A 127495-nucleotide genomic window follows, 5' to 3' on the forward strand; every position below is an offset into this window, starting at 1 on the left:
ACACGGACATGTTGGAAGAGGTTTTGAGGTTAAAACTCTTCCCTTTCACCCTTAAAGATAAAGCAAAATATTGGTTCAACAATTAAGGCCTTTTTAATAACTTCTTGGGCAGAGATGCAACAAGAATTCTTGAAAAAGTATTACCCAGTATCAAAAACTAATGCAAGGAGAACTTCAATTCGAGAATTTTCTAAAGGGGAAGGGGAAATGTTTAATGAGGCATTGGAGCGATTGAATGATTGACATCCCTAAATGGCAATTAGTTCAATTCTTCTTTGAAAGTTTGTCGGATACCTATAAATGAATGGTTGATGCTTCTATGGGTGGTTCTTATCTTGATAGGCATGAAGATGATGTATCACGTTAATATGAGAGCATGAGTGAGAATTCAATGCATCGATCTTTATCATTTAAAAATGGTAGAAATTTAGGTGGAAGGAAGAATGTTGGCTTGTATCATGTTGACCATTCTAATGATATAGCCGCCGAAGTGAAGTCTTTGTCCCAACAGTTTGATCAATTTTTGATCAACCAAAATTCGGTGAATCAAATGTCTTCCTCCCCAAATCATACTCATCATACTTCCAATGAATACTACATGACTTATTCTTGTGCTTTACATTCTACTTCTAATTGTCCCCATGGACATGCGCAAAGTGAACACCATGAACAAGTGAATGTCGCGTTTGTTAACCAAGAAAATAATCCCTATGGCACTCACTATAATGCCGGGTGGAGGAACCATCCAAACTTCTCTTGGAAAAGCCAAGGGGAAGGCTCAAACCCTCCCCAAAGTGGTTTCTAAGGCAAATATGTTCCGCCCCAATGCAAGGCCAAGGTTCCCAAGGTTATCGCTCATCTTACCAAGCATCTCATGGAAATCAATTTTCAAACTCTCATTTTCAAAATGAATCTCCATATTGTCAAGGAAATTCAAGAAGTCCCGCATTTGAAGAGAAAGTTTTAACCGCTTTGGGTACTTTGGAGGCAAATACCCAATTACTTCATTCTCATTCCCAATCAATTACAAAGCTAGAAACCCAAGTCGGGCAAATAACTAGTACCTTAAATGCTAGGGAAAAAGGGAAAATGCCTTTGAATCCACCACCCAAGGAACAATTTGTTGTGTAGACCAATTCCTCTTCGGAAGGTCATATACTTGAACATGTGAATACGGTGACCACTTTGAGAAGTGGAAGAGTTATTGATAATCAACTGGTGCCATCAAAAGTTGACACCCGTCCTATCTCACATCCTATTCCTCCTTCATTACATGTGAAAGAATCCATTGTTAAAAATGTTGCCAAAAATGATTTTGAAAAATTTTTTGAGCCTAACGCTCCATTTTCAGATGCTTTGAAAGCATCCACTTCTCTTGAAAAGTAATAAAGCAAGGAAAATGAAATAATTGATGTGTTTAGGCAAGTGAAAATCAATCTTCCTCTCTTGGATGCAATTCGACAAATTCCAGCCTGTGCCAAATTTTTGAAAGATCTTTGCACACTTAAGAGGAAGAACAAAAGCCAAGCACCGAAAAAAGTTATTTTGACTGAGCAAGTAAGCTCAATTTTGTAACACAACACCCTCCCAAAATTCAAAGACCCCTGTTCACCAACCACTTGTTGCATAACTGGTGATCATGTCATTAACCGGGCTCTTCTTCATTTAGGAGTGAGTGTGAATCTTCTCCCTTATTCGGTTTATATTCAATTGGGCTTAGGTGATTTGAAATCGGCGTCGGTTGTTTTACAACTAGCCAACCGATCAATTAAAAGAAGCCCCGGGGTATCATTGAGGATGTATTGATTAAAATTGATAAGTTCTTCTTCCCGGTTGATTTCATTGTCATCGATACGGAGCCAGTCCCGAATCCTAAAAGCCAAATTCCCGTTATCCTTGGCCGTCCTTTCCTGGCTCCCGCTAATACCAACATTAATTATAGGACGGGAATAATGAAGATTTCATTTGGCCACATGAAAGTAAAGTTGAACATTTTTAATCCAACCCCTAATTCCATGGACAAGCATGAAGATGTATGTGCTGTTGAAGAATGTTTTCAAAATGACAAAAATGAGTTTTTGCTTGATGTTAAAACTTCAAATGGTTTGTCTTCTAAAAGGATTTCGAAAGATGTTTTTAAACCAAATGTTGAAAAGGCATGGAAGCCCAAAAGTTTTATTGCTAAAGGGCCATCAATTTCATTTGAACCAAATCCAACAAGTTCCTTAGGAAATAGTTTGTTGGGTGGGGTTCAAAATTCCATTCACCCCATTAAGGAGGGGATGCATACTAAGATTTTTGATCCAGGCTAAAAGAGCCCAACGTCTTGCTAGAGTCCCTCATTTCTCTTTTATTTTCTTACGTTGTCTAAATACAATCTGGGATCATATATGTTGTTTGAGACTTTGATGGGGAATGCATGCACTTTTATATCCAAATTAGGCATTTAGTGCCTGTTCAATCAATCACAAGAGATATTCGATTGATCGAACATCATCTCTGCATAATCTCTTCTCTCTGTCCCATCGTTCGAGATTCTCTGCATATTTTAGGTCTCTGTCTATCGTTCGAACTCTCTCTCCGATCGTTCCAAGTTCCCTCGATCGATTCAAATATCCCTGTGATCGATCTCAATTCTATACTTAGAAAATTTTTGAAGCTCTGAAAATTTCATCTCTCTGTCCAATCGTTCGAATGTGTCTGCAGATTTTCAAGTCTTGGATCGATCGAGTTCCGATTGATCATTCTCTGATCGTTTAGAATTTTCTATTGATTTTATTTTAACTTTGACTTTTTAAAATTCAAATTTAAAAATTCAAAAAAAAAAATTCAAAAAGATTTTAAATTTTCAGAATTCAAAAATTTTCAAAAATATTTTGTCATTTTGTAGGTTTGATCAATCTGAGCACCTTCATGATCGATTCAGGTTCGATCGATCTGATGAACCATGTGATCGATCACACATGTCACGAACAGTTTTTTAAAATAGACCCAAGGGTCATTTGGATCGTTCATTTCATCGATCTAAAGGCCTTCTTCCTCATCTCGACGCTCTTTAGTCGTCTTTCCCATTTCCGGCGAGATTCCGGCAACTCCAAAGCTCTATCTCCACCATTTCCAATCTCGTGTCTCTTCTCTCTTCATCTTTCTTCTAGGATTTCAGTAAGTTCAAGCTTCCATTTTCCATTTTTGTGTTGATTTATGTTTTATTCTCCTTCCATGCTTAGATTCAAAGCTTTTAAGGTTGATTTTCTTTCCATTTTTGGAATTGTGGGCATGTGTATATATATGTATAGATGTGTATATATAGTTTTTATTTTCGCATTTGATTCGGGGGTCATGTGCCGTTTTAAGTGACCGTATTTGCATTGTTGAGGTGTATAAGGGGTCACTAGCCTTAAAATGACCATTGGGATATGCCCCATGTCTTCCACATCACGAACGGGTGACTTTTTATTTCTCAGCAAGTTCGATCAATCACACCAATGCTCTAATCGCTTAGAGTACGATCAATCCAATGTATGTCATGATCGATCTAACATGGATCGATCACATTTTTCCATGATCGTTTGAACTGCACTATTTTGCATATTGATACTCCTATACCCTCTCCTGTGTTTCATGCTATCATATCTTTGCCCAATACATGTGTTTTCCATATTGGTTGCATTTTGTACTTCTCATGCCTAGCATGTTTCACATTATTTGATCATTCACTGTCTATACTTGGCTTGCATGACACTTGCATAGATAGATTTGTGTGCTTATATACTGTGATATTTGCTTTATTTTAAGCATCGTGTTGTCTATCTTAATCTGACAAACATGTTTCTATTTTTTGTGCTTTCATTTCTGTATCTCATATACTATTTCATGTTACTAACTACAATTGCAAGTGTTCTTTCTTTTTGTAGGCCATGACTAGGTTTAAGACCACAGCTAACCGGACTTATAAGCGCCGGGTGAGGCAACTGATAGAGGAGCCAGCTCCTACTCCATCCAAGCATTCCTCCTCTCCTTCTTCTTCATCTCAGGAGGGTGAGCCCACGCCATCTCTTTCACCTGCTCCCGTGCCACCACCGGTACAGGTTGGCATAGTTTGAGACAGGGTTACTCAGAAGTTTGCGCACCTTTCAGTGATATATGAGTCTATATTTGATGAGGATTTCTTTACACGGTCGGCCATGACCAAGTGGTCGTATGACGAGATCTACCGCCGCTGTCTTTCTCCCATCTTGGCCTTAATGACTAATCTAGTTTACTCGAGACTTGTTCAGCTGTTCTACCAGAACCTTAGGCTAAGTTCGAGTAACTTGGCCAAGCTGCGTACTACCATTGATGGGTATCTTATCCATATCACTATCGAGACACTATCGATATCATCTCAGTGCCCACATACCTGTCCTCCGGGCATTGATTACCCGATTTTGCAGAAGCCATCATTTGCAGATATGGCCACGCACCATTACTGCCAACAACACTTATGCCACTCAAACCTACTTTCCTGACTGCATATGGTTCTTTGATTCGATTTTATACCGAAATGTATATATGGCTGGGCAGAAAACCTAACAACGGGCAGATTTGCTTACAGCTTTATATGCCATCGATACAAGGCATTGGTTTTCAATTCCTACACTCTATTGGAATGTTATGATGAAGCTGTATAATGATTTCATCAGCAAGAGTGACCCATAGTGGCCCAAGTTGCTCCCTTATGCCCACCTGATTACACAGATCCTCCAGGACCAACACTACCCATTTGACCTAGAGGATGTCACCGAGTCTAGTGCGTGCCATTATAGAAAGAAGGACGAGCTATAATGCTCTTATTAAGAGTCTGAAGGTAGAGGCAGCCCAGGCAGCAGAGGATGTAGAGACATTAGAGGAGGAGGCAGCAGCAGTAGCAGTAGCGGCAAAGGCAACAGCAGCGAGAGTCGGTATTGACTTAGAGCAGGAGCCTCTAGTGGGATCACCACATCCTTCCCAGGAGCAAAGCCATCATTCCTAGAGCCAGGATGAGCATCAGTCTTTTGATGACTCCAGATTGCACCGTCGGGATGATCCATTCATTCCTGACACTCAAGCTCAGATAAACAGCTTAGGGGAGCATATCTAGACATTAGAGGATGCAATCCTCTCCCTCAGAGCAGATGTGACGACTCTCCGCACCAATGTCACGATAGCGCTACGGGACATTTTTAGACATATTCGCTAGACCATCATCTTTTGCTTGACCTCCCTTTATCTCATCTTTATTCTCATGTTTTAAACTGTTACTTTAATACTATTATTCCATTTTTGCGGCCAGTTTGTAGGCCTGATTACTGTGATGTACATTATACTATTTTTATTCTTAGATATTATGAATGTTTTGATCTTATATTGATATATCTTTAGATGATTGACTCCATCATCAAGTGCATTACAGTGATTTTAGTGAGAGAGTGCTGCCCATATTTTTCAGGACCGCCCTTATCCCTCTCTCTCTCTTTTATTTACTATCCCACTTGCCCTTTCATGCCCACTGTGCACCATTATTATCTCATTTGTTATTTGATGAGGTTTTATTCCAGTGCCATCTTTTTAGGACCACAGTTAATCCCAAGTTTGGGGGGGTTATACCACCCACTTTAGATACTGGTGACCCGACCATTCATCGCCATAGCTACACTGGTATACTCTTTCCTCTTTCTTTTGTTCTCATTGCACATTGAGGACATAAAGCAGTTTAAGTTTGGGGGGGGGGGGTAATGTGTGTTCTTTGCATTCAATTCAAGATTTTAAGCATGCCTTGTGTATTTGAGAGATTTATTATGATTAGTCCATGTTAGCTATGATTTTGATCATTTGAAGACTATATTGCTTAGAATTCAAATTTTGTTTGACTTGAGAGTCCAATACTCCTTGTATGCCTTATGGATGCCATTTAAGAGTGAATTTTTTGAAAGATTGATATCTTGCTTGCACTTGTGGTCCACATCATCTTGATTTTGTGATTGTTTTTAGATTCACTCTAGGATTCTACACTAGCACAGGCGCACACTAGCATTCATTTGTGGGGTACATGCTTTACTGACTATTGATTTGGTTCTATCCCAATTAAGCTAGTAGTGCATTGAAAGCTTTCATTCTTGACAAAGGTGGATAACAAACCCTTTTCACTAAGTAGCCGGGATTCTAACCTCACCAAACACTGAATTTTTTGCACTAAAAGGTAGAGGGCCCAAACTCTAGGTTAAAAAAAAAAAAAAAAAAAAAAAAAAAAAAAAGCAATTTTGCATAAAGTAAATAAAAAAGTGAGGACTTCTCCCAGAAGGTGAGAAGTGGGAAATGATTAGATGGAGGTTGTTTTAATTTGTTACCTAGTTGATTTGAGCTTGTAATTCCTTAGGAGTGTTTAAATACCTAATGCCCTATAGTCGTCTGGTTTAAGAGTCATTAACTTAACGCTCGATCTCATGAATCGCTAGAAAGCTTAATAGATCAACACATTGCACTATGATTCCATCTTTGATCCTTAGGGTTAAAAAAAAATAAAAAATAAATCAAGTTGAAAGAATAAATGCACCTAGTTGAATAAAGCTTTAATAAAAGGTCCATTCTTTGTCTTGATGATCGGTACTAGATTTGTGTGCTAGTTTGAGGCTGGATGTACTCATTTCTTTAGTTGGCTTAGATAGCAACATATTTGATGTCAGTTCACTTAAAAAGGATTCTAGAGTTGTTTTGATTTGCATGATCATTGTCTTGATGTGTGGAGGACTATATTTGCTTGCTTGATGTTAAATTTTGGGAGATTGCTAAGAAATGGTTAAAAATTTGAATACTTGAGGTAGTTTTTTCCTAATGTTTGTTTGAAATATTGGTGCCTCTTTAGTGAGAAAGAGCTTAATGTTTGTGGGTATCATTTCTGGAAACCCTCATGAGACTTCACTCATCCACTAGGGGTAACCTAGGGGTTTAAAAGGCTTGTTGCATATGCTAAATGCAAGCGTGTTCTCTACAAAAGTGACGTTATTCATTTATTGCTTTCTAGTTCATAGTTATATAGCTGTTCATTTCTTTATTTTCTTCGTAGTTCATTGCTAGGGACTAGCAATATTTAAGTTTTGGGGTTTAATAAGCACTGAAAAGTGCGCATTTAAACCCCTTAATCTTAAATGTTCTAGGACCTTATTCTATCTTTTTTTTCCCGTTTTAGTCTAATTTCATGTTATTTCCTTTTTCAGACACCTATTCCCAAAATAAGTCAATTCAACTGAATTAGAGCATTAAAATAATCAATCTCAAGCCTAGTGGAAGAAATGAGCAAAATGGAAGCAAAGTAGTGAAAAAAAATCCTTCTCTGATCGATCAAACAAAGCTACAATCGATTACACTGTGATCGTTCCAACCCTGCCATGATGGATTGAGCCCTTTGTCCTTATCCTCAGGAAAATTTCCTATTCGATCAATCCAACATTTCCTTCGATCGATCGAACCCTTTTAATCTTATCCTCACCTACCAATTTTGTCATTTTCCCAAAAATATCTCAGCCTTGTCCTTATCCAAAAGGTGCGCCGCCATGGTTCGATTGATCCGAGCAACCATGTGACCGATCGAACTACCTCAAATTGCGTGAAAAATAGAGTTCAAGCCAAATTAAAGGTGCACTAGTGGTGCAATCATTTGGAGGTTCTAGTGCACGAGGTCTGACCATTAGGTGTAACATTTGAGCTACTTTTATAAGGATTTTGGCTATTTTGAGTAAAAAAGGTTAGTTAGAGAGAGAGACTTGGCTAGAGATTAGAGAGAAAAATATGCAATTTGGGAAAGTTCTTCCACTCATCTAGGGTTTCTACCAAGAACACAAGAAGAGGAGGATGAATTCTACCATGGATATAGCCCTTAAGGGTTAGGTGACAACATCAATGAATGGCTAAACCATTCTCTTGGGGCTAGAGACAGCCCTAAGCATGCCTCCTAGACTTTGATGTTTTATAATTAATAAGGATTTGTGTTGTATTTCTTATCTTGACATCTTATATATATATATATAAATCTTGTTTCTACAATGATTTGTGTAGTTTAGTATTTCCAATTGATCATTTAATTTTATCCATATGTCTATGTATGCTAGAATGAATGTTCATGTGTTTATCTCTAGATTTTATGACATTGATGCACGTTTATGTGTGTTGATATTATAAATCTAGTGATGGTCAAGGCATGGTGCTTAAATGGATTACTCTTGTGATTTATTTGATGATTCATACTTATTTATTGATGGATTGTGCCACCTCCTTAGTTTAATTTGTTTAATTTTATGTCACTAGCTTAGTTGTAGTGTAATTGTCTTACTTTCTTAGATAGGTACTTAATTTGATATGTTGTGTTATTCACTAGATTGACTAGACAATGTATGCTTACTTGGCCATCCATGTTTAATATTTTAATTAATGGCACACACTTGCATTTACAATACACAATCCCCCTAATCCATCAAATATTGAACGCCTAGGAAAGTAATGCTCAGTAGTGAACTCTATGTCCCAAGACTCCTCTCTCATATTCTCTACACCTCATTTGTTTTAGTTATTTTACATTGTATTTCTTTAATTTAAAGTGTAGTACAATTCAACCAACAAACCAACTTTTGATCATTTGACCTACAAATCGAACATTGATTCCAAGAATACCACTCATTTCCCTTGGGATGATCCCTACTTACTCTACCTACATTAATAGTTAGTAGTAGTAGTGGCATTTTATAAATTCAAACTTGGCCACATTTCACACACCACTTTTGTGCTTTGGTCTGACAACACGACCAATTTTATTCTTCGGCACTTTTTATGCCTTGAGGATTTTTATGAAAATTTAACCTTCGGCTTCTTTGAGTCCGATGTAATTTTCATATAATTTTATTTTTCAACATTCTTTGGTACCTTGAGAATTTTTTATGAAAATTTAACCTTGGACTTCCTTGAATCCGAGGTGATTTTCATGTAATTTTATTCCTCGGCACTCTTTTATGCCTTAAAGGATTTTATATGAAAGTTTAACATTCAACTTCTTTGAATTCAATGTAATTTTCATGTAATTTTATTCCTCGACACTCTTTTGTGCCTTAGAGGATTTTATATGAAAATTTTACCTTCAAATTCTTTGAGTTCGAGGTAATTTTCATGTAATATTTGTCTTCGGTACTCTTTTGTGCCTTAAAGGATTTTATATAAAAATTTAATTATGACTACCCGAGCATGTGCACAAAATAATGCACAACACTTTGAGTTTGGAAATTAGTGCCAAGTGGGTATCATACTTTAAATTTATAAACCGCTTAACACCTATACTATGTAATATGAGTGAGAAGGGATTGTCCCAAGAGATTATACGTGTTGGAATTTAACTTTCACTCTAATGTATCAATGATTACAAAGGAGGGTTGGGTTAGTTGATTACTCTAGAAAACAATTAATTAAAATAAACTAAGTTGAGCTAGGGATTTAAGAGATGACAAGTGAGGTCTTGGGGTGCATTGGAATTGCCACCAAGCTCATTCACCAAACCACACACTTTCAACTAATTTGGGAAAAACCTTCTTGTCATCAAAATGTAACTACCAATTGCAATATTAAGCATGAACCATCAAATTCAATAATAAATTGTCTACCTAAAGGACAAATAAACTAAATGTAGCACAACCCATCAATTCTAAGCATGACTCATCAAACTAGTCACAATTGTAGCACACATCAATCTAGAGAATTATAGAATTTGCATAATAAGCCATGGAATATCAAATCAAGTATAGATTGTCTACCTAACTACAAGTATGAATTAAATTGTAGAACAACCCATCAAGTATAAGCATAATCCATCAAATTAATTGACAAACCCATCTAAAAAAACCATATCTAGCCATCACTAGATTCTCAATCAACCACACATAGACATGCAATTAATATAGAAAAACTAGTGTAGAGATCAATTCCCAAATAATCATACATAAGACAACATGTAATCACATAGAAAATCAATAGAAATCAAAGGAGAACCCAAGATTCATTAAATTCACAAGGCTAAAACACTAATCATAAGATATTACAATCTTAAAAAGTATGAAAGAGATAGAGGTTTAGATTACAAACTTGGGGCTCATCCAAGCCCTAAGGAGAAGTCTAGCCAATCATGAAAAAGGTAGGTGTGATCTTGGAACCCTCAAGGGCAATCCCCAAACATAGCTCCATCTTCTTCCTCTTCTTCTTTGTTGAATTTTAGAGAAAGAGGGTGTGTAGATCTTGAGATGTGTTCTTTGTGACTCCACTCTTCTCTTTTCTTCTAACTCTAATCTCTAACTTTTATAGAGAGAGAAACTAACTATTATAATGTAAAAATAAAATAAAATTGAAGACAAAAGATATTTTACAAAATGGTTCAATTCCCTTTAAATACAAGGTCCTTAGAGTAGTGAACAAGTCAGAAAATAAGCCTTTAAAATCTCTAATCCCGCAGCTATATGGCAGGTGGAGTTCGGGTGCGTGAGAATAAAATAACTAGCTGCCAGCGCATTCTCGATCAATCGAAGAAATCTTCGATCGATCCAAACCCCCCGGTGGTGAAATTTTGCATTTTTCTTAAAATTCTACATTTTTCTAAAAAATTTCGAAACTCTATGTTTTACTCCAAAAAGGTTTTAATGAAACATTTTTAACCCGTTTGAACCTTATTGACCTAAAATAGACAAAAACATAAATTAGTACTAAAACGGGAAAATAAAGATAGATGAATGAACTAAAATACTCTACCTTAGGTGCTAAAATACATCATATTTGAGCACTCATCACACCCCCAAACTTAGATATTGCTAGTCCCTAGCAATAAACTATAAAGAAAAGAAAAAAAATAAACAACTAACTAGCTATGTACTAGAAAGCAATAAAAGGATAACGCCACTTTCGTAGAGTGATTGCATTTAGCGTATGCAACAAGCCTTTTAAACCCCTTGGTTACCCCTAGTGGACGAGTGAAGTCTCGTGAGGTTTTCTTGAAATGATACCCACAAACATTGAGCTCTTTCTCACTAAAGAGGCACCAACATACAAAACAAGTATTGGGAGAAAAGTACCTCAAGTATGCAATTTTTCAGTCATCTCCAAGCAACTCTCCAAAATTTTAACACCAAGCAAACAAGTATGGTCCTCCACACATCAAGACAATAATCATGCAAATCAAAACAACTCTAGAATTCTTTTTAAGTTAACCGGCATCAAATATTTTGCTATCTAAGCCAACTAAACAAATGATCACATCCGGTCTCAAGCTATCACACAAATCTAGTACCGATCATCAAGACAAAGAATGAACTTTTTATTAAAGTTTTATTCAACTAGGTGCACTAATTCTTTTCACTCAATTTTTTTTTTTTTTTTTTTTTTTTTTTTTTTTTGAATAGAATCAAAGATGGAAGCATAGTGCAAAGTGTTGATCTATTAAGCTTTCTAGCGATTCATGAGGTCGAGCGTTAGGTCAATGACTCCTAAACCAGATGGCTTTAGGGCATTAGGTGTTTAAACACCCCTAAGGACTTACAAGCTCAAATCAACTAGGCTACAAATCAAAACAACTTCCACCTAATCATTTCCCACTTCTCACCTTCTGGGAGAAGTCCTCACTTTTTTATTTGCTTTTTGCAAACTTGCTTCTTCTTTTTTTTTTTTTTTTTTTTTTTCTTTTTAACCTAGAGTTTGGGCACTCCACCTTTCAGCTCAAGAAATTCAGTGCTTGGTGAGGCTAGAATCCCTACTACTTAGTGAAAAGGGTTTGTTATCCACCTTTGTCAAGAATGAAAGCTTTCAATGCACTACTAGCTCAATTGGGATGTAACCAAATCAATAGTCAATAAAGCATGTACCCCACAAATGAATGCTAGTGTGTGCCTGTGCTAGTGTAGAATCCTAGAGTGAATCTCAAAACAATCACAAAATCAGGATGATGTGGACCACAAATGCAAGCAAGATATCAATCTTTAGAAAAATTTACTCCTAAATGGCATCCATAAGGTATATAAGGAGTATTGGATTCTAAAGTCAAACAATTTTTAAATTCTAAGTATCATGGTCCTCAAAAGATCAAAATCATAGCTAAAATCAATCTCAAATCTCAATCATGTAATTAAGTCTCAAACTTAAGTAGAATGCAACAAAGTCACCTTACCCCCAAACTTAAACCGCACATTATCCTCAATGTGCAATGAGAACAATGGAAAAGATGGAAAGAATATATCGTGGTAGCAAAGACATGAAGCCCGATAATGATCCATTGGGAAAAAATGCACCCTCAAACTTGGAATCAACAATCTAGTTGAATAACCACATTAGCAAACTCACATCAAATATCAAATGGGATAAGATAAGTAAATCGAGCATTCTAAGGCAATATAGCACAAGGTGAAAGAGAGAGATATGAGATCAACACCAATAGAAAATATGAAAGTAGCATGACTACACAGAAGGGCACAATGGTGAAAAGTTTTTATATTTTTCATTTTATTAAAGCAAGCAAAGACAAAATGCAGGAAAAACAAAAAAAAAAAAAAAAAAAATGCATGAACAAAATACCAAAAGAAAAATAAAGAAGGTAAAATGCAATGAAAGAATATGTACAATGCAAGAAATGAAAAATAAAACTAAGAAAGGATGCAAGAACAAAATAATGAAAAATGAAAATAAAAACTCATTTTTTTATTTTTTTAAACATAACAAGTATGTACACACACAAAAATAAAACAAATAAACATGCAAGGAATAAAAATGTAAGGAAATAAGGGATGCAAAAAAATAAAAATAAAATAAAATTATGAATAGTGCTCAATCGATCGAAAATTCTGCAAAGAATGCCCCTTTTTGCCTTAAAATTTTCTTACGTAATTCCAATCGATCGAAGTGAATTTCGATCAATCGAGAACATGTTCGATCAATCGAAAAGTCCTGGGCAGAAAAACGTTAAAATTTTTTTGGAACATTTTCTACGGCAAAAATCTTTTTTCTTATGCCTAACATGCACGAAATCTTCAATAAAGCTCAATGGAACATATCTACATGCTGCAAGAAGTGAAAAATAAAAAGAAATGGGGAAGGAATAGAGCTGTGAAACTCTACGAATATTAGTATTTAACGTCTCTAGCAAGACATTGGGTCGACTCACTAGTTGAAAGTATTAAAAATTGGATATAAAACATCCTTATTGACCCTCTTTTCTATTTTCCCATTTAATGCCTCACTTATAACAATATACACATCCTCCAAAAGAATAACTTGAAAAGAAATTATGAAAGATTAAATTTGTTTCTTTTCATCCACGGCCTTGAAAATAAAGTCTATAATGAGCGGCCTTACACTTGGCAAGGCAAAGTCTTTCAAAGACTCAATTGGATTAATAGGAATTTCACTCTCTTTATCCCTTTTCTCTTCCTCAATAATCACCATCTTCTCACCTTCCAAGTTAGCTAAGGAGTCCATTAGAGAGTTTATTTCATTTTTAGAGCTTTCAAAGTCAAAACCACAATTTTTATACATTTCAAAAAAGCATGTCTCAAGAGGGTCCTTGAAGATAATAGAAGGAAGGCCCTCTTCAACAAGTTCCTCGTCCTCCTCTCCTACCTTTATAGTGGTCACCGTCTCTGTTGGGTTTTATATGCCCTGGCATAGCAAATTCCTATTTGGATTATAGTGACATATGTTCCTAACATATTTGAAATATTTATGATTTATATAATTGGTGAATTCAATGTATTATGTTTCGATTCATTATGGAATTGATAGTGTCCACTTGATTACAAGAGATATTTATATATGTATGTAATGGCGATCAATACATGAATATAAATAGTAATCATCAATTATTCATAGTCGGTAATTATGGATGGACTCATTATTAACTAAGACTTTAACTGAATCCGCGTTAGGTTGAGATATATTGCGAGAGTCGTCGTATGCAATTACTCCCTATCATTGTTATGGCATTTGACTCTAAAGCATGAGGAAAGTATAAACTTTTTTATTAATTAGTAATTACTTTGATTTGTTCGACGGATTCTTCGACATCCATAGACCGGCACTTTGGATAGTTATGTAATTAATAGTTAGAGGGCTATATTTTCAATATTTACATCATTGTTACTTGTATTTATTTTGTATTGATTATGGTTGATCACAAAGTAAATTCGAAGGCATTCGTATGTTTTTAGACAAAATGATTTATTATATATTTATTTAAATTATTATTTTTGTCAAACAAATGTTTTATTGTGATCAAGCCAGAAATAATCGAAAGTACCAAAATAAATATATTAATTATGTAGTCGGATTGATTGCTTTATTTATCTGATAACTAATTATGCATAAAGGGGTCAAAGTGCAACATTAACTTAGAGGTTATTTATTATTTAATTGGGGTTCAATTAATTTCTTTTAGTAGAATCCTATTAGATTTGAGATATCATGTTACTTTTAGAGATTAAGAAAAATATAATGTCTTTAATTATTATTTTTATGTTGCCTATATATGCATGGAGTCCATGTATATTTTGGGTTACGCTTGGTAAAATAATTGTAGAAGATAAGAAAATATTTTCTCTCTTTAGAATTTTAGGGTTAGTATTATCATCTAATGGAGGCTCCCACAAGCCTAGCTTTCCAATGTTATCATGGAGACTTATGGATGATTCCTAAAGGCAAGACCATTACCAAGAAGATGGAGATCCAAGGAAAAGGCATCTAGCAAAGGGATCTACAATAAGTGAGAACATTCACTTTAGAGGAGAGATTTAAGGTTTACTCAAATCTTGATGTAAGTTTTTTAATCCCTAAATTGAATGTATCATCATGTTTTTCATGCATAAAACTTGTCTCTACACATGAATTATAATCGTTATTTGAAAACCCTTATAAAGTTTTTAAAACTTCCATTTCCCCAACAGTGGTATCAGAACTAGATTTCATTCGTGTATAGAGTTCATATTTTTTATTGAAGAAAATTATCATTCATGGATCCAAATTTATATATATATATATATATATATATATAAGGATGATGTATGTATATTTGTGATTGGATAATGATGATGTATGTTTGGGCCATGGATGAAGCTTATAGGTTAATTAAATGTAATTATCTTTGCATGAATGTAATTAAAGCTTTGATTTAGCCATTTGAAAGTTCAATGATGTAAGTTATTTTTTTTTCCATTGTATTTCAAGTGTAAATATTTTTTAAAGCCATGTAATTTTCATCAAAGGATGCTATAAAGCTTCAAGAAGGTCCAAGAGGGCTAAATTAGGCTTTAGAAATTTTTTTAAAATTTTTCAAAATTTTTTATAATTTTTCTATAATTTTTTGCTCTTAATTTAATTTTTGGGAATTTTTTCTGATTTTTTTGTGTTTTTCCGACGACCGGAGTCTCACCGCAGGCAAGGGTGGCGTCGGAATGAGGCAAATGATCCGGCGAAGGGATCTGGTACAGGCGCGCCTATGGTGAGCATGGAGCGCACCCAATCAAGAAGCGCGTGCTGCACATGCGCCAAGTATTGCAGCGCCAGCAAGCGCGTAGCACGCGTAGGAAACTCCCAAACGTGCATGGGAGTGCGGGGCACGCGCAACCAACTCTCACCAGCACGTGCATGCATGTGGGGGCGCGTAGCACGCTCTGGAAAGCTTCCCTGGTGCGTGCAGGCGCGTCAGATGCACGTAGGGGCGTCTGATGGTGTCCGTTAGCGCGTGGGGTCGGGTTACAGCATCGTGCAAGTGTACACAAACTTATAATGGACCCTCGCGCAATAATTAGAGCATTTAAATGTTAAAAGCTAAATCCATTGGCCATTATATTTGTTTTATCTGTCATTTATTTATTTATGTGATATATCGTTAATTAATTATTATTCTTGGGCACTTAAGGGGAAATGGAAAATCATTTTTGAAAAATTATTTTATTTTTTTTTAAAGGTGTGCCTCAAATTAAATATTAGTGAATCATTTAAAATCCAAATATTTTCTAAATTTAATTGGATTAAAATCAAGGCGTTTTGCATGCATCATATCATGTATGTGAATAAATGAAAAACCCAAATTATGAATGATTAAAAATTAAGTGGGAGCGGGGATTTTTATACATTACTCCGTGGCCTTCATTGTTATAACTATTGTAATTAGATCTTCAAAAATAAGACCCAGCGCATGATTTGAAGAGTCTAAAAATTACAAAAATGGTTGTCTCATGAAAATAAAAAATATTAAATCTTCATTGTAATTAGATCATTAAAAATAAGGCCTTACGCATAATTTAAGGAGTCTAAATTATAATGACAAGATATTTAATATTTTATTTTTCCGTTGGAGCATTAATAACGTTATACACTCAATCTAAAATCAATAGTGTTGGCTCTCCAACGGAGTAGTCTACATTAGGTGATTTTAGAAAGGTTAAACATAATCGGGAATCATTTCATATATATAGACAAGGCATTGTCTTAAGAGATATGGAAATGATGGGATTTTCCCGCCAATAGAAATAATAAACTTCACCAACCGAATAAGTTATTGGCGTATTGGTTATCCGATTTTTCATGCAATGGTTAAGGGACCCACATATTATTTTAATGGAAGTGTTCGCCTAATAGCAAATGAATCTCAGCAATAGTAATAATGAACTCCTCCATCATGATAAGTTATTAACGTATTGATTGTATGATTTATTATGCTACGTAGTTGAGGGACCCACATTAATTAAAAAGGATTGTTCACCAATAGTGATATTGAATTCTTATTCTATTGAGATTTGTTATACTATGTGGTTGACAAACTCATTTTAATTTTAAATATGCATGATAGTATTAATAATTCACCTTATTTATTCTATAAATGCATTTATATTCAGATTTTCTGTCTAATCTATTTAATCTGTTTGCTAAATATATTCAATACTACTGGACCTCATTTATACAGACTGAAAAAAGGAACTTAGATATTTTACTCACAACTTAAGGGTACAAAATGTATTTACTACTCCTATACCTAATTCTTTTTACTTTAAGATACCCAATTTGACATTAATGCTTTTAATAAGTGAAATAATTCAAATGATATGACTTGATATAATATTCTAGAGTTTATCTCGAATACGCTCCAAAGCTAAAATTTTCAATATTTTATTTTCTTCAAACATCATATTAAATATTAATGAAATGTTTTGGTGAGATTAGATAGAGTGTATGCCTTAGTATTGTGTCAGACTTGAATACCATCAAGATAGTCTAAGGAACTCCAGTAAGAAATCATATTTTAAAAATGATTATTTGTTATTTAAAATTAACTAGAGATTAGTGGGGTTGACTTGTGTAATGACCCGGTCATTTTCCTTCCTTTCCTTTTTTTTAAATTTTTATGGATATTTTTTTTCGTTAATCTTTTCTTTTCTGAGTTCGGTTTCTTGTCACTTAGTGTCGTCTTGAGTGCTCGGAAATGGTTTCCGAGACCCTTTCTTTTGGATTGACAACTTCCTTAAAGGACAGCGTCATTTCCACATTTTAACTTTTTGGACACTATTCACTTTTCGTCTTTTCCCCATTGGTCACTTTTTGGTACAACCTTACTTTTTGTGTTCGGAGTTGGTTTTTGACTTCATGTACCTTCATTCTAAGTGGTTTCCACGAAATACGTATTTTCAGTTTTGTGGAAAAGCTCTCTGGTTGCTCCTAGTGTCCATAGGGGCATGGATGCATAGTTCTTTAGAAACATTTTCTTTTCTTGGGGTGTTTTTCATAAATATCTTTTGAAGATATTTATTTCAGGGGTTTTTAAGAAAATATTTTTGGAAGATGTTTTTATTCTGGTCATTAGTGCAGTTAACCCTTTTTGTAAGGGGCATTGTGCAATTAACGAAAGTTATTGCAAAATACCTCGTTTTGAGCCTGAATTCTTATACGGGATTCATTTTCACTTTTCGTTGAGTCGCATACTCTTAGAATTGTCTTTTGGTCATTTTCCCCCAGTTTTAGTGTTTCTGACCCCGGTTGCCGCCGAACTTGTTCGGGGTATATCTCTCTGCTCGGGACTCAGTTTTTGACGCCGTTTCTTTTGTTGTTCATCTTTTCTCATTTTAGTTCTTTTTTGTTCACAGAGTTTTGCCGTTTGAGCGCGTTTACGCTAATTCCACTTTTCCTGACCCGTTGGGACTCGTTCGGGACACTTTTAAGGTTTTTCTATAAATAGGAGGTGAAATAAGAAAAAATGGACTTTTCTTCTTCTTCCTCCCTCTCTTGGCTGGCCATCCATGGCAACCATGGCTGCCACCTTTCTTCTTTTTTCAGCCACTTCCCTTTAGTGAAACGCTATAGAGCCTTAGTATTTAATGTTCGCCTTGGCGAGGCCTTCGATTCTAACTGATTGAATCCCGTTTTGACCATTTTTTTGAGTTCAGGTTTAAAGCCAAATCAGGATTTTGGTAGGACTTCCTTGGGGTTTAATGATCACGGTGTTTGTCCCTGACAAAACCCCGAAGTATCGTCGGATTCGGAGCAGTTTCATTTTTGTGGCTTTTGAGATTTTCATCTCAAATTGAGGTAGGGGATGTTTTAGGGTTATATATGTGTTGTATTAAGTGTTTACCATGATTATACAACTTGTTTGCATGCCTTGTATCAAATCTAGAAAATTAGTAATATTTATTTCTTTGTATGAGATTTAATTTACAAGGATGTATAAAGCTTGGAATTGAATTGTAGCATGATACAAAATTAGGCCTTGACATGTTCATTAGCATATATTAAAATTGGAGTATTTGATAAAGTATTGCAACTTTTATTTAATAATTTTCTTTTGTGACAGTTTAATTATTATGGTCGTACCTTGCATGGAAGTAACTTATGATATGCTATTAAATTAAGTCTTGGCATGTTCTTTAATATACTTTAATTTGAGAGCATTTGGATAAGTTTGAAAATCTAGAGATTTTTATTAAAAGAATTAATTAAAATCTATTTAATGGCTCCATTGGCTTAATTAAATTTTTAACTTGATATTTGAAATGACTAGGACTTGTTTACTAGCATATATTAATTTGGGACCATTTGAAGTTGCTTTAGAAATTATAGATTTAATTAAATTCTACTTTGTTGTTCCAATGACCTAATTAAGTTTTCGATTTGGTGTATGTAATAACCATGCTATGTTGTTTAACATATATTAATTAGGGATCATTTGATTGAGATTTGAAGCCTAGAGAAATTAATTAGTTTATTTAATTAATTTCCGTTTCTATTGTATTACTGACTTAATCATGTGTTTGACATTGATAGTATGTTTAAATCATGATTTTAGACTTGTAATGGATTCATGAGTTTATGTTTTCAATATTGAATTTTATTGTTATAGCGTGTAACAAATCTTACACTGAAGATTCGATATGTAATAATATTATAGCATGTAATGAATCGGACTCTGAAGATTCAACATTTGTCATCCTATAGTAGTTGTAGATTTAGAGCACGTGTTGTGTGGTTTCAACCTACTTATGCATGGAAGGTAATTTCGTGCATTATTTAAATTACGTATAAGTTGTGAACTTATTTATTTATTTTGGAGTCACTTAAGACATTGTTACAGAGACATGGCTAGAGTTTGGCTCTAGTACTGGAGATATGAGTTCTCCCTATTTTATAGTATGCACTAGGGTGGTATTCCCAGCGGGTTAGTACCCGGAATAACCGTTTAGGTCTTAGTTTTACTCCGAGATTTGATGTCCAAGTCTTCCACTATTTGATTTCGCATTCAATTTCAAGTTGACAACCAATTTTTAATTGTGACTTGTGATTTTGGTTATTAGCGATTTAATGTTGTTAAGTACATTTATGCTTTATGATTTTAATGAATCATCGAAGTTTTAATATTGTTAAGTACATTCAGGCATTATGATTTTTAATGAATCATTGCAGATTTTGATGTTGTTAAGTACATTTATGCTATATTGTTCAAATGTAACTTAGGAATGATCTTATAGATTCATTTGGAACATAGGCATTAGGTGGAATGACCCACTTTTGTCGTTTTCGCATTTTAGATTTCAAGTTGATGGCTTTGAGAATCTATATCTTGTCGCTTTGTATAGCATGCTCCTATGTTATTGAAACTGCATGAATGATATGAGTTATGCTAGAAATAATCTAAGGTAGCTTAGGATGCTCCCTGAGTCTCACCTTTAACATAGACGCTAGGTGGCATGGACCATATGTATTAATTTATATAAATTTAATAAACAGTAAAACGCTAGGTCTATGCATGCTCATCTCCTATGAGTAGCTTTATGTTACTCACCCACGTAGTAGGGACATTTTTCAGGTACAGAAATCAAGGTTGAGATTCTCATCATGCTTGGATGAATTGTGGACTTGAAGGCTTCCATTTTTGTAAAGGTTGGCTTGAAATGCCACTTGTAGCGTTATATGTAAAGATGTGTATATTCGATTCCAAACATGTAATGTGTATCTAAGTATACGTGTCGATGCTCATTTTGTATGTATGAGATTAGGCCATGGGCCAATGATATCTAGTTTGCATTCTATGCATTTTTATTTTCAAGGTTTATTATGGAATAAATGAAAAATGACAAGTCATTACTTCACCAAGGTTGCATCAAGTGTGGGAATTCCATTTTTATTCTTTCATAGTGTCTCATTAATCATGTATGAAGTGTGGCCAAGGGCAAAACAGTAATTTGGAATTATTTGTTAATTTTGGTTTTCAAATTTTTCATTTCTAGTTCATTTTAGTCATTTTTGGCCATTGATTGGTCATATTTTGTATCGGCCATTCTCGGGAGCTGCGGACCACTCCCGCAAGCTCAAAATCACTTATTACGCTTGCGTGCATATTTGTTTCAACCTAGAAATGCATTTGGGGCAAATGCATACTTGGTGCAAAGTTGCATTTTTGCCCTTTTTTAGGCTAATTTGATCTAGGGGCATTCTTGACATTTCATAACAAGTTTTTTGTTTTTGTCCACGTGGTTAGGTAGAAAACATGATTTTTTTTTTTTTTTTTGGGGGGGGGGGGGGGGTTCTTCTTTGTGTTGTTTTTTAAAAAGGCCCAAAATGTTCTCAAAATCACATTTCAAACTCAGAAATCTGCTAAACTTGTCAGTGGATGAGTGCTCGTCCATGGGGAGATGAGTGCTCGTAATTGGGGCAGTAGGCTACTGCCCTGGGTGTGCTCATCTATGAGTGCTCGACGCCCTTGGAAGAGTGCTCGTCCGTCCTTTTGTGTGTGTGTGTCTTGTTCCAACACTGCACCTCTAACTTCATGTTATCGTATCTTCTTTGTTTTAACTCCGAATTGGTCCATTATTGAGTCCAAATTGACCATGTTGAAATAAGCTTTCCAATGGTACCAATTAGAGCATCAGATTCTATTTGTACCTCAAGATATTCAAGTTTTAGTAAGGTAATGTTAGGATTTGGTTTGAACCGGAATGGGGTTTACCTTCCTTCGACTTCAGGACTTGATATTTTGTCATCCGGTCTTCAAATCAAGTGATTCTTGAGTCCATCTTTATTAATTTTTTGTTTTCTTTCCAATGGTGCGCACGGTGGTACCCATTTTAGTTTGAAATGACTATTTTGCCCTTGGTCCATTCCTTGGAGGGTTTTGAAACCCTAACTCCGATCTTGCTTCCGCTGAGTCACGGGACTCCTTGGAAGGTTGTTCTTGTGTCTTAGGGATGACGTATAACTCTATATACTTGTTCATGTTTAGCTTCTGCATTTTGGATCCGTTTTGGGTCATCACAAGACACACTAAGTTGAAAAATCCAGGGTCGTCACAACTTGGGTGTTAAATTTCAAGTTAGCATGATTATTGCCTTGTTACCAAACTCTTTTGACTCTTTTAGAGTAAACTAAATAAAGAAACAATTTGAGTTCACACTCGCTGATTTTCTTACAGAGTTGATAACATATGAAGGGATAATCAAAAGTTTGGGCGTTCCTATCAATCTAACCTAGTCTATACCATCTTCTTCTAGGCCCAAGTGGAAGGGCAAAGGAAAAGAAGAAGGATGACAATAGGACTAGGCTAGCACAAAACATGGAGATCCAAAAGGTTAAAGGAAATAAGTCAATGTATGTTGAGGGTGACGGAAACTGTTTCTTTTGCGGCCAACTAAGACACTCAAGGACGAACTGTCTAAGCAACAACATGGCATAGGAAAATGTATATTTAATCATTGAGTCATGTTATGTGGTTACATCTATTAATTCCTCATGGATAGATTCTGGAGCCACTAAATATGTTTGCAATTTGTTGCAAGGATTTTAGGAATCCAAAAGCCTCAATGATATGGATATATATTTGTCTTTTTACTTAATGCCAAGGTTGTAGCTAAGTCAGTGGGAGTATTACATCTAAAATTAGAGAGTATGAGGATATTAGCATTAGAGAACTATCTTTATGCATAGATGTTAGACGCAATCTCATTCTTGTTTCACTTTTGGTTTATAAAACATGTGTTGTTACTTTTGGTAAAACAGCTTTTATAAAATTGAAAGATGGTTAATATACGATAACAACTAACTCTTAATATTTGCAGGATGTAGAAACTAATGTTGCATCTTCTAGATTGAATGTTAAGAGAATATTTGTTACTCTTGACTCATTGTATTTTTAGTGTCTATTATTGGGTTATAATCAGTCAAAATGAAATTCAAAGATTAGTCAAAGAAGGTTTATTACCTTGTAAGGCAGGGGAGCCTAAACCAACTTATGAATCCTGTATTGAATGATATATAACCCTAAAGGGATTTAATCAGCCAAATGAAATAGACATAAAGAACAATTGGAGTCGGTATACACTGACATGTGTGGTCTTATGAACATCCAAGCAAGACTACTCACATTTTGGATACATTTACCTGATCCAACACAAGTCTTAAACTTTTGGTGTATTCTAAGAGTGTCAAGACTGAAGTAGAGCACAGATTAGGTAAACTTATTAAAACACTTCGATTTGATCGTGGATATGAGTATTTCTTGGGATAGTGCAAAGACTATATGGTCAATGAGGGTGTTGTGTACCAGTTTTCTGTAATTGACGCTCAATGAATTGAGGTGTCAAATAAGAATAACATAATTTTGTTTAACATGGTTAGATCTATGATTAGTAATGCTATATTATCTCTTTCATTTTAGAGTTTAGCCTTGACGATATCAATGCACATTATGAACTGTATTCCATTTTAGTCTGTTTCAAGGATACCTTTTGAGCTGTGTTTTTTTTTACAAAATCTTAGTTTGAGTCACATGCACATATGGGGTAGTCTTGCACATGTGCGCTTAATATGGACAAGTAAGTTGGAAGCAGATCATATGCATAATAGATTTGATAACTACTCTAAAGGCACTAGGATGGATTATTTTATGATTTCAATGATAAAAGTTGATGTTAACACTCACTGTTTATCTATAAGAGGATCATATTATGAATCGCATACCTAGTAGCATAATAGTGTTAGAGAAAAAGATCGGAGTACCAGTTATACTGCATATGAACACACTTATTATAGAGATTAAGAATTATAAATGAATTTCCTATTGATGCATAAGCATCATCTAGTACACAGATTCCTGTATTGGTACATTGATGTAATGGGAGGATTATCATCCAATCCGACAAAATCATGTTTTTAGGTGAGACCTTTATGGACATCCCTGTTAAACATGAGTTGGACCCAGTAAGCTACACGGAAGCGTGAACCAATATGGATACAAATTATTTTGGCAAGTTGCTATGAAATCAGAGTTGGAATCTATGTATTATAATAATATCTGGGATCTTGTAAAACTTTTTAGTAGGGTGATACCTATGGAAGACAAGTTAATCTATAAGAGATTCCAGAAGATTTCTTAATGAATGAACCATGTGTGTACAGGGTAATGTCATTATTTTTCTAAATATATATATATTAATGACATCCTACTCATTTAGAATGACGTGGAAGCTTAGTCATCAGTAAAGTGGTAGTTGTTCAATTACTTTGGAATGAAGGATTTTCAAGATGTAAGATATATTCCTGGGATCAAGCTTTTGTAAGATTAGGTTAAAAGGAAAATATATTTATCTTAACAATCCTAAATTGATAAAGTTTGACCAGATTTGGTATGCAAAACTCAAAGAATGAGTTCTTGCTTTATTGACATAGATTGCTCTCTAGTAAGTAGTTTTCCAAGACTAGCAGAGGAGATTGAGCAAATGAGAGTGGAATAATATTTTTCGGCATGTGGGATTCTCATATATGCCATGATCTATACCAAGCAAGACGTCCACTACATTATAGGGATAGTCAGTAGATATCAGTCCAATCCCGAACTTGATAACTGCTCTGTTGTGAAAAATATCATAAAGTACCTTAGGAGAACTAATAATCTCATACTCATTTATGGATGTGATGATGTGGTTCCAGTCGGGTATGCTAGTTCTGATTTTAAATCAGATTTAGATATTATAAGGTTCATGACTTGGTGTATGTTCACTCAATGGAAGGGAAATCGGTTGGTAGATTGTTAAGCATATTTCAACTACTGACTCAAACCTGAAGGTGGAGTACATTGCAGCCTTAAAGGCAGCAAAGAAAGCCTTTTAGTTTGATCTCACTGATTTAGAGGTTGTGGAGCATACTAGCCTGCCTATCGAGCTATATTACGACAATAGTGTAGAAGTAGTCCAAACCAATGACCCAAGGTTCCATAGAGGAACAAGGTATACTGAGAGGAAGTATCATGTCCTACTTAATATTGTCCAGCAAGAAAATGTACTCGTGACTAAAACATTGCATTAGAACACAACATTGTTGATCCATTAACAAAGGTGCCATTGATCAATAGTTTTGATCGTCACCTGGATAACATTGGAGTTAGATGCAATTAGATTGGCTATAAGGGAAAGTGGGAGCTGTTGGGATTTATATGCCCTGGCATAGTAAATTCCTATTTGGATTATAGTGACATATGTTTCTGACATATCTGAAATATTTATAATTTATATAATTGGTGAATTCAATGTATTATGTTTCAATTCATTATGGAATTGATAATGTCTACTTGATTACAAGAGATATTTATAGATTTATGTAATAGCGATCAATACATGAATATAAATAGTAATCATAAATTGTTCATAGTCGGTAACTATGGATAGACTCATTATTAACTAAGACTTGAATTGGATCCGCGTTAGGTTAAGATATATTGTGAGAGCCATCATATGTAATTGCTCCCTATCATTGTCATGGCATTTGACTCTTAAGCATGAGAGAAGTATAGACTCTTTTATTAATTAGTAATTACTTTGGTTTGTTCGGTGGATTCCTCGGAATCTATAGACCGGCACTTTGGATAATTATGTAATTAATAGTTAGAGGGTTATATTTTCAATATTTGCATCATTGCTACTTGCATTTATTTTGTATTGATTATGGTTGATCACAAAGTAAATTCGAAGGCCTTCGTGTGTTTTTAGACAAAATGTTTTATAGTGATCAAGCCGAAAATAATCAAAGGTACCAAAATAAATATATTAATTATGTAGTCGGATTGATGGCTTTATTTATCCGATAACTAATTATCCATAGATGGGTCAAAGTGGAACATTGACTTAGAGATTTTTTATTATTTAATTGGAGTTTAATTAATTTCTTTTAGTAGAGTAGAAATTAATTTATAAATTACTTTAATTAGATCTATGGATCGGGCCGATTATTAATTCATTGTAGCCAAGAAAATAATAAGCCCAATAGGATTCTCACTCATAGCCTAACTTGATATTGGAATCCTGTTAGATTTGAGATATCATGTTACTTTTAGAGATTAAGAAAAATATAATATCTTTAATTATTATTTTTATGTTGCCTATATATACATGGAGTACATGTATATTTTAGGTTACGCTTGGTAAAATAATTTTAGAAGATAAGAAAATATTTTCTCTCTCTAAAATTTTTGGGTTAGTGTTCTCATCTAATGGAGGCTCCCACAAGCCCAGCTTTCCAAGTTCATTCATGGAGACTTATGGGTGATTCCTAAAGGCAAGACCATTAAAAAAAAGATGGAGATCTAAGGAGAAGGCATCTAACAAAGGGATCTACAATAAGTGAGAACATTCACTTTAAAGGAGAGATTTAAGGTGTACCCAAACCTTGATGTAAGTTTTTTAATCCCTGAATTGAATGTATCATCATGTTCTTCATGCATAAAACTTGTCTTTACACATGAATCAAGATATTTATTTGAAAAATCCTCATAAAGTTTTTAAAACTTTCGTTTCCCCAACAGTCTCCTCACTCTTTGAAGTATCAATGGCCGGGATAAAATCATGATCAAAACAAGGAAAGTCCTCATTAATCATGTTGTGCTTTATTAGATTAGCCACTAACTCACTTGCCACTTCCTCCTCTATACAAGATAGAGTGCTAGGCATTAGCTCACTTATCTTATCCTCCTCACTCTCCTCATCCTCATCTATATAAATTGAAGTTCTTGCAATTTATTCATTCACCTCTTCCTCATCCTCTTGACGAGAAAGAATACTTGTAATTTGCTCAACTTAAGCTTCTAACTTGGCTAAATTTTGAGAATGAGAATTAATAAGTTGAGTTTTCGAAATATGCATATCAAGTAAAGCTAACACTTTTTCTTGAAAATCGGGTGAATAAGGTGATGCATGTGGTTCTTCATAAAATGGTGGGGGATGGCAATAGTCATAAGAAGAATTAAAAGAGTGATCAAGTCCATATAAAATGATGCATGTTGAACATTAGACTCAATCTCATAAGGATTAAAATATAGTGGAGGGGAATAAGGTGAAGGGATGTAATTTTCCCCCAAACTTGGATCAAACAATTCCTCCATTCACACTCAAAATCCAAATGCAAGAAAATATTGGCCTCCACACGGGCCGATACTTGGACAAAGATAAAACAATTTAATTAGCCTCAACAAGGGCTATCTCAAGCATACAAAGAAGTGAAACAATTAAACTACGAGATTTTCAAGAAATGCTGACAAAAGTCCTTAAGCAACTTCAAATTTCAATGCTAGTTTTAAGCTCCAATGAATGCTTTAAGATTCAATGTTTGATTTCCTTGTAGTCAAGTACCTAATTGAACAAATAATATCAAGAATGAGAAAATAATATACAATGAAAAATAAAATAAAAATAGAAACAATCAAATAAACACTATTGTCTAGTATAATTCCAACAAAACCATTAATCCCGGCAACATCGCCAAAATTATGATGACTACCTGAGCATGTGCACAAAATAATGCACAACACTTTGAGTTTGGAAATTAGTGTCAAATGGGCATCATACTTTAAATTTATAAACCATTTAACACCTATACTATGTAATATGAGTGAGAAGGGATCGTCCCAAGAGATTATACGTGTTGGAATTTATTTTCGACTCTAATGTATCAATTGATTGCAAAGGAGGGTTGGGTGGGTTGATTACTCTAGAAAAAAATTAATTAAAATAAACTAAGTTGAGTTAGGGATTTAAAAGATGAGAAGTGAGGTCTTGGGGTGCATTAGAATCACCACCAAGCTCGTTCACCAAACCACACACTTTCAACTAATTTGGGGAAAACTTTCTTGTGAACAAAATGCAACTACAAAGTGCAATATTAACAATGGATCATCAAATTCAATAATAAATTGTTTACCTAACAGACAAATAAACTAAGTGTATCACAACCAATCAATTCTAAGCGTGACCCATCAAACTAGTAACAATTGTAACACACATCAATCTAGACAATCATGAAATTTACAATAATAAGACATGGAATATCAAATCAAGTATAGATTATCTACCTAACTACAAGCATGAATTAAATTGTAGAACAACTCATCAAATATAATCATAATCCATCAAATTAATTAACAAACCCATCTAATAAAAACCATGTCTAGCCATCACTAGATTCTCAATCTACCACACATAAACATGCAATTAATAGAGAAAAACTAGTGTATAGATCAATTCCCAAATAATCACACATAAGACAACATGTAATCACATAGAGAATCAATAAAAAGAATTAATCCATATAAATCAAAGGAGAACCCATGATTCATTAAATTCACAAGGCTAAAAGACTAATCACAAGATATTATTCCCCAAAAAGTATGAAAGCGATAGAGGTTTAGATTACAAACTTGGGACTCATCCAAGCCCCAAGGAGAAGTCTAGCCAATCATGGAGGAGGTGGGTATGATCTTGGAACCCTTAAAAGCAATCTCCAAACATAGCTCCATCTTCTTCCTCTTCTTCTTTGTTGAATTCTTAAGAGAGGGAGTGTGTAAATCTTGAGATGTGTTCTTGGTGCCTCCACATTTCTCTTTTCTTCTAACCCTAATCTCTAACTTTTTTAGAAAGAGAAATTAACTATTACAATGTAAAAATAAAATAAAATTGAAGACAAAAGATATTTTACAAAATGGTTCAATTCCCTTTAAATACAAGGTCCTTGGAGTAGTGAAAAAGTTAGAAAAGAAGCCTTTAAAATATCTAATCCCGCAGCTAATTCTGCATTTTTCTTGAAATTCTGCATTTTTTTGAAACTTTCCGGAACCTTATGCTTGACTCCAAAAACGTTGTAATAAACCATTTTTAACCCGTTTGAGCCTTATTGACTTGAAATAGACAAAAACATAAATTAGTACTAAAAAAGGAAAATAAATATAGATGAATGGACTAAAATACCTTAACTTAGATGCTAAAATGCATCATATTTGAGCACTCATCATTTAACCTTCGACTTCTTTTAAGTTCGAGGTAATTTTCATATTATTTTTATCCCCGGCACTCCTTTATGCCTTAAAGGATTTATATGAAAATTTAACCTTCAACTTCTTTGGGTTTGAGGTAATTTTCATGTAATATTTTTCCTCAGCACTCTTTTGTGCCTTAGAGGATTTTATATGAAAATTTAACCTTCGACTTCTTTAAGTCTGAGGTAATTTTCATATTATTTTTATCCTCGACACTGTTATGTGCCTTAGAGAATTTTATATGAAAATTTAACTATCACATCCCGAATTTTTATCTAATCTAATTTAATTCTTTATTCATTCTTATGAGTTTATTAATATTTATTTCAGTTTAAATATTTATATTTAATTAAGTTGGGAAAACAAAAATAAGAAAGTTTATTGTTTATAAACAATTAATTTCAAGTATGAGAATTGTTCACACATACACGATACATGGTACCTGGAAGTATTTGGACATGTTTGTTACCTATTCATGTGTATGGTATCAATTAAAGATTATTGAGGTAGTGGAAGATAATAGGAAGAAAAGAAAAATATATCTATATATATATGTATATATTTATAGTAAATGAAAAGGGTATGTATATTGAAATACATATATGATGCATAAGTGTGATGGTGTTAAAAATACATGCTGATGCCTTTTATATGTACTTAATATTTTATGATTTCCAAGCTTTTCTTTGGAAGCTTTAAAGTTGGTGAGCTGGCTTTATACATTTCAAGTTTGGTGGATAACTATTGAAATTAATAGTTGACAGCACCATGTATATATATACATATCATGGGACTTATATAGATATGTATTTATATAGGAGCTTTCTAGTAAGCTTTGGATGAATTATTTAAGGAATAAATTAAGGAAGAGGGCATGAGTAGGCGTGGACACATGTCACACACCTAATAAAAGTTCCATATATACATTATTTTACCTCTTTCGTTTTGGGGGTTCTCCGGACCAGTATGTTAAAATTAAAGGTGTGTAGTAAAAGAAAAGAAACAGCGGGACTAGAGAAACCGGACCAGAAAAGGAAATAAGGAAATTGAAAGAGAGTGAAAAAAGAAGACCGATAGAATCAGAAAGTGGGTGTTCTGTAGAAAAGGAAGAAAAATTCTCTACAATCTTTGTTGGATTCAACCTAAGGTAAAGAAATTATATTTGATATTTAATATTTCAACTTTCTATGGATAGTCTGATTTATGAATTTTTATATAACTCATGTAGATTGCCATTTATTTAATTTTAAATTCAAGTTCTAAATTATCTGAAAGGGAAAGAATTGTTAAGTAGTTTAACTTGTTGAGGTGATATATATATATATATATATATATATATATATATATATATATATAGATATGGTGAGTAATCTAAGAAAGCATGCAATAAATGGATAGAAATAGATTATCGAAGTCAGAGAGGAGATTGAAAGAGAGAAATAAGGAGAAAGAATGAAAGTAGAAATAGTGGAAGGAAGAGGAAACAAATAAGGAAAGTTAGGGAAAAATCGTGTATGCAGTCCTGAAGGTAGAAAATTTTGTAGTTTAAATTTTATATTGAAAATTTATATTATTTAAATTGTCAATACTTTACTTATTAAGGTGCTCTTGAACCAAATTTCTATCATTATTTCTTTCTTAGTTAAATTGTTAAGTTATATGAAGTGATACAATTCTAACATGATTTTAATTACTGCCCTGAAATTAATCTATATGGTTATCATTAGAATTCCAATTACAATTACATACCAAGGTTGGGATTTATATTTGATTTGAGGATTAAATTGTTTAAATTTTCTTTAGAAATATATATGACATGATTATAAATGTTGTATAGAAGGAAAAGGAGTTCACAATTTCGACATTACCAAGGGATAAGTAGATAAGTCAAAAAGTAGCCAAGGTAAGTGTACTCACTGAAAGTTTTACACTTGAATGTGTTAAATTAAAGTATTGAAGTTGTTTATGTGAAATGAAGATGCATATATATATATAAGGTCCATACTCTGGCCTGGAAAGAGAGTAGTATATTTAAATAAGATCCATACTCTGGCCTGGAAAGATAGTACCATATTGGAATAAGGTCCATACTCTGGCCTAGAAAGAGAGTACTATAATATATAAGGTCCATACTCTGGCCTAGAAGGAGAGTACTATATTTTAATGCATGTAATATGTTATTGAAGTTATCATATAATATTCGTTTATATTACTCTGATGTATTAGTGTTGCATTCACTGGGTTTTAAGCTCATTCCTTCCATATGTATTTTTTTTTTTTTCAGGTATCAGGTTGGATTACTACTGCCAAGTTTAGAATCTTCTGTATGAATGGGGAAAAGAACAATGGAACGTCTTTTGTTTAGATGTAAATATTGTAGTAGAATATAATAGTGTAACTTGTCATTAACGATTTAGTTTGTCAGAATTTGTATAAAGGGCCTATAATTTTGTTTTAAATTATAAACTGTTAAACAGGTACTCTGATGTATGATGACGTCATGGTTGAATGAGGTTAATGCAGATGGTTAGATGCATTCCAATTAGTTTAATTTATTAAATAGTGTAAATTGGCTTGGGGTGTGTCATTAACCTTCGACTTCTTTGAGTTAGAGATAATTTTTATATTATTTTTATCCTCGACACACTTTTGTGCCTTAGAGGATATATGAAAATTTAACCTTCGACTTCTTTGAGTTCCAAGTAATTTTTATCTAATATATTTCCTCGGCTTTGTGCCTTAGATGATTTTATATAAAAATTTAACCTTCGACTTCTTTAAATCCGAGGTAATTTTTATATTATTTTTATCCTCGGCACTGTTATGTGCCTTAGAGGATTTTATATGAAAATTTAACCTTCGACTTCTTTGAATTCGAGATAATTTTCATATAATATTTTTCGTTGGCACTCTTTTGTGCCTTATAGGATTTTATATGAAAATTTATCCATTTATCACATATGTCAGCTCTAAAAACATTTGAAGTTCAATTGAAATTATTCAATGTATGCAATATGTTTAGAACTCCAAACAATAGACCAAACAGCGCAGCTTGTGCATTCAGTAGTATATTATTATTCATTAAATAATAAAACAACAAAATCTTAATAGTAGCTACCAAAAAAACATAGTACTCTGTACTACAATATTGTTCAATGACTCCGTAAATGATTTGAAGATTTTGTTTCAATCATTCAAACCTTCTTTAATTATTGTACCTCCAAAAATGCATGATTATAAGACATATGGACAAAGTGTCAATTGAAAAAAGAATCATGTTGTCTCATGCAATCTAGTCCAGAATTTTTTATTTTTATTTTTATTTGAGTCAATGCATAACAGATATTACTCCTTCATATTTTATTATTTATTTACTTTGGATATTGTACCCATCTTAGTGGATAATCAAGAAAGACCCTTAGTAATATGTACAAGAGTGTATGATTGAACAAAACATTAAATATTCAATAGACAATCTAGGTCCATATATACAATCACATATCACATGTATATGCAAATCACCTTGACTAATCTATTATATAATCTTACTCAATTTATAATCTATTCGTGCCCTTTATTGTATGTTCTTTGGAATTTCATGAACTTCCAGAGGTACCAAAGTAAGTTACTTTATCTCTTCTCTTCCCTTATTTGGGATAAATAGCTTCTCTTAGGTGATCATTTGCCTAGTAATGATATGCGAATTAAACTCGTACGTACGAATTTTGAAAAAATATTCCCATTTATCGATCAGAGTTAAAAGATACGGTAAAATATGCGTTTATTTTTTCATAATCACGTATGTAACACGTTTATTCGTTTTGATTGCTCCATTTAATTGGTTTTTATATTTTAGATTAACTTTATTATTATTATTTTTTTTTATTTCGTTCACGTTTCCAAATGGTGTATTTTTCTCAAACACACATCCTTAACACAAACTACTGTCTTTTGTTTGGTATAGCCCTTCTCTTTCACACCATCAAAATAATACTATTTGTTGTGCAATCTCGAGAAAGGTTGTGACAACTCACTTGTTCTACTATCACTCGATTTTTTTTTTTTTAATCTCTTATTATTGTCAATCAATCCAATGCTTGATCTTTAATCAAAGTAATGAAACACACACACACACACATATATATATATTTAGATACCTTAAGGAGCACTATAATTTTGAAGAATCAAATATTTTTATTAATGTTTGTAGACATTTATAAATTTCTTGTTTTGTTTTGAGATCTTTTAAATTTTGTTAGGATCTTTATTTTTATTATTATTATTATTATTTTGAAAGTTTGTAAATCACCACATTCACTAGATGTTATAATATAATATAAAGATATTTTTACAAATATCACACCATATACTTATGCATTTATTATAAATATATAGGCTATCAAGGAAAAAAAAAAAAAAAAAAAAAGGGATCCATTTTGGGATCATGTTGAACAAAACTCCTAACTATCATTGAGGTATTTCAAAAATCAAATCACATTTATCCGGGGTAAAAGGTAGAGATTGAAATTTGTTCAAAAGAACCCTAAGAGGTTCAAGCAGCTACATTTTATTTTTAATTTAGGCAACATAGTTGATTAATTGAATTATAATTTTTTCATTAATTTTGTTACGAATCGATCATATTATGGACCTATGGTTATTGATTAATTATATTTAGATAGTTTATTTATATTATGATTATTGTGATAGTGTTAATTATAATATATTTATTTTATTATTTGTTACCTATTATTCATTATCCTTAAAAATATATGATATATAAAAAAATAATAAGATCAAATTCCATGCCAAATCCTTCTGAAACAGGCATGCATAGCTGAATTTTTGGTCCCGAATTTTTAGTGCATATAACATATTATACACGTACGGCAATACCAAAAAGATAAGCAAATCAAATCCGTTAAGAATTCTAACGAAAATCCCGAAATATTTAAAATTGGAAAAACGCCATTTTCGAGCCTTAAACGATTGAATTCGCCCAAAAGGCGTCCTACCTCGGCAACTGCCGATATCTGCGAGTTGGGCCGTTTCTAATAAAACTGGGCTCTTTCCGGGTCAAAAACGTTTTCGTCGAAATCATTTAATAAAAACTGATCAACCCGCCCGTTTGACCTTTTGACGGTCCAAACGGGTTCCAAAACCTTTAGCTAACTATTGTGCATCAACTTATGTGGTACTCGCCAACTTTGAAGTTCAAAGTTTCTCTATGTAAACTCCCAAGGGTGGACAAAGTGACTGGCCTTGAATTAGAAGTATTGAAGACATGTAGTCACATCGAGGGGCGGAGACAACATGTGCCCAGGGGAGCAGCTTCCCCTACCCATGTTGCCCCACTAGAATTTTTATTTTTTTTATACATAAATCTATAAAAATTGATAAAATAACCCTCCTAAAATTAATAAAATGGCCCTCTGCCTCTTAATCCACTATATTTTATTTTATTTTATCTTATAAGTATAATTTATTAATATTTATAACCATTGAGTGGGTGAGAGAGAGTCAATATTCCCAATAGAGGAGAAAGTTAAACATCGATGATATTTTATTTAAATTCATTTAGCTAACCAATTGGTTTCCTTAATTTATTACTACTAATTTATCAGTAGACTTAATGAATTACTATTGGAGGACACTAAAAAAAAAAAAAAATTTTAAAAAAAACAACTCTTAGCCCAGTGTTGTTTACCTTCACAGAATGAAGTTGAACGTCTCAAAAATGATGAAACTCACGTTACCTTGTTGCCATGCCATCTTTTGCAATCTCTTTTCGGCGAGCAGAGAGCAGATCACCTCATTCATTCAAAAAAACATGTAATGCTGGCAGTTTGTGATAGATCAAAGGAACATTTTTTATTCTCCGATAATTGAAAAGCGAATGTAACAGAGACGATCATTCGACTCAATAATGTAAAAATCCATTCCATTAACACTTCCTCTTGAAATCCACGGATACCCTCACAACAACTATTTTTATCGTTAATGCTTAAAAAATAAAAATAAAATAAAATAAAAACATGACCGCATATAACCTTTGGTCACCAGTAAATCAACACGAAAATACCAACGGGTTAGTGGCCTAACAGTATCACGAAAATGAAATATGACCGTTAAAGCGATGTACTTAAAATAATATCTAACTCGATACTTTGTTGCATGTTTTACAGTAAAATGAGGGTACGGGGTATAAACATATCATCGACTGGGATAAATTGTACTTGGGGATTGAACACGATATATACTATTTGCTCTACAGGCTATGAAGGGGGTCAGAAACATAAAGATACTACTTCCTCTACATGCTATGAAGGGGGTCAGCAAAGTGAAGATTAACATTAAACACACACAGAGACACATACTACACTACATTTCATGTATGCTGCAATGCTCTCTGTTTTGACTTTGGAAATCCCTTGGAATCCCAGCCCACGCACGCTGGTCTAATCTCCTGTTCCGGCTTTAGAAATCTCTATGAAACTCAGCTCCTATATATACATCTACAACTGTTCTCTCTTCAATAGGTGCAATCTTGATGGGGGTAGCATTCACTGGTTCTTCTTCCCTCCAGCTAGAATACGTTGAATCTGAAGCCCTCGGCTGAAAGCCTGGTTGAAAAGAAGCCTGGTTTGGAACTCTGAGACGAATGGAAACCAAGCAAGGATTGCCACAGGTGTAAAGATTGTCAGCCCCATAATGTATTCATACCCTCTTGCTAAAGCTTTTACAGACCCCCACATTCCCAAGCCCCTCGCCACTGGTCTGCATGCTTGTGCTATCTGCACCCAAAAATAGCAAAATAATAAAAAATAAAATTCTCTTTTGGAATACTGCTGCAAATACGCGCGCGCGCGCACACACACACACACACACACAGAGTTCTGCTATGTAGAGGAAAAAGGTATAAATGTACTAAAAGTAATTGTGCAGTATGAATGATATCAACCTGCAGAAGAGCCCATCCCGTTGGCATGAAGGCCAGCAGGCTAGCAAAGATGTCTCCAATGGTAAGACTAAGGAATGCGAACAGAATGCCAACAGTGGCTACGAACCCAAAGAATAGTAACAGCTTGAGAAGTCTGAACATTAGCTGGAAATCTGCACTGAACTTTTTTCTACCCATGGACACAATCTGCAATTCAGAGTTACTCATTATATAAAACAATCGTTCAAATATTGTTAAGGAAACAGTTGATATTCAGAATCTGAGCATTGACCTTCAAGATGATCATCACCGCAACAATGACCAGCCAAGACAGACCATAGACCTGTAATCACAATAACAAATTAGCCAGCCATTTTTGTGCACATAACTACACCAGTAACTTATCCATTAAGAGTAGAACAGCTTAAGGTTTCCGAATGAGATTCCAAAACTTCAAAACCATGCTTGAAATACAGATATAGAAGGACTAAAGGTTTATATGTATGGTAATGAAAAAAATGGCACTTCAAAATGTCTAAAAGTTAATATAAGACTCAACAGGTTATACACAGAATCAGAAAGGAAATGCAATAAACGAAATGTCAGAGACACGGCTCATTTACTCACCATGATGCTTTTGTTGCCTTTTGACAGATGTAGATGATACACAATTCCATACTGGTAGAGAAAGAAGCGCAGGGAAAGAAGAATTTCACAGAGCCGCCCAAAAAACCCAGTATACTGCAGGTGCTCCTGTTCCTCCTCCCACCAAGACTCCCAGCTTTTGGCTGCAGGCACGCCGATACCACCCCGGCTGCTAATCCACTTTGTCCAATCCTCCCAGTCTTCCACTATCTTCTGCCACTCGAATCCGGAAGGATTGAAAAGGAAAGGAGCAAACAGCCAAGAACCTACTAGGAACCACATTGAGGCAGCCATGAGCAAGTAAGAAATAGTATCAGGAGCAGCCGAAGTATAAATTTGATAAGCTATAAGTAATATCATTATCTCCAGTGCTTTCACAAAATGGCTCCTCGAGTACATCCTGTAGTTCTCTGCAAACTTTTCATGTCGGACAACAAAACCACGCCCAGTGGCTCTGTATTTAGCCCCACCATGCAACACAGTGCGCCCAAAATAATGGACCTTTGTCCCAAGAGAGAAAGTGAAGAAGACAGCTGCTAGCTGGAGCTGCATAATTATTAAGTCACCTAACGCAGTTCTGAATCCTCTCTCTAGTCCAATCTCCATAACCATGGGCAAGGTCATTAAAATACCAACTTGAACAAGGGACTGCGAAGCCATGACTGCTTTCAGAGGATCATCTCCCCTAGACCGTGCATATTTAACAATTGCCTTCTCCAATCCACTTAATGAAAGGTAGAGTCTGCCATATAGGAATGCATAAACAGTCAACACAATCATCTGCAAATTATCAAGAAAAAGTTTGTGTTATCTGAAATTTTCGATGAAATAGATCTATGAATCAGAATGTATATGAGAAGCTTAAGAACACAACTCAACAGAAAATAAACCCACTGTGGCTCTTGAAAATATATACCTTCCATGAATGTTGTAATGTTAACTAGAAGGTGACGAATCCTGTTACACTCAACTTTGTAGCAGGTTTTCCTAGACGTTGGATTTTCTTAGTCAAAGAAAATTTACATTCTCGGAGTGGAGACTACACTATAACAAAGGATTTTAAACTTTTAACGAAAATATAACTTTTCCATTAAAAATTTAATTAAAGGCTTCATTGAATTGAGTTATGTTGACTTATGTACCTTTTTAAGACCTTTAAAACAATAAAGTGATCAAATGTAAAGAGGCAGTTATTTGTCTTCGTACAAATGCCCTATAAAGGAATCTGTAAGGTTCTTAAATGCCCTTTTGAGGCAATATTTGACAAATGAAACATAAGATAGTAGACGAAAAAACATGCTGCCAATGTACTAGCAACATATGTATATTGGATGTCAAAGCATGTAAGGTGCTTGACATAATATCTAAAGAGGTTCAACAGTTTTTGGAGAAGAATAACAAAGCAATCTTCCAATTCTTCAAATTATTAGTTTCTTTCCATTTGTTTTCTTTACCAGATAGATTATTGTTAAAGGAATTAAAAATTAAAGTTACACCCTCTCTAACAACTTAAACTTTAGAGTAGATGGTTGTTAGCATAATATGTGAGCAAGCAAGGTCCTATGTTCAAACCTCACCGTCACCCTGATAATTAAAATTGAAACATGTGTTGGACCAAAAGAAGGTCACACATGAGGGGGCGTGTTGAAGGATTTAAATATTAAAGTTACACCCTCTCTAATAGCTCTAGCTTTTAGAGTAGATGGTATTTAACAAGTATAATACAATCAACTAAGGGAAATAGAATGAACATTCTCAGATTTAAATGGTCAACACTAGATTATATTATACAGAAAAGAGGCCGTTATTAATCTTCAGTCTGATGTGCCAGCTTAATCCCCAGTATTTATTTAAATTATTTTGCATTGCTTCTCTGTTGTGTAAGAGTTCTACAACTAGTTTCGACTGTATATGTACCTCTAAAATCAGCAGCATATTTAGTGGTGACACATGTGCATCCACCACATAAAAATGTTTATCCCAAGAGATGAGATCTTGCTACCTCGTTGTTTGTAATATATTTGAGCACTTCAGTTTGTTTTCTACGCTCTAACCGACTTCAAATCAGCTTGGCAATAACGTTATTAATTTTTCTTTTTAGCAGGTGATCCGCATGTGAAAAGGAATTACCACTGAGCTGACATAAAAGCCAGTAGTTGTAAAATAACATGACAGCATACGGAAGAAGTCAAAACGATGGCCTAAGCGGTAGATATCCCGACTCAGCGTTTGCTCCCCATTACCACAGGCTACTTTTGCTTCGAAAAGTGAGATCTGGTTTAGGCCAACATCTCGTCCCTTCCCGACTTGGACATACTCATGATGAGTGATATTCCCGCGCCTTAGTGTTGAATTAAAACCTGTAAAGGCAAAATGTATAAACAAGGCACAAACAAATTGAATGCCATTCCGAAGAAAGTAGAAGATTTAAAAATCTACCAGCAAAGATATCCTCGCTTAGGTTGATGACCCGAGAAGCTTTGCTGATGCCACCTCGGGTAATGTGGAAAATTCTATCAAACACATCTGGATGCCCATAATGGAATCGGACCCTGTAATTAATTTCATGTTGCAAGTTAAAAGCACAGCAATTTAAATGATTTTCATAAAAATAAAAAAAAATAAAGGAGAAGAAGAAATAAGTCCTCGCCCTATAAAGCACTAAACAAAAATAATCTTTCCTTGAAACTGACTATATAAATATGTCAATTTTTTTATTAAAAAAAAAAAAAAAAAAAAAAAAAACAGTACTATCGCATAGAGGTAGAGAGTTGATTCTTTTATATAATGGATCCTTTGTTTTTGTTTTTACATTTTTCTTTTTTGAACTGAAAACTTTTATGGTGGTAAACTAAAATGATTCTGCACATCAACAATCAGGCTTCTTCAAAAAATGCTATCATTGTTATATAGTCTTACTAATAATTTATGGCTGGTGGCATCAATGATTATCTCCTTTCCAAGATAAAAAATAAAAAAAATGGTAATCATTTTCAATAACATTTCGAAAAATTTACTGATCAAAGTACTAAACATACTTTAAAGGTCTTGCAAGAACTCTTTGACCTAAGGTGACAAAGCTCGTTTCTTGATTTGACATGAACCAAGCCAGAGAAGAAACACTGCAATGCAGCATAATAACATATCAGATATAATTAATAAATTAATGTCACTAATCAACTGACAATGCGAAAAAAGAAAATGACCACCCAACCTTCCAGTAAAGATATGTTCACGAACACCCAGAATTGAAGGCGGACGCACACCATGGTCCTCATTAAATTCTTCTAGTAGATTGCGCATTTTGAAAGCTTCTTCCAAGTAATTGTCCTACCACAAAAATTGGGATAGTGAATAATTATAACTGGCAGAAGAAATCATTACAATTCAAACTTCTGGGAGGCCAGGGTTACCTGGTTCATGTCAATGGTCTGAAGAGCTTCTCCTCGAGTAAAAACTATAGCATGATTCTGATTTTCAGGCTTTCCTTCTCCTATCTTCACTGCACCAGGCAATTTTATGCGGTAGATTTCCTTCAGAGATAAGGACAGGCTATGAGGCTTTAAGTTGCAATAAATTGAGATGATTGTCTTGTTCAAAGTTAAAAATGATAAGTACCTGATCGCGGTTATCAACAGCTTTGACCAATACAGAATAATACACCTTGTGTGCTTTTCCACCATTCCTTTCTTCAACCTCATCAATATATGCTACACGAAGAGATGGATTACTGCACGGGAAACACCATGAATCAAATTAGCAGGTAAAATGAATTTGTCAAGAAAACAAATAACTAAATAACAATTACAACATATGAGAACCCTTTTCACTTTATTGGATGGAAAACATACTTGACCATCAGATTCAAAATGTCGGTTGCACGTCGATCGCCACTTCGCTTCATGTTCCCATAAATCTGACAGGTAGCTACGTATGTGAATTTCATGTCAGCTACAGCCTCTAATTGTGCATATAAGGATCTCTGACTTCTCTTGTCTTCCTCAGATGGAACTGTGATGGCTTTGTAGCCTTCTAGTATCTCTGCTCAGTTTACATCTAGAGTAAGAAGCCATTACATTACCTCTAAAAGGTTAATTCACTAACCAATCGACACTAAGCTGCATCTCCAGAAAACAGTATGAAATACATTATAAAAATACAAAAGCAAAAGGAAGAAGCCTCAGGTCTGAAGGCTCCAAAAGCATAAGCCTGCGCCTATGAAGCACGGATACTTCTACAAAGGGACGTATCAATTTAATATCCGTGTTGCATACCAACACTACTATACTTCCTAAAAGTATTCATAATTCGAAAATAGTATCTTTATTTCTGACATGTATCTATACTTCGGCCATGTAATACTTCGAAACACAGATGTAACAAATCTTGAACATTAAATATAACTTTTTCAAGTATAATATCATAGTATAATTGAAAAACAAAAAAAGATTAAAATTTCTTCAGCAATAAGTGTTGAGAAATATATATCATGACTAATTTAGTCTAAAATTTACCAATATCAACTCTAAACTTTGCTTGCCATTTTTTAAGGACATGTTAGTAATAATATATATAATATGACAAACAATTATTATTTTTAAACTCATATATAGAAATATATGTTTTTAACTTTTATATATCTCTCTGCATTTAATACAATATATATTGAAATGTCCTTATTGTATTTGTATCATATATTTTAAGAAATTCTCATATCGCCATATCCGTATTGTATTGTGTCCATATCCCGTGTCCTTGTCTGTGTACATGCTTCATAGGCCTGCACATTTTATGCTTCTCTAAATATCAAAAGTTAGAGGCATTTAGCTAAGAGCTACAAAGCAACAAATAAGATTAGCTTTCTGTTTTACATCCTCATACTCTTTTGAATTCCTAATCCATGAAATATGGTTATGTTTCATAAAACTGGAAATCTTAGAGCTAAATTTTAAGTGCTGAAGTTTTTAAGAGGTAATTTTAAATTGAGAATTTATTATATTTCATTATTTTTTGGATTTTAAGTCTTCAGCATTCAATAATAGGTGAACTCACTGTCAATTAAAATTTATACCCTATTTTCAGTGGCGCTTATTTTTTAAAGTGACATTGCAATTGCATTATCAAAACGCACTTAATTGGATAAGCACTTGATCTATTCAGAATAAAGTGTTGAATTGGGTTACAAAACAGCACCTAAGTTACATGACATGCTTCTCCTTTGGTCAGCAAACGAAGAGAATTTGTGGTTGTCAAAGCCAGAGAGAATAGTACTCTATGATATTACCATAATAAAAATATCTATTGCTTTGAATTCTCATAAAAACCCTAGTCTGCCCTGAACATAATAGTCATCAGTTTTCAATTTTTTTTTATCACAAGATCCTGAATTCTGTTCATTTCAATAACCAATTTACTTGGGATTCATGGTGGAATCTTTTAACTCTACTTTCTAACTCCACCTTTTACTAAATATATTTGATTTATGAAAACTGCGAAATTGATTAGGGCTGTACTGAACAACAGATATACTTCATCTTATCTGAATCTTTTATAGCGTTGTTCATATTTCTTAAGGCGCTCATCTCATCCTTCAAACCATTTATACACAAAAAGCATGCTCAACAGGCTTAACTTGCAACGTGATTAAGATCCCTATCTCATAGAGAAAACATTGAAATATTGTCAAAATGCTGTGCAAAAAAATATCTTCATCTTACCACTTTCAGAAGCCATGTCAAGAAAAGCCTGGAGCTTCAAAGCCCTTCGGTAGTACATCATCCCTCTCACTGCATTACGAACATCAATTAGTAATGGGCAAAACGTGATTGGTGTTAGACTACCAATTGCTCCAAAAGCTTAAACTGTTAGAGAACAGGTCAACAATGTATATCAAGCTCCAACACCCTCAGTCATGTGCAACCCATCTTGCATGTGGCGAGGCAAACAAATCAAACCAAGATATATCATAACAAGTGCATATTTGCGCACCAACTGGGGAACGAATAGAGACTTGAACCAAGGCCTCCCAAAACAAAAGCTCTGATACCATGTTAGACTACCAATTGCTCCAAGCGCTTAAGCTGTTAGAGAACGGGTCCAACAGTGTATATCAAGCTCGAACAATAGGAATATTTAAGGGGGGGGAAAAGTGTGTCAGGCACCTGTTCTGCAGAGAGTCTGTCCTCTTAAGGAGACCCAATGACGTAGTTGTAAGATGTTCTCGTCATTTTCCCAAACCTCACTCTCTTTCTTACAGTTGAGTCGCTCCATGAAGTTATTCCATTCATCTAAAATGTCACAGAATAGTTTCCATATCAGCTACATAAATTAGATTGAAACCACATAAAACAGAAGTACCATGTAAACAGGAACTGTTAGTATGGATGTTTATGAACTTTGAAACCTGGGAAGATCTTCTGCAGATAATATATGATTGATACACCATCTTCATTCTCAACTTCAAGGTCACTTTTAGAATAGACAGTCTCCTCGCTATAGTATGGAGTCAAGACACTGCCAATGCCATGTAATAAATAATCATGTGACAATTGAAAACTTACAACAGCTTAATGAATTCATGAGAGTGTAAAATATCTGACAATTATTTTTGTTGTCTTAATAGGAAATATAGTTACATAAAGTTTCTCAAGTTGTTTATGGTGGCAATTAATATCGAAAATAATAAAATAAAAATTAATGCTCCCATTTATTGATGGTGACAACAAATAATAGTACATCAAATGTTCTTGATTGAGTCAGATCATTCACTTGGAAGCTCACAAATTCTTACGTTTCATAAAATATCTAATGCGTACAATATACACTAGAAAATTTTTAAAAATGGCCAAAAAATTGAGCTCAAGTTACTTCAGTGAGCATAAGGCATTTGGTGGACAGGATGACCTACAACTGCTTTCTCTAAATCAATTTAACCTTGATAGATCACCAATTGCTCCAAAAGCTTCAGGCTATAGATAGGGTGTAACTTTAACATTTATATCTTGTAACACGCACCCTCACATGTGGGCTCTTTTTATCCAACATGTTTCAATTTTAAATATCAAGGTGATGGTGAAACTTGAACTCAAGATCTTTTGAGTCTAATACTACGACAACCACCATCTACTTACTCTTTTAGGGTAGATTTTTTTTTTTTTGATAAGTACTCTTTTAGGGTAGATGACTTGGACCCAAGACCTCCTGGAACCAAAGCTGGACAACTGATTGCTCCAAAACCTTAAGCTATAACAGAGGGTTTGCTTTAATAGTTATATCCTATAACAAACCCCACAAAATATACGTTAGCATATATGATAGCCACGATTTATGGAATGACTTACCATAATAGCAGAGATTTGATTATGCATATGTTAGTATATATGACAGCTTATGAAATGACTTACCATATTAGCAAAAATTTGGGTATGCTATAGAATATGCCATAGAATATGCTTTAGAATATGCTGTGATTTGATTTAAATTTGATTTAGTTTCATTTCTTGTAATATGAGCATGTGCTCTCTTTATCTATAAATACTAGAGCTATGAATGAGTGATTCATCTCATTCAAGCCTTTACACAATTCTCTCCTTCTTCTTATGATAGCAGTATCAGAGCCTGATCCAGCCGGAAATGTGGCCAACAAAGACGTTGGGCCCCGGGGGGGGGGGGGGGGGGGGGGGATTGTGGCAACCTTGTTAGCGGGTGTGTGTGAGCTTGTGCAGGTGGCACCAGTAAGCTACCATACTAGGCGAGCTACAGGTGCACAATCCCACATTGCCTGGGTAGGGATGGGGCAAATGCTATATGTAAATTCAACACCCTTATATGACACAACGTGTTTTAAAGCCGTAATGGCCGTGAACCCACTAAAACTCCAGAGTTAAGCGTGCTTAACCTGGAGTGTACCAGGATGGGTGACCCCTGAGAAGTCTTTGGTCTGAGGCAGCCAAAAGCGGATAATATTGTGTTTGGCTAGGGTGAGGGTTGTCACTATTGAGAAAGGCATTCTTCACATCTAAATGAAATAGAGGCCAAGATCGAATCGCAATAACGGAAAATAATACACGAATGGTATTCATCTTGGCAACAGGGGCAAAAGTCTCCTGATAATCTATGCCATAAGTCTGAGCATAACCCTTGGCAACCAACCGGGCCTTGTAACGAGCAACTGACCCATCTGGATTATGTTTAACTGTAAACACCTAACGACAACCCACAAACTTTCGTCCAATAGGAAGCAGAACCATGTCCCAAGTCTAATTTTTCTCAAGTGCTTGTAGTTCTTCTGTCATAGCATCACACCATTGAGGTTGTGCTATTGTATCTGCAACACTAGAAGGAAGAGGAACCAAGGCAACAGAAACAAGAAAACTCCGATAGGAGGGTGAGAGGGCACAATTAGAAACAAAATTAGAAATAGGGTATGTACAAGAACGTTTACCTTTTCGAAGAGCAATGGGGCGATCATCAAGCGAAACAATAGCTTGAGAAGGCGGAGATGGTCATACCTTGTTTTTACGTCAGGCAGTAAGACAGTTGCTCTCATTGTGTATGTAAATGATATTGTTCTTACCGGAGATGATACTACTGGAATTGCTGAGGTTAAGAGCTATCTTGGCTATCTTGGTCCCCTACGGTACTTCTTGGGCATTGAGGTGGCTCGCTCCAAGGCTGGCATTTTCCTCTCGCAACGCAAGTATGCTCTTGACTTACTTTCTGCTTCTGGTCAGCTTAGCGCTCATCCTGCTGATACTCCGATTGAGCAAAATCATCAGTTAGCTGATTCCAAAGGGGAGTTATTGTTAGATGTTGGTCAGTATCAACGACTTGTGGGAAAGCTCATCTATTTATCCATGAATCGACCTGACATTGCTTATGCCGTGAGTATCGTGAGTCAATTCATGCACTCTCCTCGTACCCCTCACCTTAATACAGCTATTTAGATCCTTCGCTACTTAAAAGGGTGTCCGGGCCGTGGTATTTTGTTTGCCAATCATGGTCACTTACGTACTAAGGCTTGGACAGATGTTGATTATGCAGGAACGATTTCAGATAGGAGGTCAACTTCGGGTTATTGTACCACTATTGGTGGTAACTTGGTTACTTGGCGCAATAAGAAGCAGGATGTTATCTCTCGATCTAGTGCAAAGGTAGAGGATAGGGCTATAGCTCTTAGGGTATATGAGTAGCTATGGCTGAAAACCTTGATGACAAACTTGTGCCTTCCAGTGTCGCTTTCATTCTCACTCTATTGTGACAACAAGTCTGCCATTAGCATAGCAGCAAATCCCGTTCAGCGTGACAGGACTAAGCATATAGAGGTGGATCATCACTTCATTCGAGAGAAGATCATCTCTGGTCAAATTTGCACTCCATTTGTCACAAGCTCTCAGCAGCTTGCAGACATTCTTACAAAGGGCGTCAACAAGATTGTGTCTGAGAATGCATTGTCCAAGTTGGGCGTTTCAGATATCCACGCACCAACTTGAAGGGGAGTGTTAGTATATATGATGGCCACAATTTATGGAATGACTAATCATAATAGCAGAGATTTGATTATGCATATGTTAGCATATATGATAGCCACGATTTATGGAATGACTTACCATATTAGTAGAGATTTAATTATGCTATAGAATATGCTTTAGAATATGATGTGATTTGATTTAGTTTTCTTTCTTAAAATATGAGCATGTGCTCTTTTTATCTATAAATACTAGAGCTGTGAATGAGTGATTCATCTCATTCAAGCATTTACACAATTCTCTCCTTCTTTTTATATTTCTACTATATATCATATGCTTAAGGAAATATGAGCTCTACCTGAATGAAAGCATTTTGCGAACTCGAGGAGCATTTGGCATGTCCATGAACAATGAATTTGTAAAGAATGACATCCTTCGGCGAGCTTCAAGGTTTGTTGGCACATCATCGGCAGATTCTTTTACAGTCAAAAGAAGATACAGACGTCTTATCTATATTATTATCAAGGAAATTAACATATTATTTCTTGCAAGAAACCAAGGGTTTAATACATAAACATGCATATATATCTATATATATATATATGCCAGGCATAAGTACCTGTTCTTCCCATTGTGCTGTAACCAAGGGGAACACGATAGCAGGTTTTGAGTCAGTGCCAGCAAAAAGTTGCCTTCCAGAATCCTTGCTACTATGGCCCAGTTCTACCACTTCACTAAAAAATTCAATCAAAAAACTCATTATATGGTCGTAATGGTGAAAAACATTAAGCTTTTAGAAAGAAAAAAAAATAATTTCCATATAATGCTAGAAAAGTCACCAACCGGATCTCATTTTCCATCATGTCACGGGTGATTACTTCTAACATGTCTTGCAGCAACAAAACCACACGATCTCGCTTGGATGAATCAGCATTTTTCTGCAATATGCAATGAAGTTTAAGTTTCTAAAACATGAAAAAGAAGTATGTCATAACTAAGCCATATTGCAGATATGAATGATTATTCTTTGCAAATGACCCGTGCAAATGACCCACCAGTATATCCACAAGCTCCACAAATTTCTCGCACAGAGTAGGTAAAGGACCCATTTTGAAATTTGCAAGAAAAGTATGCTTTGAAATGTTGCTTTCAACTTCTTTAATAATGATGCCAATTATCCTGTTTCATAGAAAACTAGACCACTTAGATTGCAGTACTGATGGTGATAATATTAGACTCAAGAACATCAATTTCATCATAGTTTTTAAGTTTCTCTTACAGTCTAAATTGATTGTTGAAATAAAAATAAAAAAATAGAAGAAAAAAGAAGCAGAAAAAGAATACAGTCCTCTAGTTCTAATCAGTGCTCCATTGAATGAAAATATTGAATTATATGCAATTTGAGCATCATATTTTTTGTATAGAGGACTGTTGACCACCATCTTCTCTAAAAGAAGCTTTTAGAGAAGATGGTGGTTAACATGGTATCAAAGCAGGCAAGGTCCTGATACAATTGTCAATACAAGCAACTTGACCAGGAAAATATATGGATTGCAGAGTAAGAGAAACACATATAAGCTAGTGGAAAATTTTGTATAGTAACCAAGTTTTGAGTCCACAGCTCCGCATCACTTCACTTTGTGAATCGAACTGAACATACCAATACTTGCTACAGTAACAGCAGAATTTAAAAAATATAGGTCTGAAGGGATCAAGACTTCAATCGACACCTACTATACTAACTTCAATCAATCGACCTATCAATTGAAGCATTCTGGATTTTAAAATAGTTTTCTACAAAAATCTGGATCGATTGATGCTACGGTCAATGCTCCCAGGATTTCAACCCTGCAGTTCGGACATCAACCAATCGATCATTCATTGCATCGACAGTCTTTAGACAATGTTCAATCGATCTACCTATTGATCCACATCTACTATTTTTCACCAAAAAAACAATTTTGAAAGATGTTGAAATCCTTTACTTTTGAAAAGAAATATTTCAAAAACATGTTTGAAACAAAACTTTGGGCCTCTCCAAGATCAATCTAGGTCAATTAAGATCTTTCTAAGGTCAATTTACTTGTGCCTTAGATATATGATTGATGATGCGAAATTTGTACCATGTTCTTCGAAAATCTTTGTCTGCATTTGTCTTCAATGGTTGTAATCGTATGATTCAAGACACTTTGACACATTACAAATCAAGTTTTGAATAGGAAATTGCCAAGACATGATTCATATACCTATCACACCTTGATGTGCACTAAAAGTAGTACATTTGTGTACTGAAAGTGGTACGTAAGTAAACTAAAAGTGGTAAAAAAAAATAGTGGTACATCTTTAGAAAAAAACCGAGCGGTTGATTTTGAAATGTACCAGTTGGTTTTCTCATGCTGTAGAAGTGGTATGCTAGTGAACAAAAAGTGGTGCCTACACTAAAAGTGCACCATCTTGAAGCAAAACCAAATGGTTGGCTTTTAAAATGCAGCGGCTGAATGAAGATAGTAAAGCTCTTGTAACAAATTTGTTAAAACATGTATATAAATAGCTCCAAAGATGTTCTCACTTGTAAATATACAGATGAATACCACCAAGGTCCTCACTAGAAGTTGTATGCATGCATATATAAATATATATAGATGCACATACCACAACAGATACTCCACTTCAGCAGCAGATGTCCTTACTAATAATATCAACAGGGTCTCTCTCTCTCTGTAGATATATATTTCTTTATATATAGCTAACTAGTTTGGCTTTTGGGTTACAGGATGCAGAGGTCCATAAAAAATTAGAGAGAAAGAAAAGGGTGAATAGAGAAACTAGGAAGTTAGGAGGAGGCATTGTAGCCCTTGGAAAAAAAGTGTGCAGCAAAATATGGTAGTCTGGAAAGTTGGTTGGATTTTTTAATAATTGAATGGATGTTGGGCTTTTGGTAAATATGGACCCAAAGCTTGGTTACTCTAAATTTTCCGTAAACTATTTCAGAAGCATAAGGTCTGTCTAAGGGGAAAAAAAAAGCTATTATTAGAAGGATAGAAATGTAAGGTTAGCAATGCAACTCAGGAGGGTTGCGCAAGTTGAGGGGTCAACTCAGGCTCAGCCTAAGGAATAAAACCTTCAACCTAAAACCAGCACAACCCGATCTTCAACCCACCTTCAATTTGGACTGAGTTTCAAAATTTGGATTGATATTGGGTTAGTCTCATTTTGTTTATTCCTACTCATAAAATTTTGAAAAAACTGAATGTAATTATATAACAAATTCTCATGAAACTAATTTTTCTAAAGTATTAATACACAATTAATTAATAATTAAAGAAAATGAACTAAAAGAAAAAAAGGTTGATCCAAGTATATATATTAAAATTATATAGATAGTCAAAAGTCAGGTTAAATTAAATTTGGGGATGATCTTTATTCTAAACTAGGCAAAAAAAGATGGGGAGAATAATATATATAAACTTGCTAAACTAAGGGAGAAGAAAACCAGAGATTTTACCCATATTAAATGCTTTAAGAGCAAAGATTCAAGGGTTTTAGTAAAAGATGATGAAATAAAAGAAAGATGAAAAAGTTATCTTGAGAAATTGTTAAATGAAACTTATCTTAAAAGTTCAGGCTTAGAAGAATATGGTACCTCTTAGAGATAACTTACTTTTCCATAAGGTTAAGAAGTGTGAGCTTAGAAATGCCTCAAGGAAGATGAAACCGGAAGGGCTTTAGGGCCCAACAGTGTTCTTATTGAGGTTTAGAAGTGTCTAAGGAAGGATGGCTTGTCTTGGTTAACAAAATAGTTTAACAAGATAATAACAACTAAGAGAATGCCTGATGAGTGGCGCAAAAGTATTTTAATACCTATATATAGAAATAAAGCGAATATACAAGTTATGATAACTATCGTGGTATTAAATTTAATGAGTCATACTATGAAACTTTAGGAGTGATTGGAGAACTAAGATGAGAAACTGCAGTGACAGAGAAGAAGAAAGATCTCCATATGGTTTTATTGATTTAGAGAAAGCCTATGATAGAGTACCTAGAGATCTAATATAGAGGATTTAGAAAAATGGAGTCACAAAGGGATATATTAACACTATAAAGGACATGTATAATGGTTTTTTACTATAGTTAGAATGACTGTAGGCTTAAATCAAGGGCCGATATTAAGCAAATACCTTTTTACCTTAGTTTTGGATGAGCTAAGAGGACACATTCAAGATAAGATCCCATGGTGTATGTTATTTGTCGTTGAAATTGTTTTAGTCAATGAAACTAGAGGAGGAGTTAATGCTAAATTGGAGGTTTTGAGGGAAGCTCTAGAATTAGAAGGGTTAACAATAAGTAGAAATGAAACTGAATATATGAATCGTAACTTTAGTAAATCTACAAATACAAAGGAGGAAGTAGTGAAGATTGAGATTGAAGAGGTACAAAAAAATGAACATTTTTGCATTTTGGGCTCAATTATTCATAATGACGCAGAAATTGAAAATTATATTGTTGAAGGATTTAAATATTAAAGTTACACCCTCTCTAATAGCTTAAGCTTTTGGAGTAGATGGTTGATAACATGGTATCAGAGCCAAAGGTCCTTAGTTCAAACCTCACCGTCACCCTGAAAATTAAAATTGAAAACACGTGTTGGACAAAAAGAAGGCAACACGTGAGGGGGTGTTTTGAAGGATTTAAATATTAAAGTTATACCTTCTCTAATATCTTAAGCTTTTGGAGTAGATGGTTGTTAACAGATACTAATCATAAAATCAAGGCATGATGGGTTAAATGGAGGAGTGCAACTATTATATTGTGTTATCAGCGTATCTCGTTAAGATTGAAAGAGAAGTTTTATAGAATAACTATTAGACCAATAGTACCTCATGGGACAGAATGTTGGGCAGCTACGAAACAAAAGTGAGTGTGGCAGAAATGCGAATGTTGAGATGGATGTGCAGTAAGACTACAAAAGATAGAATTAGAAATGATCACATTAGTGAGATGGTTGGAGTAGCACCAATTGGAGACAAAATAAAGAGAAAATCAGTTCAGATGGTTTGGACGTACACAGAAGACCTCTAAGTGCGCCAGTTAGGAAAAGTGATATAGTCCACATTGAGAGTAATATTAGGGGAAGAGGAAGATCAAAGTTAACGTGGGTAGAGTAAGGAAAGATATGATAACATATGGTTTGATTGAGGCCAGTCTTAAATACAGCAAAATGGGACAATATGATTGTTAGCAGAGATGTGGTAGCCACAAACATGTAGCCAACCCCCAAATAGCTGAGAAAAAGGCTCTGGTTCAGTTTATAACCCAAGAAAAATTGTTCAGGTAATAAAACAAGCATATTATCTTATACCATGATCGAACTATATGGGAATGACCAGTCTATGGACACAATACAACTAGATTGCTCGAGGAAAAAAGCATAAAAAAGAACCTCTTCTCAGTATCTCCAATAACCAAAGCATTCAGGACAAGTTTGAAAGATTCGTAGCATTCGATAACAGCACATTTCATATATTCATCAGCGCATATTCGCTTCCAAAGGTCAGCATCTTTTGATCGAAATTGACCCGCCATATCCAATGCAATTGGGATCTGCAAAGGTAGATGATCACGACAAAGCTAGTAAGATAAAAAATAAAAATAAAAAACTTCAGGAAACTCCACTGACCTTGCTTGCAAGCAAAAAAGGTGGCCACTGAATTAGTTTCAGACTAGGATCTGATGAATAAGGAACTAGCAACAAGTCCATTTCCCTGGAATATAAAAAAAGATTTAGTACCTACAGCCTGATAATAAAATAGGTAGGTAGCTGAAACAAAAGAAGTCAATTGAGGGGCCTTTCCTGTCACTTATGAGATCTTCTTCACGGAAACTACATATTACTTCATTCCATAATTGAGCAAATTTTGCTGCTTCACTTCTCCTGCTTGCTGTAACCTATACATGCTTAAGAATATAACGGTTACACATACGACAACAAACCCACCCACCTTAACATGTACTTAGATATAATACTGCAGAAAGACAAGATGTCACCTCAGAATAATACTTTGAAAAAGAAAATCCCCTTTTCTTAGTCTTATCAGAAGGCACTAAATGTGTGTTGAATGCACCAGGTAAAGACTGAAACCGAGACCTTAGCATGCTTAATGTTCGTATCTGTAAGAAAAGAAGTTATTATGAGAATCAACCAGCAAAACACTTAATGTCATAAAATGATTCAAAAAAAGCATGAACACTGTAAAGAAATAATGGTGGTAGATCCTCACACACCAAATCAATCCTCAGATGGCACATGAATGATTCTGGAATCCAAATTTTGACTTTAGTTTTTCCCATGTGAATAATCTCTATATATAGTTCCTTAATTCGTGTCATCGCGTACTCAATATGGAAGTCTATTGTCTAACATTTATAGGTCATTGATTCATGCACTCAATATTGAAATGTAAACTGTGTATTGTATATATAAAATACACGTAACTCCACAAATGTAGGAGGCATTCTAAGTATATTCTTGACTATTGTCTTTTGTACGGTATCAATTCCTTTGTTCACCATGACTCAGAATCCTAGCAACAAGAATGTTTCCAGTGGAACTGCCTCCCAATACGTCCAACATTCTCTTGATGTCAAATTGAACAACACAAACTATCTTTTGTAACGTGACAATTGTTGCCCCTATTGAAAGGCTATGGTCTGACGGAGTTGTTGATGGGACTTTCAAGTGTATATCGAAATGTGTTCAAAACAAAGAAATGCTAGGAATCCAGATTAATTCTGACTTTTTGGCATGGCAGCAACAAGATCAACTTATTGTGAGTTGGATTATCTCTTCTCATGTTATCAGGCATGCTGCTGGGTTGCATGCATCCCACGAACTATGGATCCACTCGGAGCGTACATTTGCTTTGCATTCCAAAAAGCGCATTATGCAATTATGTTACCAACTCCAAGTTCTCAAGAAGGGTAATGACTCCATTTCTGAATACTTCTTGAGGGCAAAAACCATTGCTGATAAGCTAGCAGCAGCTTCTAAACTAATACTTGAAGAAGACTTGATTCTCCATAGTCTACGTGGTTTGGATTCTGAAGATAGACATTTTGTGACTTCTGTCATCACTTAAGAAGAACCACTAACCTTGGTTGATTTTCAGGGGATGATGCTGCCTAGTGAGTAAATTCATCTCAATGAGATGAATAAGGCACTTGAATAGCTTATCACTCTGTAAATACAGCTATCACAAATCACTGCAACAATAGTCATGGTTATAACCAAAGAGGCTGCGGTCGTGGACCAAGAAATCAAAACCGTGGTCGTGGACGTATTTGCGAACATTTGTAGTTGGCTAGCTCATCCTCAAATCAAAAGCCAACTTGTCAGATTTGTAATTGATATGGTCATGCAGCACTTCAATGTCGTTACCGGTTTTATCATACCATTCAAGCTAAAACCAAGCCTCAAGTCAATGTTTTTCTTGCAACCACTGCAACTGTTGATATTGAGTGGTATCCAGATTCAGGTGCAACAGATCACATCATAGAATATCTTTCAAATATCTCACTCCATTCTTAGTATAATGGCCCAGAGTGTGTGAAGATTAGTGGTGGTTCAGGTTTGCAAACACATTGGTTCTTCTAATATTCTGATCTTGGCTCCAATCAAATTTTGAATGATATTCTACATGTGCCATCTATTACTCTCAACTTGTTATCTTTTTCACGCTTTACTCGTGATTATAATGTCATCTTTGAATTTCACCCGGATAATATCTTTTATAAAGAACCGAGCCAAAGATTGGAATAAAGATGTTCTTTACCGGTTAGCAATAAATTGTCAGCCAATGAATAAAGGTTGCTGTTTACAACCATCTACTCTAAAAGTTTAAGCTGTTAGAAAGGGTGCAACTTTAATATTTATACCCTTCAACACGCCCCCTCACGTGTGGCCTTCTTTTTGGTCCAACACATGTTTTTCAATTTTTAATTTTGGTGACGGTAAGGTTTGAACTCGAGACCTTTGGCTCTGACACCATGTTGACAACCATCTACTCTAAAAGCTTAAGCTGTTAGAGAGGGTGCAACTTTAATATTAACATCCTTCAACAGTTGCCATAAAGTTTTTGTCAGTGAGAAAGCAACATTAGACCAATGGCACCAAAGACTAGGCCATCCTTCACTATGAGTGGTTCTCTAGTACTTGCTCGTTCTGGAGTTCCAGTAGTCCACAAAAAATCTAGTGGAATTGTTCGGCATGCCAGTTAGGGAAGAGTCATAAATTTCCATTTCATTAATCTACTTCAATTAGTATGTAACCACTCAATCTAGTGTACTCCGACATCTGGTGTCCACCTATATAATCCTTAGATGGACATCGATTTAATGTTCATTCTGTAGATGATTACAGCAAATTTGAATGGATATTTCTAATTTTTCAGAAGGCTGATGTTATGACTGTGTTCAAGCGTTTTAAACTGGATGTGGAAAATTTGTTTGAAACAAAAATTAAACACTTTCAAAGTGACTCGGGTGGTGATTATCAAAATGTGTTATCATTCCTAAATGATTGCAGTATTGAGCACATATTATCAAGTCCACACACTCATGAACAAAATGGTGCAGCTGAACAACGTCATCAGCACACTTTTGAACCTAGACTATCTTTAATGGCACATACAACTATTCCTCAAGTTCACTGGCATCATGCTTTTGAATCGGAAGTTTTCTTAATCAATCGGCTCCCATCTTTGGCTATTAACGACATTCCTATTCGTAAGCTATTCAAGATCAACCCAGATTATTTTCTTATTTGGGATTTTGGTTCTTGCATGCTACCCGTGTTTCTCGGCTAAAAGACAACAATGCCAGGCATTGTGGGTATTAATGCCTAAATCGCTCTAATGGGAAGCTTCTCATCTCTTGTCACGTTTTCAATGAAACCGGTTTCCATTTGTAAAATCATCTTCTCCAGCACGTTCATCTGCTTCAAGCATGACAACTCAATACATAAACCCACATAATTCAACATGAGCATAGTTCATGTTTGTACATGTCTCCCACATATCCGAGCATCAAATCTTCCTACTGACCTTCCTAGACCTTTTCGAATCCATCCAATGACAACTAGATCCCAAGGTGGACTCGCCAATCTAGAGACTTATAAGCATACCAAATATCATTTGCCCACTGCTCTTCTCACTGAAAGAACAAATTATTAAACTGAACCAACTAGTTTTACCAAAGCCAACAAGTTAGCAAATTGGAGAACTGCAATGAGAGCGGAATTCAATGCACTTCTTCACAATGGCACATGGAATGTTGTTCTGCAAATGTTTTTGTTGTAAAGTATAAAACGGAAGCAAAGAGATAAATAAAACAAGTAGAACACACAGATATTACATGGTTCAACCACTAGGGCCTACATCCACAGCACAAAGAGCCCAAAGGGCTACATCACTTTTATAATACTCTCTCAATTCATACACAATACAATCGTGGAGGCTCCTTTATATAGAAGAAGAAATTAGGAGAATGGAAAGAATTAGAAAATATGAAACAAGAAGGATTTTTCTCCACTGATTCCTCTAGTAAAACCAAATCTTCAATAATAGGAAACAACATCAATTACTGAAAGATTTTCCTCCACTGATTCCTCCATTAAATCTTCAATACTCCCCCTCAAGTTGGAGCATGAATGCCCAACTTGCCATTGAGATGACGCGTAACAACAAGTGTGAATGATGAAGAGAGATGAGAGAAGGCGAAGAATAATGCTACCGAACACACCGGTAGCCTAAACAAGTCAAAAAAAATTGTCGGAGACACGACAGAGGTGAAGACAATGTTACCAAATACACTGGCAGCCCAAACAAGTCAAACAAAAATTGCCGGAGACATGGTAAAGGTGAAGACAATGCTACCGAACAAACTGGCAGTCCAAACAAGTTAATACAAACTGCTGGAGACACGGCAAAGGCAAAGAACAGTGCTACTGAACACACCGGCAGTCCAAGCAAGTCACAAATAGCGCCTAAAAACCCTTAGCAACATTTCAGATGTTAAGGGAATATCCCAAAATAGGGGTCCGAACCTAGGAAGAGAAATTAGGCTCTGACACCATGTTGTAAAGTATAAAACGGAAGCGAAGAGATAAATAAAACAAGTAGAACACACAGATATTACGTGATACAGCCACTAAGGCCTACATCCACGGCACAAAAAGCCCAAAAGGCTACATCACTTTTATAATGCTCTCTCAATTCATACACAATACAATGGTGGAGGCTCCTTTATATAGAAGAAGAAATTAGGAGAATGGAAAGAATTTGAAAATATGAAACAATGAGGATTTTTCTCCATTAATTCCTCTAGTAACACCAAATCTTCAATAATAGGAAACAACATCAATTATTGAAATATTTTCCTCCACTGATTCCTCCATTAAATCTTCAATAGTCTTCGATGAATATTATTGGATGCAAATGAATTTTTATCAAACTCCATGCAGATGGTTCATTAAAATACTATATAGCCCATTTAGTTGCAAAAGGCCACAATCAGCAAGAAGGTATTGATTTTACAGCTTTTAGTCCTGCTATCAAACCAACTACTATTCGAACTCCCATTTCTTGTGTCATTTCTCAGAATTGGGTTCTAAAATACTCGATGTGCACAATGCATTTTTCACGAAAACCTTAAAAAAGATGTCAGCATGAGTCAACCTCCAGGGTTTTTTGGTCCACAATATCCAAACTGTGTCTGAAAATTACAAAAAGCTCTTTATAGCTTCAAAACGGGCCCTGCGTTCATGGTTTCATAGACTAAGTTCCTTCTTGATTTCATATGCCTTTGTGAGATTGAAAATACCTCCTTATCTATTTCTTAGGCATCCTTACCTATTTTCTTGTTTATGTTGATGAAATTCTCATCACAAAAAAAAATATATATATATATATATATAAGCACATATATTACAACTCATCAAGACCCTTACATTTATTGGCATTGAAGCTAATCACCATTCCGAAGGATTTGCTTCATTCTCAGTGCAGATATATTCTAGACATCTTATATTGTTCAAAAATCCACTAGTCCAAAGCTGTTTTTACTCCGGTGGCCACCTCAACCAAGCTATCCAAGGATATTGGTACACAACTCCAAGATTACATTATCAAAAGTATAGTCGGTGCTATACAGTATCTCACACTCACACGACCCAATATTGCCTTTGCTATCAATAAGGAAATGCCAATTTATGCACTGCGCAATTACAGACCATTGGAGTTCTGTGAAGAGGATCCTGAATTACATTAAGTCGACCATATCTTTTGGTCTATTGATACAGTCCAAATCACTTCAGCTGGGCTGGATGTCCAAATCACTTCAACTGGGCTGGATGTCCAAATCACCTCAGCTTTCTCTGATGCCGACTGGGCTAGATGTCCAGATGATCGCAAAATTCACTTGGCTAGAGTCAATATTAAACAAATTAGGTATGCCACAGCAGCGCTCCACCCATATTATGGTGTGACAATATCTGTACCACATATATGACATCTTGTTGGAGCAGCGGAAGCGCACGAATAAGAAAGATTCAAAGAAAGCCAACAAAGCAATCACACACAAACACAAGATATACATGGTTCAGCCAAAACCGGCCTACGTCCATGGATGAGAAGAGAATCCACTATGCTTCATAGAAATACTACAATAATAGAGTAACAACACCATATACATGCCTTTTTACCATGTACCACTCCACGAGCCTAATCCCTCGCTATCAGTGTCACCAGTGTTTTTCTTACTTTATCAACCCCATAAACTACCTCTACCCATCAACTCTCTCATGAGATTATATCTCTCTCATTCTCATAAGTCTCAACCCAAAGCCTATGTATCTATTTATAGAGTTCCAAAACCAATTCCTTGTTGGACAAGGATTACAATTTCTTATAGGTCAAGACTTGCCAAATAAGAAATTAACTAATAGAATACAACTCTAAAATAGAATCCTAATTAGAATAGGAATTTGAGACACAATTTCCAACAATCTCCACCTTGGCTCAAATTCCATCTAGCCAATCATCGCTTTCCATGGCATTGATCATAATAGTTCTTTTGCAGCTTCAATCTTGACGATACTCCTGCAAAACTCCGATTGTCCATGTTATACGTTGCTCGATCGATCAAACCTCCAAGGCTCCACCTTGACTACTTGAACTCCATGCCATATAACCAAGCCAATTGACTCCACCTCCAACTGAAGCCCGTTGCAGCAAATGTTGAGACTTCTTGTGTTTTCTGAATCTCTTTCACCTTTAGCTCTAATACCAATTTGTTTGGCAGCGGAAGTGCGCGAATAAGAAAGATTCAAAGAAAACCAATAAAGCAATCACACACAAACACAAGATATACATGGTTCAGCCAAAACCGGCCTACGTCCATTGATGAAAAGAGATTCAACTATGATTCGTAGAGATATTATAACAATAGAGTACCAACACCACATACATGTCTTTTCACCATGTACCACTCCACGAGCCTATCTCCTTGCTACCAGTGTCATTGGTGTTTTTCCTACTCTACCAACCCGCATACTACCTCTACCCATCAACTCCCTCATGAGGCTACATCTCTCTCAATCTCATAATTCTCAACCCAAAGCCTATGTATCTATTTATAGAGTTCCAAACATAATTCCTTGTAGGACAAGGATTACAATTCCTTAGAGCCAAGACTTGCCAAAATAAGAAATTATCTAATAGAATACACTCTAAAATAGAAACATAATTAGAATAGGAATTTGAGACACAATTTCCAACACATCTAACTCCGTGTTTCATGCACTCACCAAGCATATCGAAATTAATCATTTTGTGCAAGATAAAGTCACAAATAAAAAACTTGATGTCCAAGTCACTTCCACAAAAGATAATATTTGCAGATATTCTCACCAAAAGTTTGTCTACACCGAAATTTGAACTTCTGCATGACAAACTTAATGTCCAAACTATACAGTTAAGTTTGAGGGGGCATGCAAAGAAGTAATGGTGGTAGATCCTCGCAGCAAATCAATCCTCAAAGGTGGGTCAGCTAATGATTCTGGAATCCAAATTTTGACTTTAGATTTACCCATGTGAATAATCAATGTATACAGGTCCTTAATACATGCAATCATCTACAATATCAAACATTTATAGGTCCTTGATTCATGCACTCAATACGGGAAATCTAACCAAAGTACTGTCTATAAATAATACCCCATATCTCCTCACATGTGGGAGGCATTCTAAGTATCTTCTTGACTATTGTGTCTTTTGTTAACACTAACCGGCTATCATATCAATGTCATGTGGCTGACTTGTATAACCCTAATAATGCCAATAGATCTTGAATCATTTCTTTTGCAGCACTAAAAAGAAAAGAAAATATATGCCATTGGATGAAATATGAACATTAACCATAGTGTGCATGTTATATCACCGAGATGAGACCAAACCACTTTGATTGTTTTCCATTTTTTCTTTGTTCTATTTTTTGAATGAGAGAGAGAGAGAGATTCAACTTTTTTGGGCATAATGAGGGTAAAAAGCCTTACAAGCTTTAATTATTTTAACCATTCCTTAACAATGATAGTTATACACCAACATAATATAGTATAATATAGATTCAGTCTCCTTTTCCAAAGATGTGGTTTTGACAAGAAGAGGAAAATGAGAAATAAACTGTGTCGGCTAATGTTTCAAAAATCAATCTTGTTAAGCTACTATATGTAGAAACTAGAGAGAGAGAGAGAGAGAGAGAGAAAACAATGGAGGCGCTGTACCTTTTCCCTTTTGTTGTCAATCTCATAAGCCTTAATACATAAAGGGCTTATATAAAAGAGGAATAGTTACCTATTAACACAATAACCTCACATATTATAGAGAATTATAGAATACCCCCAACTATATATATAATTACATTCTAACACTCCCCCTCAAGCTAGAGAATATATATCATATAATCCTAGCTTGGTACAAATAATCTTCAATCTTTGATGACCTAGAGCTTTAAAAAACATATCAACTAGTTGGTCTTCAGACCTCACAAATGGAGTAATGATATTCCCAGTCAGTATCTTCTCTCGAATGAAGTGACAATCAACTTCAATATGTTTGGTCCTCTCATGGAACACAGGATTGGATGCAATATGAATAGCTGCTTGGTTATCACAGAACAATGGAATAGGATATTTGATTGTCAACCCAAGTTCCTCCAAAAAATGTTGTATCCATGTCAACTCACTAGTGGCATGAGCCATTGCCCTGTACTCAGCTTCAGCACTAGACCGAGCTACCACTGTTTGTTTCTTACTTCTCCATGTAACAAGATTCCCTCCTACAAATGTGTAAAAACCTGTAGTAGACCTCTTATTTGAGGGGGATCCAGCCCAGTCAACGTCTGTAAAACCTTCGACACTGAGATGACCATTCGATTTGTATAGCAACCCAAATCCTGGAGCTTGTTTGAGGTATCGAATAATTCATAGGAGAGCATTCCAATGTGGTACTCTAGGAGCTCCCATGAACTGACTTGCGACACTAATTGCATATGAAATATCAGGTCGGGTGATAGTGAGATAAATTAATTTCCCAACTAAACGTCGATATCTACCAGGCTCGTCAAACATATCACCCTCATCAGACAATAGTTTTGTATTTGGATCCATAGGAGTATCAGCGGGAAAACCACCCAACATACCTGTTTCTTTTAACAAGTCCAACACATATTTTCTTTGAAACAAACTTATACCTTTCTTGGATCTAGCAACTTCAATACCCAAGAAATATCTAAGTTGACCCAGGTCCTTAAGTGTGAAACCAATTTTACAGAAACAATTTCAACTTAACAATGCCTTCAGAATCATTGCCTGTAATCACAATATCGTCCACATACACCACAAGAAGAATGAAGCCAGCATTGGTGTGCTGGTGCAATACCGAGTGATCAGTCTGGCATCTCTTAAGACCAAATGCTAATGCAACCTCAGGGAATTTTCCAAACCAAGCCCTTGGAGATTGTTTTAATCGATATAAGACCTTCCTAAGACGACAACCAGTATGGTGATACTCCCCCTGAGCAACAAACCCAGTTGGTTGCTCCATATAAACTTCTTCATTTAAGTCACCACGTAAGAAGGCATTTTTCACATCTAATTGAAACAACGGCCACTTACAATTGGCAGCAATGGAGATGAGGACTCGGATAAAAAAGATCTTAGCAACAGGAGAAAATGTCTCATCATAATCAATACCATAGGTCTGAGTGTACCCTTTTGCCACAAGACGAGCCTTCAACCGTTCAATAGACCCATCATGACGGTATTTAACAGTGTAGACCCACTTACAACCAACCGTTTTGGATCTCGGTGGTAAGGAAACAAGATCCCATGTCCGATTACGGTGAAGCGCATCCATTTCATCTACCATGGCTTAGTGCCAATCCGAATTAGAGAGAGCAGCCTGCAATGTCTTGGGAACAAAAGTAGCTGATACTTTGGATAAAAAACATGAGAAAGAGGATGAAACATTACTGTAAGAGACAAAGTTAGAAATGGGATGTGCAGTAACACATGATCAGGGAGCCTTACGAAGAGCAATAGGAAATTCATCAGGTATAGTAGGTGGTGTCGGATCCAATGACTCCAAAGAAGATCATAGTTGTTAAAAGAGCCGAAGGCGCGCGCCCGAGGCGCAGGGCACCTACTAGCGCAAGTCATGCGCCTGAAAGGGACTAAGGCGCGGCCCTTTGCACAAACGCGCGCCTTTACGGTAGAGGCGCAAGGCGCCAAGCGCACCAAAGGCGCGCCTTCTTTAACCTCGTCTTTTTATTTGTTATTTGTTATTTTTTTATTATTTGTTATTTGTTTATTATTTGTTATGTGTTTATTGTTACTGTTTTGGACAACTTTACAAAATGAAAAACAATAAAATAAAAGGAAAAGCAAAAGGAAAGTGACTTCAAGCAAAGAGAAAGACAGAGGGCTAGGGCTTGCGATCTGCTGAGTGCTGACTGCTGACTGCTGACTGCTCTCTCACGAATCCAGGTAAGTTCTCTCCTTCTTCTCTCTTCTTCTTCTCTCCTTCAGCAAATCTCCTTCTTTTCTCTCTCTTTTTTTCTCTCTCTTCTTTTCTCTCTTCTTCTTCTTCTTCTTCTTCTTCTTCTTTTCTCTCTCTTCTTTTCTCTCTTTTTCTTCTTCTCTCTTCTTTGGCAGAATTATTCTCTCTTCTTTTCTCTCTCTTTCTTCTTCTTCTTCTTCTTCTTCTTCTTCTTCTTCTTCGGCAGAACTTATTTAAGTTTGGCATTTAAAATTTAATTTTCCAAAACTTACAGATTTTTTAATCAAAGTAGTGTTTTGGTTTCAATTTTCATTTAATCCTTTATCTCCTTTGTGATCAATTTGAATCTAATTTCATTGGTCTTTTTTCTGATTATGAAGATCTCAGCCTTGCTAGGATTGCTATTTATATAATTGTTGTGTTCCAAGTGTATAGATATTATATATAGTACGATAAAATCATAAAAACAGTACTGATGAACAATAAGGAAAATTACAAAGATTTTTTTTTTTTAATTTGAAATGTTAATATTGCTTTGAAATTGAAATCTGGTTTTGCTAATTGACATGAAATCTAGTTTTGCTAATTGAAATCAAGTTTATTTTGCTAATTGAAATCTGGTTTATTTTGTTACAACACCTTTATGTTGAATATTGAACTTAAGTAATTGATTTAGTTTACTTTTGCATCTTTATATATACTATTGCATCATTATTGGGTGGTTTTTTTTTTTTTTTTTTTTTTTTTTCCATTGTGCACCTTGCTTTAGTCGGGCGCGCGCCTCGCCTTGCGCCTCAGGCTCAAGGAGGCCTTTGCGCTTTTGTGCGCCTTGAGTCTTTAACAACTATGAAGAAGATGGAGGGAGTGAACTAGGCAGTCGGGAGCGCCGAGTATAAACCCGCAATGGGACAACAGAGCGTGGAGGATTGTAGCAACGATACAATCTGGGTGCAAGAATACCCAAGGAAAACACACTTAGTGGCACGAGAGTCGAGTTTGTCAAGACCGGGTCCAAGGCTATGGACATAACAAACACACCCAAAGACCCGAGGAGGAAGATTAAACGACGCCGAATCGGGAAATAAGACAGAATGAGGAGATTTCCCTTGTAACACCGACAAGAGCATCCGATTAATAAGATGATAGGCCGTAAGAACAGCATCACTCCAAAATCGTTTGGGAACTTGCATATGGAATACAAGGGCACGACACACTTCCAAGAGACGACGATTTTTACGTTCAGCGACTCCATTTTGTTGAGGAGTATAAGTGTAAGATGATTGATGAATGATGCCCTTAGCTTGAAAATAAGTCGTAAAAGGGTCCGAGAAATATTCTTTGGCATTGCCAGGACGTAAAACTTTAATGGAACACCCAAATTGGGTTTTCATTTGTTTTCAAAATATTTGAAAAATAGAGAATAACTCAAAACGATTTTTCATTAAAAACAACCAAGTCATACGAGAATTAGCGTCCACAAATGTCACAAAATAACGAAATCCATTAATAAAAATATGTTTGATTGGTCCTCATACATCTGAATGAACCAATTCAAAAGGATTAGCAACACAATTATGAACTCTAGGTTTGAAGGACACACAACAATGCTTACTAAGCTGACATGCTTCACAAGACAATGACTCAACACGACTAAGACCGGGGACTTGACGTTGCAAAATGGATAATGATGGGTGGCCAAGACAACAGTGCCACTGGAAGGAAGACAAGGACGACTGAAGAGCCGTGGGAGATGGGTCAAAATCAAGGTAATACAAGCCACCAACTTCATGTCCCGTACCAATCTTCTTCTTCGTCATGAGATCCTGAAAAATACAACATGTGGGATAAAATGTAACGGAGTAATGAAGAGATTTAGTAATTTTACTAATAGACAGCAAATTAAAAGGAAATTGAAGAACATATAAGACAGAGGAGAGAGACAAAGAAGATGTGAGATGAGTGGTTCCTAAACCCGAAACTTTATTGGATAAGCCATTAGCAAGAGTAACATTTTGAGATGAAGGAGCAAAATGGAAATCAGATAAGAGATGATAGCTACCAATCAAGTGATCAGATGCTCCAGAGTCAAGACTCCAGGGATTCAAACGAGAGGACAAGAGACATGCAGGCGCACTACCGAATTGGGCAAATGAAACCATGGACGATGGGGTAGAAGTCCGTTGTTGAGACATAAGCTGAGCACCCCCTTGTTCCCATAAAGCGAAATCGGCGTCACCATCTTTAGGTTTATCTGAGCACCCCCTTGTTCCCATAAAGCGAAATCGGCGTCACCATCTTTAGGTTTATCCTTAACTAAATGGGTGCCAAAGCCTTTGGCTTTCAAGAAAATGGCGACTGACTTGGCCCATAAGACATAATTCTTGCTATTGAGCTTTACTGAAGTCATGGGAAAATTGAGAGAAGCAGAGGAAGAGAGCAAGTCTGTGGTGGCTATACCGAACCAGGAACCCAGAAGAGGAGAAGAGGAGAAGAGAAACTGACCAAAAAAAAATTATCAAACCTGAAGAAGACAGGCCTGAATCTAGATTCAGGCCGAATCTGTAGGCGGGTATTCGGGCCGAAGCTGTAGGCAGGTACTCGGGCCGAATCTAGGTAACCAAGTTTTATACGGATCCGGTGTAGTTGGACACTCGGTCAGAATAGGATAAACTGGGTTTGGACAACACAAGCCAGTGGCCAAACACCCCACAACGACTTCGTCTTCTTTACCGAGCTCTGCAACTCCCAGCCAGAAAAGAAAAACACTGACCAACGAACCGATTCACAAGAAGCGAGCAATTCTGCAACTCAACGGGTGATGGCGAAGACTACAAATCAACCGCCAACCACAAATCAGGCACGGATGGCAAGCTGTAAAGAAGAGAAAAGAGGTCGCGATCACGACTCTGCCGACGAAGACAAACTGGCGAAAGAACCAATGAAGCTTCACGGATGGAAGCTTTGTAACTCGCCAAGCAAATTCGCAAATGGGACCCTATAGCCTCTGCAACTCTCCAAGCAATCACACTCACAATGGCGGATTGTCTGATACCATGTAGAAACTAAAGAGAGAGATAGAGAAAACAATGGAGGCGCTGTGCCTTTTTCCCTTTTGTTGTCAATCTCATGAGCCCTAATACATAAGGGGCTTAAACGTCACATATTATAGAGAATTACAGAATACCCCAACTATAAATATAATTACATTCTAACATTATAAAAGAATAGCCTAACATGATACGCTTCAATGGAAAATAATTTTCAAAGAAAAAAAAAATTAGGTACCTGTTCTACAAGCAAGATATGATACAACTCCTTATAATTATTTAAAAAAGATTCTCTGAAAAATCTAGATGTAGGATAGGAACAAAAAATTTGTGATCCAAAGATAGAACTGCAAGTTAATAAACATGAATTGATCAAAGTATAGCTATTCTTGTATATATTCTTGAATATAACCTCACAATTTTATTTCTCAAGCCAAACATAGTTGCAAATAAGAACAACAAACTGTGTAGACAACTCACTTTTTATGAAGTACATTAGTACATGACCACATAAGGTGAGGGAGAATGATGAAAATTTAAATTGAAAGATAAAAGAAATTACCTCTCCTAGATGATCAAAGGCCCCAATAACGCCACCACAGAGAGTTGAAAATATAGCGTACCAAATTTGAGTATCCAAAAAATAAAGCTGCAACAAAACTTGTAAAGTCATACAAGAAACTTTCCCATGAACAAACTATTACCTGAACACCTTGAGATGAGAAAACTAATATATATTTAAATGAAATAAGGAAATGGATATTAGTAAGACACACCAAGATTATCGGTGCCCAGAGTGAAGCAATTGCTCCATAGTGGTGTTTAGCTGCGTAGAAATGTAGACCAAACAATTTTTACTTGAAACTAAAATGTTGAGAAGAAGAGCATTAAAAGAAAGACAGAGAGTAGATGGATACCGTCTGGGAAAAATTCATGCCAAGTATATTGAACACGCTTAATATTCATTACATCTCTTGTTGGCTTGACTAGAGGTTTTATCTGGAAAATGTAGACAACGAGATTGAGTTATAAGAATGATAAAATAAAAGATTTCTCAACTACCATCTTATCAAAAGTCTAAAAAGGAAAAAAGATGTGGCAACTACCGTAAAAAAAAAGCTAAATGCTAACTTGCAACACACAAGTACCACCCAAAAGAGAGTGTACCTGAAATTGTTGAAGGTCCAACGGTAAAAAGCTTCAATTAGTTAAACAAATTAAAGTTTATAGCAGTATAAAATTTGAGTATAACATAAATTGCATTACTCACTAAACTCACTTTACAAGTGAAAATTGACTCTCATGCATTCCTCTTCCGACATAAATTCTGGGCTGTAGAGAAGTGAAAACATTAATTCAGAAGATAAAACATTTATTTATAGCTTCAGTATTTGAAAGTCAAATGAAAGAGATTTCAAAACCGTGCAGCACTTCTAATTTTAAAATTGATTGTTATTTAATGACTAGCCGTTTTTAAGAGCAAGGCAGAAGAAATTGGTGTTCATTAATGACTATAGAGGTTTTTAAGTTATGTTGGGATGATAACCATGAGAAAGCGTCCCTGTACAATTGGTATGAAAAAAAAATTATTATTGTAGAATTAAAGTGATATGAACCTTGAATAACTGATGTGGAAATTCTTGAACTGTTCAAGGAAGTACTTAGAAATTTATCTCATGCATCTTTGAGAGACACCAAACCTTGATGCCTGAACCACATCCGATCCCTGAATTTAAGCTCTTTCTCTGAAAGTGTCTTAAAGCATATGTCAGTTCAAGACATCTGTTTAAGGTCCCAACTGAAGCTTATTTGGAATTACAAACTTGAGTTTCTTTTTTATAGACTAATATTACAACGAATTTTACCTAGCAAATATTAATCCTGAAGGACCACCAAATTTAATGACACAATGGGAGATTTGCAGATAGATCATATAAAGTACCATATTGAAATCACTACAATCTATGGCCAATAATTGATGAATATTGTTGAAATAAAACCAGATATAATATAAGTATACTGTTGAACAAATTAATATTAAGTTTCTAAGAGAAATTCAAGTATTATAAACAATGATATAAACAGATTTTACGAAAAAGAAAGCTCTTTTCCTGCAACAGTAATATAAGTTCAGCACCTAGTAATATCTTTGTGTATGTTTATATGAGCAAGTGGAATTTATAATTGAGATGAAAATCAGTATATCAGAAATACAAAAATTAAATCAGTAATACTTGTTAATATGCCATGCACTAGAAAGTACGGAAGTTTTTGAAATGTGACAATTGAAATTTAGGTCACATTTTCAATCACATAAATCATGCTACAAACACTTCCCACCAGTTAATCAAATGAACTTGAATGGAACGTGCATTAGCATAGAAGAGAAAAAGAGTGCAACAAAATTACCTGTGACCACCAAAGAAGAAACCTTATGATATGCCAGTCTGAGTTCTCAATCCAACGACGGAGCATTGGGAAAACAAATAAAACTGCTGCCAGTAAATTCGGAAGCAAATATAAAGCCACAACTGTGATGTATAATGGGGGAACACCATTCACTTGATTAAGGAATGACATCACATCTTTAAGTTTGTCAGGAGCAAACTGGTTGCTACGCATGTAACATAGTGGAAGAACGATGACCCATACAAGACTAACAACTATCTTGAGAATGTTTCTCATCACATCAGTGAACTTCCATCTATGATAGCTCGGAAAGTTCAAAAGAAGGTCCAAAATACCTAATATCAGTATAAAGAAAGAAATAAAATTAATAATAACCATGTCTTAATGCATAAAACTCCATGTACAAAATTGAAAATGAAGACCAACGAATCATGCAGAATTTTCATGTCTGCCAAATCAACAAGAAATCTCTGCAACTAAATACACCACACATTTTGACAACAGTCTTTAAATTCCAAGTACAACATAAGATAGGAGAACGAAGATTTGGGAGTAAGAGATTCATTCTATTAGAAGAACCTATAAAACACACCATTGGTATATATGGTGTGATGCAGTCAATGATTTTATCAACTTTGTGATTTTTGGAAACTTGACATATTCTGTTTTTCTGGAAACTGTCCATGTTCTGATTTTTGGAAACTTGCTGATTTTAAGTAATTTCAGATTTTTATTATTTTTCCTTTATTGTAATAAAGCCAATTATAGTAGGATTGCTAGGAGACTCTATATAAAGGGTGGCTAGGGTATTGGAAAGAGCGGCGATGAATAATATTCTTAATAGAATTGCAGCAACGATTATTTGCTTGTCTTTTTCTACTTGTTCTAGCATTCCTTTCCTTCTTCATTTATTTTTCTCTTGCTTTAGACAACAATTGTTTGCCCTCTCTTGATAAGGCGGCATCAGTTTGGTATCAGAGCATAGCAAGGACAGAGCCAGGATTTCAAATCAGGGGGCACGGTGCAACATATATATGTATATATTGTTGTCAGGGGCTTATTTGTTATTAATTATATAATGTTGGGACTTATGTGTAATTTCTGAAACTTGTTATTATAAATAGAATGTGGTGGAAGGATGAAAGTATTCTTTCATTCTTTCTCTCTTTCCCAATCTCTTTCTCTTTTTCTCTCATCCGCTTTCTTCCCTTTTTCTTCTTCTTCTTCATCACTTACTTTTGATTTTTTTTTTTTCTTAGAGCATGTGTATCGGCCCCACAATACACGCACTATTCAAGTCAGGAGTGCGGTTCGAAAGCGAGACCTCAAGGACTTATCTCCACTTACTCTTGATTTGATTATATCTTAAAGTCAACATGGTATCAGAGCATGGTTTGTAAAGCTACAGGGGTGTAGTTGAAACCTTAGGGCAAGTTTATGTAAACCCTAGTGGGTGTGAAGGGTTTTGAAGAAATTCCAAGATGGGATTTGTTTGGACCTAATTTTTATCTATTGTAGTCTCGATTGGTGTCTTTTTTGTGTTCACGGGGTTCTGCAACAACGGCTTTTTCTTCGTCGTTCGCGATTCGGGTATGGTCTACTTTGTTGCTTTCTAGGGTTTGTGTGGTGACTGTGTGGTCGTTTTTTTATGCATCTTAGAAGACAGTAATCTTTCTAGTTGAAGTTTGTGTGTTAGAGAGGTGGTTCTCTACATATTTTGTTCTTTTTGTTTCTAAGGATTGTATACCCAGAAACTGTTTGATAAAATGTCTGGCTCAGAGGTGACTTCAAAAGAAGCCGGGTCTTCTCTTAGTCTGACTCCAATATTGGGAGGTAGTAATGATCACCATCTTGGCCTTTGTATTTCGACAGTTAGGCTGGATGAAACGAACTATATGAAGTGGGCTCAATCTGCTCATATGCATATCACTGGTCATAGGATGATCAACTATATCGAAGGGACTGTCACGTATCCCTCCAAGAGCGATCCTGAATTCAAAGAGTGGAGTGCAAATAATGCACTAGTTATGACGTGGTTGTTGCAGTCAATGCAGCCATAGATAAGCAAAGGGTTTCCGTTTGTTAAAACAGCTAAAGAGCTATGGATGGCTGTGGAAGAGACGTATTCCTCGGTTGGTAATTTTGTAAAATTGTATGAACTCTAACAACAGATTTCAAGATACAAGCCCAATCCTCTAAAAGGAGGGAAACGGGATGACAAGAGCAAGTTGAGGTGTGATCAGGGCGTACGCGCCACACTAGGGAAACATGATGGAATCTACATGGTCGCCCTACTCCAGCTCATGCTCATGTGAATGCTAGGCCAAAGACTCCATTTAGGGGGTTATCTATTGCACATACTGCGGAGCGTGAGACTGCTTCTACTGGTCGTGCCTCATCAGGGCCACCGAGTTCTTTGTCCGGGGCTGAAGATGCAAGAAATTCATTCTCCTTTCTCTCTCTAGAATTCTTACACTCCAATCAAAAAATCCCCTTCTTATCCACCCGTAATGGTCTATTTATAGACCATTACAAATATTCTAACTAATTGATTACATAGGGCTCCTATTCAAGGGTTTTCTTCCTTTTGGGCCTGACTTTCCAATGGGCTTGATCTTCTTCAGTGGATCCTCCAAGCTCGGCCCATTCCATGGTGCTTTTGCATGGGCCATACTTCAATTGTTTGACTCGATCCCATGCCAGCGAGCCATAACCGGCCCATGCCACTTATTGCATCCTCAACTGCCCCCATAATTACTCCCTATTGATTAGGGGGTAATTATTAGAGGCTGCTAATCATGACCTGACGACTGGAGAAGATCGCGTGGGAGAATGGACAGTTAGATTTGGGAGTCGACGTTTCGAGATTCAAAAAACTCCTCGCTTTCCTAACTCCTCGGCCCTCGGGCCCACCTTGTCTTTATAAGCCTCATAGATGTTCCATCAATTCTCTTTACCATCTCCATCTCACTTTTTGTTGTTCGAATCTTCTCCAGCGATTTCTTGCAAAAGATCCTCCTTCCAACGACCTTGCAGTACTCTTTGCCGTTCTCACTTTCTAAGGTTAGTTTCATTTGCATTTTTCTTTCGGAAAACCTCTTTCTCTTCCTTAAAATCTTCATTCATTCTCACCATGACTGTAAATCTAGATGTTCTTCGCATGAAACTTCACCTCCCTGACGATATACAAATTAGAAATTGCCCTAGAGAGGTCAATATTAGAACCGGTGCTGGCCTTCTTCCCGGCGAGGTTCTGTTTTCACACCTTCATCTTAACCTCCTTAAGTTCCCTTTACATCCCTTCTTTTGCTACGTTTTCAACAAACTGAAACTTTCCTCTTTGCAAGTAAACCCAAATTTCCTTACGATTTTGTCTGTTATGCTACTTCTGATCCGTGACAGAGGTCTAGATCTGGACCTCATAGATCTTCTCCTCTGTTACAAGGTTAGCAAGATCAGAACTGATGAACCGTTTTACCACTTTTTCCCCATTGAGAAGAGGTCCATCTGCATAGATAAAATCAAATCCGAGAAGGGTTGGAGGAAAAATATAATTGGGGTTAGGGGAGCCTGGTTTCCTCCAGCTGCGGAGGATTTCCCTATCCCGAGCGCTTTTGGAGAGCGCTCTGTCTCTTCTTACAAGAAATACAAAACCCATAAGAGTGACTGTCCTTGCGAGATTTGCATTCCCCGTTTTTGTACTTTCTTGTGCCGTTCCTTAGGCATTCCTTGTGATGATTTGAGCTACGGTGTGTGCAGGGATAGGGATAACTACCTGAAGCAGTACGTTCTGACCAACGTTCCCTCCTGCTCAGACCTCCTCACTTCAGACAACCTCCTTGCTCTCTCAGCCCTCGGCAAGACAATGAGTCAACTCCAGATCCCTTCCTTTGGCAGGAGGAAAACTGCCCCCAAGCCTATTATCACCCCTGCAGCAAATTCTTCACCAGCTTCAGCATCTTCCTCTGCTACCCTTTCTGATACCACTCCTTCCACCGATCCGATCGTGACAGCTACTGACCCAATCTCCAACACAGCGACCGTCAGTCCAAACGTAACCCCCTCTGTCAACAATCTTGCCGGCTCTACTACTGCTTCCGCACGGGAAAAGGCAAGAGGAAAAAGGCACCAGCCTGATAGTGCCCTTAGCCTCGATGATGTTCCTTTGTCACAGAGGGTTAGGCCCTCTGGGCCGAATGTGCTACCTCTAGCAAGGCCTCCTCAGACTAGGCCCCCTACCCCTTCTGGGCATGCCTCTGCCTAAGGAACGGCACCATGGAACCCTCACTTCATTCGAACAGACGGGTCGTCTGTAAAACCGAATGAGACCATGTTCAAGGATGGTCAGACCGCTATGGCATACTACAGGAGCATGTGGACTCCCAAGGACATTGAGGTAGCCAAGGGTCTGTCTCAGAAGGAAGTGTTCAGCCGATTTCCCTTATCTGCCATGGAGGTAACTTCTGCCTCTTAGTCAATAAATCTTTATACAGTCTTTACACTTAGTTTCTTCTAACCATCTGCTCGGCTTAACCAGTTGTCCTGTATATCTCTACAGACCCTGTACGGGATGATGGCTATGCAAAAGCAGGTTGAGCTTGTGAACGCCAAGGTTCGTACGTTCTCTGACAGCCTTAATGCAGTGAACAAGGAGAACGATGCTTTGGCTGCTCAGAAAACCGGGTTGATGGTTCAGCTTGGTAAGGTTGAAAAGGAGAGGGACTCGCTGAGGAAGGAGACCGACTCTCTTCAAGATGAGAGGAATGCATTGCAGCTCGAGAAGAGCGTCTGGCATACCGAGCAGGAATCCCTTAAGGCTGAAAAAGAAGAACTGCTACGCCTTCTGAGTGATGAGCAATCCGCTCGGATGGCCTTTGAGAAAAGGGCTTTGGACGAGCGCAATGCTTTACTCGACACCATTAGTAGGGTAAATGGTGGTATGCTAGCTTTGCATGCTCGGTTTTCCAGAGTTGGGGCCCTCAGATATGCTCAGGGGTTCCGAGAAGGTTATGCCGATCGTGTTCCGGGTGAGGGTCAAACTGGTTCTACCCCTGATGATGTTGACAGGGAGCTGGAGATTAACCCTCCGGGTATTTATGCCGATCCAAACTCCACCGCTGCTGAGGGCATATTTGATGAGTGCCAAGAGATTGCTTCTTCCCGGATCACTCCTACTCCTTCTGCTGCTCTGACTTTGGACATTCTTCCTCTGTCCACCGTGACTCCATCTGTTACTGCTGCTGAAGATAACCCTCAGCGGAATGATTCTTCTAACGCTATTGAGGGTAGGACTCAGCAGAACGATTCTGTCATTCAGCTCGACTCTCCTCCCCGTGAGGATGGTGACACCAACAATGATGAGGAGACCGTCCAGCACCATCAAGAGGCAAACGCTTCTTAGTTAGAACCTTTTTGATTTATTGACTTTCCTTCTTTTGTATTTTTGCCATCTGTATACCTCATCGTTTTTGTAACTCTTTAAACTTTATTATTAATGAGATGGCCTACTTCTGATCAAACTCTTTCTGTAAATTCTTTGGTTTAATGATCTGATCTGGTTCTTCCCTGTATGTCAGTGGTTGGCTTTCAGCTAGTGTGTCACAGCAAAAGTAGTTTTTTGTGCAAGTTTTTGGCGTTCGGCTCATGGTGCCGAAGGCCACTTACTTTGCTAAGCGATTGGCGCTCGGCCAAAACGCCACTTACCTTTTTTTTTTTTGGCAAGTTTTTTTGCTTTCGGCTCATAGTGCCAGCTGCCACTTACTTTGCTGAGTGGTTGACGCTCGGCTAAAATGCCACTTGCCACTTTCACTCTTTTATTTCTTTTGGCAAGTTTTTGGCTTTCGGCTCATAGTGCCAGTTGCCACTTACTTTGCTTAGGTGCTTAGCGCTCGGCTAGAATACCACTTGCCACTTGGCTTTTTATTTCTTAGCAAGTGTTTGGCGTTCGGCTCATAGTGTCAGCTGCCACTTACTTTGCTTAAGTGCTTGGCGCTCGGCTAGAATGCCACTTGCCACTTGGCTTTGCTATTTTTACTTAATCAACCTCTTAAAGAGGAATACTATTTTTATAAATCTCATAAACTTGTACATTCGCCTGTATTCAATTGAAAATTCAATATTGAAATTCAACTTTTTATTGATAATACCTCTTCAGAGAAGTAGCATTCCAAGACTTGTTAACCAACTTTTCGGCCATGGTCTCAAAGGTATATGCCCCCTTTCCTATGGCTTCTGCAATTCTGTATGGACCTTCCCATGGTGGCATCATCTTTTTGACTATCCCCACCTTCCTTTTCAGAACCAGATCACCCGTTGTAAAGTCTCTGTGCTTTACTTTTTTGTTATGACTATTCGCAAGCGTCTGCTGGTAGGATGCGAGCCTTACCGCCGCTGCATCTCTTTTTTCCTCTAACAAATCGAGGTTAAACCTCAACATACTGTCATTATGCTCTCGGTTCCATGCCAAGCTTCGAACAGTCGGAACCAAGTGCTCGACCGGTATAACTGCCTCGGTACCATGCGCCATGGTGAATGGGCTTTCTCCGGTCGGTCGCCTTGGGGTCGTTCTGTAAGCCCATAGGACGTTCGGCAGTTCATCTAACCATTGTCCTTTCTTTTCTTCAAGCTTCTTCTTGATACAAGCAAAGATTGTTCTATTTGTGATTTCCGCCTGTCCATTGGCCTGGGGGTGACTTACTGCCACCAGCTTTTGATTAATTCCATATTCCTCCAACAACCCTCTTACTTGCTTACTGTCAAGGTTGGTCCCATTATCCATGACGATTGACCTCGGAACACCAAACCGGCAAATAATATTACTCCAAATGAACCGTCTCACATGAGTTTGAGTAACGCTCGAGTACGGCTCTGCTTCCACCCACTTAGTAAAGTAATCTGTAGCCAGCAGCACATACTTGTTCTGAGCTCTTGCAGTTAGTAAAGGACCAACCACATCCATCCCCCACTGTGCGAAAGGCCATGGTGTGGCCATTATGTGCAAGTCCTCAGGTGGTTGGTGAATCAGTGGTCCGAACCTTTGGCACTTATCGCACCTTCTGGACAATTCTTCCGCATCTCGCGACATGTTCGGCCAGAAGTACCCTTGTGTCATTGCTTTGTACGCTAAAGACCTCCCCCCTGAGTGGTTTCCACATACACCTTCATGAATAGCTCGTAGTATCTGCTGAGCCTCTGTAGGGGTGACGCACTTTAGTTACGGTCCGGAAAAAGATCTTCTGTACAACTGGTTATGCACTATGGCGTACTTTGCAGCATTCGATTTGATTTTCCTAGCCCCATCTCTTTGCTCAGGCAGAGTACCATCCCGTATGTAAGTTATGATCGGATCAATCCAGCTTGGCTCATATGGAATAACATTCACTTGCCAAGGATCTGAGCCCGAAGGTTCTTTGAAAATGGATGGCTGGTTTAATATTCCTACTGGAATCACCCTTGCCAATGTTTCTCCAGAACCCAAGGCACTATATGCTAGCCGATCGGCATCTTCGTTATGCTCCCTTGGAATTTGAATGAATTCAATTTTTTCAAAGTTTTTGGCCTCCCGCATAACAACAGAATGATATGCTTCCATTGTTTCATCCTTGGTTTCATACTCGCCATTCACCTGCCGAACAATTAACTGCGAGTCACTAAAAACAGTCAAATTCCTGACCTTCAGCTCCTTGGCAAGCGTAATTCCTGCCAGCAGTGCTTCATACTCCGCCTCATTGTTCGTGGCTCCGAATTCAAGCCGAAGCGCTTAACTTAAGGATGTACCTTCAGCGTCTGTAGTTTGATCCCAATGCTTGCACCCATCTGATTTGAGGATTCATCAACAAAGAATTTCCATAAGCAACCACGAAGGTCTTCCTCCATGTCCTCTGAATCACATTCTAGTAAAAAATCTGACATCGCTTGCCCTTTAACTGCTGTTCTAGGTTCGTATGTGATATCAAATGAGCTTAACTCTATGGCCCACTTCGTCATTCTTCCTGGGAGATCTGGTTTGTGCAGGATTATTCTGATAGGGAAAGTGGTTAGAACGATGATAGGATGGGATTCAAAATAATGCCTAAGCTTTCTTTTCGCATGCACTAGCGAGAGTATCACCCGCTCTGCCTTTGAATAACGCTTTTCGGCCTCAGTCATTGTCTTGCTAACGTAGAATACTGGATATTGCTTCCCTTCTGCATAGCGGATCAAAACACCACTTGTCGCGATGCTGGATACTTCAAGATATAAAAATAGCTTTTCGCCCGATTCTGGAGCTGACAGGACCGGAAGGTTCTGCATATACTTTTTCAGAGCAGTTAACGCTAGGCGCTGTTCATCCCCCCAAACTTGCCTGCCATGGCTTCGTATTGTGTCAAAAAATGGTTTGCAGCGATCTGACAATTTGGAAATGAACTGGCTACAGCGATCTGTCCTGTAAGTGTTTGCACTTCTTTGACTGTCGTTGGCTCGGCATTCTTAGTCAGAGCTTCTGCTTGGGCAGGGTTTGCCTCGATGCCTCTAAGATTAACCACGTGCCCCCAGGAATTGGCCAGAACTTACACCGAATGAGCACTTGGTTGGATTGAGCTTCATTCCATACTGCCTCAACACATCAAATACGTCTCATAGATGTTTCACATGGTCAACTTTCTTCTTACTTTTTACCACCATACATCAATGTAAGCTTCCACGGTCTTCCCTATTTGTCCCTTAAAAATTTTGCTAACAAGTCTTTGGTAAGTTGCTCCGGCGTTCTTCAGTCCAAATGGCATGACTTTATAGCAATACGTCCCGCGTTCGGTAACGAAAGAAGTTTTTTCTTCATCAGCAGGGTCCATGGGGATCTGATTATAACCTGAATAAGCATCTAAAAAGGTCAAACGTTCATATCCAGTAGTTGCATCCACCATTTGAGCAATCTTTGGCAACGGGAAGCTATCCTTCGGACAGGCTTTGTTTAAATTGGTGAAATCAATGCACACTCGCCATTTCCCATTCTTCTTCTGCACAACGACAACATTTGATAACTAGTCAGGATAGTACACTTCTCTTACAAACCTCGCATCAAGCAGCCTGTCAACCTCCTCGGCAATGATCCGGTTGCGCTCGGGAGCAAACCGTCGCTGCTTCTGCTTTACAGGTTTTGCATTGGGATTAACGTTCAAGGAGTGACAAGATACAGAAGGATCGATCCCTGGCATGTCTAGGTGACTCCATGCAAATACATCTGCGTTTTGAGACAAGAAATTAACTAACTCCTGCTTCTCCTCCTCAGCGAGTCGTTCCCCCACTCTGGTTGTTCGTTCCGGTCGGAACTGATCGATCTGCACATCAACCAGGGGTTCTTTAGTCAAGTCCACGGGCTCCTCCTCCCCATTCTGCTTAGAGGGAGGCTCCTGTAATTGCTATCTCGGACTTGCTGAACGAATGGGAGCTTTCCCTTTTCCGGCATGCTTCAGCGTTACTAAATAACATTCTTTAGCTGCAACCTAGTCCCCATGAATGTCAATCACTTTGGTCCCGTCTGGCCCCAGGCATCTCATTACCTGATGCAGAGTGGAAGGAACACCTTGAACTCTGTGGATCCACCCTCTGCCCATCAGAAGATTGTAAGAGAGATGAATTTCAACAACCACAAAGGTTTCCATCAGAACCCTCTCGGCAGCATGTACCGCTACCTCCACTATACCGACGGGCTCCACTCGTTTTCCATCAAACCCTAGTAGAGGATTCCCGGTGGATTTTAGCCGATCCTGCTTGATCTCGAGCCTATCAAATGTATCCCTTGGCATGATGTTCGCACTACTTCCAGGATCAATCAGAACTCTGCGCACCAAGCATTTGGCCACTGTCAAACTTACGACCAACGGGTCCTTATGAGGGATCTGAACACGCAATAGATCTGTTCCGTCAAACTTTATCTGCGTTGATGCGCTCTGTTGGTGCAGAGTGTTTACACTGCCTATCCTTCTCTTCATCTGTGCCTGGCGAAGGCGTGTTCGAAGCAGTTCATCTGACTCTTCAGCAGGCTCAGGCCGACCGTGAATTGCATTGATTATTCGGACTGGTTGCGTGTTGTGAGAATTCGACTTCTGATTCCTCTTCACGTGCTCCATTGGTCGGTTCTGTTCCATCGCTGGGCCTTGAATATAACTTGCGAACTCTCCTCTGGCTATCAGCATCTCTACCTGTCTCCTTAGGTTCCTACATTCGTTAGTCTGATGGCCAAAGTCAGAATGAAATGCACAGTGCTTAGACTGATCCCTCTGTTCGAGGGGTTATCTGATTGGTAAAGGAGGTCGAAACTTATCTTTATTTTCTTGGTACAGTCTTGCTAAGGTAACTTTCAATGGAGTAACCAGCTCTTCCTCTCTGGGCTTCTTCTCAGATTTCCACGAGGAGCGCTGCGGCTGAACCTGCTTTTGTTTGATCTTTGCTTTGGTCTTTTCCTCCGTGGATATGATGGATGTCTTCCGAGCGTTTGCTGCCTCTTTTTCTTCCAAGCGCACAAATCCATCGGCTCTTTCATTAAGTTCATCCATAGTTTTTGTCGTGTTCACCACCAAGCTTGTGTGGAATGGGGTGCCACGAGTCATGGCCAGTATAAATGCTTGAACTGCCGTTGAAGGGTGACATTCAATCACCATGCTCTTGGTAAGGTTAAACCTGGTTAGGAAAGCTTGGAGACGCTCATCATCATGCTGCTTCATTGTGAATAGGCTCGAAATGTCCTTCGCTGGACGCTTATTTCCATAATATTAGCTTATGAACCGATCACACAAGCTTCGGAAACTATCCACTGAGCCCCTCGGCAGGTTCTTGAACCAATTGAGAGCTGGTCCAGCTAGACTCGTAGGAAAGCACTTGCACATCAAAGAGTCATTATCAGTGTTCAGAGCCATTTTCAACTGGATGTGATACACATGATCGATCGGATCGGTCATTCCGTCGAACAGAATGAAAACGGGCATGGAAAATTTCCTCAGACTCGGAGCATTCAGAATCTCATCGGTGAACGGTGAATCAATCGTTCGAGCTGCTGAACAGAGTGCTTCATTTTCCCTCTGGAACCCCGCGGTTGCTCTCTGGTCTACAGATCTCCTCTCTGAGCTGTGATAGTCCGCCATGGAAGGCCGATAAGATCGAATGATCTGTCCTCAACAAAATCTCTGCGACATGGAGGCATAGCTTTGTGACGATCCAACTCTATTGCTTCACCTCGGCTGAGCGTTTCTTGATGTGGATCAAAAGTCATTGGTTCGTTTCGCCTGATCTACTCACGCTGTGGATCCACGTGAGTTAATCCTTCACGATCATCAATACGACGAAGGTTTGGCGGCAAACCGTTTGGCCGGATTTCCTCGCGGTGAGGATCTATCAGATTATTTCCGACCTCCTCGCCGTGATGTGCCGCATCGGTACGTGTACCTTCTTCTCCTACCGGGAGCAGTCGCGGAATTACTGGAGCTTCTTGGCGCTGCATTTCAGTCCTTAGATCCGCATTTTCTCTGCGAAGAGCTTCGATCATGCTCATCAACTCATCAAGTTTCACCTGCTGGACGTTCTCTACTGTATTGGAGTTCTCACCCCCTATCATGATTTCGGATCGAAGCAAAGGCATGAATTACGAACTCCGAAACAGATCTGAGCGTCACCGATGCAAATTCCGTTAGATCTAGGCTCAACTTCACCGAATCGTGGTCACCGTTTGCTAGATCTGAGCTTTTCTAGCTTTGAACTCACCAGATCTGACTGCAATTGAACAAATCACAGTTGTGTCATTCCGAAGCAAATGCCTCAGAATCGACAATAAGTAAGAATTCTCTCTGAACAAACTACAATCTCACTGATCTGGATTCAACTTCCAGAAATCAATCTGTGTGCTCACAAACTTGATTGAACTAACATGATACTGATCAGGCTCGAATCGATCTTCTTCGTCGTTCCCACAGACGGCGCCAATTGAAGATGCAAGAAATTCATTCTCTTTTCTCTCTCTAGAATTCTTACACTTCAATCAAAAAATCCCCTTCTTATCCACCCGTAATGGTTTATTTATAGACCATTACAAATATTCTAACTAACTGATTACATAGGGCTCCTATTCAAGGGTTTTCTTCCTTTTGGGCCTGACTTTCCAATGGGCTTGATCTTCTTCAGTGGATCCTCCAAGCTCGGCCCATTCCATGGTGCTTTTGCATGGGCCATACTTCAATTGTTTGACCCGATCCCATGCCAGTGAGCTATAACCGGCCCATGCCACTTATTGCATCCTCAGGGGCTGAACTTGATGTTCTCCGACATCTACTAGCACAACATTCCTCCATTTCCACCTCTAACTTCGCTCAGAGGTACCTCTCATTCGGCACATCATGTTTCCACATTATCTGGTGGGCCACCCTGGATCATTGATTCAGGAGCCACTGATCACGTGACTGGTATGGCATCTGATTTTTCTTCGTACAGTTTATGTTCTGGTAAGGATAAGGTTAAAGTGGCTGATGGCACCTTCACCTCCATTGCGGGGAAGGGCACTGTTTCTTTCTCTCCTAATCTTACCTTATCCTCTGTTCTTCATGTCCCAAAGTTTACCAATAAGCTCCTTTCTATCAGTCACATTACAAAAGGCTTGAATTGTAGTGTAACCTTTTTTCCATCTCACTGTGTGTTTCAGGACTTGGACACGGGGAAGACGATTGGGGTGGACATGAGGACAATGGCTTGTATTTACTGAACGCTAGGCCAACTTCTCATTATGTTGCAAATCAATCTAGTGTTAGGAATAGTAATGTCAATAAAGATCTGCTAATGCGATGGCATAATAGACTAGGTCATTTACCTCTTCCTGTTTTGAAGCATGTGCTTCCCCAGTTTGCTCCTGTTGAATCTTTTGAGTTAAATTGTGAAACATGCGTTCTTGCCAAACAATGTCGTGTTTCTTATCCTACCAATATTCATAAAAGTATAGCTCCTTTGCAACTTGTTCATTCTGATGTGTGGGGTCCTGAATCTACTACTTCGTTACTTGGTTTTCGTTACTTTGTTGTGTTTGTTGATGACTTTAGTCGATATACTTGACTTTATCTTATGAAAACCAAAGATGAAGTCCATTCCATATTTAAAATCTTTCATAGGATGGTATGTACTCAGTTTGGATGTCCCCCTCAAAATCCTTCGATCTGATAATGGAGGAGAGTTTATGTATAGTGGTCTTGCCTCCTTTTTTTACTGATAACGAGATTGTCCATCAAACCTCTTGTGTCGATACACCATAACAGAACGGTGTAGCTGAAAGAAAACGCCGTCATATTACGGAGGTAACCCGTTCTCTTCTAATTGGGATGGGAGTACCTAAAAGTTTTTGGGCTGATGCAACCTTAACAGCTAGATACCTTATCAATCACATGAATTCTAAGGTTCTTGGCTATCAATCCCCCTTCTCTGTCTTACACCATGACATTGCCTTGTTTACTGCCCCTTCGAAAGTGTTTGGCTGTGTTTGTTATATTCACATTCATCATCGCAAGGACAAAATGGACCATAAGGCAATCCGATGCGTCTTTCTTGGATACTCCGCCACTCAAAAAGTTATCGGTGTTATAACCCTGCCACTAGTCGTCGTTTTATCTCCATGGATGTTACATTCTTTGAGTCTGTTCCTTTTTTGTCCACTGCTCGGGACTCTGTACAGGGGTAGACTACTATACAGGTAGAGAATTCGTTGTCCATTCGGAGGGAATGCCCCCTTCCTTTGCATGTTCCCATTCAGGGGGAGCTTCTTACTGAGGTGCATATGTCTAGTCCTCATAACACTCATGATTTGCAGCACGGAAAGCAGCCAATTGTCTATACTAGGAGGGCAAAACAAGTTATTGACTCAACCCAGGACTAAGAAGTCTCCCTCAATCCAAGTAATTCCTTAGTTGACATTGATACTCCTGATTCTTTTCCTAATAACATTCCTATTGATCTTGGTGTCCCTATTGCCGATCATAAAGGCGTTCGTAGTTGTACAAAACGTCCCATATCTCAGTTTGTATCCTATGATGCTTTTTCTCCAACATATCATGCCTTCACTTCGTGATCTCCTCTGTATCTGTTCCTTCTAGTGTTTCGGATGTTCGGTCAAACTCCATAGAAGAAAGCTATGCTTGAAGAAATGAAGGCCCTTGAGAAGAATGGTACTTGAGATATTGTTCCATTACCTAGGGGTAAGAAACCAGTAGGCTGCAAATGGGTCTACCGTAGAAATCCAATATAGAAGAAAGAGAAAAGAAATATGTAAAAGGTTTGAATGAGATTTATAATGTGCAAAGGCTTGAATGATATCAATCACTCATTCACAACTCTAGTATTTGTAGATAAAATAAGAGCACATGCCCATATTACAAGAAAATAAACTAAATCAAATCTAAATCAAATCTCTGCTAATATGGTAAGTCATTCCATAAATCGTGGCTATCATATATGCTAACCCTTCCCCTCAAGTTGGTGTGTGGATATTTGAATCGCCCAACTTGGACAACGCATCTTCAAACACGGTCTTGCTAGCACCCTTCTTCAGAATCTACAAGTTTGCAGAGTGCAAATCTGACTAGATTAAAAATGGCGATCAATTTTCCAAAAACGTCTCCTCAGACAATAAACAATTAATAATGTCTCCTCAGACCGTAAACAACCAATCACGTCTCCTCAAACCATAAACAACCAACAATGTCTCCTGAGACCGTAAACAAACAACAATATGTCTCCTTAGACCGTAAACAACCAACAATGTCACCTTAGATCATTCCCCTTCACATGTTTAAAACATGTAGATGAAAGAATCAACAATGTCTCCTTAGACCATTCCCCTTTATACATATGTTTAAACAATGTAGAAGAAAGAATCAACAATGTCTCCTCAGACCATAAAAAAGAAACAACTATGTCTCCTTAGACCACAAAAAAGAAACAACTATGTCTCCTCAGACTGTTTTTGAATGGGTGGGTGCCGAACTTGCAATGCCCTCATTGCAGTCGGACCACCCTGGCTCTGATACCAAGTAGAAATACAATATAAAAGAAAGAGAAGAGAAATATGTAAAAGGTTTGAATGAGATTTACAATATGCAAAGGCTTGAATGATATCAATCACTCATTCACAGCTCTAGTATTTATAGATAAAATAAGAGCACATGCTCATATTACAAGAAAAGAAACTAAATCAAATCTAAATCAAATCTCTGTTAATATGGTAAGTCATTCCATAAAACATGACTATCATATATGCTAACATATGCATAATCAAATCTATGCTAATATGGTAAGTCATTTCATAAATCATGGCTATCATATATGTTAAAAGGGTCTACACAATAAAGTATCATGCAGACTGTTGTTAAGCATAAAACAAAAGTGTAGGCTCTAATACCATGTTGTTAAGCATAAAACAGAAGTCAAGAGAGAAATGAAGCACGAAGAACACAAGGATATTATGTGATTCAGCCACTAGGGCCTACATCCACGGCACAAAGAGCCTAAAGCGCTACATCACTTTATAATATATTCTCTCTTGATCTTTGTATACAATGATCACCTCTATTTATAGGTGAAGAAATAGAGGTGATAAATATGGAAAATACATTAATGGAAGATTCCTAAAATCAATACCATAAATCACTCCAATCAATATTCTATTATAGGCTAGAATCTCTCCCATGATATTCTCATATCAAATATTCTATCAAGGAGTAATTTAAGGATTCCTATAATAATATTTCTAAATATAACATTTTGTAACACAGACTGAACAATTGAGAGATATAAAGCTCGTTTAGTTGCAAAGGGCTTTACTCAGACCTATGGAATTGATTATCTAGAAACTTTTGCTCTAGTTGCCAAGATAAACTCTATACGTGTTCTTCTTTCTTTGGCAGCTAATTTGAATTGGCCCTTAAATCAACTGGATGTAAAGAATGCTTTCCTTCATAATGACTTGGAGGAAGAGGTGTCTATGACTATGCCACCAGAGTTTAAGCTTGCCAATGGTCAGAATTTAGTGTGCAAGCTAAATAAAGCCTTGTATGGGTTAGAGCAGTCGCCATGTGCTTGGTTTGAGAGGTTCAGCACTGCTATGAAAAGAGTAGGGTACACACAGAGTCAGGCAGATCATACTCTCTTCATCAAGAAGCACCAGGGCAGCACCACTACCCTTATTGTATACGTTGATGATATTGTTATCACCGGAAATAATCCAGAAAAGATTCGTCAAATGAAGTCATTCTTGGGGATAGAGTTCGAGGTTAAAGACCTCGGATCATTGAGATACTTTCTTGGCATCGAGATGTGCAGATCAAAGAAAGGTGTGTTCATTTCTCAACGGAAGTATGTGTTAGATTTGTTAGCTGAAACAGGCAGGCTTGGAGCTAGACCCAGAACCATAGGCTTAATGATGTAGATGGAGACTCATTAGATGATGTGGGAAGATTTCAATGATTGGTTGGGAGACTGATTTACTCATCCCTCACGTACCCAGATATTGCCTACACTATTAGTGTGATTAGTCAATTTATGCATGGTCCACGTACACCTCACCTTAAGGCAGCTCGTCATGTTCGCTACCTCAAGGGTTCACCTGGTAAGGGGATATTGTTTGGCAGTAATGGCCACTTGCATGTTAAAGCCTATACTTAAGCTTTTGAGCACGGTTTGTGACAGATTGACGATCTAATTCAGGATATTGCACATTTGTTGGAGGTAATCTTGTTTCATGGCGAAGTAAGAAATAGTCTGTAGTAGCTAGATCTAGTGTAGAGGCTGAGTTCAAATCCATGGCACATGGAGTTTGTGAGTTGTTATGGCTGTGTACGATGTTGGGTGAGTTGGGTTATCCTGTCCGCGAGCCGATGAAGTTGTACGGTGACAACAAGGCTGTCATTAGCGTTGCCCACAATCCAATTCAACATAAGAGGACAAAGCACATTGAAGTCGATCGACACTTCATCAAGGAAAAGTTTTGTCTTGGGCTGATTTATACTCCATACGTTAACACCATGATCAAGTTGTTCTTTTGCCTAAGGGTGTTAGCAAGAGTTGCCTGCAAAATATGTTAGTCAAACTGGGGATGATAGATATCTTTGCACCAGCTTGAGGGGGAGTGTTGTCAGGGCTTATTTGTTATTACTTATATAATGTTGGGGCTTATGTGTAATTTCTGAAACTTGTTATTATAAATAGAATGTGGTGGGATGAAAGTATTCTCTCTCTCTTTCCCCATATCTTTCTCTGTTTCTCTCATCCATTTTCTTCTCTTTTTCTTCTTCTTCTTTATCACTTACTCTTGATTTGAGTATATCTTAAAGTCAGCATATATATATAACATAACAAATATAAAATACAAAAGAAGAAGAAGAAGAAGAAGAAGAAAATTATTCAAATATGCACGCTAAAAAGAAGAATTTTAAGAATTAGAAATAGAAAAAGAAAAAGGAAAGAAAAATGAGAGAACTTTAAAAGGAAAAAGTTAAGAGTTTCAATTAAAATGAATGAAAATTTGACTTTTGTTTTAAGGGAAATTTAAGGAATTTGAAGAGTAAATGAGAAATAAAGAAAAAATAAAGAGATAAATTTAGAAACCACAAAAAAATTTAGGGGGGGCGGTGTATAAAATTTTTCATATATATGAAGAAAAAAAAATACCACATATATTATAGAGTGCGGGACAGGTCATAGGGGGCACATGCCCCCTAGGCCTTCATTGGCTCGGTCCCTAGAGCATAGGTTCGGCTTTCCGACTGCGTAATCATGCTTCCACGACAACAACCGAGAAGAGAACGTCGTAGGATGCAATTCCGGCCAAGCCCTTAGCCTGGCAAGTGAAAAACGAACTCGAGAATCTGGAGAGACACGTGGAAATGTTGAACCAGCAATTGGCTCAACATGTTATCAACCCGCTAGTTGATGACAACTTTCCGATGGAGGATGACCTATCTAACATCAGAACTTTTGCGAAACATCCGTTTTATATTTCGCGTCGCCATAGATCACCCGACGATCGGATCGATCATCGTTGGGAGGCGAATATCAAATTTGAGATTCCTGAATTTCACGGGAGTGGGAGAGGAGTTTATCGATCGGCTAAATACCACTAAAAGAATTTTTGAATACCACGAGATACCAAATCACAAGAAGGTCAAGCTCGTAGCTATTCGTTTAAAGGGTAAAGCATCGACATGGTGGGAGAAATTACGGATTACCAGAAAGCATAGATGTAAGCCAAAGATTGTAGAATAGGAGAAAATGAAGAAAAAGTTGAAGAAACAATTTTTGCATTTTAATTATGTCCAAACGCATAATGCGAGGCAAGGTAGCGGTAGTGTGGAAGATTACACGAACGATTTTTATGAGTTGTTACCACGCAATGACCTATCGGAGCGTGGAGAACATATTGTGGCACACTATTAGAGCGGACTAAGACCCAACATACAAGAAGTTCTGCTCTCACATTCATTTTGGTCAGTTTCGGAGGCTTATCGACGAGCTTTGGTGGTGGAGAAACAACAAAACAATAGGCGATTTCAAGATTGAAAGAAATTTGTATATTGCCTTCCTTTGAATGGTTTACAATGCTTTAGTTAAATAGGACATACAAGGGGCTAAAAAAAAAAGGAAACTACAAGCTGACTACAAGCTGTGACAGTAAACTACAGGCTGTAATTACAGGCTGTATACTAACAGAAGCTACAGGCTGTATACTAACAGAAGCTACAGGCTGTGCACTAATAGAAGCTATAGGTTATACACTAAAATATCCCCTAAAATCTGGTCATTGACTATCTATATTTACACGCCTATCATATCCCCTAAAATATGGTCTTATTAAAACCAAATATCTCTTTTTCAACACTCCCCCTCAAGCTGGCTTGTAGATGTCTTCCATAGCTAGCTTGCTTCTTAAAACTTCAAACTGTTTCTTGTGTAGTCCTTTGGTAAGGATGTCTGCAGCTTGTTCAGTAGTAGAGACATAAGGAATGCAAATCATACCACAGTCAAGCTTTTCCTTGATAAAGTGTTTGTCAACTTCCACATGTTTGGTTCTGTCGTGGAGGACTGGATTATGAGCAATTGAAATGGCAGCTTTGTTGTCACAGTAGACTCTCATTGGAGGAGAAACAATAACCTTCAAATCTTCAAGGATTTTTTTTAACCATATAGCTTCGCAAATCCCATGGGCGAGTGCTCTGAACTCGGCTTCTGCACTACTCCTCGCTACTACATTTTGTTTCTTGCTTCGCCACGTGACTAAGTTTCCTCCAACGAAGGTGCAATATCCTGAGGTAGATCGTCTATCAACTATACTGCCTGCCCAATCAGCATCTGTGTACACCTCCACTTGTAAATGACCTTGTTTCTTGAACATAAGTCCTTTACCTGGTGAGCCCTTTAAGTACCTCAGAATCCTGTACACTGCTTCAAAGTGTTCCTGTCCAGGAGAGTGCATGAACTGACTCACCATACTGACTGCAAATGCTATATCTGGGCGTGTGTGAGATAAGTAAATTAGTCTTCCCACCAATCTCTGATATCTTTCACGATCAACCATATTCTCGGGTTCGGCAACTTCTAACTTCAGGTTGACTTCAATTGGAGTGTCAGCAGCTTTACACCCGAGTAGTCCTGTCTCATTAAGCAAATCAAGTACATATTTTCGTTGATTCACGAAAATTCCTTCTCTTGACTTGGCAAATTCCATTCCAAGGAAGTATTTTAATGCTCCCAGATCTTTGACTTCAAAATCTTTAGCAAGTTTCTTCTTCAGTCTGGTCGACTCTTCAATGTCATCACCTGTCAAAATTATATCATCCACATACACAATTAAAATGGCAATTTTCCCTTCCTCACCGTGTTTGTAGAACATGGTATGGTCTGCCTGACTCTGATGATACCCATGACTCTTCACAGCCTTTCCAAAACGTTCAAACCACGCTCTTGGAGACTGTTTCAAACCGTACAGGGATTTTTTGAGTTTACAGACTTTGCTCTGACTGTGTTTTCCTTCGAACCCAGGTGGCAAGCTCATAAACACTTCTTCTTCCAAGTCTCCATTTAAAAAGGCATTTTTTATGTCCAATTGATGTAATGGCCAATTAGAATTGACTGCCAACGACAATAAGACTCAAATAGAATTTATTTTTGCTACAGGAGCAAACGTCTCTTGGTAATCAATGCCGTACGTTTGCGTAAAACCTTTCGCCACAAGTCTTGCCTCGTACCTTTCCACACTACCATCAGCTTTACACTTAATAGTGAAAACCCATTTACACCCAACAGTTTTCTTTCCTTTGGGTAAGTCAACTATCTCCCACGTTCCACTCCTTTTAAGAGCATTCATCTCCTCTAACACTGCTGATTTCCAATTCGGATCATCTAGTGCTTCCTGATGTTTCTTGGAACAAACAAGTGAGAAATATTTGAAGTAAAAGCCCTATGTTTATGGGAAAGTTTATCATAAGACAAGTATTTGGCAATGGGATACTGGGTACAGGTTCGGATTCCTTTTCTAACAGCTATAGGGATATCAAGGTCTACAGGAACTTGGCTAGGTGTCTCTGTACGATTAGAAATAGTAGGGACAACTGTAGACAAGTTAGGATTTAGAGTACCTTGAGTGTTCAGGGAGTCATTGCTCAGGACCTCTGATTGGCCTTGCTCAGGTACAATAGTAGGCTCTCTACTCTTTTGATGAGTCTTTTTTCTGTTATAAACCAGAAGCTCAGGATTCGGATTTTTTGGAACCGTTGGTAGGATTTCTCCCCCTGTTGGAGATACAGTAAGGCTCGGCAGATTAGGACTAGGAGGCCCCGGGTTTCCTGATTCTAGAACATCATTTTCTTGTTTAAAAAGATCAGTGTTTGGAGTAATAGAGTGTGAGACAATAGTTTTAGGTAAGGGAATATTAGTAGAAATCTCCCAAAAATTTTCTTCACTCTCTTTCTCCCCCTGAAGAAAAGTTTTCTGAAAATAAGGATGATTTTCTAGAAAAAAAACATCCATACTGATAAACATTTTTTTTGTTGTCGGATTGAAGCATTTGTACCCCTTTTTATTCGGGGCATACCCAACAAATACACATTTTTCGGCCCAAGGATCCAATTTAGATCGAAGTCTACTAGGTAAATGGACAAAGACAGTGCACCCAAATACTTTCAAAGGCAGGTTTGAATAAATCCGAGTTTCAGGAAAAGATTTTTTAAGGCTTTCAAGGGGTGTAAAATAATTAAGAACACGAGTAGGCATCCTGTTAATCAAATATGTTGCTGTTAAAACGGCTTCACCCCACAAATACTTAGGAACATTCATTGAAAACATGATGGCACGAGAAACTTCAAGTAAATGTTTATTGTTTCTTTCAGCAATTACGTTTTGTTGGGGTGTGTCAACACAAGTGGATTGGTGAAAAATTCCTTTTTCTGTTAAAAAACTTCCTAAAACTTCATTAAAGTATTCGGTGCCGTTATCAGTATGAAGAATGCCAATTTTTGTTTGAAATTGATTTTCAATCATCATATAAAAATCCTTGAATAATTTTTCAACTCCAGATTTTTCATTCATTAAATACACCCAACACAAACGTGTATGATCATCAATAAAAGTCACAAACCATTTTTTTCCAGAAAGAGTTGTGATCCTAGAAGGTCCCCAAACATCGCTATGGATTAAATAAAATGGTTTTGATGTTTGGTAAGGTTTAGGAGAATACGTAGTACGATGACTCTTTGATAAAAAACAATTCTCACAATAAAAAGATGAACAATCCAATCCTTTAAACAAAGAAGGAAATAATTTTTTAAGATAAGGGAAACTAGGATGCCCTAGTCTAAAATGCCATAGCATTATTTGTTCTCTAATAGGGATAGAACGAAAACTACTCAAACCTTGAGCCTTTTTATTACTTGAAATATCATCTTCAAAATAGTAGAGACCATCTATCATCTTAGCACTGCCAATCGTCTTCCCCAAGCTCTGGTCCTGAAATTCACAATAGGATTCAAAAAAGATAACACGACAATTAGAGTCTTTGGACAATTTACTAACTGATAAAAGGTTACAAGCAAGCTTAAGGACATGAAGGACAGACTTAAGATCAATAATTTTTGAAAGTTTCACTAAACCTTTGCCTGCAATAGGAGAATAAGAACCATCAGCTATTCTGATTTTTTTTTCAGAGCCAGAACAGGGTGAATAAGTTTGAAATAAATGAGAACAACTTGTCATATGGTCAGAAGCCCCTGAATCAATGATCCATGGGGTAACACTGGAATTTGAATGACAAGATAAGGCCTTTGGGTTGTTACCTGTTTGAGCAAGAGAAACATTAGGAGTACCAGATGAGGAATTGAATTTCAGCAATTTTAGAAGATGATCCATCTGTTCTTTGCTGAAGGGAAGTGCCTCGGCTTCATGAGCTGATGGGGCTCGGTTGAATCTGCCTTCCTGGTTGAATCTGCCTTCCTGCTTACTCTTCCAATTCGCTGGTTTACCATGAATTTTCCAGCAGGTTTCACGGGTATGGTGAGGCTTGTTGCAGTGGTCACACCAAAGACGGGGCTTTTCATTATGTTTCCTGCCAATATTCGCTTCAGATGCGACCAAGGCAGAGGTCTCAACAGCACCATTTGATAACTTTTTTCCAAGCATGACCAGCCTGCGACTTTCCTCTCTTCGAACCTCGGAGAAGACTTCACCGATTAAAGGCAAGGGTTGTCGTCCAATTATTCTGCCTCTCACTTCATCAAACTCGACATTGAGTCCAATGAGAAACTTGAAGATGCGGTTGTCTTCCACCTTCTTTTTGTAATGGTTGCAATCTTCAGGCGATTTCCACTCATAATCGCTGAACAAATCAAGGTCCTGCCACAAACGTTTCAGAGAGTTGAAATATTTTGTAACACTGTTATCTCCTTGACGGATCTCTCCGAGTTTCAGCGTTAGTTCATAGACTTGAGACTGATTTCACAGGTCTGAATACATTTGGTTGACATTGTCCCAAAGTTCTTTTGCTGTGTGGTAACACATATAATTAGAACTGATGTCCTCCTCCATAGAATTCACCAACCAGGTCATCACCATCGAATTCTCTGCATCCCAGGTCGAGTAGGATGGATCTTCAGGTTTTGGTTCCTTCTTTTCTCCTGTTAGGTAGCTGATTTTGCCTCTGCCTCGGATATACATCCGCACGGACTGGGACCAGCGAAGGAAGTTTTCACCATTTAGCCGAATTGTGGTAATCTGGACGGAGTGTGTCTGAGAGTTTTGGACTTGGGACTCAAAGGTCTTGGTCTTGGACTCAGGTATGTCATCAGACATGGTGATTAGAGTTGTTTGGAAGAGAAAAAAAAGGAACAGCTAGGGGTTTTTTTTCCAGAAGAATCGGTAAGATGCTCTGATACCAAATAGGCGATTTCAAGATTGAAAGAAATCTGTATATTGCCTTCCTTTGAATGGTTTACAATGCTTTAGTTAAATAGGACATACAAGGGGCTAAAAAAAAAAGGAAACTACAAGCTGACTACAAGCTGTGACAGCAAACTACAGGCTGTAATTACAGGCTGTATACTAACAGAAGCTACAGGCTGTGCACTAATAGAAGCTATAGGTTATACACTAAAATATCCCCTAAAATCTGGTCATTGACTATCTATATTTACACGCCTATCATATCCCCTAAAATATGGTCTTATTAAAACCAAATATCTCTTTTTCAACAAAAACAAGCAGGTTTTGTGCTCCAGCAGCACTGCCACAAGGTTGCAGTCCACTTTTAAGTGCAAATCAGCCTCTACAACAGTACAAAACGCCCAACATGTGGGACAGCAGCTGCCACTTTTTGGTGGTGTTAGAGAGCAGGCTGCCACTGTAGAAAACTTCCAAAATTATGGAAGGCCAGCAGGCCAAAGTCAAGGCGGAGACCTTGGGCTGAAGTGTTGCAAGTGTGGAGAGCCTGGGCATAGATCGGCGGAGTGCAGAAAAGATGAAAAACAGATTTTGATCAAAGACGATGATGCAACCCCAGAGGTAGAGCCAAAATATGATGATTATCCGCAGGTAAGAGGATGATGAAATCTTATATGGTGATTTAGTTGAATTCTTGGTTATGCAAAAGCCCCCTTTGCTTCCAAAACATGAGGATGATAAAGTTAAGGAATTCGATACGGCAAAAGAAGAGGATGGTGACAAGAAGTTTGCTATTGAGAAAGAACAACATGGATTAGCTGATGAATGGGTCGAAGAAATTTTCAAATTCCATGTCCAAGATGGAGTGGAGAAGTTTAGGCATCAAGTTTGTGAAGAAGGATCATTATGTGAATCGATTGTTGATGAAGAAGTTATTATTCCAGAAAGTGCTAGTGAAGATACGTTGGTGTCGTGTTTTGAAGGTTACTTGGCAATGTACGGAATAATTTTGTGGCAAACAGGACTTTTTTGGTTGGGATTGAATTTAGTGCAATGCTTCTTGCTCCTCTTACTAACTATTTTGAGGATGATATCATGCATCTCGAGGTTTGGCAATATGAGGACCGAGCTCATAGTTATCTCGGTATGAGAGTTCACCGTGAAGTGATCATTCCAGCATGTCCATTGGATACAAAATGGCTTGATTGTACACTTACAGGTAGAGGCAAGGTGAACTTCATATTTGCTCAAACATTGCAATCAGACAAAAAAAAAAAAAATTTGAAGCAAGATTTTGTAGCATTAAGATCAAGTCCTCAATGGTATGAAATTTTGTTCATACTAATATACGATGAGCCACTTTATTCGTAGTGAAACTCGAGGGCAAGTTTTTTCCAACCCAGGGGGACTGATGCAGTCAATGATTTTATCAACTTTGTGATCGTTGGAAACTTTCCATATTCTGCTTTTTGAAAACTTTCCATGATATGATTTTTGGAAAATTTTAAGTAATTTCAGACTTTCCATGTTCCATGATCTGTCCTTTATTGTAATAAAGCCAATTATAATAGGATTGCTAGGAGACTCTATATAAAGGGTGGCTAGGGTATTGGAAAGAGCGGTGATGAATAATATTCTTAATAGAATTGCAGCAACTGTTGTTTGCTTGTCTTTTTTCTCCTTGTTCTTGCATTCCTTTCCTTCTTCGTTTATTTTTCTCTTGCTTTAGACAACAATTGTTTGTCCTCTCTTGGTAAGGCGGCATCATGGTGTACATATTATGGCTGCTCAGAATAACTTTTTTTTTTTTTTTTTGTTAAGTGGCTGCTCAGAATAACTTCTTCCACTATACACTTAGCTTCACGATGTTGATGAGACTATCCATCTAGCTGTAATCATTGTCCAACTATTATTAGAATGAATATTCTCCAAGATATGGTTACCTCTTGAATGTGCCGTCAATGTTATGCTTTTGCATTGCTTAACTAGCTCAAGTTATATACTGGGACTCTCTTTTCTTAGAACTGCTAGGACTCCGTTGCAAGAACATTTTTACTTCTTTCTTCTAAATTGTCAAATGAAAGTTGTCAATTGGCTGTCTTCCCCAAGACTTGTTATTCCTCTCTCCTTCATCCTATCTGTTAATCTTTTTCTTATTTTTTACATTTTTATCCATTTCTCATTCTTTATATTTTATATTGAAACAAGTTTAAAGTATTTACTAGAAGTATCATCCCAGCTGCCCACTAAATTATTCCAATTCACACTGTTTATTTATAACTATATCTACCACATGTCAAGTGGAAAATTTTCTCAAGTTCGTTTATTAATGAAAAATATTAATCAAAATAAGAAATTAAAACAAATGATTCATGAGAAATAAAACCATGAGTGACAACTTGTCTTACAAGTGTGAGGTAAAAAACTTGTTATGTCAAAATACAGAATCACAACATCTGCAAGCATCAAAGGTGGGACGCTTAGTTTATTCTTGGGTGCCTGTTCTACTTTATGTAACATTGTCTCCTCTTCTATTGCCCAATAAAAGACTTCACAAAAATAAGTTCTACATCTTATTAACCAAAAATATGCAGCAATGACAAGGTGCGTCTAAACAAGGAATTGCCAAAGCAAAATGATTTCTTTGAACAAAAATGAATACATAGTCTTTTAACATTGTGATGTTGTGGCCCGAATTTTGTTTTGGCCAGGGACGTGATGTGATCCGGTTTTGGCCCAATTTTTTTGGCCCATTTTCCTCTTGTGGGTCATGGACCCAGTTTTAGAATTCTCTTATAACCCAGCATATAATGGATTTTAGGTTTGGGAACTGTAGCGAGAGAACACTAAAAAGTAAAAACTGCAGGAAAGAGAGAGAGAGAGAGCTAGGGTTTGGGGATGAAACTTGTAATCTCCTGATTTTCACATAGTGAAATCTTTCACCGGATCTTCATCGTGGACTTAAGCTTTGACGAACCACATAAATTTTTGTGTTCTTTGTGTGTGGCGTGTTTTACTTTTCTATCGTGAGTCTGGACTGTGTTCTTGGTTCGTGGTGTTTGTCATAACAATTTCAATCTAAGAAATGACATGTAGAAGAATATGTTAAAAGTAGTATCTTTCTTTAACCAAAAAAATAACCTTACCTTTTTTCATTTGGAAACTGTTTTAACTAGTAATGTCTATAAAAGACTCGACACAATGATTTAAGGTTTATAAGGCTCAAGACAGATTTTACAGAGGGTCAACATTCGCAGTCTTCTCAATGAACAATAAAAGGCAATTAGTTAATTCTCATCCCACTAAAGCAGGCTGCTGGGAGGGGCACTGGAACATTATTTTGCAGTAAGTGACTGCTGTCAGACTCAAACTCAAGTCCTCAAACCTGTGCACTTGAGCTTTTATAATTGTGTCAAGCAATATTTCACCAATCATTCAACAAGTCAAACGATTTTAATTTCAATTTTTCCTTCGTTTAGATAATTTCTTCAATAATTAAAAATAAAACGAAAACAATAAATGAGATAACTACAGCATCTTGAGGCACATAGCTTCTTGTTATAATGTCAAAAGTTTAAGCAACATTCTACCATAAAAATTGACAATGTTAAATGGATTGTGCTAAAATTTGACTATGTCAGCTATGAAATTAGAATTACATACTTTGCAAAAGGCGAAGACAAGCAGCTGTGATAAAAATACTTGCTAGATAGTATAAGGCATCCTTCTTTAAAATGTTCGTTGGAGAAATATCATTCCATCCGACAATAACCATAGCCTGCAACAGAACAGTTCAGACACTTAATTTTTGACACAAACATCCAAAATAAGGAGTGAAGATGATTGTCTGTTAGTAACTTATCTGTTGCACTTAAATACCTGTAAAGCCAATATATAGAATGTCCACAAACGATCAAAACTGCGAAAAGTATGCCAAAATGTTCGGGTCTCAACAAAATATGATTTGCCTGTGCTTCTAGACGTTCTATGATTTGCCTGCTTTCCCTGTCATATCAGCTATATCAAGAAAAGAATCAACAGATTAGAATCAAAATAAAGAAATAATATCTGCATCTAAGAGTACTTGTGCCATGTCACGTGTTGATTTGAAGAAATCACCATCATCACGCATAGGCCAACCCAAAGAGAAGCAATCAGACGACCTGAACAAGGTGAAAAAAATCATATATCAGAGCAAGTAAAGAAACCCAAACACCCACTACAATCTTCATTAAAAAAAATTAAAACTTAAAAGTTTTAATGTAAACTCCCTATGTACCAGAAGTACTCATTTAGATCATCATAGTTGCACCAAGATGAGTGAGGGGCCTTTCCATCATTGCACTTCTTGGCTTCCTGGAATATCATTAGCACCAATGCATCATGTCTAAAAGAGAAAGGCTGAACGTTAGACAACTGTGTGCAAGTTTACTTTAGAAATTACCCTGTCAATTACTCGATAAAGGGGCGTTATAACCTTCCGAAGGAAAGATTCATCGTCTCCACCATAAGAAGGCTTAATGTTTTCTCCAGTTACAATGCTGACATTTCCAGCCAATAGACCATGGAGTTCATATGCCATCTGAACATATATTGGGACATTGCTATGAAACATGTACTAAAATATAAAACAAATAATTAGTTAACTTAAACTAACACCGGAGTCTTAACAGAGGAATGAACTACTCACATTATGAAAAATGTAGCATAGGCACTCTGGCATAAAGCGCACGTTAGCTGCTTCACCCCAGATAAGAAGATAGAGGCCCATGTAAAGTATCTTTCTCTGTTGCACTTCTTGTTGCCCTTGAGGGAGCCTACCAGCATCAAGATTTGAATATTTTAGTATCAGACACTCAGATCATACATAATATCAATTCAAACTATAAAAGCATAAAGCATAAGCATGCGCGACAAGTCCTCTAACAGAAGTAAATGCAGATATAATTGTATCTCACCGTAAACTGTGTTTTCTTCCCAAGAACTTGCACCATGTTTTGTAGTTCTTGAAAATCTTGTTCATGACTGCATCAACAGCTCGATCATCAAGCTGGATTAGAGGAATACGTTAAAATTTACCAGTGCCCAAGTGTGGAGAGAGATAAAGCATAACATTAAATAGCATACAGACATGAAAAAAATAAAAAGACAGACGTAGAGTCTTTCTTATCACCCCACCCCGGGCAGGTGACTAGAGGGGTGCCCCCGCCCTAATCCTTTCTAGACATGTTGCAGGCCCCAATGCCACATGCCAATTTTAAACAAGAGAAAATGATTGTGAGGTTGACCTCAAGGAGGGGAATCAAACTCAAGACCTCCACAAATCAGACACAGAGGCTTACAAAGATAATTGTTTAATGGTGCGAGAAGTAACAACAAGCACAAACACACGGAGACAATGAAAATAGCATTCAGTTCAGCTCTGAATTTGGACACAGCATAAGCCCCATCAAAAGTAGGACATTGATGTTTTAACATCACAGATAATGCTACAAGCTATGAAACGCAACATTGTAACAATAAATATGAGAAATCAGTGCATGCCTTGTTAAGAGGCTCAGGCTTGGGAATTAGTCTTATATGAACATTGGCAAGTAGCAGAATTAAATGCTCCCTCTGATTCCTGGCATTGTCTCTCTGTGGACACCAAAACAGTTATAAGGCATATATTAAAATCTTTCAATGACTCTAACCATTCAATATCCAATTCTGTAAAACAAAACACATGCCTGAAACCCAAACATGGCCCTTAACCAATCAAGAAGGTCCAAGTCCCCAGCTTTTTGTCTCTGCTGCTCAAACGCAGCCGGCCAGTTCAAGCCTCTTGTATTCCAAAGTGCAGCCACAGCAGCCTTAACCTAAAAATATGCATGCTTATCATGTCAATTGATGTTGGCACTATAATATACTGAGAGATATGGATGTGTGTATATCCTCCATGGTAGGTACCTCCTCGAGCTGCATGACAGACTGTGATGTGCCAGCAGAATCCAGAGGAAGAATGTTATACGGAGCATAAATTTCCTTCTTTGCCTGGACATCTTTTGCCGCGGCAATAATCTTCTCACCAAGATAAATAAAATAAAATAAAATAAAATAAAATAAAATAAAAACATTGATTTCTGTAGCAAAATCATGACGAACAAACACACCAAGATAGCTACTTCGGACGAAAATGTGTGTTGTGTGTGTGTGTGTGTGTGTGCGCGTGTGTTTTTGCCAAGGAATATCTATCTCTATAAAAAGGCAATTAACAACAACAGATGGACTGGCTGACCTCAGGAGCAACTTCTTCAACTTTTTCAGTCTTGTTAACGGCACAGAGGACTTCAAAAAGCACTCCGGCTGTCTGATAAGCTTTGCCAAGTTGGGCTCTGTCATATACATACATACATATATAGATAAAAAAGATATGGTGGGTGGGTTCTTTGTAAAACCAAATCAAAGTAATGTGTTAAATTATTTGAATATACCTGTCTGCTTGCTCTCCCTTGTCCAAAGCTCGAATGTAGTTCTCATAGTACTGTTGGTAGAAGCTCTCTATTTCCCTTGCATCAGTCTTTTTCACACGAGAGGCAAGACTTGAAGCATTGTCCTGAATTATTATTATACTAGTAAGTATCGAACACTATAATCACTATTGTTATTATATTATCATCATCATCATCATCATCATCAACACTCCTCACCACAATACAATTACTACCATATCATTTTTCACTTACTACACACACACACACATATATAATATCCAATTCTTTTGTTCAACTTTGTGCAGTTTTTGGACAAATGCAGATGATCAAATTCAGAAAACAAATAGTGCATGCGCTATATGAGTAGTGTGTGTGGTAATCAATCAATGATCAAGTAAATTTAATAAAATGGTCGTACACTATGTAAACAGAAGAAGAAGAAGACTAACCTTTGTGTTCGGGAGTACGAATTTGAATGCGTAATTAATTTAATTTATATTGTAAATTTAAGGCTTGATTTGGTGCTCCCAACACAAAGCATAATCCCTTTTCCTTTTGTTTTTCATCTTATGGATTTCAATTGCAGCGTGAGAAAACGAATAGCCCTAAAGCTAAAGCCTGACCCAGAACTCTAGGTAGGTAAGGGGCAAGATTGAAATTTTGTAATAATTTTGTAGGGGTATTAACAATATTTTATGAATATATATTGAAAAAAAGAAAAAAATAGCATTGTTTTTCTTATTACTTGGACTGGTTGTGAACAAAAGGTGTCGACCCGAGCCCACCTATACTATTTTTAAGAGTGACGTTACTATGTGCAATTAAATTCCGCTACTCCTATCTGGAATGCTACATGAAACTGAAGTAATTTTCTAAATAGTTTATATTTTATTTGCACTATAAAGATACCAAAAATAAATATAAAAATAAATTGAAGAGGTTTTGACTATCCCTCTCTATCTCTATTATTTGTATATTCATCTTCTTCGTTCTGCTGCTTCTTAATTCTTTCTCTCTTTGACTCACGGTTCTCTCTTTTTCACTTTACAAAATTGAAAAGAAAACAAAATATTGAGAAGTCTATATTGGTTCATAAAATCAAAGAGAAAAATACATATAAACGTATATGTTCGCTTGAAAAAAAAAAAAAAAAAAACTAATAAGATTGGAAGTATGTATTCATGTTTTTTTTTTTTTTTTTCAATATATATTTTGGCTTCTGTATATTGTATCAATTTTTGGGATTTGATTAAAAAAAAAAAAAAAACCCTTCAAAAGTTCAAATCGAATTATGCCTCCCAAAGGATCTTCTCTCAAAGGCTATCAAGTCCTATACCCTCTCCTCTGATGCCATGTTCATCATCCAACTTCCTGTTACGTTCATTTTTTTTTTTTTCAAACCCATCATCAACTTCTCACTGAAAGAATCAAGAAGCAGCGGAACGAAGAAGATGAATAGAGAAATAAGAGAGATGGAGAGGGATAGTCAAAACCTCTTCAGCTTCTTTCTATATTTATTTTTGGTATCTTTAGTATGCAAATAAAATATCAATAAACTAGGTAATTGCATGGATTCGAATTAGGAGTAGCCAATTTGATCGGATAGAATATCATTACTCTATTTGAGTTTAATGATAGTACAATAATTGAAATATTAGGCAAACTCGGCCCAACTCGAGTCTAATCTGGCCAACCTAAACCAACCTAAATAAGTTTTAGTAACGGTATTATTAGGTAAAATGAAACAATTTTGACAAAAAATCAGACTTAAGAGGTACAACATTTCTTCCTTAACAGTGAGGTAAGGCCCTGGGGGGTCAAGTCCCAAGTGGATTAATATTTCTTTATTGTTTGTGTGACCTAAATTGGACAAATTAACTCGAACAGGGGCGAAGCCAAGGGGGAGGGCAAGTGGGGGTGGGGGGCCATGACCTCCCAAAATTTTAAATTTTTTTTTGCTATACCTCCAAAAATTAGTTAATTTACAACCCCCCCCCCCCCCCCACCTTTTTTCAAAACTCTTGTATATTAGCTTCAAAATAAAGACATTGAAAATTAATTTAACTTGTTTCCCCTCATATTTAATAAAAATGCATTCCCTTTGTTTTTTTCTTTTTGTTGCATATTTTATCTTACGGTGTTTACAATTAAAATATCTAAAATTATATACTTATCACCATTGACGTGTTTTGGATTCATTAGAAAGGAGAAAAAACTAAAGTGTTGCAAGACTTAAATGGCAAAATGCCAAAAACAACAATAATATCATATATATTAATACTTTTAATTGTCACTTGTTAAATGACAAATTTGTATGGCTATTAATTTATTGTATAAGTTACTAAAGTTATAGAACTTGTGTAATTTTACATAGTTAAAATGTAATGTCCGGAATTTTTCATTATTTATTTATTTATTTTCATGCATAGTTTTACGCACCATGTGGGACCTGGTTATTTTTATTGCATCATTTATTTTATTTTGGGACATTGAGGTGTTATATATATATATATGGGACAAGTGCACCCCTAAAGTATACTCTGTGTAGCACTTTTATCCTTTATTTAAAAAAGATTACAAAAAACACCCCTAATATTTTCACATTGTACAAAAATACCCTAGCTGACAAAAATTAGTGTTATAATACCCGTTTTACCTTTTTACTCTTCCGAAAATGTTCAAGGGGGTATATATGCTACTAATCTTATAGTATAGGAATGTTATCTGCACATTATTGAAATTTTTTTCTCTATATATATCTCTAAATATTTTTTAAAAAAAACTTTAAGAATTTGTAAAATAAGGATTTGAATTTTTTGAGATTCTAGTTTACTCTTTTCTACAAAAAATAAATAAAATAAAAAATTTTCCAATATCAGTGTGCACTGGTTTCGGAGTTTGGAAAAAAATTGTTTTCTTTAGTTTGCACTTTATTTTTGTTTTCATTTTTTATTTTTATCTTTATATATATATATATATATATATATATATATATATATATCTTTACTTGTCCATTGTCGGTGTCCTCCAAATAGTGTCATTTTTAGTCATTTTATAAAATTATTATTTTTTATATATTTTATAAAATGGTTCAGTAAGGGTATTTTAGTCAACTTGGAGTTTAAATTTGTTAGATGGACCTACGATCAGATTGAAACTTTAGGGGTGTTTTTTGCACGAGAGAGGCATTCTCCAACAGTGTCTTTTTCGATCATTTTATAAAATTATTTATTTTTATATATTTTATAAAATGGTTCAGTAAGGGTAATTTAGTCAACTTAGATTTTAAATTTGTCAGATGGACCTATTTGTACCAGATTATAAACTTTAGGGGTGTTTTTTGCACAAGAATGACATCCTTCAATAGTGTCATTTTCAGTCATTTTATAAAATTATTTATTTTTATATTTTTTATAAAATGTTTCAAGAGTAATTTAGTCAACTTAGGGTTTAAATTTATCAGAGGGACCTATTTGCACCAAATTAAAACTTTAAGGGTATTTTTTGTACGTGAAGGGTGTGATATGCATTGTAAGCATACTTTAAGGGTGTTTTATGCACTTGACTAATATATATATATATATATATATATGAGAGGGGGGGTTAGCGAGGAGAAATATTTATGTGGCATGTGTTGTAGTTGTGATGAGAGGAGAGGTTATTTTGGTAAATTGGCAAGTCAAATGGAAGACACATTTTAGACCACTCATTTTGAAAGGCTAAGAATAAGCCTTGGATTACATTTTCCACCAACCATCATCACCCCCATCACGCTCTCTCTCTTAGCACACACTCTCTCTCTCCTCCATTTTTCTTTTCTTTTTCTTCTTCCACATTCTTTTTAGATTTTCCCTATGTTAGAGTGAAATTTGAGAAGATTCATAGTTAGAAAAGTGGTAGATCTTAGTAAGGGGAACGTTTTGACACCGGTCTTGCATGCATTTGGTAGATTTCGAGTTTAGATCTTGAACTTGGGGTTGTTTTATTTGAGGTAGGAAAGTCTAAACTATAAGGTCTTTAATCTTGATGAGTTATCTACTATGTGTATTTGTTGAAAGGTATGATTATGTGGAAGATGTTGTTCTTTACTTGTTGAATTTCTTGATATGGTATTTGCTTGACATGATTCATGCTATATGCATGTATATGTGATTATATGTTTTATTTGGGCAAAAGGATGCTGTGATGATGATAGTATATATATTGATTTTTTGAGAAATGTTAATGATTGATATATATCATGCATTTCATGGACATTGGTTGGATTATAGGTTGGAAAAGATGTTTAAAATGATTTCCAACGGTTTTGTAAAAGTTAATTTTAAAAGCTTTGAAAGGTTTTGAAAATGATTTTGTGAAAACGGATGCTAAGAAAATGCCATGTGGTTTGGGGTTAACCAATCTAGAAGGGGGCACGAGACAGTTTGAATGTATGTAGTTGAACTACCTAGGTCCCAAATGACGCTAGGGAGGCACCCTAGGTCAGGAATAGCTAGTCAATTCCCTTCGTGATGCCTAGGAGATGCCTAAGGTCGAGTTGTGTTAAAATTTTCGGTGTGGGTTGTATTATGACAGAAATGGTTTTGGAAATGGGAAGAGTGCACTTCATGGCATTCATTTCATAATCGAAAGGTTTGGAATTCAATGTTTTATGTATGATATCTTTTTCCCATTACATGATCCCTTTCTCTTTGTTATCCTATATATGTTTTGGGTGTGATTCACAGGATTATAAGAGGTTTATTTTAGACTATCTCTATTGAATCGTCGCGCTTACTCTATATATAACATTTTCAGGAAATGGAAAGGATGTCATAAAAGAGACACCCCCACAAGCTTAGTTATATTTTTAATGACCCCTTTTGTATCTTTCATAAAGGCATTCTTTTGGTTATTTGAAAACATGTAATGACCTTATTATTTTGTCGGCTTCAAGAAAAGTAGTTGTATTTGTGGCCACGGAGGACTTGAATTGTAATCCTGTTCTTTTGAGCACAATTTTATCATTTCAAGGATGTATGAATGTTTAAATGGAGATTTGATGGTGAATGATAAATACTAGATGTTATTTTGACGATTCAATACAATGGTCGTATGTTAAATGATGTCTACAGGAATTGCATTGAAGTATGATCGGGAAGTGATCTAAACAATCACATGGGATTTGGGTATGATTTAAATGATTAAATGGGGCTATCTAAATGTTTAGATCAGATATGGGGACCATCTATATGGTTAGATGCTTCCGTCTAAATGTTTAGATGGCCTTGGCAGTGAGCATTAATTTTGGTCAGGCATTGTTACTATTTAGAAGTCAAAAATATGACATAGAGATCATTATTTTTATTTATTTTTTCTTGATAAATTTGGGGAGGAATGACTTGAACACGAGTATACTCATTCTGGGAGCTGGGAGTTCTATTAATTAATTTACTGGGTAATGCATAACTATAAATTAAGTAAGAGTATTCATTATTATTATTATTATTATTATTATTTATTTTTTATTTTTGACATATTATTTCTTAATGATAATATGATCTTAGTGGATGTGAATGTTTGAAGCCAGACTCCATTGTTATCTAACAAAAGCATTCGAACCTTCGCATCCACTAACAAATAAGTGAACACGTAAATCGGACTACATTAGTGTAAGTAAAAGAAAAAAAAAATGTTTGTATGTGATGAGATTTTGCCTTTTTCATTTTCATACGTAACATATACATTTTTAGTCACTTAAAATTTTTGCATCTAAGAAAATATGTAAATTAAAGAACGAGATTTTAAATTCATTCAACTTTTTGGAGAGAGAATATATATATATAAGTTCACATTTTTATTAAATTCATTCAACTTTTTGGAGAGAAAATATATATATATAAGTTCACATTTTTATTTTCTTATATATGGCATAAACACTTGTTTGGAAAGATGAGGATATATCAACTAAGTGATTTGGTAATGTCCAAATGTCTGAACTCATTCATATATGAAAAGTTAAAGATGAATTTCAAAACAGATGAGTAAATGAAAAGTATAAGTAGTTATGTACCCGCTCTAATCGTTGGAGGAGAGCTGTCTTAAACTGTCTCACACCACGACCGCTCGAGTTTGGATCCAATCTATGTGCTTTCTCAAACGCATAAAACCGACCTTTCCATACATTTAAATTAAAATCACATTAATAAATCACTTAATAACACAAATTACTAATGCATTAGAATAATGTTATTAAAAAAAAAAAAAAAAACTCCACCCTTCTCAATAAATACTTAAGGGCCTCTTAGGTTTAATCATCTGAAAATAATTATTAGGAATTTAAAAATTAGAAGATTATTTTCAGAAAAATGTTATAAGTTCTTTTAAATTAAATTTTCATAAAACAATTTTCAGAAGAAGATTGACTGTTCAATTTTTTATTTTTTTAAAAAATAGTAATTTAGTAAAATTATACGAAACAATGGGTAATTGAACAAATGGTTGTGTTTGAATTATTTAGTGAATGAAACAAATAAATATATATATATATATATATATATATATATATATATATATATATATATAGTACTTACAAAGGTAAGCGACACGAGGACGCTCATTCTCAATCTCGGTGGCCACACGGAGGATGGGAGTGATGGTTCCAAGTGAAGCCGGCACCACCTCGTTGTCAAAGACCTCCATGGAGAAGGTGGTGGTGGCGGCACTTCGTGACGGCCGCCTACTAAGCAATTGCGGGCCTGATCCCGATTCATGGCCCGACTTTTCTGACATGATTACTAATTTATAAGGCCTAGCCCTAGTTCTATCTCCTCAACCACCCTTTTCACATACATAAAACATCATCAAATGCTACCTACGAGTCTGAGAATTCAGAAAATCCCCAATACGTGTGTGCATGCATGCATGCACTTGTAGAATGACCTTGCTAGCAGGTCACCTTAGAGAGAGAGAGAGATTGTAGAAAAGAGAGAGAGAGAGAGAGAGTTTTTAGAATTAGTATGACCATGAATGTTGAGAGTGAGGTGGAGAGGTGAGAGAGAAGTGTGTGTGTCTGAGAGAGAGAGAGAGAGAGAGAGGTGGCTGTACAAGTCTTGCGGGAAAAATTTGAACGCTTCTTCCTTTCTGATGATTGGAGGGCCGTTTTTTTCTTTTAATTTTCTTTATCTCAGTGGGAGACATTGTTAATATTATTCTTGAAACAACATGGACTCAGACTCCAAGCCGATGACACAGAGTACGTGCTATAATATATCCAATCTAAATGCCACTTTTTTTTTTTTTTTCTTCGTAAATAAGGGTTAAAAGAAAATTTTATAAATTAAAAATGTAGTGTTTCATTCTACGTACATGTCACAATTTAAAAACACAAAATTTAATTATTTGATTACCAAACCCCCTTTCAATTCTAAGGTGCCAGTTCCAAAGCTACTACTTAAGTTTAAATTTTAAATTTTCATGTTGTGTTAGGGGTACGTTAATGGAATGAGATGTAAGTAGTAATGAAATAAGAATAATAATGGAATAGAGTGGTCATTCTCTAAATCACACAATCCTTCTTAACGGATGTCGTTCTCACGTTCTGAGTGTATTCTCGCTCTCACACTCTGCATGCGCTATTTCAAATTTTCACTATTTATGATTTAATATTGCCACTTTCACGTTTCTGTTTTCGAATTTACTCTCGCTCCCACTTTATGTAATTTAGGTCATTATCATTTTATGTAAAAATAGAATAATAATAATTATTATTCTAATATTTGATTAGATCAATTTAAAACCTAGAAAAATAAATTTTAAATTGAATCCCTCCCTATTTACCATTGAAGTCATCATATACCATTTTAAAAAGAACGAATAATGTCTTTTTTTTTTTCTTTTTGTCCTTTCTCGGGAGTTAGAATGATCTAGTTGGTTTTTTTTTTGAATCAAGAGATGTACTGGCGCAAACTCAGATATGGACGTGTACATGCACATATTGGTAGTAACAACCCAATTAAGGAGCAGCACACCCCCACTGGATTTTTTTTTATTTTTTATTTTTTATTTTGTATTTTTAGTTATATTTTTTTTGTTAAATTTTAAAAATGTTCACGCTCAATATTAATTACACTTAACATTCTTGTCCCCGTTGATTTATATTTATATTTTTATTTTTATCCAGAAAATATCCTTTTCACTCCCTACCGACCTATATTTGTGATAATCAATTCTCTCACACACACTCTCTCATATTCCCACTCAATTTTTGAAAACTAAATATTCATGCATTCATTGCCCTGAACTAGAGAAAACTCTTAGGCGAATTAGAAAACCTAAACAGAATTCTAACTTATTAGAAGAATCCTCTAAGACAGACATGGCTACTAATGGTGATAATATCGTGAGAGCACCTGTACCACCTGCAACTGCTCCCACACCATTGAGAGATCATTACATTCCCAATTCATATACATCCCCTTCGTGCTTCCAATTTTCAGACTCTAATGCAGCCCATTTTGAGATCAAGCCTACTATGATCCAAATTCTTCCTTTATTCCATGGGTTTGCAACAGAGGATCCTTATAAGCACTTGGATGTGTTTCTAGAATTATGTTCAACTACCAAGTTGTTCACTCTTTCAGATGGTGCATTTAGAATGCAACTATTAATTCCAATTCTCTCTCAAGGAAAAAGCAAGAACCTGGTTGCACTCCCAACCAACTAATTCCATATCTACATGGGATATGATGCAACAGGAATTCTTGAAGAAGTACTACACTACAGGTAAAACCACAAAAATGAGAAAAAGAGATCATGGCATTTACCCAAATCCCGGGTGAACAGTTCCTTGATTCATGGGAAAGGTATAATGATCTTCTGAGAAAGTGTTCACACCATAATATTACTAAATGGCATTTGGTGCAGATCTTCTATGATGGATTATCTGATCCATATAGGAACATGGTTGATGCTTCCATTAATGGAGCTTTCCTTTATAAGAGTGCAGCTAACGCTTGGGAACTGTTTGAGGTCCTAAGTGAAAACTCTGTACAACATGCTTCTTTTTCTAGGTCTAAGTCTACTCCTGGTATCCACAAGGTCGAAAATCTTTATGAAATCGTGAAATCTAGAGAGTTAGCCACTCAAATAGAAGCATTAAACCGAAGGTTCAACTAAGTCTTATCATTTGGCTATGTTGTTTTTGCTTCTCAACATGCTTCTTTACCAAAGGAAGTGTGCTCGATCTGTGCTAATCCATTGCATCTTGCTGATACTTACCCTATGATGGGACAATCATCTAAGATCCCTTGGGAGCAAGTAAATGTTGCATTCTCCAGACCAGCGTATAATCCATATTATGCTACCTATAATCCTGGCTGGAGAGATTATTCAAATCTATCATGGCGGAATTTAAGCCAAGGTACCACTGTTCCACAATTTCAGGGATAGTACCAAAATCCATCTAATCCTTCACCCCAAAATAATTATTTCAATTAATCTTCCATATATCATCCACCCCAGTTTAGGAATCAATCTACTCAAGCTCCTAATCTTCCACCTCCTCCTAGAAATTATGCTTTCGAGGATCAAGTACTCAATGCGCCTCTTACTAATCTTAAAGCAAATACCCAACTTCTTTTGTGGCTTGTCCGGTATGTGTCGAGCCATGTTCAACTTGTGTCGGTGTGAGAAACAGATTTTTTTTTTGACCTTTTTAATCTTGTCCAACAAGAGAGCCGATTTGATAAGTAACGGCGACCTAACATGCACTATGTCCAATGGCAAACGCAGTAATAAAAAGAAAATTTTCAAATAAACCAACAAGAACTCACAGAAAGTCCTAAACTCGAAACTTCTATTCCCTAGGCGTCTTCGTCCTTGATTCTAGATTCCTACACTTGAAAAGAAAAAAGAAAAAGATGAGATATCAGAAAGTCCGAAAACTATAAATCAAAATAGAACTAATCGTAAACTCAATAAAACCGTTACATAATCCCTGGCAATGGCGCCAAAAATTGATGTGGGTGGAAAGTGTTCAATTAAAAAATACCACTCACAATAGAACGAATCCTTTGCAAGATAGGACTACTTAGAGGGTATCGAACCTCAGGGACTATGGTGGATTATTAAGCCTTCAATTAATACTATTTTAATTTAGATAAAAGGATTGTTTGATGCGTTGTGTGTCACTAGCATAAATAAATTTAAACTAAATAAAGATTGAGATCAGAGAGAGAAGATCTTAGAGATTGACTTCACCATGAACCTCATACTATGGTCAATTGTTCAACCTTGGGATTTCAATATTTATGTATCATATGGAATTAAACTCAATAACATTCATTTAATTCAAATTTAAAGAAAGATGTTTCATTAATTTCAGTTAATAATAACCTATCTTCGGTTTGCATGAATTATTTACTTACCTAATCCTAACTAATGTTGTAGTATAACTCGTCTTCTCTATGTATAGACTATGAAAACATTCATTCACGAAAAACGTTTGAACACCATTGCATGATCTCTATTCTTACTATCCAAGAAGCCCTTAGCCACCAATCTCGTACACTAAGAATAGGTTGAATATAATTTAAGAATAATTAAATCTAAGATATAATACCCCTAATTTTAAAAGGATAGTCTCGGTATTTATTTATTTGTTTTAATTGCATTTTTAATTATTTAATTGATTATTTGACTAATTTGCTTATGTGTTTAATTGAATTAAGTGTTACTTGATTAATTGATTATTTGTCTATGTGTTATTTGTATTGTTTGTTTAAGTAAATTGAGTGCTTGTGTAGTTAATTAATTGGGTGTTTTGCTTGCTTAATTGATGTGTGGTTTAATTGTAATTATTTGTTAGGATTAAATGATTTAATTTTTTTATGTTGTATTTTATTTGGATAGTAGTAATGTGTGACGGCCTAAGTTTTTATAACCCAGTGCGTCAGTGATGACCTTAAGTTGACCCGGTAATGGATCTAAAATGTAGAAGTGAAAGATAAAACAAAGGTCTCTAGAGATATAAATCATCCTTAAGACTCCAAAGTGACCTTCTATGAAGTCACGGAACTCAAAGAGAACGAAAGAGAAAATGAGAGTCAAAACGGGTAAAATTCGTCAATCAAGGGCAAAATGGTCAATTAACGAATAAAAAGAGAAATTTGACTCTAAACAAGTTAAATGAGGTCCATACAACCTAATCTAATTATTTCACAACATTCTAAGAGGTTCTAAGAACTTTGGCCAAGAATCCCACAAAATGCCTATTTCGGTTGAAGCAAAAACTGACACTATCTCACTAAAATATGAATAACTCCCACTGTGGTTTGAATCTAAGAATGGAATTAGTACCATTGGAAATCTGACTAAAAATCCTTGAGTTTAGGCTCAAGAATCACCCTATTTGGATTAGGAATGAAGGAGATATGACCGTTTGAAGTTAGAGCAATAGTGTTGATACATAATCTGAAAGACTGGTGTGCATGCATTTCGGTTGACCGAAATGAACAGAAAATCACCCAAAATCTGATTTTTGAGGGAAGGTCATTTCGGTAGGCCGAGATAAAGTATCGGTTGACCGAAATGAACCCAAACAGTGTTTTTGGCTACTGGAAAGTGAGTTTTACTGTGCAATTAATTCCTAAAAGCTATCGGTTGACCGAAATGACATTTCGGTCGGCCAAAATGACTTGAAAAAGTGCTAAAAGACCTGCTATACACCAAAAATGCTGAGACTTAACCCAAGCCTTAATTCCCATCATGAATTGGTTTAAAAACAAAGGTTAAAAGCTGAATTTCAAAGAGATATGAGCATATGAACATGTCAACAAACGTAATATGAATATTTGAATGTATTACAACGGCTCACGGCCTCATATATGTCAATTACAAAGATTTCATATGTCAAACCTCCAAATTTGGTTAAAATGTATTTTTAAAGCAAAATATGGTACCAAATGAATACAAGTGCTAAAGTAAATATGCTTGGCCCTTGGCCTCATTACATACATGCTTATATTGTCAAAAGTAATACTTAAGTATCATTACACATCAAGGAAGCCACATTAGCTTCTAAAATACCATACATTTATGGTATACAAAATATATCATCAAAAGTAATGCATGTTAAACACTTGCATGTCAATATACAAAAATATTCCAAATTGCTCATAAGCTCCTAATGATAATGAGCATCCAAGAACATAGTCTCCTTACCTGTAAAATAACCCACACAACTAGGGTGAGTAATCAAGTTACTCGTAGGAAGAAGCATATGCGTATACCTTAAAGTTTCAATATCATTGCAAGATCACTATAGACGAATACAAGGGATTGTTCCACTTAACGTCTATGTTTAAGGTGTTCTAAAGGATCATCTTAAGCTAACTTAAATGATTCTATTGCATCACAATGTCTATATTAATGTACTTAATAACATCAAATCGCTAATAACTAAAATTACAAGTCACAATTAAGCATTAGTTGTCAACTTAGAATTAAATGCGAAATCAAATAATAGAAAACTTGGACATCAAATCCCGGAGTAAACTAAGACCTAAACGGTTATTCCGGGCACTAACCCGTTGGGAATTCCAAGCTAGTGCGCACTATAAAATGGGAGAACTCGTACCTCCCGCACCAGAGCAAAACTCTAGCCATGTCATTTGTAACAATGTCCAAGAGAATCCAAAATTATAATTCAGTTCAAAAATTATACACAATAATTAAGGCATATAGACCACGTTCCATGCACAAGTAATTTGAAACCACATAAACCATGTCTTAGGGTTCTAAGTTTAAAATGGCATACCAAATGACAAGTCTTTATCATGATATAATGTATAATACAATACCATCAACTTATTTATTTAAATCATGCCTCAACAATTATAACATTGTAGTAATAGGCTTCTAAAATAATTATCAATAGTAATCAATAAGAATATAGAATTATTACCACAAATAATATAGCAATTCAAGTCAATAAGAATTGTACATAACCTTAATAACTCTACACAAGATAAATACATATCATACATGCTTAAATCAATAAATCATAAGTTAAATGTGAAGATTTCCTATAATATGCAAGGATACATACTAAAAGCATGTACACAATATATATTAAACCTCAAAGGAACATAAAACACTTAAAGTATAAACATACTACCACCCCTACCTCAATAGAGAATTGAATCTCTATAATCCAAATCAACCAAGCTTAAAATGGGAAATTAAACTAGGGTTTTGTAGAGGAGAGTGAGAGGAAACTTTTACTTCCCAAGATTTAAAGTATAAGGTGAGTGGAAGGAGACCAAAATGAAGTAATAAGCTCTAAGCAAAGCTTTTCTTCAATGGTGGCTAGGTTAGGGTTTTGAGAGTAATGGGAGTGAGGAAGATGTAATGAATGTGGTGAGTGGAAGATTTAGTATTCCTCCACTCACTATGTGTTCTTACACTACCTCACACACACACACTAATGTAAGACTAAATTTGGAACCTACACTTGTCACTAATCCATGGCTCATTTTAAGATTTAATCCCACTCCTACACTTGTCAACCATTCAAGCCAACAAGTGCATCTATCCTAGGCTAACAAGTGGGTGAATCTCCACCATCCACATGTCATAAGATTATACTTCCAAGTGACTCTACCCCAATACCAACAAGTGGCTCCATGAGAGTGTGACACTTATCACACTTTTCAAAAATTACAAAAAAGGTCATTTTCCAAAATATCTTCCAAATTAAATTACAAAATGATCCCTAAGACGAAAAATAATTACTTTACATAATTACACTAAAATCTTAAAAATCAAGAATGTTTCCAAGAAACTATGCATCCATGCCCTTTACGAAAAAGTAAGCAACTAGAATGTATTTTCTACGAAAGTAAAAATACAATTATCTTGGAATTTAAATGTTATGGATGCATGCAAAGCCGGAATCAAATCTGAGCACAAAAAGTGAGGTTATGCAAGGAAAAATGATAAACGGGAAAAAGACGAAAAAAAGAAATTATCAAAAAGGGAAAGAAGGAAAATGACCGGTCATTACATAATGGACCAACCCAATGCGTTGTATGGACTACTTGGATTGGAGTTGGATGGGTACGAATATTTACCCAGAGATGGTTGTACATATATATATGGGTATATATGTATATAAGGATATTTTTCTAATTATTATTATTATTATTATTATTATTTGTATATAGTAATTTTAATAATAATGAAATAGTAGTATTATATATATAATTATAAGTTATATATATATACCTATATATATATCACGTTAGTTTAGTTATCAGGCTTATATATAAATATATATATATATATATATATATATTTTATATTTTATTTTTCCTTTTTGTTTTCCTTAAGTTAGCAAACTTAGGGTTAATATAGGATTAGGGTTATATGTTGTATATATATATAATAGTGTAGGTATGTGGTAGGCTAGGTTTTATATACGTGATATATTATATACTTAGAGGTAGAGAGATGCAGAGAGGAAAACGTGAGGGAAAAGAAGGAGGTTTCGGCCAAGGGTTCAAGGCCAAACCAAGGAGAGGTTAGGAGGCTTGCTCGTGGGTTGAACCAGGAGCACAGAGGACTGAGAAGGCAGCCAAGAGGTGGCCGAAAAAATTAGAGAAGAAAGAGGTTTAAGGTTTTCATTTTGAAACCTTAAGAGGCAAGTTCTTCTCTTACTTTCTCCTTTTGATTTATGTTTCTATACATGCCTAGGAGATTCCAGGTTATTTAAGCAATTAAAACTAAATAATTATGCATGACTAATCGGATTAAAATAGAGGGTTGCATGATTTTATTTTCATATTCTTGTTTTGAATGATTATTGAGTTTTGATGCATGATTATGTGTTTAAGTTGAATCTTTTCATGTTAAAATATTTAAAATAAAGTAATATGGACTTATGGGACTTAGGTTGGAGTTTAGGAACCTTGACAATGGAGTTTTAGGGTTTACAGAGGCTGAACCAATGAAGAAGACGAAGTACAGGTGAACCGAGCCGACTCAGTTGCTAGGTAAGCCAACTCACTTGGAAACCGAGTCGACTAAGTTGGGATGTCACGAGGAACTAAGCCGACTCAGTTGGGCTGCGACCTAGGTTTTTGGTTTTTAATGTTCAGAATGTATTTAAATCTATTTTAATTATTATTAATTTGTTTAAATGGACTTAGGGAAGTTCCAAAATGCATAAAATACATATACATGCTAAGGATATGATTAATTTGGGTGTTAGATAACCTATATGTTATTTCATTGGATAAGTGGATTAATTTAATTGTCTAAACAATGTAAATTAATGCTTAAGTAATTATTAAATAATAATTATGAACCTTGTATAATTTATCTGAGATGTAAGTTAATTACCTAGAATGTAAGTTAACTACATGCTATTTAAATTGTTATATTTGCTTAAATAAATGCAAATGAAGTTGTTAAATGGATGAGTTGATTAATTTAATTGTTTTAACAATTGAATTAAATGTTTAAATGATTTTATTCATGTTTTATATAATTTATCTGATATGTAGATTAATTACTTGGAATGTAAGTTAATTATATGCTATTTAAATTATTGTATTTACTTAAATAAATGCAAGTGGTTATTTGTATGATTTATATCATGCTATGTATGGATTAGTTGATGTACTATTTTATTTTGTGTATCATTTATTGGATTGTATGGTTTAATGCATCGGTATGGGACGGTGACATTCTAGGGACGGATTAACCAAAGAAGTTAAGTCCTACCTATTTATTTATGGATTGTATGATTTAATGCACCAGTATGGGACAATGGCATTCTAGGGATGGATTAACCAAAGAAGTTAAGTCCTACCTATTTATTTATAAGGGAATGGATTAACCATAGAGTTAAGTCCTCTTTATTCGTGTCAGGCCACTGTATCAGATGGATGACATTTGTTCTATACTTATATGGATTTCATAGATATGATTATGGTGCCATGATATGAGTTTGAGTCTTAGGATCATGGTTAGGGTGCGTATATTGCTAGGGATGTGTAGCTAGATATAATATAGTTGTTTCCTTGGTAGGTCCAGGTACTCATGCCCACTTTATGTGCAATTTGCATGTTGCCTACTAGTCTAGTGAGGTTCCTATGATGTGTATTTTTATATATATACGGACTACTAGTTATTGTTGGATTGATTAAGATGTATACGTGTATCGGATCTTTGCTTAGACTGTAGTAGAGTAGAACTTATTTGTGGGGCCTGACTCACCCTTATTTTTTAGGTGTTCGTCAGAAGTAGAAGTTGTTCGTTTTGAGCAGGGATCAGTCTACTTCATTCTTCTGTTTCTATTTAGGAGATTCATTTATGTTTCAATTTTGTTTTTTTTTAAGGGTCCATATAGTATGAATTCCCGAGTTGTATTATTTTGGAGGATTAATTGTATCAGAAGGATTTATTAATCAATGGAAATTTATTTTGAGGATTAATTATTGGATTATCATTTTAGTTTCTTTTTAGCATTTTATTTATTCTTTTTAATCATATTTGTATCCTGTGTTCTATTATTGCTCTTTTGTTTTTGATATCCTCGGGTATTCGGGCGTGGGCCCAGCCAACTCGCATTCGGAAATCCGGGAGTATCACAGTTGGTATCAGAGCACTCCAGGTTCAAGTGTTCTTAGGGGTGTCTTTAGTTATGTGATTTCCGTGTTGCATCTCTTAAAACTTAGAGCCCATATTAGGATTCGTTGTACTCTATTTACGGTTCGTTAGGAGGAGCTGATGTCAATTATATTCAGTAGTCATAAAATGGTTGGCACTAGGAGGCGGATTGGGTCTAAGGCGAAAGCGATAAAGACCCAATAAAGTAAAGGAGTACGTTATCGATTTATTTGCCCGAAGGCAGAATTAAGAATCGAAGGTTTAGTTCCGGTTGGCGCTACTTTAAAGTATAAGCCAATGAATGATTTAGGTGTATGTAATGACCCGCTCTGTAATGACCCGGTCATTTCCGTCCTTTCCTTTTTCCTTAAAATTTTACGGATGAATTTTTTTCGTTGAAATCTCTTTTCTAAGTTCAGTTTCTCGTCATTTAGTGTCGTCTTGAGTGCTTGGAAATGGCTTCTGAGACTCTTTTCTTTGGATTGACAACTTCCTTCAAGGACCGAGTCATTTCCACATTTTTCGTTTTTTGACACTATTCAATTTTCGTCTTTTTCCCTGTTTTGTCCTCTTCCCTATTTTGTCTTTTCTCCGTTTGTCACTTGGTTGGCATAACCTCACTCCTTGTGTTCGGAGTTGGTTTTTGACTTCACGTATCTTCATTCTAAGTGGTTTCCACGAAATACGTATCTTTACTTTTGTGGAAAAGTACTTTGGTTGCTCCCGGTGTCCATAGGGGCATGGATGCGTAGTTCTTTAGAATTATTTTCTTTTCTTGGAGTATTTTTCATAAATATATTTTGAAGATATTTTATTTCAGGGGTATCTAAGAAAATATCTTTTGGAAGATATTTTTATTCAGGGGTAGTTTTGCAGTTAACCATTTTTGTAGGGCCATTATGCAATTAATGAAAGTTATTGCAAAATACCTTGTTTTGAGCCTGAATTCTCGTACGGAATTCATTTTTACATTTCGTCTAGTCGTGTACTCATAGAATTTCCTTCTGCTCATTTTTCTCCAGTTTCAGGGTTTTTGGATTCGGTTGCCGCCGAACTTGTTTGTGACATATCTCTCTGTTCGGGACTCCTTTTCGACGCCGTTTCTTTTGTTGTTCATATTTTCTCATTTAGAATCTTTTTCATTCACGAAGTTTTGCCGTTTGAGCGCATTTGCTCAAAATCCACTTTTCCGGACCCGACAGGACCCTTTCGGGGCACTTTTTGAGATTTTCTATAAATAGGGGGTCTTAAGTCAAAAAGTTAGAATTCCATCATTTTTTCCACCTTCTTGGCTGGTAGCCATGGGAGCCCATGGGACTGCCTTCATTCTTTCTTCTCCTCCACTTGATTTCCTTAGTGGAAACTCTTCGGCCTTAACGTTTATCGTTCCCCTCGACGTGCTCTACCATTCCCCCTTATTAGAATTAATTTCTGACCATTTCTTGAGTTTGTGTTTGAAGTCAAGTTGTGATTTTGATAGGGCTTCTTGGGGGTTCATGTAGATCATGCTGTCCCCGACAAAACCCAAAGGTATCGTCGGATTCGAAGCACTTTTATTTCAGTGGGCTTCTGAGGTTTTCATCTCAAATTGAGGTAGGGGATGTCTTAGGTTTATAATATTGTTGTATTGATTGTTTTATAAGCATATACAACTTATGAGCATGCCTTGTTCAAGTTTTTAGAATTTAATTTATTTATTTTCTTTGTTTAAGATTTAATTCTAATGATGGAACATAGTTTAGAATTAAATTATGGCATGCTAGTAATTTAGGCCTTGGTATACTTGTTGACATATATTAAATTCGGGATATTTGAATAAGAATTGCAAAATTTATTTAATATTTATCTTTAGTGAAAGATTAATTCACATAGTTGTATCAAGCATGAAATCAACTTGTAATGTGATATTTAAGTAGGCCTTGGTGAGTTCTTTAACATATGTTAAATTGAGGTTATTTGGATATGCTTGAAAATCTATAGAAAAATTAATTAATTAGCATAATTAATTTTTGTTTTAAGTGTGTTAGTCACTTAAATTGATATTGGATGTAATAGGTTGATAATTCCTTAAAATGTAGTCTGTTTAATTACCTTGTGAGCATGCTACTAACTTGTTGTAGATTTAGTACTTGTAGCCTCTAAAGATGGTAATTTGACTTAGCAGATAGGTGATATCATTGTCTTGAATAGCTCGTTCAAATATATCTTGTGTAGGCATATAGCTTGTTAGAATATTACAATTGTTTACCTTGGAAACTATTTACTAAATTGGGACTTATTTAGTACTTGTGGCTTAGTGTGGTAATGTGACTCAATTGTTGTAAAATATTCTTGTTTTGGTGTATAAATTGCATATTGGAGGCTTGACATGTCATATGCTATCTAGACTTGAACTCTATGACATGGTTTGTGTGGATTCAACCTTACTCGTGCATGTAAATTGATTCCTAGATATTATTTGAGATTTAAAAGTTTGGTTTAACTTATTGATTTTGCATAAATTTTGAACTTATTGTTTTGGGAAAGCTTGTAAGGACATATTTCACGTGATGGCTAGGGTTTGGCTCTAGTATGGAGACAAGAGTCTTCTAAGTCATAAGTGCGCACTAGGTAGTACTTTGTGGGTCGTAATTGCCCGGAATAACTTATGCATGTGCGCATTAGGTAGTGCCTTGTGGGTCGTAATTACCCGGAAACACTTGCTTGGTCTAGTGACCACATGTCCTAGTCTTTCGACTTTGTTTTCACATTTAATTTCAAGTTGTTAATCATGGATTACTTGTAGCTTGAGAATTGGTGTTTGCTTATGTATTTTGATCTCATTTAGTATACTTGAAACTGTATATTGTTGGTGTATCTAAACTCTATCTAATGTACTTACACTTAGTATGCTTGTCTTGGGTGTGCGGATTTCATTTTAGTATACTTGTGCCATATATACTTGTCTTGTGCGTACGTGTTTAGCTTAGTATACTTGTGTTTGTATACTTGATTTATGAGTACTTTATACATATATCTTATACTTGTGTATGTATGCTAGATATTGCTTATCATGTTTAACATAATTTAGTATACTTGTGAGCATGTGTACTTAAATGTTGTGTATCATGTTTTAATATGGTTTAGTATACTTGGAAATGTATGCTTGCATGTTGTATAACATGTTTTAATATTGCTTTGTATACTTGAGCATGTATACTTGTATGCCGTTGTTCACTTTAAATTGCATGGGTAGCTTAGGATGATCCCTGAGTCTCACTTTGACATAGACGTTAGGTGGCATGAGCCCCTTTAATATGTTTCACCTTAAGGTGATATAATTGTAAAATGCTAGGTCGATGCATGCTCATCTCCTACGAGTAGCTTTATGTTACTCAGCCACGTAGTAGGGATATTTTTCAGGTACAGGAATCAAGGTTGAGATTCTCATTATGCTTGGATGGTTTGTGGACTTAAAGATTTTCATTTTTATAAAGGTTGGCTTGAAATGCCATTTGTAGTCCTATTTGTTAAAATGTGTATATTTAACTCTAAACATGTAATGTGTACATGAGTACACTCCTTGCAATGTATTTGATATATATATGACATGAGGCCAAGGGCCACACACTTTAAAGTTCAAATGTATGTATTTAAATTTCAAGTTTTGCCTTTGAAATGTAATTTTTCTAATTTGGAGGTTTGACACGTCAAATGTTGTAAATGAATTGTAATAAGGCCATGGGCCATCGTAGCATGTTTAAAATGTCATTTTACACTTGCACGTATGTTCACATCATCACATATTAGCATATAATACAATTTGATGATGCAATGGGGGATTTAATTGAGACTTATGAATTTCTCTCCATTTTTGGTGCATAGCAGGTTCATTCTTCACGTTTTCAACCTGTTTCGGTCGACCGGTGGCTTGTTTCGGTCGACCGATTCTCTTTTGGTTTTAGTTGCACAGTAAAAGTCCAATTCCAGTAGCCATTTTTCATCTCGAGCCACAAACCGGTCGACCGGTTTGTCATTTCGGTCGACTGAAATGAAGGCTCATTCTTCTCCTTTTTCTTGGCTTATTTCGGCAGACCGAAACTCCATTTCGGTTGACTGAAATGGAGATGCCTTGTAGTTTTTGTTCGGTTTATTGCCTAGACAGGTTAACTTCATTGCTGTTCCTACAGGACCTTGTTTATCTTGTTTGAGCCATTCTATGGTACACATGATCTAGTTTGAACTAGATCTTGCTCCTTTGGTTGTCATTAGTGCCATAGGGTACCAAGTGAGTTTTTCATTTTTGGTTTCACTTCTGGTTATTCCTTTGGGTTCCTGTTTGATTAAGTTTTTAACTTGATAATGGTAGTGACTTGAGCTTGTTCACTTGTATATATCAATTTGGGGCCATTTGGGGTTGTTTTTAGAAAATCTAGAGATTTAATCGTGTTTCAATTAAACTCTATTTTGTTGTCTCAATGATCCAATTTAGCTTTTGAGTTGGTTTGTGTAGTGACTATACCATGTTGTTTAACATATATAAATTATGGATCATTTGGATGAGATTACATTTTTGATATTGAAATGAAATTGTTATAGCGTATAACGAATAGCACACTAAAGATTCGACATTGTGAATGTCATTGTAGACTTGAACTCCAGGACATGGTTTGTGTGGATTTAACCTTACTTATGCATGGAAGATGGGTTTTATACATTATTGGATTTGATATAAGTTTGGTCTAACTTATTGATTTTGGTATAAGTTTTGAACTTATTGTTTTTGGAAAGCTTGTAAGGACATATTTCATGTGATGGCTAGGGTTTGGCTCTAGTATTGTAATGACCCAGTCATTTCCTTCCTTTTCTTTTTCCTGAGAATTTCACGGATAAATTTTTTTCGTTGAAATTTTCTTTCTGAGTTCAGTTTCTTGTCGCTTAGTGTCGTCTCGAGTGCTCGGAAATGGTTTCTGAGACTCTTTCTTTTGGATTGACAACTTCCTTTGAAGACCGAGTCATTTCCACATTTTTTGTTTTTCGACACTATTCACTTTTCGTCATTTTCTCTGTTTTGTCCTTTTCCCTATTTTGTCTTTTCCCTATTTGTCACTTTGTTGGCGTAACCTCACTCTTTGTGTTCGGAGTTAGTTTTTGACTTCACGTATCTTCATTCTAAGTGGTTTTACGAAATACGTACCTTTACTTTTGCAAGAAAGTACTCTAGTTGCTCCCGGTGTCCATAGGGGCATGGATGCAAAGTTCTTTGGAATTATTTTCTTTTCTTGGGGTGTTTTTCATAAATATCTTTTGAAGATATTTTATTTCAGGGGTTTTTAAGAAAATATTTTTGGAAGATATTTTCATTCTGGGTCATTAGTGCAATTAACCCTTTTTGGAGGGGCCATTTTGTAATTAATGAAAGTTATTGTAAAATACTTCGTCTGTAGCCTGAATCCTCGTACGGGATTCAATTTCACTTTTTGTGGACTCGTAAATTCTTGGAATTTCCTTTTAATCGTTTTTCTCCAGTTTCAAAGTTTCTGGCCTCGGTTGCCGTCGAACTTGTTCGGGGCATATCTTTCTGCTTGGAACTCAGTTTTTGACACCATTTCTTTTGTTGTTCATATTTTCTCATTTTGAATCTTTTTCGTTAACAGAGTTTCACCGTTTGAGCACGTCCACTCAAATTTTACTTTTCTGGACCCCGCGGGACCCGTTCGGGGCACTTTTTGAGATTTTCTATAAATAGGGGGACTTAAAATTAAAAAGTCATCTTCTCCCCTCTCTATACAAGACCAGAACCTGCTATGGCATCCCAAGGGGGCTGCCACCCTTCTTCTTTCATTTGAACCTTCTTCCCTTTGTTAGAAAGTCGAAGTGCCTTCGCGTTTTGTGTTTGTCTTGACCACGCGCATCTTTCCCCCTTGTTAGAACCCGTTTTTGGCTAAATTTTGAGTTCGGGTTTGAAGTCAAGTTATGATTTTGATGGGGCTTCTTGTGGGTTCATGTAGATCGTGTTGTCCCCGACAAAACCCTTCGGTATCGTTGGATTAGGAGCACTTTATTTTCGGTGAGCTTTTGAGATTTTCATCTCAAATTGAGGTAGGGGATGTTTTAGGATTATATTAATGTTGTATTGATTGTTATATGAGCATATACAACTTGTGAGCATGCCTTGTTCAAGTTATAGAATTTAATTTAATTATTTTCTTTGTTTAAGATTTAATTCTCATGATGCTAGGCAACTTAGAATTAAATTGTGGTATGCTAGAAATTTAGGCTTTGGTATGGTGGTTGACATATATTAAATTGGGGTTATTTGAATAAGAATTGCAAATTTTATTTAATATTTATCTTTTGTGAAAGTTTAATTCACCTAGTTGTATCAAGTATGGAATTAACTTGTAATGTGATATTAAAGTAGGCCTTGGTGAGTTTTTTAATATATATTAAATTGAGGACATTTAGATATGTTTGAAAATCTAGAGAAAATTAATTAATTAGCTTAATTCATTTTATTTTTAAGTGTTGTAGTCACTTAAATTGATTTTGGGTATAATATATGTGAAGACTATGCTATATTCCTCAACATATATTAATTTGAGTTTATTTGAGATTAATATGAAATCTAGAGACTTTTCATGTTAGGTTGAAAATCCCTTTTAATGTAGTGAAATTAATTACGTTGTGAGCATATTACTAATTGGATGTGGAATTAGTACTTGGGGCCTCTTAAAATAGTAATTGGACTTAACATGATATAGAATATCATTGACTTGTAAAGTTTGTTTAAATATATCTTGTGTAGGTATATAGTTTGTTAGAATATTACAATTGTTTACCTTGAAAGCTTGTTACTAAATTGAAGCTTATTTAGTACTTATAGCTTAGGATGGTAATGTAATTCAATTGTTGTAAAATATTCTTGCTTTGTGTATAATTGCATATTGGACACTTGACATGTCATATGATATTTAGACTTGAATCCTAGGACATGGTTTGTGCGGATTCAACCTTATTTGTGCATGGAAGATGGTTTTATGCATTATTGATTTTGATATAAGTTTGGTCTAACTTATTGATTTTGGTATAAGTTTTGAACTTACTGATTTTGGGAAGCTTGTAAGGACATATTTCACGTGATGGCTGAGGTTTGGCTCTAGTACAGAGGCAAGAGTTTTCTAAGTCATAAGTGCGCACTAGGTAGTACTTTGTGGGTCGTAATTGCCCGGAATAACTTATGCATGTGCGCATTAGGTAGTGCCTTGTGGGTCGTAATTGCCCGGAAACACTTGCTTGGTCTAGCGACCGCATGTTCTAGTCTTTCCACTATTTGATTTCGCATTCAATTTCAAGTTGTTAATCATGGATTACTTGTAGCTTGAGAATTGATGCTTGCTTTGGATATTTGAATCCTATTTAGTATACTTGAACTTGTATACTTGCTCCGTGAGTTTAAATTTCATTTAGTATACTTGAACTTGTATACTTTCTCCGTGAGTTTAAATTTCATTTAGTATGCTTGTGGCGTGTATACTTGTTTTAGGCGTATCTCTTTTAGCTTAGTATACTTGTGTTCGTATACTTGATTTACGAGATTTCCATATAAAATGTATACTTGTGTACATATGCTTAGACATTGCATGACTTGTCTTAATATGGTTTAGTATACTTGGAAATGTATGCTTGTATGTTGTGTAGCATATTTTAACAATGCTTAGCATACTTGAGCATGTATCCTTGTGTGCCGTTGTTCACTTTAAATTGCATGAGTAGTTTAGAATGATCCCTGAGTCTCATTTTGAAATAGACGTTAGGTGGCATGAGCCTTTTGACATGTTTCACCTTAAGGTGATATAATTGTAAAATGCTAGGTCGATGCATGCTCATCTCCTACAAGTAGCTTTATGTTACTCACCCACGTAGTGGGGACATTTTTCAGGTACCAGGATCAAGATTCGGGATTCACATCATGCTTGGATTATTTGTAGACTTGAAATTCTCATTTCTTATAAATGTTGGCTTGAAATGCCATTTATAGCTTTACATGTCAAAATGTGTAAATTTGATTCTATTTATGTAATATGTACATAAGTACACTCTTTACAATGTATTTGACATGTATGAGATGAGGATATAGGCCAATGACATCTAATTTGTATCCTATGTAACTTTTAATTTCATGAAATATTATGAAAATATTGAAAAAATGCCGAGTCATTGCTTTACTATGCTTGCATTGGGTGTGGGAATTCCATTTTTATTCTTTCATAGGGTCTTATAAATCATGTTTGAAGTGTGGCCAAGGGCCAAACGGTAATTTGAAATCATTTGTTAATTTTGGTTTTCAAATTTCCCTTTTCTTGTTTATTTTTGCCTTTTTGCCCGTTGGGGGGTCGGATTTTGCATCGGTGGTATTTTTAAGCCATGGACCATTGTAGTACATCCTAATAGGTAAGTTACATTTGTGTGCATGATTGTTTCCGGGCAAACCTTCTTCTTTGGTGAAATGAGCCTCCTATGGACTCATTTTGAAACTTTGATGCATAATCTGATCTAGGGGCTTTCTAGACTTTTTACATCAGTTTTATTTTCTTCTTTTGGCATAGTCGCTTAGAAAATGTGATTTTAAGGGGGATTTCTTCTTTGTGTTTTTCTAGCAAATGTCGTTTTGATACCGGAAATCCATTGCAAAGTTCAGCTTCCAGTTTTACATTTAGCAGCCTTATGACCCTCATGACCAGATTTCATGGAGGGGCATTTTGGGCATTCTACATTGAGTTTTTTCTGAATTCTTTTCAAAGTCACATAGAAAACTCAATTTTGGGAGGGGTTTCTTTTTTGTGTTTTTCCAGAAAAATTCATTTGATAGCCCGTTTTTGCTCTCAGTTGTGGACTGATCCTGAAGCAATTTCATGTAGCAGCTTTTTGGGTCCCTCTTGACCTAGGATGATCTAGGGCATTTTAGGGATTTTACAGTGTGTTTTTCTCCGTTCCTTTCGCAATGCCGGGTAGAAAACGTGATTTTAAGGGGGGTTTCTTCTTCGTGTTTTTCCAGAAAAACTCGTTTAAGAGTCCATTTTTAGCCTCACTTCTGAGAAAAAAATTAAATGTTGCTTGCTGTAAAAACATTATTCCTGCCCAGATTTCTTACCCGGAAAATAAGTTGATTTTTTTGAAACTTTGAGGCTTCATATCTTCATCATCCGGACTCCAAATTAAGTGAATTTTGAGTCTAAGTTTATTAGTTTTTGCTGGTCTATACAATGGTATGCACAGTTGCATTCAATTCTATCTAAAAAGACCATTTTACCCCTTGTCAAATACCCTTGCCGCACTGATTTTAAACCCAAAAGTTGATTTTTTTGAAACTTTGACGTTTCATATCTTCTTCGTCCGAACTCCGAATCAAGTGATTCTTGAGTCTAGATTCATTTATTTTTCCTGGTATATCTAATGGTATGCTCAGTTGCATCCAGTTATGTCTGAAAAGACCATTTTACCCCTTGCAAAGTACCCTTGCTGTATTGATTTCAAACCTAAAAATGTGATTTTTATGAAACTTTGGAGTTTCATATCTTCTTTATCTGAACTCCGAATCAAGTGATTCTTGGGTTTAATTTGATTAATTTTTTTTTGTCTTTCTAGTGGTGTGCTCGGTAGCACCCGATTTATATTTTCAGAAATGACCATTTTGCCCTTGGGGGTCTGTTCGGTCTTTTTTTTGATCATTCGTTTCCGCATCAGTTCTCATTGAATTCCACGACCTCATGGAAGGTCACTTTGACTTCTTAGAGTCTTGTTTTCTATTTTTGCTTCCGCATTCGGATCCGTTATCGGGTCAATTTTTGGTTCATCACTGGACGCACTGGCTTGAAAAAACTAGGGCCGTCATAAGTACGGAGACAAGAGTTTTATAAGTCATAAGTGAGCACTAAGTAGTACCTTGTGGGTCATAATTACCCGGAATAACTTATACATGTGCGCACTAGGTAGTGTCTTGTGGGTCGTAGTTACCCGGAAACACTTGCTTGGTTGAGTGACCGCATGTCCTAGTTTTTCCACTTTTGATTTTGCATTCAATTTCAAGTTGTTAATTATGCATTACTTGTAGCTTGAGAATTGGTGCTTGCTTCGTGTATTTTGATCTCATATAGTATACTTGAGACTGTATACTTGCTTTCTGCATTTTGATCTCATTTAGTATACTTGAGACTGTATACTTGCTATGTGTATTTTGATCTCATTTAGTATACTTGGAACCATATACTTGCTTCGCGTATTTTGATCTCCTCTAGTATACTTGGACTAGTGTACTTGTTTGTGTATTCGAGCCTCTTTTAGTGTACTTGAGCTAGTATACTTACTTCATGTATGTAGATTTCATTTAGTATACTTGTGCTATGTATACTTGTTTTATGCGCAACTCACATTGTTACGTATACTTGTATTTGTATACTTGATTCCTGAGCTTTCCATATTAATTGTATACTTGTGTAGGTATGTTAAACATTGCATGACTTGTCTTAATATGGTTTAGTATACTCGGAGATGTATGCTTATATGTCATATAACATGTTTTAACATTGTTTAGTATACTTGGAGATGTATGCTTATATGTCGTATATTATGTTTTAACATTGCTTAGTATAATTGAGCATGTATACTTTTATGCCGTTGTTAATTTCAATTGCATGAGTAGCTTAGGATGATCCCTGAGTCTCATTTTGACATAGACGTTAGGTGGCATGAGCCCCTTTAACATGTTTCACCTTAAAGTGATAATTTTGTAAAAAGTTGAGTCTATGCATGATCATCTCCTACGAGTAGCTTTATGCTACTCACCCCAAAGTTACCGGGGCATTGTTCAGGTACGAAGACTTGGTTCATGATGTTAATCATTGCTTGGATGACTGTAGACTTGAAGGTTTTAAATTCTTGTAGAGGTTGGCTTGAAATGCCATTTGTAGCTTATATGTAAGACTTGTAAATTTGATTCCATTTATGTAATGTGTACATAAGTACACCCTTTGTACTGTATTTGACATGTATGAGATGAGGCCGGAGGCCAATGACATGTATTTTGTACCCAATGTAAATTTTGACTTCATGAAATATTATGAAAATATTGAAAAATGTTAAGTTATTGTCTGACCATGTTTGCATCGGACATGAGAATTCCATTTTTATTCTTTCATAGGGTCTCATTATTCATGTATGAAGTGTGGCCAAGGGCCAAATGGTAATTTGAAGTCATTTGTTAATTTTGGATTTCAAAATTTCCATTTCAAGTTCATTTTCGCCTTTTTGGCCTTTGGGGGGGGGGGGGGGGGTCGAATTTTGACTCGGCCATTTCCGAGAGCCGCAAACCATTCCCGCATGCTCAAAATCACTATTTACATTTGCGTGCATGATCGTTTTCATGAAAAACCCTTTCGTTGGTGAAATGAGCCTCATATGGATTCATTTAACACTTTTGTTGAAAAATACAGCTTAAGGGCATTTTGGGGTTTTCCTTCAGGAAATAAATTCCGTTCTCAACTCTATCACATAGAAAATGTGATTTTAGGGGGAGTTTCTTCACTACATTTTTCTGAAAAATGCCATCTTGGTCTCAAAAACCGCATTGCAAACTCATTTTTCTGCTTTTCTACTGTTTCTGCTGCATTTTTCTGTTTCTGTCAAGGTTGAACTGATTCAAGAATGTTGAACTGGTTCAAGGTGCAAAAATTGGTCCTGCATGTGTGTACTGCCCTTGTTGAACCGGTTCAAGTCATCCAGAGATTTTTCTTCAGGTTCGGTTTTGGACTTTTGACTTTGAACTGATGTAACTTCTTTGTTTCAACTCCAAATTGGTCCATTCTTGAGTCTAAATTGACTGCGTCAAAGTAAGCTTTCCAATGGCATCAATTTTAGATTCAGATTATTTTTCTAACTTGAGATATCCTCGTTTCAGTGAGAGGGTGTCAAATTTAGTTCGAACCGGGATAGGGTTCTTTTGGGTTTTCACTTCCTTTGGCCTTGGGACTTCATGTGAAGTTATTAAAGGATGTTTTTGATCTTATTTGACTTGTTGGGAGTCAAATTTCTTCCTCTTAGGGTAAAATGACCATTTTACCCTTGGTCCATCTCTCGTAGGGTTTGGCACCTTTGGTTCCATTTTTGCTTCCGTTGAGTCTCGAAACTCTTTAAAAGTCCATTCTTGTGTTCTAGGGATAACATGCATCTCTATCAACTTGTTTTTGTTTTGCTTCCGTGGTGGTTATCGCGGGCACCAACGTTTAAAGATGCACTAAGAGTATGAGTGTGCAATGTGGCCAAGTTTTAAATTTATAAAAGCCACTACTACCTCTAACTAAAATATAGCTAGGGTGAGTAGGGATCTTCCCAAGGGATTGTGGGTGTGCTTGCAATGGAAACAATGTATAGGGTTAGTAGGTCGAGTGATCAAAAGGTAGTGTGTTTGGTTGATTAGACTACAAACTAAACTAAACAAGTTCAATATAAGATAAGCAATTTAAATGAAATTGAGAGAAAAAAAGAGAGTGAGGTCTTGGGGTCTAGAGGTCACCACTAAATATCACCATTCTAGACATTCAATGTATAATTAATGAAGGGAAACATGTGTTGCAATTTGAGAGTGTGTGATTGATTGTTTCAACACGCATGGATCACCAATTAAGCATATATTGTCTAAGCAACCTAATGAATAGCACAATACATCAAACAAAGCCATTAATCCTTCCTTTAAGCTCACAATCCAAACATATCACATGCTTAGAGAATAATACTACTTGCATTCATAAGCATGGAACATCAAACAACAAGCACGGATTGTCCTCTCATCTAACAACTAAGGTAACTACACTACAACTAAGCTAAGGGCATGAAAATTAAACTAAATAAACTAAGGGAGAGGCACAATCCATCAAGCCATGAGTTTGAACCATCAAATAAACCACAATAGTATTCTATTAAGCACTATGCCTTGACAATCTCTAGATCTATAGCATCAACACACATAGATAAGCATTAATAACACAAAAACTAGAGATAAACACATGAGCATCTATTATAGCATACATAGACATATGGATAGAATGAAATGATCAATTGGAGGTATTAAACGATACAAATCATTGAATAAACAAGATTCATATATAAAATAAGTGTCAAGACAAGATTACAACACAAATCCCCTCAAAATATAAAGCATTAGAGTCTAGAAGGCATGCTTAGGGCCAACTCTAGCCCTAAGAAGATGTTTAGCCACTTATTGAAGTAGTCATCCAACCCTCAAGGGTTATCTCCATGGTAGGAATGACCTCTTTCTTGATGGAACCCTAGAAGAATGGAAGAACTCCCAAGAATGTGTCTCTAGCCTCTCATCCTCTCCTTTTTTTCTCTCTAAGAATGTTTCTAAGTATATGTGTAAAAAGTAGCTCAAATCATTATATAGGTAGCTCAAGTATCACACCCAAT

The 127495-nt window shown here is 36.2% G+C and overlaps 2 protein-coding genes and 1 non-coding gene across 3 annotated transcripts; all 3 read right to left on the reverse strand.

Annotated features, from left to right (window-relative positions):
• Positions 1-34775: 34775 nt before the first annotated feature.
• LOC132267333 (callose synthase 5) lies at positions 34776-97499 on the reverse strand. The gene is made up of 40 exons (XM_059768480.1): positions 97382-97499; positions 97186-97282; positions 96858-96968; positions 96638-96766; positions 96453-96545; positions 95867-95958; positions 95599-95725; positions 95353-95490; positions 95188-95264; positions 94993-95071; positions 94788-94913; positions 94572-94686; positions 67482-67816; positions 66352-66404; positions 66179-66239; positions 65990-66071; positions 65849-65898; positions 65635-65721; positions 51962-52084; positions 51771-51862; positions 51594-51681; positions 51357-51517; positions 46969-47092; positions 46757-46851; positions 46533-46647; positions 46272-46423; positions 42850-42959; positions 42608-42733; positions 42164-42232; positions 40298-40487; positions 40065-40176; positions 39860-39979; positions 39661-39776; positions 39485-39568; positions 38886-38998; positions 38577-38806; positions 36429-37226; positions 36094-36144; positions 35823-36008; positions 34776-35655 (listed from the first exon to the last, which is right to left on the reverse strand). The coding sequence occupies exons 3-40, from the start codon at positions 96870-96872 to the stop codon at positions 35425-35427; spliced, it is 5145 nt and encodes a 1714-aa protein (XP_059624463.1). The 5' UTR covers positions 96873-96968; positions 97186-97282; positions 97382-97499; the 3' UTR covers positions 34776-35424.
• LOC132268046 (small nucleolar RNA J33) lies at positions 42142-42235 on the reverse strand. Its single transcript, XR_009469188.1, has one exon. It is a non-coding gene; the product is annotated as a small nucleolar RNA J33 (small nucleolar RNA).
• Positions 87896-90867, reverse strand: LOC132267332 (uncharacterized). Its single transcript, XM_059768479.1, has 2 exons — positions 89810-90867; positions 87896-89483 (listed from the first exon to the last, which is right to left on the reverse strand). The coding sequence occupies exons 1-2, from the start codon at positions 90150-90152 to the stop codon at positions 89449-89451; spliced, it is 378 nt and encodes a 125-aa protein (XP_059624462.1). The 5' UTR covers positions 90153-90867; the 3' UTR covers positions 87896-89448.
• Positions 97500-127495: the final 29996 nt, after the last annotated feature.

This window comes from Cornus florida, unplaced genomic scaffold (assembly GCF_030987335.1).
Source record: "Cornus florida cultivar Cherokee Brave unplaced genomic scaffold, ASM3098733v1 CherokeeBrave_3.0.0_Hap2_Chr07, whole genome shotgun sequence".
In the NCBI taxonomy this organism is placed as follows: Eukaryota; Viridiplantae; Streptophyta; class Magnoliopsida; order Cornales; family Cornaceae; genus Cornus; species Cornus florida.

What these genes read in the sequence shown, in the direction of transcription:
- LOC132267332 (XM_059768479.1), bottom strand. Translation starts at nt 90,152, where the DNA reads ATGCTTGGAAAAAAGTTATCAAATGGTGCTGTTGAGACCTCTGCCTTG. An exon ending in TGTTTCTCTTGCTCAAACAG is followed by an intron (nt 89,484 to 89,809) that starts GTAACAACCCAA and finishes TGTGAATTTCAG; the next exon opens with GACCAGAGCTTGGGGAAGAC.
- LOC132267333 (XM_059768480.1), bottom strand. An exon ending in TATGCTACATTTTTCATAAT is followed by an intron (nt 95,491 to 95,598) that starts GTGAGTAGTTCA and finishes ATATATGTTCAG; the next exon opens with ATGGCATATGAACTCCATGG. An exon ending in GAACATATCTTTACTGGAAG is followed by an intron (nt 39,569 to 39,660) that starts GTTGGGTGGTCA and finishes GCTGCATTGCAG; the next exon opens with TGTTTCTTCTCTGGCTTGGT.